This window comes from Sminthopsis crassicaudata, chromosome 2, assembly GCF_048593235.1.
Source record: "Sminthopsis crassicaudata isolate SCR6 chromosome 2, ASM4859323v1, whole genome shotgun sequence".
NCBI classification, from domain to species: Eukaryota; Metazoa; Chordata; class Mammalia; order Dasyuromorphia; family Dasyuridae; genus Sminthopsis; species Sminthopsis crassicaudata.
In genome coordinates this window covers 266841541-266985719 of record NC_133618.1, presented here as the reverse complement: position 1 = coordinate 266985719, position 144179 = coordinate 266841541, and the positions used below count along the sequence as shown (strand labels likewise).

The 144179-nt window shown below is 34.0% G+C and overlaps 1 long non-coding RNA gene across 1 annotated transcript; it reads right to left on the bottom strand.

Moving 5' to 3' along the window:
• Positions 1–73438: 73438 nt before the first annotated feature.
• LOC141553458 (uncharacterized) lies at positions 73439–116833 on the bottom strand. The gene is made up of 3 exons (XR_012485458.1): positions 116754–116833; positions 100729–100791; positions 73439–73574 (listed from the first exon to the last, which is right to left on the bottom strand). It is a non-coding gene; the product is annotated as an uncharacterized LOC141553458 (long non-coding RNA).
• Between the last annotated feature and the right edge of the window lie 27346 nt (positions 116834–144179).

Here is a 144179-nt window from a genome sequence, read left to right as displayed (position 1 = left end):
ATTGATCCCATTTTTATTCTTTATTGTACTCTAAATCGCCTTTGATTTCTCAGAACACCGGGAGGAGAAATCAGGTTTGCCGTCTTGTAAAGCACAATCCTACTAGTGCTTAAGCTTTTCCAAACCTGTCTGGACTTTCCATGGACAGAAGAAAACAAAACAAAACAAAACAAAACAAAACAGTAAGTTACACAAAGACGGATGGACTACTGTGTGTTTTGCATGTATTTCATATTATGTCAAGTCATTTAACCTTTCTGCCCCTCAGTTTCCTCATCTGTAAAGTGAAGAGGTTAGATTTTAAGGGCTCTTCCAGCTCTAAAACTATGGGCCTTTGAAATTAGTGGTTTATTTATCTAAAAATAGTTTTCTTTAAAGATTAATTCACAGATCTGATAGAAACAAAGTCCTTTTTTTTCCCCTTCAGTTTTTGCCACAAATTAGAGATAGAGAAACAAACATACAAAGAACTCCAGTGTTAACTTTTAAATCTAGCAAGTCTGGGTTTTGGAGATTTCAGTTTTTTAAAAATAGAAAAATAATGCATCTATTTCCAAGTGATTGTAGAACCATTATGCTTGACACATTTGAGGAATATAACTTTTCTAGAATGCAAACTTTATAACAAGACTTGTAGCCTTAGGAAAGTCTTTTTCCGTTAAAATTTTTTTTTAACTCTTTGAGATTTTCTTGAAAATGTGAACCTACTCCATTACTTATTAAGCTTGTTTCCCAAGTGTATTTCATAGTGCTTTTATGCAAATGAGAAAATATGTTGCAATCAACTCACAAAAGGAGGAGTAATTCAATAAATACAAAGAAGATGACTTAAGCCTCCCAAATGAAAAGAATTCAGATTCCATGCAAGAAATAGTCTCCTTTTATCTAACTCCCTCCTGTATATACTATAGCACCTCCACTGCCCTATGCAGTATTTGGTTTATGATGATAATACTACAGTCTTTAAAGGGAAAAATTCAGGAAATCAACACAATATCAAGGATCACCTAATTAAAATACATGATATCATATATAATTATTCATGATTGATTGTAACAAGTTGTTATAGAAACTTTCAGTGTCTTTTTACAGAAAAGTTTTCTATTCAAATGCTATAAAATTTTGTAACATTTTAGGCTAGATGGGGATGAGTAAGGCAATGAAATATCACTGAAAAATACATATTTAGGCAATCTCTTAAGTATGCTTTGAATAGATTGTATGAAGGCACTTAATTATTTGAATTATTTCAATACCTTTTCATGCTATATATGTTGTAAACTTCACCAGTGTAACTGTTTAGATCCTAATATTCTTAACATTAATTACAGTATTCACCTATTTACATTTTTAACAATTCCTAGGTGACCTTAAGATTTTTCTTGTAGGAACATTGTTTATGTTTTTATATCTTGATGCAGGCATTTCAGAATTCATTCAGAATATAGCTTCTGGCATATTAACCCACATTGCCAGCTCTCACTCCAGAGAGACTCCATCTGTTTGTGAAAAGACTGGAAAATGGAAATATTCTGTGATGACTTCACTAGTGCAAGCAGGATTCCTCTTAATTAAGGAGATCATGCTTAATGATCATGTAGTACCTGCATTCTGAGGAACTGGTTTCCAAAGTAGAAATTTTTTTTTCCTTTCAATATTTCATTCTAATTCCACATGAAGGAACATTAGTTATTTGGTAAGTTTTAAATGTTAAGATCTGATTTATATGGAGCCAAAAGAAATATGTCCCTTAAAACATCAGGAACAAAATATCCCAAAGACATGGTAAATATATAGTTTCTTAATTGCAGAGCCAAAATAGATTACACACAGGCTTGCAAAATCTAAGACATCTGCTTTGTTTGAGGCAAGAAAAAAGACATCTGGGGGCTTGAATCTTTCTTTGTGACTCTCTCTGGGGTAAGTGCTCTAGTAATCTTTTCTTTAACTAGGCATTTAGGCAGACCCCTGGAAGATCCTCACTTGGGCTGGACCTCTGAGGTCGATGAGGAAAGGAAAAAGTAAAATGGTATATGGCAAAGGAAAAAAAAATCACTGGATACAGGAAATCAAGGTGAAAATTCCATACTCCTGCAGAGCCCAGGGTTTGAGATAACATCTAGGGTTTTCCCATCCATCCTTCTAACAATGAAGATTTGAATTGAAATAATTAGTACAATAACGTGTTTAAAAGAGTTAAAAATGAAACAGCCATAGCTAGAAACCCTATAGCTTCTTTTCTAATCTGTAGCATTGAATTGCTTTTTTAAAATTTCCCAAATGCAAGGCTCTTTTTCCCTACCCTTGCTGATCACACTCTAGTAATCTGCAGCTTCTCTTTGATTCTAGGCTGAAGTTTTAAAAAACTGAAAACAGCTACTGGATTCTACAATTACTTTTGAAATGGACTTCTCTCCTTGTCTAGGAAGCCAGATTAAAGAAGTTGGCTTTGCTGCTGTCTGGTTATGTTCCTGGCTAACATTTTATGTGTTCAGCATTGCACAAAACAGTTTATTTGTTTCAAGTGGTCTCCTTTGGTATAGATTTGCATGCTTATCAGTTTAAATAAGAGTCCTTCTCAGGCAGTGTTAGTCACTGGTCTGACTACCTTAGATCCCAGTTGCTGTCTGTCTATCTATCTGTCATCTCTCTCTCTCTCTCTCTCTCTCTCTCTGTCTCTCTCTCTCTGTCTCTCTCTCTCTCTCTCTCTCTCTCTCTGTCTCTCTGTCTGTCTCTGTCTCTGTCTGTCTCTCTGTCTCTCTGTCTGTCTTTGTCTCTGTCTGTCTCTGCCTCTGTCTGTTTGTCTCTGTCTCTCTCTCTCTCTGTCTCTCTCTCTGTCTCTCTCTCTGTCTCTCTCTCTGTGTCTCTGTCTCTGTCTCTGTCTCTCTCTCTCTCTCTCTCTCTCTCTCTCTCTCTCTCTCTCTCTCTCTCTCTCTCTCTCTCTCTCTCTCTCTGTCTCTCTCTCTCTCTCTCTCTCTCTCTCTCTCTCCTATTTTTTAAAGAAACAAAACCAAATAGAAACTGCTTGCTAGTTAGCGAGTCTTTCCGAAACATGAATAACACTTGCCTAGGTGGTAGAGATTCAGTCTTCTACATCTGAATTTGCAGAAGGCAAGCTTAACTGTTCCCTACAAATCAGAATTTGGCAGAGAGAAAGCAGCATGTTTAGTTCCTCTTTCTGTGGTGTCTACACATTTAGGTTGGCATTCATGTGAAATACAAATGTATATAGAACTTGGGAAATGTTTTTGATGGTGGGTAAACAAGTTTATTTTTGCCAGACCTTGTTGCCTGTGATTGTGATGCCCACAACACTGGTATGTAAGGCGCTTTGGTTCTATCTCCTCTGTTGTCTTATATAACTGAACATTGTAGACTAAGAGCAATTTTCATTGACACTTTAGCAGAAGTCGGGAGAGAAAAATTAACCTAGCCACAGATTGATTTGAATTAAAGTAAAGCAGACTTATAAGAGCTAATAACTGAAGTTCTTAGACTTCAATGGCAAAAGACACACACTGTTGAATCATTTATCAATGCATATTTTTTCTTAGTATCTACTAGCCCTTTAGTAACGTTCAAATTTAGGCATGAAGGCAAGTAATGATGCACAAGAAAGACAAATAAAATCTAGGAAATCCAAAAGTATTCACTACTAATATTGATCTCTGCTTAAAAATTGAGATGAGGAAAAGCAAACCTTTTTTAAAAAATTATTTTGTTTCAGTGTTCTACATGAACATTATAAATTATATAATTATAATTTATATGGTAGAAAATACCTTTCACAAACAAAACTATTTTAAAATAGCTATTCAAAGAATAGCTCTAAAGAAAAATACTATACTTTTGACTTTTCCCACATTTTAGCTTATACCATTAGCTACTTTTTAAAAGAATGAAATAAATCAATAAGTATTTATTAAGTGGCTACTATGTTCTAGGCTCTGGGATCAGTGCCAAGGATACAAAGAAAGAATGAAACTATCTGTATTTTCAAGAAGCTTTGATCTTTTAGAATCCAATATTTCTATTCAGTTGCTGAATAGAAAGTCAGTCTTTTGGAATTAAGAAGTCTTAGGTTCAAGTTCTACACACACTACGTCTGTGGCCATGGGCAAGTCAACTTCTTAGTGCCCTCCAAATAATTCTCTGGCTTAAAGCTAAAGAAGATGTGCAATTAACACTTGGAGAGAGGAAGTTTCTTCACTGGGAGTCCTCAATGCTGACAAACTCACAAATTGGGACCATTTCCTACCCTCAACAAATAATATAATCTATACTTGTTTTTATTATTACTACTAACAACTCTACCACTACCACTTTATACTTGTATAATCCCTTTAGCCTTTGAGAGTTTTTCCACATGGGTGCTGAATTTGAATCTCACTTCTTTTTTATCTTGTATAACCCTGAACTGATCATTTAATCAAGTTCTTCATCTATAAAATGAAAGGGGTCAGACTCGTTTTTTTCCATAAGTCTTAACCTATGATCCCATCATTCCAAACTTCAATTAGGAAAAAGTGAAGTTGAAGAGGCAAGAAAACTGGGTTACTATAGACCCTGCTGCTAATTAACTCTGTGACCTTAGGCAAGACACCTGATCTCTTCATTTTAGTTTTCTCTTCTCCCTTATGGTGATGATAATGCCTGCTCTTCCTTCCAATAACTCTACAAGGAACAAATCTTATTCTGTCATTGGATAAAAGTACAAGGTAATTCTTTTCTCCCTCATATATAAACATAATATTTACTAATTTGTAGTCATTTTAAACACACACACACATATATATATATATATATATTCATATTCATATATATTCAGCAGTATAAAATCACACATATATACACACAAACTCTTTTGTTTTCTGCTTTGTCAGGAAATTAACAGCATACTAAATAAAAAGAGGTGATAACAGCGTGCAGTTGGATGAGCTGTTGGAAACAAATGCAATTGTGGCTGCTGGTTTGACAGCTAAGAGTGAAGAATCTTCTGGTGGGGGTGGTGGGGGAGAAAAAGATTTATCTATAAATTTAAAAGAATTTCTCCCAATTATATTCCTGTAAGGAATACTTTCCTAATCTTTAAGAGCGGTATCCTTTATTACTCTGCTTATTATAGCAAAATGTAAGAATGCACAAGTGGTGGGTGTTTTGTTGTGACATCTGAACTATTTGTAAATATTGTTCACAGCTTTCTTAGCATATTTTAGTGAGGCAACATTTCAGCAAAGTATAATTTATCACATATGATATAGACGGTGAGCTTCTCAACCCATTTGCCTAGTATGAACATGGAGAAAAAGGGGGGGGGGTGCCACTGGGCATGTCAGACTTTGATGTAGGATATTTCAATCTATGGGTCTGGAGGTCTGAAGGGGCTGTCCTGCAATCATAAAACCATAAGTGGCAGTCAGAAAGCTGTTTTTTTCACTGATTCCAGGACCCAAAATAATACCATTGCTTTCATGGCCATAGAGAGCTGGGTGGAGTTTTGAGCTGTGTCTAAAAGCTTGACTTTTCCTTAAATTTTATGCTTAGGCAGATTTCCTCTGATTTCAGCATTGCAGACCCAGCAATAGTATGCTTTTAATGCCATTTTCTTCTTCCAAGTCCTATATATAAAGAATATTTTTTTCTGAAAAGGCTTGACTTCACTTTATTGTTTTAAATTCTCTTAAAAGCAAGGCAGGAGACTTGGATTTTGGTGATTTTTTCTGTCTGTCTGTCTGTCTTTCTCTGTCTATCTATCAAGTGACAATAGATGTGGGTTCCATATCAGTTTTTTTAAAAGCTGTCATTTCTGGAAAGAAAAAACAAAGATTTGATCTGCTTTGAAAAGCTGTTATATTTTCAGAATACAAGTTAATATTGAATTATTTGGATGTAAAGTCTGTTTTTCAGGAAGGAAGACATAGACAGTTTGGCCCTCTCTGGCTCCTTTTGCTTGGCATGGGCTTTCTTTGAGTAGGACCTTCTGCTTTCTTTAAAGTATTTCTGTATTCAAGGAAATTGCATATAGGAACTGTATCATTGTCCAGTTCATTGTCCTAAAAAGTTACCTTTTCATTCTCCCTCATTAAAGAACAAGGCTATTCATCTATGACACTGGTGATGGTTCTTGCAAAAGAGAATAGAGTACTTATCAATACACAGTATATTCAATATACTATTCCATCTAAGATCCCACAAGCTATTTTCTCCCTCTTATCCATTTTTCTGTGGAAGGGTACCATCACTGTCAATGTCTTCTGGGAAATGCTGGGCTCCTTGGCAACTGGCATCATTTTTAGAGATGCATTACCTGTTAAAGATAACAGAAAATGGTCAACAGAGGGTTGAAGGCATTTACAAAGTAACCTGTAATACAGAACTGAGTGACTTTTCAAAGACTTCAGTACTAGGAATTTGTTCCCATTTGGTTGTGATTACCAGACTCTGACCTGCTCCTCAGAAGCATCAGTATCAATCTTTAGAGTGTACTTACCATGAAACATTCTTTGCAAAAACAAAAAAAAGGTTATATCTGTTTCAGGATGATTATTCTTTGGTATCCTGACATATAAGTCAATCAGATAGCATCTAGAAGAAATACAGGAAGACTAAGTTGCTCTTCAAATGGTATACCTCTCCAATTGCATGCAGCATCATGACAGGACTATTTGAAGAATTTGAAATTCCTGTTTGTACTAGCATTTAACCACTAAACTTTTATGATTGCCATAGCATGCTTCTTGAATGCAATTTATGAATGGTCTAAAATGCCTGTGTTCTATAATTGTTCCATTCATGTTTTGTGCCCATAAATGTACTACTGGCCAAAAAAAATGAATAGGATATGAAAAATGTTTAGCTTATGGCTTTGTGAAACTGGAAAAATGACACATACTGTTGATTTTATTTTGAATTCCTCCAAAGTCTCATAGATCTATTTGTATCAAATTTTCCATTAATGAATATCAACTGACGTGAAAAGGCTTACCTTAAAAGGGACTAGAATATCTTCAGAGATATTTGTTTTGAAAAGGCCAAATTTCATTAATAGCCAAAAACTGTAATTCCTAGGCCCATGTGACTATGCCAAAGAAATCTGTGATTTAAACTTAAAAAAACCCTCTTTTTCAGTATTTTAAAATTATATATACTATGCATGCTCCAATATTCCACTTGTAGAAGAGGATAGGCTCTTAAAGGATAGGCTATTGGATGTGTTTCATAATTTAATGTTCCCAACATACCAGTAACTCCATAGAAATAAAGACTTGAATAGTCACAAAATATGTCTATATCCATGCCTATATCATTCCTATCTTTATTCCTTTCAAATATATCTATGTTTATACCTTTACCCATACCTATCTCTCTCTGTGTGTGTGTGTGTATATACATATATATATATATATATATATATATATATATATATATATATATATATATATATATATATATATATCTGTTATTTAAATTAAATTTCAAGACACCCTATATAGCTATGCAATAAAAGCAAAAAGCAGGACTCCAGTTTCCTACAACACACATACATGTGTGTGCACACATATATACATATACACTCCCCTATCTGTTTTATGTCTTTTATTAGGTCTAGGTCTAGTTTAAGAGTGCTGAACACAGTGCCCACAGGGTAATAGTCTGTGGGTAGACTTCAATGAGTACCTGAACTTGGATGGAGAAAAATCATATCTTCCTTTTTTTTTTTTTTTTTTTTTTTTTACTAGCTTTTGGTTTCCCTTGAAATCCTATGGATATATGCTTTTAAAGATGTTATTCTGAGGAGTCTTACAAGAATAAAAAAGTAGTCTATGACACACAAAAGGCCCTATTTATTGCCTGCATTATCTGTATCTCGATCAGCTATATCTACTTCTACACTTATATCCATATATCTTTATTCTTATCTCTATCTTGATGTCTATTTCTATTTCTATATCATTATGAGCATCTGTACCTGCACTGATGTCTATCATGTATCTTGCTCTGTCTCTATTTCCATCTATTTCTATATGTATAATATAAAAATAAATGGTTCTATATTAATATCCCTAATAGTAGCAGCATGAATCTATGCCCAAATGAGCCTAGCAAAGACCTAATCAAGAATTGCTTCCAAAGGGTATCACCTTCCTTCTAAATGAAAAATGGACATTGAAAATGAATAGCAGAAGATTTCTCAGTTTTTCTGTAAAGTATAAGCAGCAAAGGTGTGTGCCTGCTGTCTTAATTTTCAGTTTAAACTTTGAGACATCCTACACGGCTGCAGTATGAAAGCAAAAAGCAGGACTACATTTTCCTATTCAATAATAAGCTATGGAAGTTGCATGGGGTCGAGTCTCTAGGAAATCCCCTCTTTCTTTGAAAAAATGTCATTGGTAAGATAGGAGATTGGCACCACAATGAGCAAAATATAGTGAGGGCTGATACGCATTGTCAGGTAGAATTTGGGTTGAGACACTGACTTTTGTCTGCATGGTGTCTCCGTTCCAAAGAAGATGGAAGATACAAAATTGCAAGTTTCCTATCTCTGGTTAATGCGGTCTATACAACTGAATAATGTATAAGGAGATGTTCCTTTGATAATGTCACAATTATTCATTGTACAGCCATAAACTCAAATATTCACATTAACAGCTAGGTATTATTTTTCTTCTCTGAAATTAAGTGAGTGGCATCAGTGGTCATAAATGAGAGCATTCATCAAAGGCGTCGGCCATGGCAGAGGATTAAGTGAATGCTGATGAAGTGTCCAGATTCCCATAACTTGGAATGGAGCTGCATTCAGCATTCCTTCATTATCCATCTGCCATATAACAAAAAGTCTCCTATATTTAATGCAGCTCTGCCCTAGGCCACGTAATAGGATTAGGAATAATTTCTACAAATTTACAAAAACAAATCACATGGGAAGGCTTAGAATTTGCTAATAATTTCTCCATAGCTGGGAGATCAAAGGGATGTAAGAGTCCCCAGTCAGGCGGTAGTTTGACCCGGGCCAGGATTTTTTAATGAAAGGGTTAATCTTCTCCGAGGTGACCATAGAGGAGCAAATAGTGTGACCAAAGGCAGATTCAGGCACCCAAAAAACAAGGAAGAAAATAGTCTGAGAGTATGACAGCAAGAAAACATTTACAGAATAACACTACATTTTCTGGTTGGAAGAAAATAACAATAATAATAATAATAAAACTTCGCAGTACCTCGTTGTAAAGAGTCAGACAAAAGAAGAGGGCTGGCTGAGAAATGAACACAGGGAAGATCAAAACCTCTTGCTGCTGCCTAGTGGAATAATAGAAATTAGGCTGCTTGCTTTTCACTTGAAGGGGTTTTCCATTGTGATCAGGTAGGGTGAACCCACTCGCATTGTATCCTTGTTTAGGTGGCTACTCCTTTTTTTTTTTTTAAAGCAAGGGGGCAACCCTTTTTCTTCTAGTATGTGCAATAGAATGTAGGCATATGGGGCATTCACCCATGATGCTTATCAAATAACCCCTTTGAAAGAAAGGTGCATCACCTCTGAGCCAGATAGATTTGAATGGTGCAAATTAAACCCTCATTCAAATTATTTATTACTTTTTTTCTTCTTAAAAAAGTAAAGGAAAAGCAGAAAGAACAAAATGTATGTTAAATTATTATTTATTTTAGGCATAAAAGCAAAGTTTTGAGTTCCAAATTCTCTCCCTTTCCTCTCCCCCACTCACTGAGAGGGCAAAGCAATATGATACACATTATACATAGGAATTCATGTAAGACATACTTCCATATTAGCCATGTCATAAACCCCCTAAAGAAAAGTCAAGAAAGTAAGAAAATTATACTTCAACTTGCATTCATAGTTCATGAGTTCTGTCTTTGGAGGTGGATGGCAATTTTCATCAGTAGGCCTTCCAAATTGTCTTGTGTCATTGTATTGATCAGAGTAACTAAGTCTTTCCCAGTCCATCATCATTACAATATTGCTGTTATTATGTACAATGATTTCTTTGTTCTATTCACTTCACTTTGCATTATTTCCATAGATGCATTTTTCAAGAATATGATGGACCACTGAATAATTGCCTGTGTTCCATTGTCTTCCTCTGAATTGTATCAACTGACTTTTCTATAATAAAATGAGACAAGTAGTTAAAATCAGTCATTTCATGTTTTTCTTCCTCCATGGGTTGATCTGCAGTACTCTCTCTATGCAACTTTTCTAAGTTACTTCTCCCATCTAACTTTCCTTTCAAATGTTGATGCTGAGCCTATCACCAGTTGGCTTAAGACATATTCTATCTAACCTGACTGTAATGTGTGTCTTTCCTTAATATAGGCTGATACTCATGGAGTTAAATTAAAGAGAGCATCTGTCTAATGGCATGGGCAGGGTAAATAATTTAATAGTCTCACAGAAAGGATGGGGCTGCAAGCCCTTGAACCTAAATGAGAGGCTCCAAGGGAGTCCTTCAGTATAGAGAGTCCTGGATTTGGAGTTAAAGAACCAGGGTTCCAATTCTGGCTCTGTTCCCTGTTCTCTTTATCACTTTAATTTTATCCCTTCTCCAGGCTTCATTTTCTTTAGCTGTAAAATGAAGAAACTGAAATTGATGATTTCTAAGGTTTCTTCAACCTCTAAATCTATGATCCTATGAAGAGGAGCCCCAGACTTGAAAGGACTTCTGGGCTTGGAGGGACCAACAAAATTAAAGCTGTTCATGGTTCCAAACCCTTCTATTGCCAGCATTTTTCCTCTGAGTTTAATGTCCATTAACGTTGGATATATGTTGCATATACACAGATATATGTGTTCCTCAGACATTAGGCCTTTAATGACAGGGATTATGTTTTTGACTTTCTTTTTATCTTTATACTCCACAAGACTTAGACATTTAATAAATGTTTATTTAATAAATGTTGATAAATAAACCTTTATTGCCTATCAATTTAGAGAAAAGTTAAAGTACTTTTCTACCTAATGTGATCGAAAAAACTTGGTTTAGAAGAGAATGGAGGGTGATGATTAACTTCCACTTTACCAAAAATAAAACATCTACATCCTTTAAAAAATGGGATGAATTGTCTTAAGAATTTTGTTATTTGTTCTTCATTCTTAAAGAGGACCATGGGTCCTGGTAAGTGAAAAAATCTTTCAACTCTACCATTTGGCCCTGTATGTCTAAAGAGAAAGGGAAATTGCTTTCTACCTACTGCTGGGGTCCTCATGGGGTCCTTGCACATGGTATAGAAACACATTTAAAAAAAAAATAAAGTTGTCAGAAAGTAGCAGGGGGAATGATAAGGGAATGCCTTTAGTGTTTTCTGGGATAAAGGCAAGGTAGATCTTGCATTTGCAATAAATAATCTTCTTAATTGTTTTCTTTGAATCTCTAGCATCTAGCTAGGTTCCTAGCATGTAATAGATACCGAGTAAATTTTGGTTGATTATTGACTGACCAAAATCTTACCTCACTCATGAAATCTTCTCTGAATATTTTAGCAGGCAGTAATTTCTTCCTTCTCTAAAAATCCTTATAGTTTTTTCTCCATACCTCTTGCCTGTCATATAGAAACATGTTTTCCCCTATCCTTTAAAAAGTCACTTGATCAATAACTGCTAGTTATCATCCTTTATTTCTCCTTCTTTTTCTGGCTAAACTTCTTGAAAATTCTTGTTTATAATTGGTGCTTTCTTGTCTCTTCCTCTAATTTTAACTTTCTATAGTCTGACTTCCAGTCTCACCATTCATTTGACATTGTTCTTCCCAAATTTATCAATGATCTCATAAATGTTAACCTAATGACCTTGACTCATTTCTTATTTTTCCTTTCTTCAGCCTTTAATCCTGTCAATCATTTTTTTTTCTCTTTGATTTTTCTCTTACTCTCTTCTCTTTACATTACTGCAATATTACTTTTTTTTTTATCTGTCTGCCCATTTAAGCATTCCTTCTTAATAGCCTTTTCTAGATCTTCAACCAGGACAAGGTAAATAGTTATGGATGTCTCCCTCTCTGCCCTGGATCTTCTTTTCTTTTCCCTTTATCCTATTTTTCTTGATGGTCTTACTAACTTCAATCAGTTCATTTTTCATCATTTATCTATATAAGTAATTCTTAGACTATTTATCCAGTCCTAAATTCTCCTTTAATATCCAGTGTTTCATTCTTACCTCTTTACTGGACATACCAAACTGGATGCCCTAGTAGACACCTTGAACTCAATATGTCCAAAACTGAACTTAGTATCTTTCCATTGAAACCCTCTTCTCTTTCTAAATTTTCTATTACTATCAAGAGCATCATCAACCTCCAGGTCACCAAGGCTCTCAACTTAGGTGTCATTTTTGATACCTCATTCTCTCACTTCTCCCTTACAAGCTGTCACCAAGTTCTATTGATTTTGTCTGCAATATCTCTCATACATTTTATTCTCTTTTCTTATACTGATATCACCTAGTGCAAACCCTTATTACCTCAAGTCTGGACTTGAACTTTTGAGCCATTTGTTGTCTAGGAATTATCCCTATTGTAGTCCATCCTTGACTTGGCTACCAAAGAGATCTTCCTAAGATTTAGGCCTTACTATTGTTCCTCTCTCCCTCTCATTCAATTAACAAATTTTAGGGACTTGCTAAAATGTCTAGGGTTAATTGAAAAAATCCCCTGACTTTGTAAGCCCTTCATAAGCTGATCTCACCTTCCTTTTTAGTGTTTTTACACTTTACTTCCTTCAATATTTATTTATTTATTTATTTATTTGCTTATTTATTTATTTATTTGTTTGTTTGTTTGTTTGTTCATTTATTTATTTATTTATTTACTCATTCATTCATTCATTCATTTATTTAGTTATTTAGTTATTTATTTGTTTATTTATTTATTTATTTATTTATTTATTTATTTATTTATTTATTTATTTATTTTTGCTGAGGCAATTGGGGTTAAGTAACTTGCCCAGGGTCACACAGCCAGGAAGTATTAAGTGTCTGAGATCATATTTGAACTCAAGTCCTTCTGACTTCAGGACTGGTGCTCTATCCACTATACCAACTAACTGCTCTTCCTTCAATATATTTTACATTTAAGTGACATTGATCTCCTTACAATTTTTTTACATGTAACATTCCATCTCCTGATTGCATTTTACTGATTGTAACTCATTCCTGGAAGTTCTCCTTCCTAATTTCTACTTCCTTCTATCCCTGCTTTCCTTTAAATCTCAGCTAAAATGCCATCTTTGGCAAGGTCTATTCTTAATGCTACTGCATTCCCCTTTAATTATCTTTAATTTATTCTGCAAATATATTGTTTATACATAGATATTTGTATACTTTTCCCTTCACTATAATGTGAGCTCTTTAAGAGAAAAGACTGCTTTTCACTTTATATCCCAAGTGTTAACACAGTACTTGGAAACAAAATAAATGCTTCATAAATATCTGCTGACTGACGAATACTACTTTATTATTTGTGTACTTGTCTTATCTCTGGTACTAAATTGTAAGTTTCTCAGGTACAGAAATCATGTATATAATTAATTTTCAAGTTACCCATAGTAACTATGGACTAGAATCCATAGCTTTCTTTAAATTTCTGTTTGTGTTATATTCTAGTGCAGTTGTATTAGGTGGTAAATGTCAGAGGGAGAGAAAGAGAAAAGAAGAGAGCCAGAGACCAGTTCTTGATTAAAACACACTTTAAGTAATTGAAAAGTGAATGAAGAGACTGCAAAGGAGAAAACTAAAGTCTAGTTAAAAAGGTAAGAAAATTAGAAGAATTTGGTATTTGGAAACTAGAGTAAGAGATTAAAACCAAAGTGTAAGGGATTGAAGAGAGTGTGAATTTAAAAAGTTGAGATACTAGAAGCAGAATACATTTTTTCCTTTTTTTTAACAACATTTTCTTCAATTCCTTATTTTTTTATTTGCTTGGTTTTTAAATAATAATTATTTCTGCCTTTTATTGCCCTCCTCAATGAATTACACCAAAACAAAAAAAAAATTATAAAACCCTCATAATGAGTATGCAGGGCCTAGCAAAAACAATTCCCCTTCCTTCCAATTGGTCATGTTAAAAATGTATGTCTCATGAGAATAAAGTTTTTCCCAAGAAATTTAGCAGTAAGAGATGAAATTTGTAGCTGGATAGAGTAGAGAAAGGTTACAGAGAATCATTTTTAGAATTTGGAAGATCTGAGAATGTTCTTATATAGAATTCTTATATAGAAAGAAAGGAAGCAAGGAAGAGGGAGAGATTCAATATGCATGAGAGAGAGGATATAGTAAAAAGAACAAAGTCCCAGAGAAAGAAGAAGAGGATGCATTCAAAGGCACAGATGTGACAACTTCAGAATGGAGAGTACCCTTTCTTCTGGGATCAGAGGGAAGAAGAGAAGAATGGTTGATAATACTTTTTTTTAATGGAAAAGGTAGGGAAAAAGAATTTCTGGGAAGATGGCCTAGTAGGTTAATACATTTTAAGTTCTCTAGATTTTTCCCCATAAACAACAAATTTGTGCCTCAGAGGAAATATAGACTGGTGAAAAATCAGGAAAACTTGAGGTAGAGCAGGGGTCCTCCAGATACAGATCAAGAAGATCAGGAGGAATGATCCCAATTGGGAGACTGACCTGTGTGAAGTGCAAACACATTTGAACTAGCTCTGTACAAATATCCAGTGGGGACCCTGGGGGCTGGGTGTCTGGAACCTCAGCAGAAATCACAGAAACTTTCACCTCCTGCATAGCTTGAGGACCTGGAGGTCTGACTCTGGAAATACTGAGGGGACCTTGGCTGATTAAGAACAGCAGACCTAGCTGTGCATGCGGGCAAGAAGGAATCAGCACACCTGTAAGTGCAGAGGCATTGGTGCAGGGATGCTGCTGGGTGTGGGGACTTGCAGGAGGAGGGAGATTTTCCTTTGATTCCAGGTCAGAAGGGAGAGCTGAAGTGAAACTAGGGGCACCATCCTCTCACTACAAGATTAGTGCTTATATTAATACTTCTCATTAAAAAAAATGAACCAGCAAAAAGGAAAGAGCCCAATCTTAGAAACTTGCTATGGGAATAGGGAAGAGCAGTGTTCATCTTCAGGGGAAGACACTGAAATAAAAAAAGCTTCTTTTACCTTAAAGGGTACATTAAATGGGTTGCTGCCCAGAGAAAATTTATAGAATTCAAAAAAGAATTTAAAAATCAAACAAAAAGAGATATTGAGGAAAATTTTTTTTTAATTCAAGAAAAACAAGATTATGAAAAAAGCTAACCAACTAGAAAAGGGGATACAGTCTCAAAGATGAAAATAACTTTTTGAAAATTAGAATTGGGCAAAGGGAACCCAGTGAAGCTAGAAATAACAAAACATATTATAATGAAAAAATATAAAACATAAGAAAAACAACAGATTTGGAGAAGTGATCAAAAAAAGAAAATATAAGAATAATTGGATTACCTGAAAGCTGTGACCCAAAAATGAACCTTGACACAATAATGCAAGAAATAATCCAAGAAAATTGTCCTGGAATGATAGAACATTAGGGGAAAGTAGAAATAGGAAAAAACCCACTATCATTACCTCAAAGAGATCCTTTGTGGAAAACACATAGGAATATTATTGCTAGATTTCAAAACCTCCAGATCAAAAGAAAATTTTGCAAGAAATAAGAAAAAAAAACCATTAAAATACTCTGGAATTACAATTAGAATTGTACAGGACTTATCAGCAGTTACAATAAAAGACCACAGGTCTTTAAACTATATATACCAGAAATCAAAAGAACTAGGCCAGCAACTAAAATATATATCTAGCAAAATTATTCATAATGGTGAATGAGAAAAAAAAAAGGACTTTCAATAAACTTACAGATTTTCATGACTTTCTATCAACCAAACCTGAACTTAATACAAAATTTAACATATAAAAACCAATATAAAAGATCAGTTTCAAGGAACTTAACATGGACAAAGTGTTTGTGTCTTTTATATAGAAATGTATGCTATAAGACTGCCATTAGAGTAAAAATAGTAATCATGTTATACAAATGAAGTGTAGAGGAAGAATAGGCACAGAATTGTTAAAAGCAGAGGAGAGGAGGGCTTGTAGTTCTGAAAACCGGGAAGGGGTTAAATATATATATATATATATATATATATATATATATATATATATATATATATATATATATGTATATATATATATATATATGTATATATATACATACATATATATACTATGAAAGGTATAGCACTCTAAAATCTATATAGAAATAAATGGGGAGGAATGAACAAAGAGGGAAGCAAAGGGTCAGGGGAAGAATACAAAGTAGGGATCCATGGGTAGGGAAATTAAGCAATACCAAGGCAAGTTAAGGAGTAGAATTAAGGCAGAGTTAGCAGGGATAAGAAAGATTGTGTGTGTGTGTGTGTGTGTGTGTGTGTGTGTGTGTGTGTGTGTGTGTGTGTGTATGTGTGTGTATTTCTATATGTATACATTAATACATCCTTGCTTAATTATAGCTTGCTTTGGTTAGGTGGAGGGAGGGATGAAAAAGGAAGAAAATAATAGAGTAAAAAGGTGTGCAGCAGAAAACAAAAGAACAACTTACAAGGAAGTAAAGCAAAGAAGGACACTCATACATATAACTTTTTATAATAGTATATATCCTTTCTTGAACTGGTAATTTATTATTATATATTTTGAATCCTCACTGATAATGTACTTTTTTGTTTTGTTTTGTATTCCTTTTCGTTGTCCTTTTTTCTTTTTTTTAAAATAATTTTTTTTAAATGGAGAAGGGGATTTAGGAGAGCTGGTTTTGTATGGTATCAATCTTTCTCAATGAAATAGGAAGCTATGTCTTCTAGATATGCGGAATAAGGCCTGTAGTTTGTGTGGAAGAATGGAAAATATTGGGGACTGTTTGGGGAATGAGATAAAGGAGGCAATAAAAATAGAGACTAGATAGAATGTTGTTTAACAGGAATGATCATATATCATAAATCTGTAAGGATTTAAATAAGTCATTTTCGTGATTTTATCTTGAAGCACAGTATTTTGGGATCAGGAGTGGAAAATTTGGATTGTGAGGTTCAGAGTTCAGGCCCACTGTTTAGTGGCAGAAAGTCTTGGGGTTAAGGGATTGTAGGATGTTGGCTAGTTAAAACATTAAAAAGAAATCAGAGTGGAGAAAATAGAATAAAAGAATAGAGACTAGGCAAAGTCAACAGCAGATTTAATATCAAGGGAATAGAAAGCAGAAGGCTATCAGTTATAATGAGAGAATAGATCTTTGAACACTGATATATCTTGGAGGTGGGGAAGTACTATGACATGGTAAACTATAAGGCAGTGGTTCTGAATTTTTTAAATATCCAAATGATAAAAGTTATGCTAATAGTGTCCATTGACTGAGAAAATATATGATGACAAAGAGCTACTATGAAATCGGTAACATTTTAAAATATGTTCAATTTTTCATCCTTTATTAATCACAACAGCATCTGCATACACTTGAAAAAAATAATCATGCATATATGTGCAGGACATTATTCATTCCATAGTAGATATATTTGCTTATTTGTCATACTAAGGAATGTTGTATATTTTGTCCAAAGATAAAATAAAAAATACCAATGCTTGACAAGAACATGAAATTACAAGTTCTTTGTAGCAACTCCATGACGGTCAAAAGATTCTTGGCTTACCATTGGAAAACCATTCATATTGGGTTGATTTTGGGTGTGGAAAGAAGTCATTGTAATTGAAAAGGTTGTTTTCTTTTTTTTTCTGCTTGTCTATATTTGTTTGTGCAGTTTTAAAAAATTATTATAGCTTTTTATTTACAGGACATTTGCATGGGTAATTTTTCAGCATGGACCCTTGCAAATCCTTCTGTTCCAACTTTTCCCCTCCTTCCCCCATTCTCTCCCCCAGATAGCAGGTAGACCAATAGATGTTAAATAAGTTAAAGTATATATTAAATACAATATATGTATAATATCCATACAGTTATTTTGCTGCACCAGAAAAATCGGACTTAGAAATAAGGTAAAATTAATTTAAAAAGGGGATCTAAAATGCAAGCGGAAGAGGTTGTTTTCAAAGGAGAAACTGTTAATATGAATGTTGAAGTCCTTGAATATGATGTATGCTTATGAAGAAAAGACTGTGATCAACATACTAAAATCACTGGAATGCTGGGTAAGCGAACAGGAGATTGTTAAATGGTTTCAACACACACAATACCCAATGTGGAGAGGTTAGTTTAAATGAATTGAATAAAATGTTGTAGTCAGTATATAAAATGTTCTCCTGGTTCTTCTCACTTCACTCTGTATCTGACTTCACAAGATAATGATTAAGCATGCTTTCTATCTCATATTAAAGATGTGATGAACGGTAGGTATTTAATGAGACACATTTTCAGATAAGATTGATATAACACATGGTTGTTTTGAGTACACTTATTTATTACAAAGGATGATGTTTTTTGTGAATGGAGTTTTGGAGATTATTGGGAATAGCTGTAATAGTAATACCAAAAAAAAAACTTCAATGAAATATTTAAAATATATAATGAATAGAAGTTCAGGGGGAGATGAGTACAGTATTGGTGCTATTAGCATAAGTTTATTGTATATTTCAAAACAAATTGTACATGCTAGATTCATATGAAATTCTCCCTTTGTCATTCTATGTGAAAATGTTGCTGATGACTATTAAATTCACAATAAAATACTTTTAAAATAAGACAAATGAATTTCATAGACTTTGGAGGATAAAAGATTCTTTTTGAAAAAAATTTAAGTAGTAGACTTGTTTATGACATTGGAGAATAAGAAATAGGTCAATGCAACCTCTTGGATATAATGAATCTGGGGGAAGGAAATGGGAAAAACACTTTCCAGGGGTGAATGTTCTGAGGAATGTAGTATGATTAATTTTTATCAACAATCATCAGACATTTATTAAGCACCTATTAGGAAAGCCAAGTTTCATCTGAAGCAAAGAAGTATAACGTATCTTTAAGGAAAATAGGAATTTGTTGAGGGAGATTACAAAGCATTCAATGTGAAGATAAGAGGAGTAAAACATTTTAGAGTGGATCCAGGCAGAAGTCAGATTGAAGTGACTATCAGTGAGAATTCAGGAGTAGAGAGACATGTAGTTTACTTATAGACTAGAGAAAGTGGATGACCAGGATTGAAGAATTATATAAGATAGGATAGTTATAGGACTATCATATCGGCAACCATGAATGTAGAGAGGCCCCTCTCCTCCATTTAAATAGAGCATGGATGTGTATTAGCGAAAATACCAGTCTTACATGTTTCTTGATGAAGGAATAAAGAAATTATGACTATGAAACTTCCAGTAAGGAGGGAAACTGAGAAGATCCCTGCACTCAAATCTGGTGCTAGCTTGGTTCTTTAGTAGTTCTCAAACAATTTCTTATGTGGTTCATCTCTACAATTAGGTACCAAGCTATTCTCACTTTTTAAGTCTAGAATGTGTTCAGCACTTAGTAGGTATTCCACAAATAGTTGTTGCTTCACTAATATGATTCAACTTTGTTTCCCCCCTTTTGGTTTATAAGCAGGGCTGGGTCTTTGTTCCAATTATTCCTTCCCAGGAAAATTTTCATTGTCATTTTTTCTTTTTAAATACTTATACATTTATTTGTATATTCAACTCTAATGAATTATCATGCCCACAAAAAGTGCAATTCCAAAAAAAAATCTCATTCGAGATATGCTAAACTAGGGGGGAAATACAAGAATTTGATCTGTTTCTTTCAAAGGCAGAGAAAACTTTTCTAGTTGTGCCTACATGATTCTTAGTAAACTAAAATGTTGATTTGTGTGCTTCTGGGTTGTAAGAATTCTTGGGGTTCTGCTAAAACATGGGTATAAAATTATGGTAAAGAGATGGAATACCACATGTGGGGATCAAAACAGAAAGTAAAAATCATTTTTCCTTTTAGATGGGAAGGGAATTCCAAACCATATCTCATAGCTACATTATATTATAGATCATATTGGGAGAAAGTTGGGGACCAATGACACCCAAATTTTGGGATACCCATAGTCCCTCTCCTCAATAGATGTATGAGCCCATGATTTGGTGATCCCATGAAAGTAATCAGAGCACTTGTGGGTGAGAAGAAAACTTAAGGCAAATTATAGGGAAAGGCAGAGGAAGGTTTTTAGAGGCTGATCTTGATATACTAGAATTTCTATCCACTTCTGCCTTAATTAGATCTTATAATTACATTAGAAGGAAAAGTTAATCAGCTTTAGGGGCAGCTAAGTGGTACAGTGGATAGAGTGCTCAGCTTAGAGTCAAGACCTGAATTCAAATCTGGCCTTAGGCATTTACTAGTTGTGTGATCCTGGACACAGGGTTTGCTTCAGTTTTTTAAACTATAAAATGAGCTGGAAAAGGAAATGACAAACTCCTCCAGTAATTTTGCCAAGAAAACCCCAAATGGGGTCAAGAAGAACTGGACATTACTAAGTAAGAACAACAACCAGCTTTACCCAACTATATTTTCTTATCCCATTATTACATGTATGAGTTTATCAACAGAATCATAAATAAAAGTGTGTGTGTGTGTGTGTGTGTGTGTGTGTGTGTGTGTATAGAGGATTGTGACAAGGGAAAAGGATATTGCCCTATATCTTGGAGAGAGAGACTCTAGGAAATAGATGTGAAAGTTACTGCTAGGGAGGCTGTTGTTGTTAAGGTTTGTGTGAGAGAGGCACCATAGTGGGGTGAGGAGAAGATTACCATCTGCTAGTTTCTTAGTTCAACAAATTATTCATGCCAATTTGTGCTAAGTTCTGTTGATTCTACCATGCTGGATTACAAGTGCTGCCAGTCCCCTAAATTTGGTGCCCTGGGACAAAACACTATTGCCCCTCCCTCCTTGTTACAACTCTGTATAGTAATAGCATAATGTGTAGTTTACTCTGTATCCAAGATACTCTATCTAGGTCTCTCTCTCATCGCTAAATGTGTGGTAGCTATTTTTTCTGGCAATAATGATGTCTGTGAGCACAGACCAAAATTATTGATCCAGTGTCAAATACAGAAAAAATGATGATAGATGCAAAAATGTATTTTGTGTGACTCATATAACATCAAGCAACTTTGATAATAACTTTGGAAGAAAACAATTATCAATCAAGGAGTTATTTTTGGTAACATTTGTTACTATGAGTTATCTGAATACTTTTAAGTGTTCCTAAATGATTATTTGTGTCTTGTGGAAGCAGCAATTTGAATTATTTTCTTAAGAACAGGGCCTGTTCAGAAACTGGAAACTGAGTGGATGCCCATCAACTGGAGAATGGCTGAATAAATTGCGGTATATGAATATTATGGAATATTATTGTTCTGCAAGAAATTACCAGCAGGATGATTTCAGAAAGGCCTGGAGAAACTTACATGAACTGATTCTAAGTGAAATGAGCAGGACCAGGAGATCATTATATACTTCAACAATAATACTATATGATGATCAATTCTGATGGACGCGGCCCTCTTCAACAATGAGATGAACCAAATAAGTTCCAATAGAGCAGTAATGAACTGAACCAGCTACACCCAGTGAAAGAACTCTGGGAGATGACTATGAACCACTACACAGAATTCCCAATCCCTATATTTTTGTCTGCCTACATTTTTGATTTCCTTCACAGGCTAATTGTGCACTATTCAAAGTCCGATTCTTTTTGTACAGCAAAATAACTGTTTGGACATGTATACATATATTGTATTTAACTTATACTTTAACATAGTTAACATGTATTGGTCAACCTGTTATCTGGGGGAAGGGGTGGGGGGAAGGAGGGGGAAAGTTGAAACAAAAGGTTTTGCAATTGTCAATGTTGGAAAATTACCTATGCATAAAATTTTTGCAAAAATTAAAAATAAATAAATAAATAAATAAAAAGAATAGGGCCTGTTTTTGCATTTGTAAAATGAGGGAATGGGCCTTGGTCTCTGAGGTCCCTTTAACTTTGACTCCTATGATAATGACCAATGTATCTGTTTGATCAAAACTATGCCAGTTTTGAAGTCAGAAGACTGAGTCCTAATGCTGACTCTAATGTTACAATGTGTTTATCACTGGACAAGTCACTGAATTTGTCCTAGAGCTTGTTTTCCTCATCTGTAAAATGAGGGAGCTGGAGTGACATTTTCTTCAAAGTCCTATATGATTCTAAGTTCATGATCTTCTAAATAATCAAGTTAATTCTATACAGCCTACATGGAGTCTAGGATAAGTGGCCACCAGCCACAGGTAAAGGATTGTTCATGGCTTATTATTTATTCCACTGTATAATGCATTGACACCACAAAAAAAACCCCAAAAAACTTGTGACATGATATTGAAGACTGATTAGGAAAGAATGGGAGTAGCTGGAAATCTTGGTTGTTTATTTCTATTATATGATAGATATGAATATGATCTTCCCAGACTCCTCCCCTTTCTATTGTCTAGACCTCATAGGTTCATAATCTAGAATTGTAAGAAGCATTAGGAATTACCTGGTCCAATAATTTCATTTTAGATATGAAGACTAAGGCTAAGAGAAATAAAATGACAGCTAAAATTCTCTTGTTCTTTCACTGAAGTTGTACTCTTTATGACCTCATTCAGGGTTTTCTTGGCAAAGATCCTGGAGTGATTTGCCATTTCTTTCTCCAGCTCATTTTCCAGAGGAGGAAACTGAGGCAAACAAGGTTAAATGACTTGCCCAGGGACCACAGTTGGCAAGTATATAAGGTCAGTTGAACCAGGTCTTCAGGATTCCTCTCTGAGTCACCTAGGTATTCTTCTAGCCTAAGGAAGTAAATAGTAAGGATTGGGAGTCCTATGATTCCATGTTCTACTGTCCTACAGACTATGCTATCAGGAAGGTTTTTATTGAAACAAAGGAGACAAGTTAGAATCAGAGAAACAGTCAGCCATGAGACTACATACAGAAGGTTGACAGTGAGAACAAATGGGGCTGAGCTGTCCTTTCCTTTCCTTGAAATGCACACTTGAGCACCTATTCAGCCAAGCTTTAGCCAGATGCTCAGCTCTGGGTACAGATGTTGACATTTGGGGTTTGCAAATCAATGAGAAACACAGGTTACCCAGTGACCATATGGGGAAGCTGCTTAAAATGGTAATGCACAACATCTTGGATTATCTACTTAGCTGGGGAAGAACAAAATGCAAGTTAAGCCATAGCATCACATTGCATTTCTCCCTGGATACAAGCAGGAACAGTACCCTGCCATCACGGACCTCAGTATTTCAAGATTTTTTGATGAATTCTATCTCCTAGAATACCTCATAGGAATGACAACACTATGTAGAATGGAACATATAGTAAACTTCACATTGGAAAATCTTAATTTAAAAAAAAAATGATCCACTAAGAAGCTAAATAAATGAACTAGAATAAAAAAAGGAGAAATTGTACTTCCAGTTCTGGGATGGCCTGGCAGGTTATCCAAGGTGTTTTATGGCTTAAGGAGACTACTGAGGAGCTTGTATTCTTACATTGTCTCTCCCAAGGATTTTCCATATTTCTCTCTATCTATTAATTCGCCATGTGTAATCCCTTAGGTTCATGAGGAATGTTTTCCATATTACAGCTGAGATGCACAGTCTTTCCAAAGCCTCCTTTATTTATAGTGAATCATTTGTTAAAACCCCTTAAAGTGAAAAGTTGCTGCTCATTGGAATCACCCCTTTCCAATCCTCAATCAAAATATTACGATATAATTGAAATTAGATTAAAAAATTAAATGACACTTTGTGAACTGTTTAAAAGGGTCAGCAATGTGTTTGAGCAGAACCAGATTAACCTTTGCTCATTTGGGAAGATGCAGATTTCAACAGGGAATCTGTGGCTAGGGTTGCACTTGCTAAAAGTTTAAAACAGTAATTTTTTCCCAAGAAAGGTCATCTTGAGCTAAAATGTCAAATAAATTATTTAGATTACTGAATTAGAAAAGTGAGGATCTGACAGGCTGAATTTTTTATGCACATTAGCCACAGTCAGGGTCTCTCTATGCTCTTTTTATTGGGTAAAGTGCACCCCTTCTTTGCTTATTAAAAATCTCTCCATTGAGTCCAATATACCCTCTTTGATAGATTGCTACTGCATTTGAGTATCTAAATACATGGGGCTGTTGAATTCTTATGAGGAAGATGCATTTTGCAGCTCTTCTACTCTGTATTCTAGAGGAAGAAGTAGCTATTCTTAAAAGCAAAGATCTATATATATATATACGTATATATATGTGTGTGTGTATAGGAATATATATATATATATATATAAAAACCTGTTTCTTTTTCCTCTCTTAATATCTCTCTGTATTTGCTTTTATTTCTTTCTCTATGTCTGTCTTTCTACCTTCAGATTCTTTTTTGTGTCTAATATTAATTTTTATAAGATTTTAATTCCAAAATTTTCTACCTCCTTTCCTTTCCTTCTCCCTCCCCAAGAGGGCAAGAATTATGATGTAGGTAATACATGTATAATCTCAACCATATTTCCACATTAGTCATTTCGTGAAACAAGAAACAGAACAAGAGGGAAAAGTCACAAAAAACAAAAAGCAAAAGAAGTGAAAATAGTATGCTTCAATCTGCATTCAGGCACCATAGTTCTTTCTCTGGATGTAGATAGTATTTTTTGTAATGAATCTTTTGGGATTGTTTTGGATTGTATTGCTGAGAAGAGCTAAGTCATTCATAGTTGATCATTCGCACTGTGTTACTGTTACTATGTAGAAAGTTCTTTGGGTTCATTTTACTTCACTCAGCATCAGTTCATGTAAGTCTTTCCAGGTTTTTCTTGAAGTCTTACCTGCTCATCATTTCTTATAGCAAAATAATATTCCATGACATTCATATACAATTTATTTAGTCATTCCCTAATTGATAGGCATTCCCTTGATTTCCAATTCTTTACCACCACAAAAAAATAATCTGTGAATATTTTTGTACATATGGGTCCTTTTACCTTTTTTTATGATTGCTGTTAGTGGCATAGCTGGATCAAAGAGTATGCATAATTTGGTTGCTCTTAGGGCATAGTTTCAAATTGTTCTCCAGATTGGTTGAATCAGGTCACAACTCCACCAACAATACATTAGTATGCCAATTTTCTCACATCTTTTCCAATAATTATAATTTTCTTTTCTGTTATATTAGCAAACTGATATGTGTGAGGTAGTACCTCAGAGTTGTTTTAATTTGCATTTTTCTAATCCACAAAGATTTAGAGTGTTTTTATATGACCATATATAGCTTTGATTTCTTCATTTACCTTAAATTATTTGTTCATATTCCCTGACCATTTATTAATTGGGGAATGACATATTCTTGTAAATTTGACTCAGTTCTCTATGTGTTTCCTTTTTACTGATATACCACTTTATTTCTTAATCAGTACCAAATAATCAGTTTTTATTATTGCTCTTTTATAATATAGTTTTAGATCTAGCATTATTTTTCTAGCTCTATAAAATAATTTTTGTTAGTTTTATTGATATGGCACTGAATAAGTAAATTAATTTAGGTAGAATCATGATTTTTATTATAGTAATTAACTCAACCTACCCTATGAATATTTGATATTTTTCCAAATATTGAAATCTGATTTGATTTGTGTAAAAAGTGTTTTATAATTGTGTTTGTATAGTTCTTAATTTGTCTTGGCAGGTAGACATCTGAATATTTTATATTGTCTACAGTTATTTAGGATTTTTCTTTCTATCTCTTCCTGCTGGGCTTTGTTGGTAATATATAGAAATGCTAATTATTTCTGTGGGTTTATTTTATATCCTGAAACTTTGCTAAACTTGTTCATTGTTTCTAGTAATTTTAATTGATTCTCTAAAATTTTCTAAATATACCATTATATCATCTGCAAAGAGTGATAGTTTTGTCTCCTCACTACCTCACTACCCAAGAGATTAAGAGGGAGGAAAAACAAACAGGTTTTTATATATATTCCTACATTTATGTATATATCTTTGCTTTTGAGAATAGCTACTTCTTCCTCTAAAATACAGAGTAGAAGAGCTGCAAAATGCATCTTGATCATAAGAATTCAACAGCCCCATGTATTTAGATACTCAAATGCATTCTTTTTCTTATTTTATTGCTAAAGCTAAAATTTCTAATACAATATTGAATAATGGTGGTGAAAATGAGCATCTTATTTCACCACAGATCTTGTTGAAAAGGCTTCTTGTTATTCCCCATTACAGACAATGCTTTCTCATCATTTTAAATAGATACCACTTATAATTTTAAGGAAAACTTCACTTATTCCTATGCTCTCTGTTTTTTTGGTTATTGTTTATTTTATTTTTATTAAAGCTTTTGCTTTTCAAAATGTGTATGGATAATTTTCAATATTCATCCTTGCAAAACCTTGTGTTCCAAATTTTTTCCCTCCCTTTTCTTCACTCCCTCCCCTAGATGGCAAGTACTCCAATATATGTTAAACATGTGCAATTCTTCTATACATATTTCCACAATTATTGTGCTGCATAAAACAAAACAGATCAAAAAAGGAAAAAATGAGAAAAACAAAAGTCAAGCAAACAACAACAAAAAGAATGAAAATATTCTATGTTGCAATACACACTCAGTTCCCACAATCCTCTCTCTAGATATAGATGATTGTCTTCTTCACAAGACCATTGGAACTGGACTGAATCCTATCATTGTTGAAAAGAGCCATATCAATCAGAATTGGTCATCATATATCTTGCTGTTGCTGTGTACAATGATATCCTGCTTCTGCTCACTTCACTTATCATCAGTTCATATAAGTCTCTCCAGACCTCTTTGAAATCATCCTGCTGATCATTTCTTATAAAACAATAATATACCATAATATTCATAGACCATAACTTATTGAGCCATTCTCCAACTGATGAGCATCCATTCAGTAGTTTCTTGTCACTACAAAAGGACTGTCACAAACATTTTTGCACATGTGGGTCCCTTTCTCTTCTCTTCGATCTCTTTAGGATACAAGTCCATTAGAAACATTGCTGGACCAAAGGATATGCCCAGTTTGATAGCCATTTGGGTATAGTTGCATACTGCTCTCCAGAATGGTTGGATCAGTTCACAACTTCACTAACAGTATATTAGTGTCCCAGTTTTCCCACATCCCCTCCAACATTCTTCATTAACTTTTCCTGTCATCATAGCCAATCTGAGAGGTATATTGTAGTACCTCAGAATTGTCTTAATTTGCATTTCTCTGATCAATTGTGATTTAGAGCATCTTTTCAGTTTCTTCATCTGAAAATTATCTCTTCATTTATCTATTGGACCATTTATCAGTTAGACCATGGCTTAAAATTTTATAAAATTGAGTCAATTCTATATATATAAATTTGAGTCAATTTAGAAATGAGACCTTTATCAGAATCCTTGAATGTAAAACTTTCCCCCCAGTTTATTGGTTCCCTTTTAATTTTCTCTGCATTGTTTTTGTTTGTACAAAACTTTTTAACCTTAATATAATCAAAATCATCCATTTTGTATTCAATAAGTACTCCAGTTCTTCTTTAGTCACAAATTCCTTCCTTCTCCATGGATCTGAAAGATAAACTATTCTTTGTCCATCTAATTTGCTTATAATATCGCTATGTCTAAATCATGAACCCATTTTGACCTTAAATTTGTATACATTGGTAGGGTGGGTCAATGACTAATTTCTGCTATACTAAATTTTTTGTTTTCATCAAATAGTAAGTTCTTATCTCAAAAAGCTGGGGTTTTTGGATTTGTCAAATACTAGATTACTATAGTCATTGACTATTTTGTCCTGTGACATAATCTATTTCACTAATCAACTACTCTATTTGTTAGCCAGTACCAAATGGTTTTGATGACTGCTGCTTTATAATATAGTTTTATGTTTGGTATAGCTAGGCCACCTTCATTTGCATTTTTCCCTTTTTCATTAATTCCCTTGAAATTCTTTGTTTTTCCAGATGAACTTTGTTATCAATTTTTTCTAGCTCTATAAAATGATTTTTTGGGTGTTTGATTGGTATGGCACTGAATAAGAAGATTAAGGTAGGTAGTATTGTCTTTTTTATTATATTATCTCTGTTTATCCATGAGCACTTGATATTTTTCCAATTAATTAGATCTGACTTTATTTGTATGGAAAATGTTTTGCCTTGGCAGGTAGACTCCCAAATATTTTTATTTACTTTTATATATAAATATTTTAATTCCCCATTATTTTATTTTATTTTTTATTAATTTTATAATTATAACATTTTTTGACAGCACATATGCATGGGTAATTTTTTTACAACATTATCTCTTCTATTCCGAATTTTCCCCTCCTTCCTTCCACCCCCTCCCCTAGATGGCAGGCATTCTCATAAATGTTAAATATGTATAGTATATCCTAGATACAATATATACAATATATGCACAGTTTGATAACTTTTGGGGCATAATTCCAGATTGGTCTCCAGAATGGTTGGATTCTTTCACTACTCCACCAACAATGCATCAGTGTCCCATTTTCCCACATCCCCTCCAACATTCATCATTATTTGTTCCTGTCATCTTAGCCAATCTGATAGGTGTGTAGTGGTATCTCAGTTGTCTTAATTTGCATTTCTATGATCAATAGTGTTTTGGAACACTCTTTCATATGAGTGGAAATAGTTTCAATTTCATCATCTGAAAATTGTTCATATCCTTTGATCATTTATCAATTGGAGAATGGCTTGATTTCTTATAAATTAGAGTTAGTTCTCTATATATTTTGGAAATGAGGCTTTTATCAGAACTTTTAACTGTAAAAATGTTTTCACAACTTTTTACTTCCCTTTTAATCTTGTTTGCATTCATTTTGTTTGTATCAAAGCTTTTTAATTTGATGTAATCAAAATTTTCTATTTTGTGGTCAATAATGATCTCTAGTTCTCCTTTGGTCACAAATTCCTTCCTCCTCCACAAATCTGAGAAGTAAACTATCCTATGTTCCTCTAATTTATTTATGATCTTGTTCTTTAAGCCTAAATCATGAATCCATTTTGATCTTATCTTGGTATGTGGTATTAAGTGTGGGTCCATGCCTAATTTCTGCCATAATAATTTCCAATTTTCCCAGCAGTTTTTGTCAAATAATGAATTCTTTTCCCAAAAGTTGGGATCTTTGGGTTTGTCAAACACTAGATTGCTATAGTTATTCACTATTTTGTCCTGTGAACCTAACCTATTCCACTGATCTACTAGTTTATTTCTTAGCCAATTTACTGCTGCTTGATTTTTTTTTCATTAATTCTCTTGAAATTCTCCACCTTTTGTTCTTCCATATGAATTTTGTTATTATGTTTTTCTAGGTCATTAAAATAGGTTCTTGGGAGTCTAATTGGTATAGCACTAAATAAATAGATCAGTTTGGGGAGTATTGTCATCTTTATTATATTTGCTCGGCCTATCCAAAAGCACTTAATATTTTTCCAATTATTTAAACCTGACTTTATTTTTGTGGCAAGTGTTTTGTAATTTTGCTCATATAATTCCTGACTTTCCTTTGGTAGATAGATTCCCAAATATTTTATACTCTTGACAGTTATTTTGAATGGAATTTCTCTTTGTACCTCTTGCTGTTGGATTTTGTTGATAATGTAAAAAAGGCTGAGGATTTATGTGGATTTATTTTGTATCCTGCAACTTTGCAAAATTTATTAATTATTTCCATTAGCTTTTTAGCAGAATCTTTGGGGTTCTATAAGTATACCATGATATTATCTGCAAAGAGTGATAGTTTGGTTTCTTTATTATCTACTCTAATTCCTTTAATCTCTTTCTTGACTTTTATTGCCAAGGCTAGTGTTTCTGGTACAATATTGAATAATAATGGTGATAGTGGGCAACCTTGTTTCACTCCTGATCTTACTGGGAAAAGTTCCAGTTTATTGCCATTACATATAATGTTTACTGACAGTTTTAAATATATGCTCCTGATTATTTTAAGGAATAGTCCATTTATTCCTATACTCTCAAGTGTTTTTAGTAAGAATGGATGTTGGATTTTATCAAATGCTTTTTCTGCATTTATTGAGATGATCATATGGTTTTTGTTAATTTGGTTATTGATATAGTTGATTATGCTAATAGTTTTCCTAATATTGGACTATCCCTGCATTCCCGGTATAAATTCCACTTGGTCATAGCATATTATCCTGGGGATGATTTTCTGTAGTCTTTTTGCTAATATTTTATTTAAGATTTTAGCATCAATATTCATTAGGGAGATTGGTCTATAATTTTCTTTCTCTGTTTTCAACCTACCTGGTTTAGGTATCAGTACCATGTCTGTGTCATAAAAGGAATTTGGTAGGACTCCTTCAATCCCTATTTTTTTCAAATAGTTTATATAGTAATGGAGTTAATTGTTCTTTAAATGTTTGGTAGAATTCACATGTAAATCCATCTGGTCCTGGGAATTTTTTCTTAGGGAGTTGGTTAATAGCTTGTTCTATTTCTTTTTCTGAAATGGGACTATTTACACTATTTACTTCTTCCTCTGTTAATCTGGGCAAGCTATATTTTTGAAGGTATTCTTCCATTTCATTTAAGTTATGAATTTATTGGCATAAAGTTGGGCAAAGTAACTCCTAATTATTGTTCTAATTTCCTCTTCATTAGTGGTGAGTTCTCCCTTTTCATTTTTAAGACTAACAATTTGATTTTCCTCTTTCCTTTTTTAAATCATATTTACTAAGGGTTTGTCTATTTTGTTGGTTTTTTCATAGAATCAACTCTTAGTTTTATTAATTAATTCAATAGTTTTTTTACTTTCATTTTTATTTATCTCTCCTTTTTATTTTTAGAATTTCAAGCTTTGTGTTTGTCTGGGGGTTTTTAATTTATTCCTTTTCTAGCATTTTTAGTTGTAAGCCCAATTCATTGACCTTCTCTTTCTCTATTTTATGCAAGTAGGCCTCTAGAGATATAAAATTTCCCCTTATTACTGCTTTGACTGTATCCCACACATTTTGCTATGACATCTCATTATTGTCATTTTTTGGGTGAAGTTATTAATTATGTCTATGATTTGCTGTTTCACCCAATCATTGTTTAGTATGAGATTATTTAGTTTCCAATTATTTTTTTGGTCTATTTTCCCCTGGCTTTTTATTAAATGTTATTTTGATTGCATTATGGTCTGAAAAGGATGCATTTACTATTTCTGCCTTACTGCATTTGATTTTGAGGTTTTTATGCCTTAGTATATGATCAATTTTTGTATAGGTTCCATGAACTGCTGAGAAGAAAGTATATTCCTTTCTGTCTCCATTTAGCTTTCGCCAAAGATCTATCATATCAAACTTTTCTAGTATTCTATTTACCTCTTTGACTTCTTTCTTATTTATTTTGTGGTTTGATTTATCGAATTCTGAGAGTGCAAGGTTGAGATCTCCCACTATTATAGTTTTGCTATTTCTTCTTGCAGCTCTCTTTTAAGAATTTAGATGCAGCACCAGTTGGTGCATATATTTAATATTGATACTGCTTCATTATCTATGCTACCCTTTAGCAAGATATAGTGTCCTTCCTTATATCTTTTAATTAGATCAATTTTTTTCTTTTGCTTGATTTGAGATAAGGATGGCTACCCCCTGCTTTTTTGGCTTCACCTGAAGCATAGTAGATTCTGCTCAAACTTTTTACTTTTTATTCTGTATGTATCACCCTGTTTCAGGTGTTTTTCCTGTAAACAACATATTGTAGGATTCTGGCTTTTAATCCAGTCTGCTAACAGCTTCCACTTTATGGGGGAGTATATCCCATTCACATTTATGGTTAAAATGACTAATTCTATATTACTTGCCATCCTGTTAACCCCTGCTTATGCTTTTCTCCTTTCCTTCCCCCTTACCCTCCTCCCCAGTATTAACCTTGTGAGCACCACTTGCTTCTCACAGCCCTCCCTTTTTAGTATCCCTCCTCCACCTTAGAGTTCCTCCCCCTATTTTACCTCTTTTCCTCACAATTTCTGTTTTCCCTTCCACTTGGCTTACTCCTTCCCTTTTCACTTTTCCCCTCCCACTTTTCAATGAAGTGAAAGGAGTTTCACCATAAATCAAATATGTCTATATTTTTCTCTTTAAGCCAATTATAATAAGAATGTGATACACACTATGTTCATCCCCCTCCATTCTTTCTCTCAGATATAATAGGTTTCTTTTGCCTCTTCTTGAGATGTAGTACCACCACTTTACCCTTTTTTATGATATAATTTCTGTTCCACCTCTAGTTTTTAGAACAAAGTATATATGTGTTCTTAACATATCTTTATGGCAGAAATATAGTTCTCAAGATTTCTTTTTATCTTTTTAGAAATCTCTTGAATTCTGTATTTGGAGATCAAACATTTTGTTTAGATCTGGTTTTTTCATCAAGAATAGATGGAATTAATTTTTTTTTTTTGTTGAATATCCATCTTCTTTCCTGGAAAAAGATGCTCATTTTTGCTGGGTAAGTTATTCTTGGCTGTATACCAAGTTCCTTAGCTTTTTGGAATATCATATGCCAGGCCCTTTGATCCTTTAATGTGGATGCTGCTAGATACTTGGTAATCCTTATTGTGGTTCCTCCATATTTGAATTGATTTTTTCTAGCAGCTTGCAATATTTTTTCCTTTGTCTGATGGTTCTTGAACTTGGCCACTATATTTCTTAGCGTTTTGATTTTAGGGTCCCTAAGAATTCTTTTTATGTTTATTTTACCCTCTGTTTCTAAAACATCTGGGCAGTTCTCTTTGATAATTTCTTGGAAAATAGAGTCCAGGTTCTTTTTTTTCATCATATTTTTCAGGGAATTCAATTATTCTCAGATTGTCTCTCCTGGATCTATTTTCCAGGTGTGTTGTCTTCCTAAGAAGGTACTTGACATTTTTTTTTCATTGTTTCATTTTTTTATTTTTTTTTGCTTGACTGTTTCTAGGTATCTCCAATTCCCAGTTATTTTAAATGGAATTTCTCTTCGTATCTCTTGCTGCTGGATTTGTTTGTAATTTATAAAAATGATGATGATTTATGTGTATTTATTTTGTATCCCACAACTTGGCTTAAGTTGTGAATTGTTTCCAGTGTTTTTTTTTTTTTTTAGTTGATTCTCTAGGATTTTCTAAGTATACCATCATATCATTTACAAAGAGTGATAATTTGATTTCTTCTTTGCCTTGTTTGCTTCCTTTAATCTCTTTTTCTTCTCTTATTGCCAAAGCTAACATTTCTAATACACTATTGAATAATAATGGTGATAGTGGGCAACCTTTTTTAAACTCTGATCTTATTGGGAATGGTTCTAGTTTATCCCATATTACATATACTTGCTGATAATTTTAAATACATGCTACTGATCATTTTAAGGAAAACTTCATTTATTCCTATACTCACTAGCGTTTTTTTTTAATAGGAATGAGTGTTGAATTTTGTCAAATGCTTTTTCTGCATCTTTTGAGACAATTATATAATTTTTGTTAGTTTGGTTATTGATATAGTCAATTATGCTAATGATTTTCCTAATATTGAACCAGCCTTACATTACTATTATAAATTCTACTTAGTCATGGTATATTATCTTGGGAATAACTTGCTGTAATCTCTTTGCTAATATTTTATTTAAGATTTTTGCACCAATATTCATTAGGAAAATTGGTTTATAATTTTCGTTCTTTGCTTTGACTGTACCTGTTTTAAGTATCAGCATATATCTTTGTCATAAAACAAATTTGGTAGGACTCCTTCTTTTTCTATTTTTCCAAATAGTTTGCATTATATTGGAATTAATTGTTCTTTAAATGTTTGGTAGAATTTACATGTAAATTCATCTGGCCCTGGAGATTTTTTTCTTTGGAAGTTGATTAATAGCTTGTTCAATTTCTTTTTCTAAAATGGGACTATTTAAGTAATGTTTTTCCTATTCTGCTAATCTAGACAATTTATATTTTTGTAAGTATTCTTTCATTTCACTTAAATTACCAGATTTATTGCTCTAATTTCCTCTTCATTGGTAGAATGTTCTCCCTTTTAATTTTTGATACTAAATTTGATTTTCTTCTTTCCTTTTTCTAATCAAATTAGCAAAGGATTATCTATTTTGTTATTTTTTTCATAAAATCAACTCTTAGTTTTGTTTATTAATTCAATAGTTTTCTTACTTTTATTTTATTAATCTCTCCTTTTATTTTCAGAATTTCAAATTTGGTATTTAATTGGAGGTTTTTAACTTATTCTTTTTCTAGCTTTTTTAATTACATGCCCAATTCATCAATCTTCTCTTTCTCTATTTTATGCAAGTAAGCATCCAGAGATATAAAACTTCCACTAAAAACTATTTAAGTTTCATCCTATAAATTTTGGGATGTTGTCTCATTATTGTCATTCTCTTGGGTTACATTATCAATTGTGTCTATGATTTGTTGCTTCATCTACTTATTCTTTAGGATTACATTATTTAGTTTCCAATTAATTTTTGGTCTATTTTCCCTTTGCCTCTTATTGCATCGTATATTTTTTCTATCATGATCTTAAAAAAAAATCCATGTACTTATTTCTGCCTATCTGCATTTGATTTGAGGTTTTTACATCCTAATAAATGGCTAATTTTTGTATTGGTTCCATGTACTGCCAAGAAAAAAAAAAGTATATTCGTTTCTGTTTACATTCAATGTCCAAAGATCTATCATACCTAACTTTTCAGAATTCTATTTACATTCTTAATTTCTTTCTTATTTATTTTGTGATTTGATTTATCTAGTTCTAGAGAAAGCAATGTTGAGATCCTCCACTCCTATAGTTTTACTGTCTAATTCTTCTTGTCTAATTATCTTCTCCTCTAGTAATTTGGATGCTATACCATTGGTGCATATATTTTCAGTAATGACATTACTTCATTATCCTTTAGTAAGATGTAGTTTCCTTCTTTATTTAATTTTAAAGATCTTTTTAATTGTTTTTAATAATAATTTTAATAATCTTTTAGTTAGATCTATTTTTGCTTCTGCTTTATCTGAGAGCAGAATTGCAACCCTTGCTTTTTTACTTCAGCTGAAGAATAATAGATTCTGCTCCAGCAATTTACCTTTATTCTTAATGTATCACTTTGCTTTAAATATATTTCTTGTGAACAATATTGCAGGTTTCTGGCTTTTAATCCAGCTGCTAACCACTTCTGTTGTATGGGAGAATTCATCCTATTCACATTCATAGTTAAAATTACTGATTTCCTGCCATCTTGTTTTCCCCAAGTTATACTTTTCTTTTTCCTTTCCCCCTTTCCCTCCTCCCTGACTACCATCTCCCTCAAACAATCCTTCCCTTTTATAGCCCTTCTCTCTTTCTTTTATCTTTCCCCTTCTACTTCTATTTTTTATATTAACTTTCTTCTTTCCTTTCCTCTTTCTCCTCCTATTCCTCTATAGGGTGAGATAAATTTCTCTATGAAGCTAAATGTGTGTGATATTCTCTCTTTGAGCCAAATTTGATGAGAGTAAGATTAACAGAATACTCTTTCCCCTCCATTATTTTCTCAATTGTAAATTTTTTTGTCTCTCCATGAGATGTAATTTTTCCATTTTTCTCTTCTTCCACTAGAATCCCCTTTCCTTCTGTAGTTTATTTTTTATGTCATCACAATAAAATCAAACTAAACCTACACTCTCTAAGTATACCCTTAACAGAGATACAGATCTCAAGATTAGACATATAATCTTCCCATATAGGGATGTAAGCTTTTTAACTTTTAAAAGAAGTTAATTTTTTTCTTTCCTTTTTATCTTTTTTATACTTCTCTTGATTTTTGTATTTGAAGATCAAATTTTCTGTTTATCTCTTTCTTTTCATCAGAAATAAATGAAATTTACCTGTTTCATTGAATGTCCATCTTTTCCCCTTAAAGAGAATGCTTAATTTTGCTGGATTTTGTTCTTGGCTGCAATCCAAGTTTCTTTGGTTTTTGAATTATCTGATTCCAGGCCTTTCAATGCTTTAAAGGGGAAGCTGCTAGGTTCTGGGTAATCCTGATTGTGGCTCCTTGATATTTGAATTGTTTCTTTATGGCTGCTTGCAATATTTTCTCCTTGATCTGATAATTCTGATACTTAGCTACAATGTTCCTTGGAGTTTTCATTTTGGGGTCTGTTTCAGGTGGTGATCAGTAAATTCTTTCAATGGTTATTTAATGATCTTTTTCTAGGACATTAGGGCAGTTTTCCTTGATTTCCAGAAAGATGATATCTAGGCTATTGTTTTTAATCATGGTTTTCAGGTAGTCCTATAAACCTTAGATTGTCTCTCCTATATCTATTTTTTGGGTCCATTGTTTTTTCCAGTGAGGTATTTTACATATTCTTCTATTTTTTTCATGTTTTTGGTTTTGTTTGACTGATTCTTGAAGTCTCATTGAGTCATTCACTTCCTTTTGTTCAATGCTAATTTAAGCTAATTGCATTTGGCCAACTGAACTTTTAAATGAGGTGTTTTGTTTATTGCATTTTTTTTTTTTTGCTATTTCACAAATTCTGTTTTTCAATGCATTGGTTTTTTTTGACAGTGTGCCTGCTGTAATGGAACTGGAGATCTCAGACCTGTCCTACTGTGCCATTGGACTGCTGAATCCACACTGTGAGGTGTTAGTTGCTGAGCTGTGCTGTGGCTAAGAGCCTACTAGTCTTATACCAATCTTGCCTTCCCTGGCCTATGCTCCCCTTTTAATCAAGTGAGGCAGATATTTCCTGAAGTTTTTCTAAGTTATCTTAGTCTGGAAAATTATTTCACTCCATCTTTTTTGTGGATTTTGTTGCTCTGGAATTCTTTTAGATGCTTAATTTAGCATTGTTTTTGAGGGAAATGGGGGTGACCTCAGGTAATTTTGTCTTCTTTCTGCTATCTTGGGTCTCCCCCATTCTGTTTTTCTCTCTTTTTCCATCCAAGTCAATCTATAGGAAGACAGAAGTACAATACATAATGCTATGAATCTGTTAAGAAGCCCCTGATTCAGATCCTATCTCTGCCATTCAATACCTGTGTGACCCTATTCAAATCAATCTCTCCTTGGTTTTTATTTTTCCTCTGTGATATGAAACATTTGTACCATATAGTGTCTGAAGTCCCTTCCACTTCTTCTCTCTATCTCTATTTTAGTTTTACTCAAATTGCCCTCACATTTTACTAAATTATAAAAGCACTCCAAGGCAATATAGAATGTTTAAATTGTCAGATTATTTTCTCTTCAGAAAGGTGGAAGGGAAGGAAGGAAAGAAGAGAAAGAGAAGAAACGAAGGAATGAAAGAAAGAAGGAATGAAGGAAGGATACTTAATTTTGAAGATGACCAGATTGTTTTTACTTCAGAATGTTGAAATGGCAGGGAAAGGAGGTAAAAGAAAGACAAGAAAAGGTGGGAAGGGAGAAAGGAATGAAGAATAAAGGATGAAGAAAAAAAAGAAGAAAGGAATGTGACCATAAAAGGGGGTACATATGAGAAGAATCTTGGAAAAGGCTTTTAGAGCTGTTCTGGGGAGAATCAGATTTCTTTATCGTTACTTAACTATATATAGAGCATTTAGCTTTTCAAACATTTCCCTTATTTCATCTTATCTAGTACTAGTATTGACTATGGAAAGAAGTAGGGCATATGCCATTCCAATTTGTTAGATGAAGAAAATGACAAAATAAAAGATCAAGTGACTTTCCTAGATGTATATATAACACTATATGTAGTTGGAGAGCTGAGTATAGATGGTGATTTGGTCCAATTCCAACACTGTTCATCTCCAACTCTCTCATCCCCAGTGTTTCTGTTGCATTTTCAGAAGTGTAATATCTTGGCCAGTACATTCATTTGAAGGATGACATGCTTCTTAAGAGTGTTTATTAGGGTAGCTATTGTTTAGATATGAATTCAATAAACCTTTGGGTCTTTAAGTTTTTTATTTTTCCCCCAAGATTTAGATTCTCCTCATGTTCATTGAATTTGTGTGAATATACACATTCTATACACTATATATTGCAACATATATAAGCACACACACATATATAATATGTATATATGTATTTGTGCATATGTATGTATATATACATATATATGTATTTGTGCATATATATGTATATATATGTATATATGCACAGAGAGAAAGAGACACAGAGACAGAGACACAGAGACAGAGAGTAAAAGAGAGACATTTATATAATTTCTCTCACCTTTCTTCTTTATTCATTTATTCATTTATTCAAAGCCCCTTTTCTCTCAAATAAATAGCAACTCGATAAATAATAAAATCAATAATAATAAAATAAATTAATAAAAAATAAAAAATAAAAATAAAATAAAATAAATAAAATAAAATAAAAAAAAAATAAAATAAAAAAAAAATAAATAAAATAAAATAAAAAAAATTATACAGTGCTTTAAAGTTTGTAAAATGCCTTCCATATATTGTTCTTACAGAACTCTGTAAAATAGATGAGATTATTGACTCCTTCTTATAGATTAAGGCATTGAGACTGCAAATCTTGATCAAGGTCACACAACTAAGTAAATGTCTGAGGATAGATTTGAGCTTTACTTAGTTGTGTGACCTTGATCTTGTGTGACTTGTGTGACTTCCTGACTCCAAATCCCACACCATTTGCTATGTCACCTTGTACTTGAAGCTTTATAATATGCTGACTTCATAGTAACCCTGTGAGGTAGGAGGAATGAAAGATTTAGAGCTAGAAGAGACCTTAGAGACCATGAAGTTCAATCCCCTTCATTTTACAAATGAGCAAGCTGAGGTCTCTAAGGGTGTTTTAATGAAGCCATCACAAGCATTTATTAAGTGTTCAGTGTATTTCAGGTACTATGTTAAGCACTGGGGATACAAAGAAAGTTAAAAAAAAAAAAAAAGTGTACCGTACCTGCACTCTCAGAATTCATATTCTAATGGGAGAGACAACATGCAAATTCTATTCATTCAAGCAACATCAGACTAAATCTGTGATGCAAGGATTATCAGTATTTATTAAGTGCCTATTGTATGCCAGGCGCTATTCTAAGTATTGAGGGCAAAGTAAAAAATCTTATGCTCAAAGAATTAGTTTTCCTCTATGGTTGGGCATATTACTTTCATACAGATAAATTTAAGTTAAACTTAAGCTTGACTAATTGTTCACATTCATGTAAACCTTCAAGAATAATTTGATAATTATAACAACCCTATGCAGTTATTACTATTATTATTCTTGTTTTAGTTAAGGAAATTGACTTGCCCAGATAAACATTTAATATGTGATTTAAACCCAGTTCTTTAAGGCAAATCTGAGAGAGATTTTGAAGGAAGAACCAGAATTCAGCAACAGATTAAGAACAGAAATACAAGAATTTTTTAAAAAGCACCACCACCACACCAACAAACCCTCCATTCAGCTCCAAGGATTTTTACCAGAGTAGCTATAAGAATTTGGTTTCATGGACTACTGAGGTCCAAGATTAATTTGCAATTAGATTTTCATTAGAAAAGCTATAGGTAATTTTTGGGAACTAGCATGGTGACTTGCTCTATTTCATTGTTGATTTTTTTTTTAGTACAGCAAGGAATGAAGAGGAATTGTAGAGTGTGAGACACTGAATCTGATATTTCTGTTACTTATAATCTATGCAATTTGGGGAAAATCACATACCTCTTAGGCCTTTTTTCTTCTATACAATGAAGAATTTAGATTAGATCATTCCTGAGAACCATTTTCTCTTTAATTCTATGATCCATTACAGATAGTAGCCATTTTTTTCTTTAGGTCCCACAGTTCATACCATATCTATTACATTAGTAAACAACTCAATACTCAGTGATTCAATTAATTTATACTTTCTTTTAAGAAGCTTCATTACAGTTTTTATGTAGCATTCATTCTACAAATTTTTATTAAACAACTACTAGATGCTGGACTCTGTGCTAGATGCTGGGAATATAAAGAAATCTGTGAAACCTGTTGCATCTTTCATGTGGACCAAAGGAAGCATCAACCATAAAAATGCTTCTGTTTCTATACTTCATCTCTATCATGCTACAGATATGTTCATTTCATTCAAAGTCACAAATTCCAATTCCTCTGCAGCTTGGTACATAATCCCTTAGATTTGCTATATTCCTCTTGCCCTCCCAATATATCACACTGTGACTTGATGAATCTTTGAATTCAGCTTGTTTCATTACTGGATTATAGACAAATAGCTCAACATTAGGCCTATGTTCAAAGTCTTCCAGGTTAGCAGGACTATACAGATTCTAGATTACATTTGGAATGACCTTCAAGAACTCAAGATCATCTTTGTGACACTATGAGATTCATTAATTCCCTTACTGTTCTAGACATATGCTCAATCTAGCCAGGCATGCTGTCTTTGACAGCTACACCCAATGATAGATTGTAGAAGGGATTGCTTTCTACAAGCTCTTGACTGGCTTAACATATTTTGTTGATATCAAACTAACTGGAAGTTTAGATGTGCTCATCTATCTAACTTCATTTCCTCAGACAATATGCTATGAATTAGTCTATTGTATTAATTTATTTGAATTTTAAAAATGATTTATTTTTATTTAGAATGTCCTTTTAGAGTGTCTAGATTCTTTATTGTTTTGTCTTCCAAATGAAATAGTGCTCAACTATTCAAATGGACTTGATTTCATTGTTGTGGGTTTTCTCTCCAGCTGTAGTTGTGGTGATTTCTTTCAGTTACTCTGCATATAACTCTCTGAAGTCATGAGCAATGTTTTCTCATCCTTTTAAATAGTATTTTGTAAATGAGTTTGTATTCATATTTCAGTTTTTCAAACTTCAAACTTAAGTTCTTTGATAGAGCTCATTATCATGGGTACTCCTTACTCTGGTGTACATTGTAAGCCCTCTAGATCTTCTCATCTTATGTGATTCCTGTGTATCTCCTTTAGTAAATGCTCCTTAGAAGATCTTACCTGTTTTTTTTTTAAACTTAACTATTTCATGAATAATATTATATAAATGCTAGCTATTATTATACCAAGTAGTATTTAGGCTATTGACTAGTTCACTTCCTTTTCTGGTTATATATATTTTAAGAATTTTGTTACCTCTAGCATGGCTTCCTTTGATATGTGCTTGGTCAAGGCCAACTGTTCAATCTGACTTCATTTTTAAACTGCTTTTTCCACTTCCTCATGTGGTATATTTGGTGCTGAGGTTTTAGCATTCAAATTATGACGGTTCATCTTGTGCAACTGAAAAAAATGCATCATTAACAAAATTGCAGATTTGTTCCATTTCACATCTCTCTATGATATCCTAAGAGTTTCATCTTCTTAGGATTGCCTGGTTTAGCTGATGTTCACGCCAAACTCTTTGAAAGCTTTCTTTTCCTCTATGTCAAGATTGTTTTTTCTTCTAGAATTCTTTGGCAGATTAGTGGATATGTCATTTTTATCAATGTGGCTATAGTTCTTATTACTGCTAATCACAATCCTTTCATGTCTTCCTATCCCATATAACTTCTTCCATGTTCTCCTATAAATTCTGGGATAGATTTCTACCTATCATGGTAAGGGCTTCCCTGTAAAACTTTTTATATAACATGGATACCACTAGAATGCATGAACTGTCCATCCTTCATAAAATTTTGCAATACTCATGAATTTTTGTATCCCTTGAATATCATGTCTCTTTGCTTGGCAAGGATATCAAGTATTTTTGGTTTACATGATTTCTTTGAACTTTCTTTTTTTTTGTTTTATATCAGATAAACTTTTCTAAGACTAAACTATTGTTAGTCTCAATATACTTATGGCCATTAACTTTTTTTCCCCTAATTTGGGAAGGTTGGGTTAGAATTTATATAATATTTATTTAGTGTTTTCTTATTTTTATCCTTCTTATTTGTCATTGATTTTTACTTTTATTTTTACCAGTTAATGATACTGCTTCAGAACAGACAGCAGATTACTAAATGACTTGTATATAGTCATTTCCCTGTTCCCTGTCTATTTTATTTGGGGTGGTGGAGGTATGGAAGATGTTGTTCAGTGCTTGTCTCTTTTTAAATAAAGTATTAATTATATCCCAAAAATATTATCAAAAACAATAAAAAAGAATTTTCTATTCAAAGACTTTTCCAAACAGTATTACATATACTTGAAAAATCTAGATGCAACTTAAATGTCCAACAATAAGGGAGTGGTACATTAACATAATGAAACGCAATAGTGCTATTAAGATCATCAGGCATAAGGAATTAAAATAATGCTGTGAAAAAATCAAAACAAGAAAAAGAATACATAGTAAATAGAACTGTATAAGGGAAAAGTAAGTGATCTAAATGAAGAAAGTTTATGCTTTCAAATCAACTCCTGTAAATGCAAATATATACTAAGTAAGTTTACTGGGATGTATTGATATTCATGTTACATTTTTAATCTAAAAATTATCTTTTAAAAATCATAAAAATATTTATAATGTACAGATATGAGCTTTCTCATTGGAGGTCTACAAGCCTTAGGCCTTTTAAATTTCTTGTTTATGAGTCATATTTTCAATGTGATTTTAATCATGTTCTCTTGTGTCCACCTTTGCAATTATGATAATTATACATTTTAAATTATTTGATATTATTATTTGATTATTGTTTGATAATACTATAATGATAGAACTCCAGTATGGGGTTATTTAGGCTGAGTAATCCTAATGCTCAAAGAACATATAAACAAAGCAGTTTGTACTTTTCTACAGTTAACAGCATAAGATGAATGAAGTTTATAGCATTTTTGATGAGATGAATTCTTGATCTAGTATAAAAGCCTTAAGTCATTCTCCTTCTGATGCCTCTCCCATGGGTTTGTGGTCCTTACTCTGACCTTCATGCCAACCTGGCATCGATAAGTGACCCTGGGAAATTTTCTATTACAACTGGGCCTAATTACAAATACCCTCTTCATGTTTTCCACTGTCTAATTTTAAGTGTATATAATCTTGCCACCTGAACTCCAAGTTTGAGCAGGTTTCTTCCCCAATACATCTTCCTTAACCTCCAGGTGTGGAGGGAGTTTCCTTCATGTAAAAACAAACCTCTTTCTGTTTTTATCATCACCATATACTATAAGTGTACATGTTTTGTTTGCCTGCTTGCCATGTCACATAACAATAAAGCTTATGATTGTTTCATTTCCCTTATTAACAATTTTCTATAAAAATCTCAAATCGTGTTATTTGCTTAAACTAAACTATGAGGCCAAATAAAGCAGTAATGAATCCAACCAAGTTTCAAATTACATACTAACTTTAGCAAATTTTTTCAGATGTTTCATTATATTTTCCTATTTAGGAAATGTTTGTTGAGGACCAGCCTTGTTAACTATGAAGATCCTAATCCTTGAAGGTTGACCATGATATATAGTGGATACTTCAGCCATCACTACTGTCAGTCATATGGAAATACAAGTGGTTGTCAATTCTCCTTTTTGATTCTAAAGTCATGGCATGGACATGGCAAAAAGAGAGAACAGAAAATAGATTCATTGTCTACAAATAGATTCATTGTCTACACATGCTAGTTTTTCATACTCATGATCACTATGGAGATAGTAGGGCACAAGGTAGGCACAAGAACCAGCCTTACAGTCATGAAGACAGTTCAAATCCTGCCTCTAATGAATACTGATTGTGTGATCTGGGCATTAATTAGCTAATCAATTACTAGGCAACTCTAAGACTGAAAGTTGCTGAGTACTTGTTCATTTGCATCAATAGAGGGAGTTTCCTACTCAAAGAAATCATAGGTCTAGTCTAAAAAATAAAAACCAAAAAAAACTGATGACATTACAGGCTCATTCATGTTTCCTCTTAAACTTTATTTGATGTTAGGACTGAAGAGTCCTCAAATATTGTTTTTACTTTATCTTGAAGTGTTCTATTATTTTAATGATTTTTAAAATTTAAGTGATAAATTTGCTTTAATAATCACCCCCTGGATTTTTCTAATTCCAATTCATTTTTAGTAAAATGAAACAATTTGAACAGATTATTGTTTTGTAGAGTAGTGAAAAATATTTCCCTCTTTATTTCCAATATTCTCCTTGGTGTCTAAAATTTCAACTAATTTTTGTTCACTTATTTTGGTTTAAGCAACAATAATAGATGATATTCACTAAAGTTTGAAAAAGCTCTTTGCATATATTATAACATTTGATTACCACAATAGACTAATAAGATAGGTGCTACAGGCATTATTGTCATCCCCATTTTAGAAATGAAAGAGACTTGCTATGGTCACAAAACTTGTAAAAATCAGAGAAATAATTCAAGCACAGGACATCCTCAAACTAAGTTGAACATTCAGTCTACTGTACCATTGACTCAACTTTTTCAGGGAGAGACTATACTGAATTTTATGTCTTTGAACTCATTCATAACTTTCCTTTAATTTGTGTTGTTTTTTGCCCTCAAGAAGATTCTGTAAGTTTCACAATTTGGTCTGGTTAATACATTCCTAATGTTTTTTAGACAAATCACTGATGATAAATTATGAAAACAAAAATTCACCTTATTAAATAGACAGAGGTTTATTTATTTTTAAAATTTATTTTTTATTATTAATTTTATAATTATAACATTTTTTGACAGTACATATGCATGGGTAATTTTTTATAACATTATCTCTTGCACTCACTTTTGTTCCGAATTCCCCTCCTTTCCTCCACCTCTTCCCCTAGATGGCAGGCATTCCCATATATGTTAAATATGTTATAGTATATCCTAGATACAATATATGTGTGCAGAACCGAATTTTTTGGTTGCACAGGAAGAATTGGATTCAGAAGGTAAAAATAACCTGGGAAGAAAAACAAAAATGCAAACAGTTTACACTCATTTCCCAGTGTTCCTTCTCTGGGTGTAGCTGATCCTAGACAGAGGTTTAATACTTTGGTTCATTAATTCTGTGAAAAAGGTCTATGCTTATTATTCTCTTACACTCTTTTATTATAGCATTTAACATGGTTATCTCTCATTTCTTTCTTGGTATTTTCTCACTTTTCATTTTCAGGTAATTGCTCTTTCTTGATTCTCCTCCTCTTATCTGACTTCTGTTGATTCCTTTTATTGGTTCACATTGTTATTCCTCTTGCCTAAGTTGATGTGCTTTCCTAGGCTCTGCCCTTGACTTAATGTTTATTTTTTCTCTGTATCCCCTAGATGATGTAACCCATTCCCTTGGTTTCAGCAATTATGTCTTCAAATGACCCTTAAATCTATATTTCTAATACCAGTCTTGACTTGTCATCTTCCTTCGGGTATCATGAATTATCTCTTTTTTGGCATCTTAAACTCAGGACATTCCAAAGGAAGCTATTAACTTCATTTCTTTTCCTCCCCTTGTCACCCCCCCCCCATTCCTCTGCTCTTGGTTTCCCTGTTTCTATTGTTGACATACTCTCCTTCACATTATCCAAAGTGCTCTGAGTCATTTTTGACTTCCTCTTTGCTATCTTGAAGATCTACTTGGGCAGAAAGTTTTATCAATTATACTTTGGCACTTTCTGTCTCTTCCCTCCTTTCCATTCATATTACTATCACTTTAGTTGAAATTCCCATTACTTCTTGCCTAAGCAATGGCATTATAATTTTGTAACTGTCCTCTCTCTATCTCTCTCTATCTCAGTCTCTTTGTCTCTCTCTCTCTCTCTCTCTTCTTCCCCCTCCTTCTCTTCTTCTCTTTCCTACCCATTCTCTCTTTCCAAATGTACTGTGTGACACTGAATAAATCAAAAACTCTGTTTGCTTTCAGTTCAACTGAAAAAATGGGGATGATGATGATAATAAGAAGAAGAATAGGAATAATAGCACTGACTTCCGATGGCTGTTGTTAGGATCAAATGAGATAACTTTTGTAAAAAGCATTTAGCACAGTGCCTGACACATAAGAGATGCTGTATGAATGTTCATGTCTTTATTTCCCTATCATGTAGGTGTACCCTGTTACTCCCTTGCTCAAAAATCTTCAGTTTTCTTATTGTTTGTGGGATAAAATATTAGCTCTTTTTCCTAGAATTTAAGATTTTTCACAATTTAATCCCAATTTACTTAAAGAGATTATTTCATTTTCCTCCCCTTCTTGTATCCTACATGCCAGTCAAAATGGATAAATAGCTGTTCCCTGATTTTGACCTACAATTTCCCACCTCTGTGTATTTATGCTGATTTTTCACCATGCTGGTAAAGTCTTCCTTCTTTAGCTCCTATTGTTGAAATCCTTTTTGTTTGTGGCCCAGTTCAGGCACCACTACCTCTGTGGAATCCAAACTAACAATTTTAGTTTCTGTGACAAATAACATTAAATGGCCTATCAACATATCAACAATGGGAGGAGGGACCTCAATATCATCCAATGAGCAGGAAATAAAGACATGAGGATGTTATTCCTATTGGGGAGACTTCAGGATACTGGGAGGTAACCAACCACTAGACACTCTATGATCTGGAAAGAGTTGGGGAGGCCTTCAGAGCAGACCATCTGGAGGCTTCCAAGTTTCAGTAAACATTTAATAAGTGTCTACTTTGTGCCAAGAATTGTGCTAAACTTGGGGATACAAAGACTAAAAAGATAGTCATTTCTCTCAAGAAGCTCAGAGTTGCTGTCCGAGGGACTTTCATTCTTGAAATAAAAGATGAAGCATGTTTAAAGGCACTCCCATTTATGAAGTGGTCTTCTGGAAATGTCTCTTAATACAGTAATAGAATGACATTCTCACATCTTATAGTTGTCTTCTCAATGGTCAAGTAAAATATGGTTGATATAATAGCCTCAAGAATTTGTATCTTGAGTATGTCAAATCATTACTCTGTCTCCTGACACACTTGTTTAACATTCCATTTTCCCTCTATTCCATGTCATTGTGAAAAATGACTAAAGAGACAAAAGATGTTTCTAAAAGGAAGCAAAGTATGAACTATTTTTGTTTTCCTGAAACTATGAAATGAATTCCCAACTAAAGTTCCATTTACTTTACTTCCTGCTATGTTAGTCTATTGGCCGTACTTCTGCTTACAGTTAATAATCCCCATCTGTAATTCTTTTAACCCCTCCCATGCCTGACTTCACAGACCTACATTTCTCATCAGGGCAAACATTGCTGTGTATCATCTCCCTATGCAGTCATCTGGATTAGTGGGGTGCAAGCTAAAAGGCCTCCCCTGACATACTCTTAGAGCATTGTCTTCAATCTTAGAGTGCAGAGATTTTCAGGGACATTACAATAGCTCCCCATCCCTTCTTGTTCAAAGGTCCTTGCTACTGCTATCCATAAACAGCTCAGATATATCAAGAAGGCAACTGACTCCTTGGGAATTTCTATCACCTGTTTATTTATTTTTCTCCCCGTCTAAGCATGGCTTTGCCTCTGAACGCCAGCTCCCTCCCACTATAGCCCTCCCCCAGATGCTTCTGGTCCATTTTCTAACTTTCATTCTTTCTGAGGCATTGGAAGTAGTTAGTCATTTGTGCCTCAGTGAGAAGAGGGATTTAGTGAATAGGAAGACCATAGACTTTTCTCTTTGGTCCTTCCTTCCTTGACAAAGTAAATCCCATAGAAAAACAGCATTAATAGAGCATGACGGTTTGAAGAATAGAGCCTTAACTGTTGACATTTCTGTTGTCAAGCTAGGTATTATGCTGTGATAAAGAAAAGACGCATTAAAAAAAAAAGGCAGTCTCCATGGCATTGGGTTTATGAGTGCAATATTATTGTCATTACCCAGGACTCCCCAATACATTTAAGGGCCTATCAATATTTCTATTAAAATTTTCATTTGCTGTCATACTTGAGTAGCTCAGTTATATCAGACCCTTTAAACTGAAATTATAGATCAATTATTTGGGGGTTTATTATTGAACTTTAAGGGTGGTTAAATTTTCTGAGTTTGGAGCAGGGGGAGGGAAACTGTAATACTTCAGAAAAAATAGCTCAGGAAACCAGAATTATATTGTATAGATTGTGGAAACTAGATGAATCATAGTGTTTTTATCCCCAATGTTTTACTAGATGTATGATATTGGATAAGTCATGTCAAATCTCTAAGACTAAGTTTCTTCATTTATAAGATAGGAATAATACTAATCATTTTGCCTATCTTGTAGGGATGTTTTGAGGAAAGAAGTGAGTAAACTCTAATGCACTGTATCAATGTGAGCTATACCATACTATGTGCACAGTGCCTGGCACACAGTGAATGCTTAATAAATGCTTGTTGGTTTGATATAATATTGTTGGCTTTATTATTATTGTTGTTTGCCACTTGATATAGTGGATACATAGAAAGCCATTTGTGGAGGTGAGGTTCAAGTTCTACCACTTGTGAGTGTCTATTAGGTGGATGATTACCTCTCAGTATCCCCAGGAACTGTCTGAGGTAATGAATTACTGAGGAAATTCTGTGCTGTATATGTGAATAAAGTTTTTTTTTTTAAACACAGGGAGTTCTTAGCTTTATTGAAATCATAGGTCAAGACTTAATTATATTCATTTTTATATTCCTTAACCATATTCCCATCCTTATCTCCCTTCCTTCACACCTATTTCTATCTATCTCCATGTCTTTCTCTCTATATTGTTATTAGCAATTACTTAGCACATAGTATGTATTTAATAAATGCTTGCTGCCTTCTTGGCTAGAATTGGTAATCAGATTTAACATATATTTCAACAAATGGATTTTTAGCCTTCAATAGAAGATCTTTCATGATAAGGAATGCATATGACAATCTCTGAGTTTCTTCATCCAATGTGTGGGGCACATAATTTTCCTTAGCTTGAATGAGAGCTATTGATTATATATATATATATATATATAAATCAAGAGGAAATACACATTATTTCTGCACAATTATGATTAATATTTTCCCAAATAACTTTAACAAGCCAACAACCTACTTCTTTATTTGAGCAGTATGCAATATGATATAGGTTGGCATCTCATGGAATATATGGAAAAGTTTTTATATATGTTAATTTTTTAGTATTATCCTAATTATACCATGCTTGATCTACCCTGTTTATGAGTGTCATTACACTTTTGAGAATTACTGATTTGCAAAGGTGAATTTACTTAACTATAGATAATTAATAACCTAACTCTTTCAAGAATTTGTAGATTCCTAGGGCTGGCTTTAAAAAAAATACTGAACACGTTAGAGCATGTTTTTGTTGTCCCTATCCCACAAATGTATATCTTCTCCCAAGTTTTTCAGTCCATATTCCTCCACTGTGGCTCTTTATCCAAGCCTATTCTACTGCACAATGCCCCATGATCCAAAACTGCCACATTGATTAAACTGTAAGTTAAACCCTAATATATGCTGCTCTCATCAAATGAATCTCTTTGAAAGGGAAAAAAATCAATAGGTTTACACTGAACAATAATGACACAAAATTACCATATAGATATATTTACTGTGAAAGTTGTATTTATATTCTTTCAATTTGAATAAAGATGTTTTATTCATTTTTATAATTGTCGTTCTCTGTCTTCATCAATTTCATTGTCATTCTCTGGCTGAAAGTAGCATTTTGACCACAGTCAGGTTTTATACAAGACAGAATTAGGAGAGAAAGTATAGCCTATATTCACACCAAGATAGTAAATTTTTCCTTCTCCATGCAGAACAAGATGGCTACCAAGAAGAAGACTCAGAATATTTCCTGAAATATATAGATTGGATGCATAAGTTGGCAATTTTAGAAGTATAGTTTATGGATTAAAAACATGATAGTAATTGGGGAAATCAGAATGAAAGTGAACTAGAAGGGGAAGTAAATAGGATCAGTTCTGACATTGTAGGAGAAGGGACAAGGAAAATCCAATCAATCACTCAGTAGGAAACAGAGCAGGGTAGATAGAAAGAGTCTGAGTAAGCTATCTATATCAATGATGACTCTAGAAGTGAGCATGAGACTGATGGCTTTATGCAATTCTACTTCACTTAAATCCTACTGAAGCACATCATTAGTTCTTTTTGAAAATGAAGGATGAACAACAACAACAACAACAGTATCCTTCTGAAGTGGAAGGACTGAACTCTTATCTCTTTGGTGGTAAACACTAAGACTTAGGAGTCGGTTGTATCTCACTTACAGGGGCATAAATAGAATGTATGGAAGACATGACCATACCTCTTTTGTTTCCCTTATGTTTATCATAATTCTTTTTTTGTATTTTTTTTTTTTTTTGCTGTCACGGTTTCAGCTAGATACTAGATACTAAACTCATCACCATTATAGTATTAATATCTTAGTCTATTCTGAGGAATATTTTATTTTTTAAAAAGGCCCCTATTTAAGTAATTGAATTTTTAATTGATAGAATTGCATATGAGATAAAGAGAAGATTTTCAGATCATGTGAGGGAGATATTGAGACAAGTGAGCCTTTTGACCTCCCTAAACCATATAACATAGCTTCCTCTGCTTATTCATGTGGCTGCTTTATATTTCTGCATCCTTTTCTCTTTTGAGTCAAAACTCAGTTACCCTCTCCTCATCTTGTCATGCTAAAAGAACAGGGATCAAACTTTGACACTGTTTTTGAAAGCTTGCCATCCCCTTCAGTAAAATATCAAAATTAATTTGCCAAACAGTTTTACCATATTGAAGCTTCTAAGTACCTTAATAAAACCCTAAAAATGTGGCCTCTTTAAGACTAATTAACCTATTTTTGTTTCTTGTTCATATCAAATAACATTAGGGAATTGAGCAAGTATTTTAAAACAGTTTTTTTAAAATTTGTTTTTAGGTTTTTCAAAGCACAAATTTCAGTGTCTAGTTGACATAGACTTCTAGTTAAAATATTATGAACTCTCAGAATCATTTTGTGTCTAGAATATTTGTGTTTTGTGATTTCAAAAGGAAGATTTTCCCTGCTGATATAAAAATTTCCAACAAAAAACTCTAGTGCCACTTGATTTTAATGTGAAAGATACTGCTAGATTGAATTTCAATACTTTTTACATAAAATGACCAACAGCCAATATAACTGCAGAAAAAGATCATTGTCCTGTGGTATTCTTAGACAATGAGTTAGCTCTTAAAGAATCAACTGAACTTTAGTTTGTAATCAACAGTAATGTCTCACAGAGATAGATTTAAATGGCTCAATTTCCTCTCATTCTTATCCTACTTATTCATTACTTTAATAAACATTATTGCTAATGATGTTAGGATGGGAATAAAAAGAAACATAAATGAATAAGAAAAGAATGATATTTTTGTTTAAAACATAATCCAGAAAGCATGTAGAAATTGTGAACATCTTGAATTTTCTCAGAAATACTATTTATACCATCTACAAATATATTTTTCAAAAACAAATTTGAATTTGTTGGAACTATTTTAGAAGCCCATACCGAAGTTAGCCTCACCTAGTTAGCACAGCATATGTTCATTGTCACAAATTTGCCTTTTTTTTTTTTTTTTTTTAAACTACTTTACTGCCCTTTGAGGGAGAACCAGACTAAGAGATTTTTTAGTTGGGGGTGTGTGTGAATGAATTCTTTTAAATTCCCATCATTTTCCTGGTTAATAGCTCCAGATCCATGAAGATTATCCTGGAATTTCACTTAACAATGCTTTAGGGTAAGAGTAGAGATAGCAATATTTGTGTTGTATATTCTTGCAGTTACATTCAAGTTGATGCCACCTTTACATAATTCTTCAGTGGAGAGAAGGGATCAATTTAATGAGTCATAGCACAATGAATTCAATTCAGTTAACATTTGTCAAGCATGAGGTACTAGTCTTAAAGATACAAAGCCAAACATGAAAGGTCCCTTACCTCAGGGAGCTTACATTCTCTGGGCGTCAAGAAGAAATTCAAAATGTACACAGAGAAGAAAATGCAAGGTAATTTAAGTAGGGAGAGAACACAAGACTTAATTAAGAAAGATTTTGTGTAGGATATTGCATAGATAAAAACTGTTGACATGAAATAAGATTAGATTAAAGTAGACTTGGAAAAAAAAAATTGTTACTCTACTTCCTCATTTATCTTATATTTTACTTGTATGCACTAATTTCATGTGCATTTATTTATATGTATATAAATATGTACATAATTTATATGTACATCTTATATATCCCTATTGAATATAAAGTCCTTAGGAACAAGGATTATTTAATTATTTTTCTTTTTATTTCTAGAACGGCACATAGTAAGTTTAACTTGGTCAACAAGCATTCATTAAATGCCAGCTGTTTATCAAAAATTATACTAAGCACTGGTGATTATGGTAAAAGACGGTGATTATGGTAAAAGACAGTGCTTATCCTCAAGAGAAATTTACAATCTAATTGGAGAGACAAAATGCAAACAATTACATACAAATGAGATCAATATGGAGAGACAAAATGCAAATAATTACATACAAATGAGATCAATAAATACTGGTTAAAAAAAAACTTGTGAATTTATTGATACAGGGAACATTTGGTGAAAATTCCCTATTCAAACAAATTGATATTCTTCAATCTAATAGTTTTAGATAGTTGCTTGGAACACTGAGAAGTTAAGTGAGGTAGAATTTGAATTCAGGTCACACTATTCCAAAACTGACTCCATGCACTCTATCAAACTGTTTCTCCATTGTTGCTTATTAAATGGCTGAGGACTTGAAACCTAAGTATGTAATATGAACATTTGAAATAATTAGATTATTGTTATTAGTAGTAATAGTAATAATTTAAACAAGGAAATCACACAATAAATATAGTACTTAAGAATAATTAGCCTGGCTGAGTTTGAGAGACTGGAATCAGGTATACCATGCCAATTAAAAGCTGGTGTGATTCAGGTATGAAACAATAAGTAAGGACATTCTTAGGAAAGGAGAAGAAGGAAGGCATGGATTAAAAATAGTTTATTTTTATTTAAAATTAAATACAAAATTTAAAAATGGAAAAAGAAAGTCAAAAGGAAAAGTGAAAAACAAAACAAAACATTATCATGTGCCCTGCTGAACATCAGGGAGGATTTAAAATATGTAACAATAAATTTACATTTCAAGAAAGCCTACATAATAATAGAAGGCTATATATTCATTCTATTCATTAAAGAAATATATTAAAAGAAAAGTCAACAGGATTTAGTGACCAACATTATAGGAAGAATGAAGATCAGGGATGACCAACAAATATTCTAAGTAATCTTTGCTTCTAGATCTTTGGCTCAGTAAAGATAATTTATGACTTACTTGGTTAATGCAAAAATCCCTTAATTATCTCTGCTATGCATTTATAGCACTAGGATGTAAGCACTTTGTCATCCATAAGGGAAAAGAAACGCAAAGGACAATAGTCAGAGAATTCTTCATTCTAGTTTGCCCGTTTCATTTTTAACTTACATATTGCTAAAGAAGAGATGGCACCATGTGACATATGTTAAATACATGCAAATGAATCTATGAATCCCCTAATTATGTCATACTTTTTTTTTGCTGAGGCAATTGGGGTTAAGTGACTTGTCCAGGATCACACAGCGAGGAAGTGTTAAGTATCTGAGGCTAGATTTGAACTCAGGTCCCCCTGACTTCAGGGCTGGTGCTCTGTCCATTGAGCCACCTGGCTGCCCCTATGTCATACATTCTTGTGTGGCCCTTGGGAAAATACTATAGAGACCATTGGAGAATTTTGTCTCCTGGGTTAGCTAAAGTTAGATTTTTCAGTCCTAATGCGCCTGTTCAGATACTAAGAAAATTCAGGATCTAAAATCATGTGAGATGAGCCCCTCTTTAAGAATGACAAAAGAAAACCATGTGGTATCTGTTCCCTTGATTTTAAAAGTCTGTTGTGATATACTCACAGTGAGGTATGCCCTCTGTATCGACTCCAGTGAAACTGGTAAAGTATCTATTCACTCGATCAATAATGTTTCCTATTGCTCCAATTCAGAGTGGAGTGATGTTAAAACAATTCACTGAATTCCAAGCTAATATTTTTCTATTTCAAAATGTGCATTTGCTCACTGAAGATGGCAGTCCTAGTAGGTTTGTTTTCCCTCTGAGCCACTGAAACATAGTTTATTTTTTCACCTTATAAAGAAAAGAACATTTTTGCCAATGTTCCAGCTATTAAATGGAGTTCACTCTAGTTCTTAAAAAAATAAAAGCTTCAATATGATGGGGAACAGATATGAATAGTTTCAGGAGTTGCTGAAAATGTTTGATTTGGTTCCTATGACAATCTCTCAGGCTTTAGAGCCTTTCATCATTGTGACTGAAGAGCCTATATGAATGTGTTGCATGGCCCCAATTCTAACTGCTAATACCAGTCATTCTTGAAGAATGTTTCCTTCCTATTGTCCCTCCTCCTTCTCCCTTCTTGGATTCAGTTTAAGGTTTTTTGTTTTGTTTTGTTTTGTTTTGTTTTTGTTGTTGTTTTTTTAAGGGGGAGCAAAATAGGACATAAGTTAGAGAGAAGGGGTAGGAAATTACTTATTCAATTAACATGTTTTCTGAGCCATAATCACACTAATATAAAGTGCTGTTTGACATTCAAAGTCTTTCATAATCTAGCCTCTGCCTAGCTTTCCAGTTTTCTTACACCTTACTCCCTGACATGTAGTCTTTGACATTAACACTAGTCTCCTGGTTAATCTACAAAAAAAAGACACTCCTCTTGGCTCTAAGGATTTTTTCTGAATCTTCTCAGTACCTTAAATGGTCTTTTTCCTTTGCCTCAACTATTAATCTCCCTGGCTTCCTTTAAGTGTCTGGATGACAAAGTTAGTCTCATGATTTTGTTCAGGTCTGCCTCTCTTAAATCCAATTCACAAACAAGTCAAGACATTGTTATGACATAGGTCCACTTTAAGAACAAAGGTTGAACAACAATAAATCTCAGCTAAAATCTTATTTTCTGTAGGAAGCCTTCCTTAACTTCTCTTAATTCTGATGTTTTCCTTTTTTAAATTATTTCCTATTTATCCTATATATTTCTTGCTTTGTATATATATATATATATATATATATATATATATATATATATATGTACATACATGTTGTCCCTCCCTCCAATTAGATTGGAAGATAGAAGGCAGGTACTACGTTTTGCCTGTTTTTGTATCTCCACTGTGCTTAGCATAGTGCCAGGTATATATATAGTAGGTATTTAATAAATGTTTATCATATCATATCATATCATACCGTATTATACTATACTTCATTGTATTGTATTGTATTATTAGCACTGCCTCTGACACCAGGTATGTGGTTTTGGGCAAATCACTTAACTATCTCTGAGCCTCAGTTTCCACATTTGTAAAATGGAGATAATGCCTGTAATACCTGTATTAGAAATGATGTAGCATACATAAAGTATTTTATATACCTCAAAATATCATGAACATATTAATTTTTATTTCCCACTCCCTATCTAGTTACATGTATTTTAGGTTTTCTCAAACTATTTTTGTTTCCTTTATTTTTTTCTATCTGGGACTCTACTATTCTATAATGTTTCAGAAAATGAAGGTCAATCAGTCTTAGGACAATATGGCTTAGAGTTAGAAGAGATGGGCTAGAGTCTCTGCCATTCATGGGACTATGGATAAATCATTTCACATGTCTGAGTTTCAGTTCCATCATTTGTAATATGGGGATAATGAAATGTGCACTACCTATTTTGTAGGATTGTTCTTAAATGGAAAGTTCTATGTAACCAAAATTTATATAATCATAAAAAGCAGTAGTCATCTTGGGGGCAGATAGTGATATTGTCTCATTAGAGAATATCAGGTGGAAGTACTCTCTATGCTCCTATTTTCTTACATTTTATTGAAATCTATACCTTATTTCTGAGGCCCTATCATCCCTCAAGATTTTTGCATTTGACTCCAGTCTTAAATCATTGTTTTTCCCCCACTAGGCATTTTCTTAGATTATCTTAATTTAGAGAATATCTGATAGAGTTTTCCCATTTTGTCGGAGGATGCCATGAGAAAGGACTTTGGGATCCTAAAATGTTGGAGGTGTAAGTTACTTTGATGAGGAGTCTGCTTTTCTATGAGTGTCTGTCCACTCTTTCTACTGACAGTTTGTTTATTTATGGGACAGTTTGGCCTACGGTCATGGGAGAAGGTTTGCTTTATAACTACTTTTCATGACTATTTGAGTAAAGGCTCTTATCTTTTATCTAATTTTGTAAACTGGTTGACTAACAAAAGTGAATACTTTGCTTGGGGTTTTGTGGTCTATAGTTTTAGGAGTGGAAAAACACAGAGTAGCTTGCCTCAAAGGCAGCTATATAGCCAGGGGGAACCAAACTGTCTTTGTATGTTAGGGAGGAAACTGGGACCCTGAGAAAGCTAGACAACTTGCCCTCAGTGTCTAGTTGACATAGACTTCTAATTAAAATATTATGAACTCTCAGAATCATTTTGTCTCTAGAATATTTGTGTTTTGTGATTTCAAAAGGAAGATTTTCCCTGCTGATATAAAAATTTCCAACAAAAAACTCTAGTGCCACTTGAATGAAGGGAATTTTGAGAAATGGGCTGTATGTTTTTGCTTCTTGTTATTTATTTTGAATTCTGTTTTAAACATAAGGCATTTGCATTCTATGATGTCATCATGCACTTTACTCTGATTTGGACAAATATATGCTCTTTGCATCTTGATCCATCCTACCTTTCCAGCCTTAATGCACATTATACTCCTCCACAAACTATAGGCTCCCACCATCTTGACCTAACCATTGCTTAAATAACACCCTCCATCTTCCATCTCTGTGCATTGTCTTTCTTTAATGCCTAAAATGTTCTCCCTCCCTACTTTCCTTCAATTCTTAGTTCAGGTACCATCTTCCACAAGAAGCCTTTTCTGATCCTCTCTAGCTGCTAGTATTCTCCATCCTGTCTCTTCATTGCCTTGGATTTTCTTTGTGGTGTTGCTCTATTATTTTAAAAAGTAATATCTGATTCTTCATCTACCTTTTTTTGGTATTTTCCTGGCAAAGATACTGAAATTTCCTATTTCCTTCTCCACTCATTTTTCCAGATAAGGAACTGAGGCAAATAGAGTTAAGTGACTTTGCTAGGGTCGCCTAACTAGTTAGTATCTGAGTCTGGATTTGAATTCATGAAGATGAGTCTCCTGATTCCAAGTCAAGAGTTTTATCCACTGTACCACCTTATATAGCTGTTGTTTGCTTTTAAGCCAAATATGGATAAATCTGTTTACCAGAAAGCTTGGGGTGTTTCTACTCAATCTCCATTCTGTGTTTTCTGCACTTCAACCATCATTCTAATTTCCTTCTTCCCTTATCCCCACTACAATCTTGGATTCCACCCAAGAGCAACTTGGCTATCATAGGCAAGTTTTTATTTTATCTTGCCATGAATCAGGTCTTCATACTGCTTCCCAGCCATCTTCACCCATCATTGCCTCGTACATCCCACCCACACCTTCAAGATGCTCTTTATATATTGTCTTTCATGATTAGAATGCAAGTTCTTTGAGATCAGGGACTGTTTTACTTATACTTATGTTTTCAACCCTTAGCACATTTAACACTGTGATAATACGTAGTAATCAATTAATAAATACTTTCTCTCTATCTCAATGGACAATTTTCCTGACTTTTAACGTAAAGTATTCAGAAATTATTTTAAAATTGCTTATTTACATGACCTGCTTGTATCTCACAGCAGACTAACTCTCCAAAACAACTAATAATAATAATTCAAAATTTTATAGCACTTCAATATTTACAAAGAGCTCTCCTTATTGCAACACAAAATGTAGGCAGTGTATTGTTATCTACATTTTGCCAATGAGAACATTGGCTAGTAAGATGTAGATCTGGATTTCAAACTAATAATATGGGATCATAGATGTAGAGATGAGAGAGTCCACAGAGATCATCTAACCCAACCTTCCAATTTTACAGATAAGGAAATTAGGACTCAGAGAGATTAGTGATTTCTCTAAAATCAAAGAAGATAGTAAATGACAAAGGGGAGATTTGAGCTCAATCCTCTGACTCTAGTAGTTCTTTTTGAATTGTACCATGTTACCTCAAAAGTAGCCAGCATTCCCACATGTTCTCTCATATAAATATTAAGTCAATTCAAATCAAAAAGCATTTATTAAGTGCCTACTGTGGGCCAGGTACTATGTGTGTTAACTAGATCTTACTCTACTGAACATCTTAACTCAGACAAGATTAGATGTATTTCTGTTACTTTGGCTATAATTCAGGCTTTCTGATTCCAAGTTCATTGATACATTGCCACACATAGAATATCACTAGACTAAAATAGCAGTCTTCTGAAAGGGAAAGAGCAAAATTTAATTGTGTTCATATATGTGTTATGTGTTGTGTGTATGTGCACATGTGTGTAGGCATGTGTGCGTTTTATTCCCAAATCATTTTTATTTTCTATCTTCTTTCTCTGAAAATGTCATTACTGAGGAGAGAATTCTGAGAAGATGGCAGAGTAGGTCAGTAAATTTCGAGCTCTCTGGATTTCCCTTACAAACAGAACAAATTTGAGCCTCGGGTGAATGCAGAGTGGAGAAAAATCAAGAAAACTTGGGCCAGAACAGGAATCCTACAGGCAATCCAAGAAGATCTAAAGAAAGATGCCAAGACTGGGATTAATTTGTGTAAACACCTTCAGGCTAGGTACACAGGAACACCTAGTGGGATTTCCTAGAGCTAGCTGGGTTTGGCTGGAGCCTCTGCAGGAACCACAGAAACTCCCACCTCTGAGAAGGTCTGAGTCCAGGAAGACTGAATGAATCTTTGCTGATCAGGATTACCAGAGTCTTGACCCTGGGTAAGAAGGAACTAGCATACCTGGTGAGGGCAAAGGCAATGGAGCAGGGATGCTCCTGTATGGGTACTTGCAGGAGGGGGAGCTCTTGGTTTGGGGTTCTAGGTCAGAGAAGAGAGCTGAAGTGAAACTCATGGTACCTTCTCTCCACCCTAAAATTAGATACTTCTCATTTTTAAAAAAAGTGAATTGGCAAAGAAGAAAGATGCTAATCATAGAAACTTACTATGGGAATAGGGAAGATTGTCTTCAAGAGAACAATGAAATAAAAAAAAAAAAAGTTTCTATCCCAAAGAGTAATGTCAAATGGCTCCCTGCCCAGTGAGAATTTATAGAAAATTTCAAAAAAGAATTTAAAAATCAAATGAGAAACATTGGAGAAAAATTAATAAGCTAACTAAATAAAAACCATCCAAGAAAAACAATTTAAGATTATAAAAAAAGTTAACTAAGTAGAAAAGGAGAAACAGAATTTTAAAGATGAAAATCACTTTTTAAAAATTAGAATTGAACAAAGGGAAACAATCAAGCCGTAAGAAGCCATGAACTAACAAAACAAAATATAAAGAACTACAACAACAACAACAACAAAAAAGAATGTGAAACATAAGAAAAACAACAGATCCTTGACACAATAATGTAAGACATAATCCAAGAAAATTGTGCTGGAGTGATAAAATATGAGAGGAAAACAGAAAAAGGGAAAAAAAATCCATGATCACTCTGAAAGAGATCTTTTGTGGAAAACATATAGGAATATTATTGCCATATTTCAAAATCCTCAAATCAAAGAGGAAATCTTAGAGGAAACAAGAAAAAAAAAAATTTTCAAAAATGCCGGAACTACAATTAGAATTGTACAGGATTTATCAATAGCCACAATAAAAGACCACAGGTCCTGGAATCACATATACTGACAATCAAAAGAACTAGCAAAAATAGCATAGCAAGCAAACTTATCCATATCATTGAATGAAAAAAAAAAAAAAAGATATGCAACAAACTTGCAAATTTTCAGGACTTTCTTGCAACCAAACCTGAACTCAATAAAAAATTTAGCATATAAGAGTCAATATCAACGATCAATTTCAATATATCATATTTTTAAGATTGACATTGACAATAAGGTAGCTCAAAAGAATGATTAAGACAGAATTGAGTATGATCTGACTGTAAAAGGAAAACTGCCTAGGAAAAGGTAAAAATAGTAATTATATTAAACAAATAACATGTAGAGGAAGAATAGACACAGAGGACTTAGAGAGTGGGAAAGAGGGCTTGAAGTTCTGAAAATACACACATTGAGAATGGGTTAAATAGACAACATTACATATATACAATGAAAGGTATAATACCTTTTAAAATCTATAAAAAATAAGAGGGGAGGGATGGTCTGAGGGAGAAACAAAGAATGGGAGAAGACAAGGAAGGGTTCCATGAGTAATAGCAAGGCAATTTAAGGGGCAAAATTAAAATAGAAGAGTTATCAGGGGTAATAAAGATAAGATATATATAAACACTTCAATAAGGATCAGGAGTAGAGTTTATTAGAAACAAAAAGTGTGGTTAGTAATCATTGATGTTTCACAGTCAAACTTAAAGATTCAATCAAGAGAGAAATCATTATATGTCAGCCATACTAACATTATTTTAGTTGAATATTTACATATGGGTAAATGTGTATGTGTATTTATAGATATGTATACATTTTTCTCTATGTATGTGTGTATAGAGATATATGTGTGTGGGTGTGTAGGTGAATGTGAAAGTATATGTATATATGCATGTAAGGGTGTGTGTATATGTGTGTGTGTATATATATATATACACACATATATATGTCAATATGTCTACATAAATATATATGTGCTTAACTATAGTATAGTCTTTAGAAGGGTAAGGGAATGAAAGGGGGGAAAAAATAAAATGTGCAGCAAAAACCAAAAAGACAGGGCAGCTAGGTGGTGCAGTGGATAAAGCACAAGCCCTGAAATCAGAAGGACCTGAGTTAAAATCTGTTCTCAGACACTTAACATTTCCTAGGTGTGACCCTGGGCAAGTCACTTAACCCCAATTGCCTCAGGAAAAAGAAAGAAAAAACAAAAAACAAAACAAAAGGACAATATACAAGGAAGCAAAGCAAAGATGGAATCTGTGAATATAATTTCTTCTACTATTACATATTTTTTCTTGTACTGGTAATCTATTGCTAAATATTTTGAATCCTCCATGATGTTCTGCTGGACATGACAATGTTCTGTTTTATTCTGGGTTTTTAAAATTTTTTTTTATTCTGTTTTTTTAAACAAATAGAATTTTTTTTTTAAAAAAAAAAGAAAAAAAAAAGAAAATATTATTTCTAAAGGCATTTCTATAGTTTCATAGTTTTTCCAGAACCCATTGTTTTTCTTCCATTCCTGTTTCATTACATAACAAGGTTCTGAATCTGAAACTATAAAATCCTGATTAATTTAAAGCTTACCGACTCTTATCTAACTTTTTCCTACCTTGTGTTAATTACTGGGAATTTAGGCTAACAAGTAAGAAAAAATTCAGAAAACTAATATCATGTAATGAGTAGATCTTTGTAACCAGGAATACCTACATGGTATCACCACCAAATAGTTATGTTTGCTGTAGGCCAATGGTTTCATCTCTGTGGTCTTTTTTTCTCATCTGTAAAGTAAGAGGGTGGTATTAGATAGCCAGCTCTGATATTCTATGATTCCAAGTGATCTTCTCTCTTTCTCCAGAGAATTTCCAATGATCTGATTAAATGGTCTTATAGTAGTTGGAGAGATGATGGAAAAAGGAAGGAAGGATAATGGAAATGGGACAAAGGAAAGACCTGTTCAGATGCCACACATGTAATTTTTACATGATGATTTCCAAATTAATATTGAAGAAGTAACACTAATAGGACAGAAAATTTCTTAAGTGTACTAAAGACTTTTATTAAATTTTAACTGAGTTAGTTTTAGCCTTCTTTTGTCTAAATACAGAAGCTTTTATCCCTCAAGTCCAGTTAATGACATGGTCCTCTTCTATAGTTTGTTTGACATATGAGTTGAATAATAGATTTGAAGTTCAACATAATTCTTTTTCTAACGCCTAATTAAAACAAATTTTTAGGCATTGCTCTGTTATTAGAAAAGAGGACACTATTAGATGTTTCAGTCATTAGTAAGATGGTTAAAAACAAATTTCAGTAGAATATTGTAATGATCAGTGAATTTAATGACAATCTTGTACTTATTAAACAACAAAGCCCATCTGAACTCTGTACCTTGGATTTCTTGTTGAAGACATATGAAATAGAGACTTCACGAAGCAATACTATGTTTTTTAAATGAGTTAATTTATTTCATTTATGCAAATTTCATGCAGCTTTGTATTTCATAAACTTAGCTCCTGATTGTCTAACCAGGAAAGATGTAAAATTGTATTTAAAAAGAAGATGACAATATAAACATGCTATAGGCTTTCTTTATAAAACCTCAGACCTTGAGCTTAGTAAAAGCAATTGCTACTTAGATTAGATTTAATTTGAACTCTGTGGGAGTCAATTCAATTTAGCAAACATTTATTAAACAACTACTCTGCAAGGCATTGAGCCAGCTGCAAGAAGGGATGCATTCCTTTTTAGTCTCTTGCTGGACCTTCATCCACTGCTTTACCCTGAGTCCCCTCCTTTAAACTATCTCTCTAAGTAATCTCAATGACTCCCATGGGTTCAGCTATCCTCTCTATGTGTAGGATTCCCACATCCTTTCATCTTGCTTTAATTTCTCTTCTGAATTCTAGTTTTGTGTCAGCACCAATCAGAACCAGCTTCTCAAATTGAATGTCTGGGAAATTTCTCAAACTCAACATGTCCAAAAACCAGGAATTATTGTAATCATTCCAAGTCCCTCCATGAAACTCAACTCTTTTAACATTTTCCTCTTAATGTCAAGTTCACAATCTTGATGTTCCCTGACTTTTCACTTTTTATCTTCCACAATATCTCTGGTATATCTCTATTTCTCTCTACTCAGTTATTACCCTTTTACAAACCCTTATATCTATCATCTTGAATACTGCAACAGATTTTGAATTAGTTTTCTTGCCTTGTCTCTCCCCATATCAGTCTATTCTCCACTCAGCTCCCAAAGTGATTTTTCTACAATGCAGATTTGACCATATCATCTCTCTCCTTAGTAAGCTCCAGTGATTTCCTATTACCTTAAAATAAATATAAATTCCTTTATCTGATACTTAAAGCCCATTATAACCTGACCCTTCCTACCTTTCCAATCTTCTTATATTTTGCTCCCCTTCACAGTTTCTATGGAGGATTCAGTTACATTACCCGACTTGCTTTTCCTCATACATGATACCTTGTATCTTAACTTCCAACATCTTTCATCCCATGTTTCCTATGTCTGGAATGATCTCTCTTCTTACCTCAACATTCTAGTTTCTGTCAAGACTAAGTTAAAATACTACTTTTTACATAAGGGTTTTCCCAGTCTCCCCTAAGGGCTAATTTCTTTCCTTTGAGATTGTCTTTCATTTAGACTGAATATGTATCTTATACATACTTAGTTACTTACATCTTATCTCTCTCATTCAATTGACATATCCTTGGAGGCAGGGGCCTTGTTTTTGCCTAGCTTTTTTATTCTCTGTTTTCAGTACAATGCCTGGCACATAGTGAATGTAAAATTTTTGCTGACTAAATAATTAGGTTTTAGTGAAGAGAATGAAAGGATTCTTGCCTTTGAGGAAGTTTTCAATCTATTGGGAAGTGAGAGTATGCTGAGAAACTAAGTAATTAAAACACAAAATAGAAATGAGTTAAAAGCTATAAAAATCCAGTTAGACAACATTGTCTCCAGGAAAAAAGTTTGACCAGACAGATGAGTCTTCATAGATTTAGCCTTCAAGATGGGGTAGGATTTTAATAGGCAGAGAGAGATACAGAGAAGGATATTCCAGTCAAAGCAAATAGAACCAGCAAAGGTCAGGAAAGCAAAGGACATATTTGACCAACAGTTCTCAGTTTCCCTGAAACATCATGTTCATATGAAGAACAGTAGTGTGAAACAATACTAGAAAGACAGGTTGGGGACTGGCTTGAATATTGGATGGAGGAGTCTGGAACTAATTCCGTGGTAAGAGGGAGTAATTGAATATTTGGAATGATTATGATGATGATGGTTATACATCATGCTTTGAGATTTACAAATTGCTTTTACATACATTATTTTATTGGACTCTTATAAGTCTTCTCAGTTTGCTAGAGATATTATTTTCATTTGATATTTGAGGAAACCAAGAGTTATAGAAGTTAAATGATTTTGCCTTTGTTTACACATTGTTAGAAGCAGGATTGGAATCTAATTCTTCCTCATTCCAAGTATTCTACTATTGAGTCATGTTATCAGAGATATAGAAATCAACATGGTAGAATGAGTTGGAAAGTAAAAAGTAGGGCAATTTAGTTAGAAGGCTGTTCTAATCAAGTCAAAAAAAGGGAAATGAGAATCTGAATTAGGATAATGTTAGAGAAAACTGAAAGAAGGAAATAAACACCAGAGATATCGGGAATCAACATTAACAGGACAGAAAATGTCTTAAGTGGATTAAAGACTTTTATTAAATTTAATCTGTGAATTGTTTAGTTTTCTCTTCTCTATTCCTATTTCCTCCGCACCTCCAATTTGATTATTCTCTTTTTGTTCTAAACCAAATTCTCTATATCTTCTGAATTATAAAATGTCTCCTATTCTTTGTTAGAATGGAGATATTTTTCATTATATAAACTGGTCAGTTTAGAAATCATACCTTATTGCCTTTTTTGTGTAGCTGAAACAGGCCAGGACCACATACTTTGAATCAACAAAGATTTCTGCTTGTGAAATGACAATTCATCACTCAGTTGACAGGGCCAACTTAATGAAAAAAAAAAAAAAAAAAACTTTAGACATGGAAATATCAGATCATAGAAGTCGGACTAGAAAGAACCTCAGAAGTTAGTCCAAACACTCTTCATCTTACAGATGAAGAAATGGAGAAATAGAGAGAGTAAGTGTCTTTCCCAATGTTACGCAGAAAACAAATACTGGAAATGGAATTTGAATTGAGGTTCTCTGTTTCCAAAAGCAGTGATCTTTCTTTTGTATCACTGGGGCCCAACTATAGATCATATCACTGCAGGCAAGAGGATACTTGGTCTTTCTGTGTCTAAATTTGGAATAGATAGCTAACATGCTAGAATCAAGGTTCAAAAGATTTTGATGAGTAAAATGTTTTGGCAAAATCTTATGAGTTGAATTTTAATAGTCCTAATTAATTGGGTAGCTAAATAGTGAAGTGGATATAGACACTTACTAACTGTATGATTCTTGGTAAATCACTTAATTTCTGATTCAGTTTCCTAATCTATAAAATGGGGATCTTGATAGCATCTACCTCCTACAGCTGTTGTATCAAATGAGACAATATTTGTAGAGTACTTAAGCACTATAGAGATGTTATCTATTATTATTATTTATTATTATCATAATTGCAGAGTATAACATTTGGGTTAAAATAAAATTCATAGTTACAAAATAGGGAGGATATAACAGCGAGCAGTTTTTTCTGAAAACATTTGAAGGGTTATAATGGTGTATAAGCTCAGAATGAGCCAACAATGTGGTATGGTGGGCAATTAAAGAAATAATTCAATCTTAGGCTATGGTAAAGAAGCCATATTGTCACAGACTGGTGATAGTTATGCTGTATTCTGCCATGATGAGAAGACATCTAGATTATTGTATAAAAGTTCAGCCACATTGTGGGAAAACAGATTATTATATAAAAGTTCAACAACATTGTGGGAAAATCTTTGATAATCTGGCAAGTATCCAAAGGATGACCAAGACTTGATTAATAGATTGATCTCAAGATGGTGCCTTGTGAAGATAGAGGGAAGGCACTAAAGATGTTCATCCTGGAGGAGAGGATGATAATGTTTTGCACAAATAACCAATAAATGTGATAGCTATTCTTAAATCATGTAAAAGAGTAGATAAGATTTGTTCTACCTAAGCTTGAAGGAAAGAACTCAGATCAGTTATTAAAAGGAGATTTAAGTCTGTTATTAGGAAAAATCTCCCTAACAATTAGAATTATCCAGAAGTGGGAAGAGTTCTTTCAGGGAACCATGAATTCTAACTCACCAGATGGTCTTCAAGTAAAAGCTTGTTAAATATTTTTAAAATAAATTATTTAAGAGAGTTTTACCTAAGTTTGAGCTGGACTTAGTAGCTCTGACCTTTTTCAAAAATGAAATTCTCTAATTTGGCTTTGATTTCTATATAAGTGGATCTTATATTAGGACTACTGAATATGCTGGCTTTTTGGTACTTAAAAGAGTCATATGCCAAAATTTGTTTAGTTGTTCCACAATTGATAGGAATCTACTTTGTTTTCAATTGTTTACTATCCAAAAAGTGTCCATATAAATATTTTGGTATATATGAGGACTTTCTTCTTATCAGTGTCTTCCTCAAAGCATAAGCCCAGTAATGGAACCTCTAGGTCAAAGAATATGGGCACTTTAATTTATATGATTTAAAAAATTTGCATAATTGTAAATTGCCTTTCAAAATGGTTGCACCAATTCACAGTGCCACCAATAATTTATTAGGGTGTCTACCATTTTTCCAAAAATGACTATTGTCATTCCCCCCATTTTTTACACTTTATAGAAAGTGAGGTGAAACTTCAAGGTTGTTTTGATTTCTGCTTTTCTTATTAAAGATTTGAGGAATACTTTCATGTGGTTGTGAATATGTTGTAATTTTTATTTTGAGAACTTTTTGTTGCTATTCTTTGACTACTTATCTATTGGGTAACTTCAATGAACTTAAAGGAATAAGTGTTGGAAGTATGACTGCAGAAATATTTATTTTCAATACTTGGGGTTACAGTCATTCTTGCATTTCTTTTCTCCTAGATGGGATACAGTGTAATGTAATAGATAAAGTGAAGGGATAGAGGGAGGAAACAAGCCATTATTAAGCATATATTAGTTACTGTACTAACTGCTTTATAAATGTTATCTCACTTGGTAAAAGAGATAACAATTGTGAGTGACTGATTGTACATAAAATCAGGTTCCTCATTGTTTTGGCCTGTGTGTTTGGGTATAACAGTAAAGGAAAGTTATGAGGATTTCAATTTCTCTGTTAGAGAATAATAGGCCTGAAATAAAGTACATTTTATTGTGTTCAGTCAACTTTCAATCAATCAATCATTCAAGAAGCACATATTAAGCATTTACTAGAGCCAGATGTCATTCTGTGTGCTAGGGGATACAAAGAAAGAGAAAAATAATTCCTGCCCTCAAAGAACTTACATTCTAATGGTTATACTACATGTATATAAATAAGTAATTACACCACATATAAGATCCTTGGGGACAAATTGAAAATATTGTTCTTCCTTAAAAATAGAACAAGGTACAATTGCAGCAACAACAGCAACAATTAATTCAAACTGCCCTCCATCTAGGCATTGTATCACACAGGAATTGCATGAAACTAAGTAAATTACCCTTGCTGCTGCTCTGCTATCACTGGATAGAAGCATCAGTGTTTACATGAACATCTGCTTATAAGTATTTATTTCACTCTTGTTATTAATTGTAATTTGGTTCTCTGTAGGGAAAATAATAATAAAAACTTAGAACAATTTTTTTTCATTGTGTTCCTTTCTTTATAAGGGTCTCCTAGTGAAGTCCAAGAAGAAATAGATGCAAGTCTTTTTGGTTCTGAGAAAGCTGACTTTGTGGAGATGGGCAATTAAGTCTCTTATTTTGGTGTGTTTTCTTGAAGAAGGGCTTTTGTTGGAGTGGCAGTCTATTCAAGAGCCTACTCTACTGATTATTTCCCATTCTTTGAGTGGCACTTCCCACCCACTAATCATTACCAAAATACACTTGGCTGCTAATTTCCTGGAAGATTCAAATGCTCCCACTTCAAGGTCATCTCAAAGGAGAGTTTAAAGAGCATTTGCTGCCTCCCTCCCCCTTCCCTTGTAAAATATGTATATTTACAAGAGCATGCATAAATGGTCACCAGGGAAGATAAGCTATCAGAGAGTAAGGAGATGTCTTTCCTTATACAGTTCACACATCACTGAAGCAGATAAAATTGGTTTTGTACCTAGCCTCCGAATGCACTGTTAAGGACTCTGTCCTGAAAATTGATCTATACCACTAAGATAAAATTCAGTGCATCTCATTTCATAAATATCTAACAATGGCTTCAACTGCTGGCACTCGTGCATGAATACCCAGGGCCTGCTGTCCTAGCAGGTAGCAAGCAGCTTGCCAGCTTGCCACACTTGTGTGCACCAGGGCTGCTGTAATTGGCTGCATCGGAACTTAATGAAAGCATTAGCTTTAGTGCTCAGAGATGTGAGCCTAAGTTTACCGTTATTAAAGTCAGTTGCTTGAGTGGCCATGGAATGTTAAACTAAATCCCTGTTTAATTTTAATAATACTAATCATAGCAGTCATAATGGATCTGGAATCTGGGAACTTGACACATTCCTACTTCTATAGGCAACTTTCTTCATTCCTGCCACTTATGGCCCTAAGTTGCCTACATGTTGATGTCAGGCTTTTTAACTCCCTAAAAGCCAATGGGATTGAAGGCTCTCTTTGCTTCATGCTGATGCTGTCTCAAAAGGAGAATAATCCACAAGACAAGGATTTGTCTTAAAGTATCACCTGGGGGCCTATGTGTGTGATATGGGCCGTGTATAAAACAGAGGCAATGCATGAAATCAAGCAAGGGCTAGGGTATTCTATAAAGGCTGACCTTAGATTGATGTTAGACAAGACTTTATTGACAAATATGAAAGAGCTGCTCTTTTCATATAGAGAAGATGTATGAAAAACAACTAAGTGATAAGGTACCATACTAAGTTGGTATTGACAGTGGTCATATCTCTTTATGTATTTGCTATATAGACTGTTTTTCAAAATGAAATATAGGAAAAGTAGAGAAGCAATATATAGAATCTGGGCCTATGAGTCAGGAGGATCTGGTTAAGGACTGGTAAATGTTTACCAACTGGTTTTCTGGCAAAAAATATTTATAAAATCCTTTCCATTCCATCTTATTTATTAACATTTTTTTCATCACTTTCTTGAAACTAGACTATCAGTCTAGAAACAGTCACTTAACCCTTCATTTGTAGCCTTTGCAAATTTCTAAGAAGTAAATCCTCACACTGAAAATTTAAAATATGCTCTTGGATCCAAATTAGACAGGTCCAATCTATACCCCCCAAATCTGGTCTCAAGTCAGGTCTCTAATATATTTTGGCTGATTGATCTGAGGAAAACCACTTAGGCTCTCAGAGCCTCCAGCACTAAGACTAGATAGAAGATGGATTGCCTATCTGCCTTGATAGAGGAATGACTGTCATTGGGAATTTTCCACATTGATGAAATTGCAAATCTGAACCAAAACAACATATATTGTTGTTCACTTAAGTGACAGAGTAGGGAGAGAGAAATTGTGTATGTATATAGGTTAAAAGAAAACCCATAGTATTTAAAGCTGAAAACCACTCTAGAGCTCATTAGTCCAAACCCTTAATTTTATTATTATTTTTTAAAAAATATATTTTTTTCACTTTGCATTTTTGTTTCCATGATGTAGTGGATAGAGAAATGGCATTGAACCTTGCATGAGTCATTTGATTTCTTAGAGTTCCAAGCCACTCTTTCAGGCTGTAAGTTAGAAAGAAGATACTGACTTCTATTGGTAGAGAGAGTTTCCTCACTAGGAAGTTCCTCTACTGAGGAAATCACGGGTGCAAGCTTCATCTTTATTCATTTGACTTTAGCATCACAGTCATTTCTTATAACCACGCATTTATGCTCACTTTAAATCTTTCTTGGTAACAAAGAAAACTCAAGCAATAACCATTTCAAAAAACATTTAATCAGAGTCCATCTGTCTGATAGTTTATATTTTACCACATATTTGTAATCCTTACCTCTTTAATGAGAGGAAGAAGGTATATTTTCTGTGCTGTGCTCCAGAACTTCATCTGAGTTTAACTGCTTTTTGGTGTTGTTATTATTTAAATTATTGTAGCCATTGTGCACAATGTTTTTTTTTAATTCTACTTTCTTCACTCAATATCATGGGATACAAGTTAACCCATGTTTCTCTAATTCCTTATGTCATTTCTTATACTGTGATCATATATTCAGTCATTCCTTAACTGATGGGTACCCATATCATTTCTACACCACAAAATGATGTGCTGCTATGAATATTTAGTTATATAGAACTTTTGTTTGTCATTACTTACTAGAAGCCTATATGTTCAATAGCAGGTTTGCTGTATCACTCATTATTAATAGTTGAGTTTTTCTTTTACCATTCCAAAACTGGTTTCCAGAATGATTGGTCCAATTCTTTGATCTGCAAATGATACACTAGTGTGCCTATTTTCCTGAAGTCATTCTAGCAAACTTCTCTGTCATTGATGGATGGAGAAACTGAGGCTGGTTGGGGTGAACTGCTTTGGTTATGGTTACCCAGGTGAAAGGTAAAAAGGTAATGAGGTAAAAAAAGAAATGAGTATAAGTCCAGGTCCTTATGGCAAATTCTATTATATCAAGTTGTCACCCCTAATGTGCTTATAAGAAATGTTATTTTCGATTTTAAGTGGGTTGTGAAATGTACAGATTGATATACAGGGTGATATGTTCCATTAAGATTATGCCATTGTTGCAGATTGGTAGTGGGAGCAGCTTGGATGTTCCAGGCAGTTCTGCTGGAGGAGGTAAAATGCTGGAGGCTGAGTCATACCAAAGAGATCTTTCCAAGGGGAAAAAGGGGGCTGAGAATAATGTTTCTGATAAGGGAGATAGAGGAAATGAGATGGAGGGTGATAGAAACAAGGAATCAGACAGAGCAGAATCAACAACAACCCAAATGGAGAGTCAGGTAATGGAAGCTATAATGGCACATAGACTGAATTTGTATGCTCAGGGTTCTGTGTCCTAAGGATTGTTGTTATGTGTAGCAAATATGACTCCATGTCCTTTCTAAACCTTTCTATCAGTCCTGGAGGTTGGACATGGGAAATCATTAGGATATATGGTATAGTTCATGTTTCTAGAATACTTGAGAATTTACAAAGTACTTTAAAATACATTAGCTATTTGATCACCATGACACTCTTGAGAATAGGTAGTTCAAGTCTGCACATTGCATCACAGATTTAAGGCTAAAAAAAAAAATTAGGGATTATAGTCCACCCCATCATTTTTTAGATGAGAAAATCTTGACCAAGAGAGATTAAGTGACTTGGCAATGGTTATACAAGTAGTAGTATTATCCACATTCTATGTTTGAGTCATCAAGAGATGAAAAGATTTTCTTACAGTCATACAGCTGGTAAGTGCAGAACTAGGACTTGGCAAAACTTTTGGAATTGTAGTGAAGGCTGTGATATGACAGAGAGAGAGCTAGTGTAGGAGCCATATTTTCTACTAATATATATGGGTTATCATATCATCATCATCATCATCATCATCATCATCAGCAGCAGCAGCAGCAGCAGCAGCAGCAGCAGCAGCATAATGATAATTAACATTTATATAGCACTTAGTGAGTGCCAGACACTGTGCTAAGTACTTTGTAATTATTTTCTTATTTGATCTCACAATAACCCCAGGAGATAGGTGCTATTATTATCTCCATTTTACAGATTAGAAAACTGAGGCAAATAGTATTTAAGTGACTTATACGAGGTCAGCATAGCTAGTAAATGTCTGAGGCTGAATCTGAACTCCAGGTCCCAGCATTCTATTCACTGAACCACCTAACTGACCCTACAGGGTTATAGACAATTCTCTAAAAATATAAATCAAAAAAAGGTACTAAACCACATTCTGCTAAGTAAACTCTAGGGAGTTTATTTGTGCAGCAATAGTCTGTATCAAAGAAATTCTAGACCAAATCCCTATCCTTTTCAAATCTAAATCTGTCAGCTAGCTGGTACACTGGATATAGTGTTGGATCTGAAGGGAGACTTTAGTTCAAATTTAGCTTCTTACTCTTCCTAACTATGTGACCCCAGAAAAATTAACTTCTCTGTGCCTCAATTTCTTTAACTGTAAAGTAGGTTAAATTTCTTTAACCTCAGAAGGTGGTTGTGATCAAATGCAAAGAGTTTTACACAGTATCTGGCATATCCTTTTTCTTTCCCTGATATACAATATACTTCCTTTCTGGTATCTTGGGTTATCTGGAGAAAATAAACTATATAAATCCACAAGAAAAAAAAAAAACATTTAAATATTAAGAAAAAACATTATAATGTAGCATGATGAGTACTGGCTAAATTGAAATTCAGTATACTACATCTAACTAGACACATAATTGTGGGTAACTATTTTAAACTCTATAGGCTTTTTATTGCTTATTTTTAAAATGAGGAAGTTAGTTGTGCTAGATTATTCCTAAGGTTCCTTCCAGCTCTAACTACTATTTTTTCCCTGATTCTTCTAACTTTATGATTTGACAAAGAAGAATTTGGCCATAATAAAAAACAATATTTTTGGAATGAAATGGAATCAGTCATTTCATAAATGATCACAGATGCCATGACAAACTTTCCCAGCTGAACACTCATTTTGCCTATGCAATTCTGGAAAGTATAATGGGAAGAACGTCAGAGAAAAGGAGGCATTAGGAAGAGGTAAAAACACTCATATAATTTTTTTGTTAAGTCCAGTGATTTTCTATTGAAAGATCAATTCATATTTTTGTTTAATCATACCTTTGAGTATACTTAACTCTTTAATGATTTTTAGACATTTTGGGGTTTTTCCTTCTCAAATTCTACATTTTGTTGGTTTACTCTGGAAGGAAAGGTATTTTAGCAGAAGATTCTTGAGCTTTAGGAATCAGTTGGCATTGATAACTGTCTTTTTTGGTCTTCTTAGCATTGTTATTTAAGTGTAGACAGGAATCAACTTGGTGGTCATAACTGGTGGCTGCCTTATTCACTTTTTCAATATGAGAGCTGCTTTCTAAAGAATGAATTAATTCCATAATTTTGACTTAAGTAAACAGCAGCCATCAGAGTTTTTTGAACTAAAAGATGCCATTTTCCTATAGCATAGGGGAGTGTCATTTCAGTCATTCCCATATATTTTATATATATACAATTACAATTTTAGGCTGGAAAATCTCAACCCTTAATGAATGCATATTTTAAAATTTCTTACCTGTTAAACAAATCTTCATCTAGAACATAAATAACAATATTCATTAGTGATCATAAAAGCATATGCAGCTGCTATATAATTGTGAACAATTTTTTTCTTTGATGCATTCCAGAAAATGGTTTTATATGTATATATATATATATATATATATATATATATAATTAAAATTTCTGTTTATTCCTAAAAGTAATTCTATTTTTGTCAAGTGCTAAAATGAGACCTTTCTGTCTTTGGCTTAAATTGATTCAAACTTCATGGCCTCCATATTTGTTTCACTTCAATCTGTTTATCTGGTGTTCTTTGTGTATCAGCATCCTGAAGCAATTTGTGACTGGGTCCTTTGCTTGCTTTCTTGAATCACCTCTGTGGTCAGAAGGAACCTAAAAGAGAAATAGACAATTGTGCTCCAGGGATAGGGAGAAAATAAAAACAACAATAAAACTTAACTATGTTATCTCATTTCGTGTTCCCCCTGAACTCTCTTTTATCTAGCCTCCACTTACTCCAACCCTAGGCCTGTGGTCTTGTTTAATATCAGCCAGTAATAAAGAGCCCTTCAGCTAAATACCACTATATTCCACTCTTAACTGCAGCTCTTGAAACAGTCATCGGGGAAAGGGGAGTCGGAACCCTTCAATGTCAAGACGTTTAGAGGCACTCTAGCATCAATCAACATGTACGTCCGCTAAGTGCCTGCTTTCATTTACATGAAATATTCATACAGCATTCCGTTTTGCTTTTCTCTCTCCTAATCATCACTTTTCGGAAGAAGCTACAATCATCTCAGTTAGGGGAGGGTGTTATGGGACGTGCTGTACCTTTCAAAGTCAGGCTTCCTGCAGATAGCTAGTTCTGTAATGAGGCAGCAGACTGTATGGACCACCAAAGGTCTTCCTCACATAAGCTAGCCTTGTTATCATGTACCATTCATCTTCAAGTATACAACTTAGTGCAAATGAAAGTAATTAATTAACCATAACAAACCTGTCAAAAAGCTATTTAGGATTTTGACAGAAAAAAAAAATAATTTAACATTTGCTTTAAGTGAAAAACAAAAATCCACTTGCTCAGAAAAATTCCAAAGCCCTTCTCTTTTTGCCAGCTCTCTTGTTACTACACCAACTTAATTACATGATAAGTAAAATTTAATTTAATTTTCAGTCCTTTTTTGACTTATATAACTATTTGACACTTGGATAGTTGGTTGTTTTTTCAGATCACTGTATACAAAAATACATATGTATAAAATATACAAACACATATTTATGTATATATGTTTATCTCTGGATAAGTAGCCTCAAAAAGTTTGGATCCTATACATTTCCCTACTTAGCTATTACGAGCGTGCTAGAGTATTTTTAAGGAAAAATATTGATTATTATGTGAATTGTATTATGTATTCAAATATAAGCAATATAGTATCCCACTTCGAGGGAAGCACAGAGGGCAGATATTTTTTTACAATCCTTAATATAAATTTTGTTCTTAGTGGATAAGGTAAGGGAAATTCTGTTATATCTGAATATTGCCAGATATTATGGCATATTATGCCATAGAAAAAAATCATATTTATCTCAAGGTAGTCTTTCTTTTTTTCTTTTTGTCTCTCTTCCTTCCTTCCTTCCTTCCTTCCTTCCTTCCTTCCTTCCTTCCTTCCTTCCTTCCTTCCTTCCTTCTTTCCTTCCTTCCTTCTTTTCTTTTTCTTTCTTTGTCTTTCCTTTTCTCTTTCTTTATCCTTCCTTCTTTTCTTCCTATCTATCTATGTCTATTAATTAATCCATTTATTTATTTATTAGAATTTTGTTTGGTCCCATTATGTAACTATTCTAGTGTTTGTCATGATTTATAATGAATTTTTGGCTTTTTTGGAGGTAATTTTTGAAAAGGTATTTTTTTTTTTTGGATGAGAAACCATCAAGGTAATCTTTAAAGCCTAAAGAAAATGAGAGGAAATAGGAAACATATTGGTTAAGAGAGCTATATTTTAACTGGCAATATTTTATATAAGAAGTCTCAGAATGAAAACACCAGAAATGCTAGTGGCCATGGAGCAGTTTATGATTCTTGTCTTCCTCTTCTCCCCAGTGTAGATCAAAATGATATGCTAGTTGACCACAGAAGAAGAGCCATGCATTATCTGTCTAATTCCTGTTTCTTGATTCAGATTTTTGCAGCATAAAAATGCCAAAATTGTAGGCAATTGAATATAAAAGGCAAAATGCTGAAAATCTAGAAAATTCCAAAATATCACTGACATCTTGGGTATATTTTTATTAAACTGATAAGTTTAAGCATATTTGTTTACTTTCAAGAGAGCCTCCTAAAATTGGAGTTGTCTTTTAGTTTCATTTCTTTTCTTTCATTTTTTTTTTCTTTTGGTTAGACTGTATTTCTCTCCAAATAACCAAAAACAACCTATGAATATATTTAGAGAAAGGTTATTGTGGGAAAAAAATTTAAATTTCAACTCTTTGTGATTCTACAGATTCAAGTATAGATAATCTAAAACGATTTGAAACAATTTGGGTCAATAATGTTCAGTTACCTTAAATAAAGAAACAATCATACTTAGACATACATAAAGAGCAATTGTATTTTTGTGGAATATGAAAGTATGGGGAAAACTTCAGCAAGATTTATGTTATTTTCCCCCCTTTTTTTCTTATGAACATTTTAGAGTCTCAGAGCCAGAATGAATATAAAAGTTTTAATTTATTTCACTTTTCACCCTAACAATATGCATTGCTTTTAAAAGACAAACAATTTAGAAAAAGTTCAGAGTTGGTTTCTAGGAGTTTCAAAGTTGCTTTGCTTTTTAAAATGCTATTTCGTGGTTATATTTCTCATGTAATGTGGAGGTGGTTCTTTACTTTTTCCTCCTTTAGCTATTTAAGTTTGTTAACTCTGGGGAGAAGTTTAATCTCTGTGTTTGTTTTAAATGTACTTTTCTAGGAACAATTGAGAAGTAATAGAAGTTAAATGTTAAAGCTGCAAATCAGGGTTGCCATAGGCTTGTCGAGTGAACACGATGGAGGATAATTTTGAAAATTTGAGCTGGAGAAGAAAGAAAAGCACCCATAAGGTTAAGGCCCAAACTATTAAACCTTCAAATACACATAATAAAGTAAGAAAAAAGAGCCTTTTGAGAATAAACAAGTTACAGAACATGTATATTAACTCACACCCCCACTCTCCCCAAGTCCACCCATGTTGAATAAATTAAAGCTATTAGAAGGGTGAAATTGCAGAGGTTGTTTTTTTTTTTCTTTTTCGTAAATCTGAGTCATAAGTGGCATAATCCATTACTTACCCCTTTGTGTGTGACTTTTAAAGGTGATTTACTTCTATTTCAGGGTCTGACATTTGCTATTGTGCCCCTATTTGAACCTTTCAAATGACTAACATTAAATCGGTCATTTTCCTCCCCTGCTCACCTCATGGTTCCCCTTCCTTTCCAAATCATGGTTTGGCTCAGGTTGCAAGCTCTGCTAAAACCTGTTAAAATTTGTAGGGCCTGACTCAGTTGCAGCCCATCATACCTGTGGGATATCTTTAATCCAGCAAGTTGTGGGAACTTATGTACATGGTTAGCTTTTGATCTCATGACAATGGTTTTGAACATAACTAGTGAGGCAGACATAAAAGAATTGATTCTCCCTTGTTCTGCTCTCCTAAAGTGCTCTCAAAGTAGTGAATACCATTAGCCTCTGAAGTTTCTGGTGGGTGTTTTCTGGGGGAGGACTAAGGGAGGGAAAGGAGAGTGTGAGATACAATTATTTCCACTGAGTTATTATATCAGACTGGATAGGCTTGGGTAACAGCAGAGGAAAACAATTAGCCTTTGTTGACACTTCAGATAAGACATTGTTCAATTGCTATTAATGATTCACCAACAAACATTTATTAAAGCCTACTAGTCTGGCATTTGGCTAGGTTCTGGGAATATAAAGAAAGACAAAAGTAATATGGTCCCTGCTCTTAAGAAGCTTAAATTCTTGAAAAGCTTAAACAGTGCAGACAACATATACTTTTGAAGATATATACAAAATCTATGGAAAATAAATACAAAAGAATTTTAACAAGGAAGGAATTGGCAGCTGGTAGGGGAGAAAATGTTGGTCCGTGATCTGAGTCCTGAAGGAAAGTAGGAATTCTTAGGAGATGGTGCTAAAGAAGGAATGTATGGTCTACTTAGATTAAAGACCATTCTTCCTTTCTGGCAACTCCCCACCCCATAGTTTCATATGCAAGTGAGAAAGCTACTTCTGTCAAAGTAGATCTTCACCAGATTAGTCTTAGAGAATTGCAGGGGGGGAAGGTGGGACTTCTACTCATGTCTTCCTAACTTTGATGTTTGCTTCTCTAGCTACCATCATACCCTTTCTAATTCATTCTTCCCTTGAAAAAACGAAATTATATTTTTGTTTTGTAAGTTGGACATCTGACTACAAGTTATGTCGGATTTTTTAAAAAGCTTCAATATCCCAGAATTTGCACATCCAATTTTGTGTTGTCCACTTTAAAGTAATCCCTTTTGGAAGCTTTGCCTTTATTCCAATAATATTTAGAACTGTGTGGAAATGTCTTTGCTGCCTATAAATGTTCTTTTAAATACCTTTAAGTGGTAAATATTTTTCCTTTGAGATCAGTCTGACACTTAGAAATAGCCCAAAGTTATTCAAATCCATATCTGATAAATAAAGTGGATATGATCAAGCTAGTTAATGAATTTTTAAAGAAATTTTTAAAAATTAAGTTCTCTTTTCAATATTTGTGATTTACATATTAGTTAGAAAATAAATACAGGCAATTTACAAAATCAGAGCCCCCAAAATGTTTTAGGTACTGGTAGCATCAGAAAGTTTATAACTTCTTAAGGAGGCTAAACTGAAGGCCAACACTCATTTAGATGTCTGAATTTTGAATTTTTATTTAAAAAGCCCAGTATCCTTATTTTTAGTCATATTTTACAGGTTTAGCTTGCACATATTTTGATCCAGGGAACCAAGCTCAGTCAACAGTTTCAAAGGGATAACACCTTTGTTAGCCATAACAGACAAATTTAAACCAGATCACATTTAACCTTCAGAACAGAAGCATAAACACAAGGAAAATTAATTAGTGTGGCATTCTGACTATTTATAGTGACCAGATTCCAAATGCTATTGCCATTATCTTTTAGGTGAGTTGTTACTATGTGATAAACATAGGTTTTCAAAGAGTAAACAATTGTTCACCTACAGTTCAGGATGCATTCTCTGACTTTCTGCCTTTCTGTCTCTGTATCTCTCTTTTTCTCTGTCTTCTCTATGTACTGTATATATATGTATATATACATGCAGACTAGGTAGTGGTAGGTTTCTACTACAAATATTACAAATATTATTTCATGATACATTTGTATGTTTAAAGGTACAGCATCAGCATCTTTAGCAGCATTTCATTTTGGGTCATGCTACTGATTTCATCAGTGTAAGGGAACTCCAAATAGGGAAACCCCCTCTGATGATGTTGAGCCAGAATGTATCTGTAACTTAGCTGACTAGGGCATTGAGTGCTTAAGTGGTTGACTCAGGATCACACAGCCAGTAAGTTCAGAGGGAAGATTTTAACCTGGGTATTTCTGACTCTGGGGCCTTCTCTCTATTAGAGTCACCACTTCTCTATTCACAGTATTTTAACTTAAAATGAAATTATCTAGTATTGTAATGAATGTTTTCTAATTTCCATATTATTTTTAAGGCATAAATAAATCATTTTGTGTCATCTTCTCCATTTAACCATCCAAAGGGAAAGAACCAGTGCTTAGCTTTAACTCTTATATTCATATTTCTGGCCTTATTTGCAAAGATCAAGCATAAATCCATCAAGCCACTTTGGAACTTTTAAACTTGCCTTTTTTTACATCTCTTGTTCTCATTATCCAGAAGTTATTCTGTCCCTTGTGTTAAATTACTTTATGCTGCAGCTTAAACGAACATGTCTTGCTTTCATCTAGCATTTCAAATAGGGCAAAGACTGCTGTACAATTTCCAAACACAACTGTGCTAACAGAGATGAATTACTAGAGTTTATATAATTTATATTAGGAATTCATAGACCTAGCAAAAGGGATTAGTACATTTTATTTCAGGGCAGGAGATGATCCTGTCATTAATGGTCGATACTTTCATCATCTTTTAAACCTGAGGAATTTCCTGGGTGACAAGACTGTAAGGACATATCAGAGATTCACAGCTGTGAGCTTTATCTGGCCATGTACTGCTTTACTCACAGTATGTGGACTACATTCCATCAAAACTGGATTAGACTGCCAATCATGCCCTCCGATGTATATTGTATTATGATTTTTTGAAAATGTCACTGAGATCAGAGTAATTTCTTGGCTAATTGCATCTTGTCTCTTCTTAATACCGTGCATTTAATGGTTTCATTACCTTACATGACAATCACAGCTCCTGGTCCAGTATTAAGGGCAGTCTCTCTCTCTCTCTCTCTCTCTCTCTCTCTCTCTCTCTCTCTCTCTCTCTCTCTCTCTCTCTCTCTCTCTCTCTCTCTCTCTCTCCACCAGTATAAAATTTAAGGCATTGCTTTAATAAGAAAGCAAAAAAAAATTAAGTCACTTTTGTGATTTGTGAAATAAGATTTGTTTGTTGGTTCCATGAGGCTCCCTGTGGTCTAAGATATACATAATAACTGAGATTGTTTTTGTAATCCCCAAAGCAGACCCTATGCCTAATACAGTATTTTCACTTTCTGTTATGGAAATAGATTAAAGAAGATATTAACCTTTAAGAAACTGTCACTTATTACTCACACTGCTTCCAGGTTCCCTGAGTCTTTCTCTAGAGTCTCAACACAAAAATATTTGGGTCTCAATATTACTAATTTATCCAGGAGAGATTCATTTTGGTGAACAGGTTTCGTTAAGCAATTCTTTGTCATCTATATGCAATTCTAGTGCTGTTGCCTGACATGAGTAAGAAGAGATAAAAATCCCTATAATAATAGATTTGTTTGATAATATATTTATTAAAGTCCTTCCTAAAGCAAATACAATGCAAAGCTATAATTATAAAACTCTTAGAAAAGAAAATACTGTTTTTTCATTTAATAATAATAATGTTAATAACAATATATTAGATGAGAAGAATGAGGTGATGATGATGATGATGCTTATTCTTGGAAAGAAAAAATGATTGATTTTCTATTAAAATTTTTAAAAAAATCTTAAAGTAACAGCAATATTGTGTAGGCTGACTGCACTATTTAGAGTTCTGTGATGATATCCTAGGTGTAATGGGGAAGCTTACCTCTCTGACAAACAAAGGTTTGAATAATAGTCTATGATGACATCCAAATCGCTCCCGATTGGTTTCTCTGAAATTATTAAATTAAAATATATATAATGGATGAATGAAAAAATTATTAAGTCCTTACTATATGCCAGGTTCTGTTAAATAGAAAGGAGGCAAAAGGAGAAAAGGCCCCACAATCCTAAAATATTTATAGCATCACCCTTTTTGTGATAGTAGAAATAAAATAAAACAAAACTGGAAATAAACGTGGGCCTCTTTGATGGGGGGGAATGATTGAATAAATTTTGGATTCCTCAGTGAAATGGAATATTTTTGCACTATTCAACATGATGACTATGAAGAATTCAAAGAAATGTGGATCGACATGAGACAGAGTACAGTGAAGAAAGTAGAATTAAAAGAGCATATTCTGAACCACAAAATACAATGAAAAGATGGCTGGCTCAGATGCAGTGATCAGTCTTGGTTCTGGGAGAACAAGTGATGAAATACATTTCTCTAAGTAAAGGGATGGGGACTCATGAAAGTGGGATGTTGTATATTGTGTCATACATAGCTCCTTTGTCAGATGGTTTTGCCCAACTGTTTTATTTTGTTTCAAGGAAGGGTTCTTAGGGGGTTATATTGGGGGGAAACCCTCAAAAGACTTCAATAAACCTCTAGAAATAAATTAAAGACAGAACCAGCTATATAGGTTTCAGTGAGAGGGGATGTTGTCAAGGGCTATTTCTGACAGCTCTCCCTTTCCAAAGTGGGAGGGAGGAGAGGAAGGGAGAAGCAATCCTTCTAGTATTCTTTGGTTTGCTTCTTTCACTGAAAATGCTAATTGTCAGCTATAGGATGGGAAGCATCGTAAGAAGATGGGCATATTCTGCTTGGCATTCTTGGTAGGGGGCTGCTGCTGAAAGATGCACTTGTGTCTAGATCTGACAGCAGCTGTGGTATCCAATTCAGATTCGAGGTGGCAGGGAGAAAGAGTGTGAATGCTAACCAACCCAAGGTGTTTGTAAATACCCTGCTTTGCTAACCATTCAGAGATGGTTTGCATAGCTTGTTGCATTTTCTTCTGTAAATGCAAGATGACAGTTTTTTAAAAGTGCAACCGGTGATGAGTTTTTCTTGTAAATGTTTTCTAAAACAGCCCACCACATTCCATTGGTATTCACATAAAACAGAGGAAGAAAGATGATTAAAAAGCAGTTTCTGACTACTTTATATTTCATGGGAGACAAATTGTGATTTCATCTCATATACATTCAGCCATTGGGTTCAAGGATCCCTTACCTCCAATTTCAGGTAAAAATTTCATTAGAAAGCTTTTTAATTCAAGCCTTTCATTCTTACCTTACCTATCTTTAAATAACTGATCTGATTGGATCACTAAAAGTTTAGTTAGGATAAAGAACCCAAATTTCAAAATGATAACAACAAAGTTCTCTACAGATAAGTCATTGTTTGTACTTTAAAATTATTTTGTATATATTTCTCTGTCTCCCAGCAGAATTTATGAAAGCCGAGCTTGTGTTATTTTATCCCTGTTACCCCACACAATACCTGGCACACAATAACTATTCTGCAATTTATGTATGGTTTTCTCTTAGGATTCAATTTCCTGACACACTGAGAGGTCCAATGACTTATCCAGAGTCACAGAGGCAATGTGTGTCCAAAGCAAAACTTTATAGAATGGGAGATGTTGCTGAAGAACTAAGATCAGTCATTGGTGGTCTGAACTGAGGAAATACAAAGGAAAATCTTTAGTTCTTATGTTTTTCTCATGTGCTCCTTTATAATGATTGAATTTGTCTTTCTCATACTACATTTTCATTTATCATTTAAAGCAGAGGTTAATAATGAGGGATCTCTGATTTAGTTTTTTTTGATAACCATATTTTAATATAATTGGTTTCCTTTGCAATTGTATATATATATATACATATAATACATATATACATGTATATGTATAAACGTGTATATATGTATATATCTATACATATATATGTTTTTAATGCTTAGGATTACTTACAATAAGGATTTGTTCAAATTTAACTTGGAGGTTCCCTTGGCCCCTACCACATGTTTAAATGTAGCCTTATTTAATTGGCTGTGGGGATGAGAATAGGTCATATTTTTAAACTGGTCCGACTGAAATGGTAGCCCTCTTTTTGGCTCACTGAATCATTCCTGTTCCTTCTAAAGGGTGAAGACCACAATTCATTCACAGTGCAGGTACCATGAGCTAAAGGGTGAAAAGGGAAAAACTTCCTTCCCCTGCTTTTCATCTCTTTAATCCAGGCTCTGAAAAATGGGCCTAGGGAGAGGGGAGATGGGAATAGTGGTGAGGAGAAGGTATTTGGAATTGATCTATTTCCCTTTCCTTAGTTTCATATGCTGACTAGTAGCTTGAGTCAGAAATAGAGTTAATTTTTCAGAATGGCCAGTTTAAGAAATGTAACCTGTTCCTACCTACCTGCAGAAATAAATCAAAGAGGGCTGTAACTATTAACATGATATGGGATTTATGGTATGGGATTTAGGCATGGCCACGCAAATCTCTATTATGCATATAAACAAAATAATTTTTATAAGGCACAGAAACGTTCTCTCACACACATTATACATACATACATATGTATATATATATAATTTATACATTAATATTTGTATAGATAGATATAAATAATTAACTATATTAGAAGGGGGAAAGATAATGGCCTAAATGAGAGGTTCTTAGTGTTTTTGTGTATCATAAAGTTCTTTGGTAGTGCAATGAAGTCTATGGACTCTTTCTCAAATAATATTTTAAAAGTCACATACACATATATGTACATATGTGTATATATTTATGTATGCATACATATAATAAGTATATATTTGCATATATAAGCAACTTGTATGTATTGTTTATATAAGCATATTTTGTGTTTATATGTATGTAATAACACACACATACAACAAAAATTATTTTGAAAAAGGATCCATAGGCTTCATTAGATTGTCAGAAGGGTTCACGACACAAAAAAGGTTAAGAACCCCTAGTTTAGGTCATTACCTTTCTCCCAGGAAATTTCTGAATTAATTAATTGCTTTTACTACAGTTGATCTTAACTCCATTGTACCCAAGGACCTGACTCCTTACCGTCGCCTTGCTACCCAAGTTTATATACCAAATACCAAGCCCTTCTCTGGCCTGTATAGTCCTTTTGAGAAGTGATAGATGGTGTGGCAAACCTCAACTGTTTTTCAAACTGTCTCCTGAATGGATAAATGTGTCAGAATTAAAAGACAGTTTATGCTTCAACACCAGTGGGGGAAAAATGAAGCAAAGGTATGGTGCCACCTGCCTCATAATGAACAAACAGACAGATCGATGTTCGTGTCCCTTAGGTAAGAAAGGAGTTTTACTCAGAATGTGGAAGGGAATAGCTTTGTAAGGCAGAATTAGGATAAGAATTGCCTTTTAATTTCCTATTACTATATCTAGTAAATAATTTCAAATGCAAAGTCATCAGAAAGAGTCCCATATGCTAGAATTATATTAGGAAGGTGAGAAGTAATATTTATTAATGATATTTCAGGTAAATAAAACTAATTTTAGGAGAGGTCTTTTAAGGTATGAATTAAAAATATGAATCTCCCAAAGATAAAAAAAAATGAACACAGTACTCGTAGTGGTAGTAGTAGTAGTAGTGGTAGTAGTGGTAGTAGAAATAGCAGTAGGTGACAGGGCAGCATGGTACAAAGAGGGATAAGGTTTAGAATTAGAAAGATCTCATTTCAAGTTCTCCTTTAGTCCCCAAGACATTTTATAGCACTATAATGCTGTTTCACAAATGACTTTGACCTGAAGCAGTAGAAGGAGTTTTTACACTTGGAGTTACATACATTAATAAAATAACAGGTCTAGTCTCTTAACACATGCACAAAAATTTTCTACAGTATTAATATAGTTGAGTGAATGGAGTGAACCAGCTTGAGAAGTATAGCAGTTCTCAAACTTTTTGGTCTCTGGACTCCTTTATACTCTTAAAATTGAAGAAGACTCTGCCCCCAAAATCTTTGTTCAAGGATTATATTGATCAATATCTGTTGTATTAGAATTTAAAACTGTTAAAATTAGAATGTATTTATTTATTAATTGATTCAAAACTGCTACTAAACATATTTTGTACTAATATGAATAACATTTTATGAAAAATAACTTATCTACAAAGATTTAGTAAGAAGTGTTTACCTATTTTTGCCAATCTCTTTGATGTTTAGCTTAATAAAAAACATCTGGCTTGTCATACCTGCTGTTGTATTTGTTCTGTTGCCATATTGTTTTGGTTGAAGAATATGGAGAAAATCTGGACTCACAAAAACATATAATTGGAAATGTTTTAATAGGCAAATAACATCATGGTATTATTATTAACAGTGTTTGACCTTTTGGTCCCCCTCCTCCAAAGGGTCTCAGAGATCCCAAAGTATCTGTGGACCACACTTTGAGAACTGCTGGGGTAGTATGGATGGAAGACCAGGATCAGAGTTGGGAATATATAGTTGAAGTCCTGCCTGTCTCCCATTGATTATGTGTCCCTAAATACCAATTAATCTTTCACATAGACTCTTTGTGCCTGATCTGTGGTTGAATGTTCCTGACTTATATTGGTGTGATTAGCTATAATCCGATATGCTGAATCTTGAATTTAACATAGGAATATCATTTTGGTCCTCTTTGAGAATGAAGACAGCCTTTCAGTTCTCCATGTTGCCATTGAGAGAGTGAGGTTACTCCTTTAAGCATTCTATTTCAAAGAAATTACAAATCTTTCTCCTCCTCTTGCCTCTCTGCTCAATCCCTCACCAAAACAACAAATAAAGAAATAGAAATAACCCTGGAAACAGCAATGGTAAGGATAGAAAAAAATGGATCAGTGATTTCATTGTTTGAAGGATATCTCAGAATAAGAAATTTCCTCCATGAATACAGTGCAAGGATTTTTCTGCAGCTATAGATTGAGAATTTTCTAAGACATTGAGGAGTTGAGTGTCATATCAAGCACTCCAGCCACAGTATGTGCCAGAGGGAACCTGGATCTTCCTTATCCTGAGTTCAGTTCTCTCTCCATTAAGCTGGGGCAGCTTTTCAGTAGCAGCAATACTTGTCCAACAAAAGTCAACAAGTCTTGGAATTTATTTGGCATTCTCTATTTTAAAATATTGTTCCATATTTCAGTTTCCTTTGGAATTTATAATGATCCTGCTAGTTAGCTAATATCAGTGACATTACTGGTAAATGTTTAACAACTGGCTATATAGAAAAAAAAAGGATGTACAACACACTTGTAAGTTTAATCTTAATTATTACCATTTTTGCTATCATTTTCTTAATTCTTTGTTGTTGTTAAGTTGTTTCCAACTCTTCATGATGCATTTGAGTTTTTCTTGACAAAGATATTAGAATGATTTGCCATTTCTTTCTTTAGCTCATTTTACAGGCAAAGAAACTGAGGCAAATAGAGTTAAGTGACTTGTCCAGAGTCACATAGCTATTAAGTGGCTGAGGCCAGATTTGAACTCAGGAAGAAGAGTTTTCCTGTGCTACCAAGTTGCATATGCATGCACATGTACAAATATGCATATGCATATGCATATTTACTGAGGCAAATAAGTCTGCTTGTGGGCCTAAGCAATATGACTATATGCAAATAATCTAACATTAAAAGTAAACACAAAACAGCATGATAATCGTGGATATATATAAGAATTGCACATGTTTAACATATATTGGATTACTTGCTGTCTAGGGAAGAGGGTGAGGGGAAGGCAAGAAGAAAAAAATTGGTATACAGGGTTTTGCAAGAGTAAATGTTGAATACTATTTTGCAAATATTTTTAAAATAAAAAGCTAATTAAAAAAGTAAACACAAACTAAAAAAATGTAAAGTAAGCAATATACTGTTGCATTTCTAGAGAATGTATCATTGAGACTTATTGACAGTACCCCAAACTAATTTAGGAAGGCTTTAGGCTAGTGGTCACTAAGTAGCAGCTGAAGAATTAGCTAATACTATTTTCTTCACAGTACATACTTCTCTCTCATGTATTTCTTTTGCTTTCATTCCCTTTTCTATTCCTCTACTATCCAGCTCTTTTTATTAACTCTTTCTTCCTTTTGTTCTCTTCCATCTATTAGGAAACTTAAGCTAACCAGTGGCTCTGTGGAAATTACTGAACTATCCCTGCAAAGGAAAAGTTGTTGGTTCCATACCTAAGGCAAGACCCTAGAAGCCTGAGAAAAATGGTGATAAGAATACTACCAGGCTAAGTTCATAACTGTCCAAGATGCAGTGGTTAAGAATGCTACCAGTAAGAGTGACTCACCCAACAAAGGTAGAAATGGTCATAACAAATGAGCAAGGTATATATCCTGAGTTAGTTCTGGATAAACAATTAACCAGTTGGACATAATGTTGCTTGTTAGTAGTAAATAATAAAATATTTGGTGGAGGAAAACTAGACATGGGAAAGATTTCAAAATTACCTTTTGACTTTAAAGGAAGTATGCTGAGCAAGAGTTCTTAAACTGCAATCTGAGGATTTGGACTTTAAAAATATTTTGATGACTATTCAATATAATTAATTTCCTTTTTAATCTGATGCATAGTATTTCATTCATTTAACAGCATTATTCTGAGTTGGGTTCCATAAGCATCATCAGATTTCCAAAGACATCTACAACAAAAAAAAGTTAAGGATGTTTGATGTAGAGGTTTTGAAATTCTGTCTTTCTTTGAGATAGCTATATTTGTTATAAGCATTTCACCCCAAATGGACTTCACCTTAGTCTGGTTAAATATAGCTCCCAAGGAAGACAGAGGTGTGTTGAAAATACTTATACACTTTATTAGGATATGATTTTGTGTTTTTGGCCTCTCTACTTGATATGTACAGATTTGGAATAGAAGGAGTTAGATTTATTATTCCTTGGAACCTGCTAAGTGATTTCTGCAGGGGAATCCCTAACATTATACGTGATTAACATACTGCAGCTTGTCTCATTATTGCCACATAGAATAAAATACTACACTAGCCATGCCATAATCAGGTGTAATTTGGGGAGAGTAAAGACTTTTAAAGAAATGTGGGTAGATGAACTTCCTTCTTCTAAAGAGAATCCACTTTTATCTTGATTAGAAAAATGGAGCTACTTCTCAATAATGAGGTGATTCAAGGCAATTCCAACAGACTTGTGATGGAAAGTGCCATCCTCATCTAGAGAGAGAATTATGGAGACTGAATGTGGATCAAAGCATAGTATTTTCATTTTTCTGTAGTTGTTTGTTTGCTTGTTTTTTTCATGTTTTTCCTTTTAACCTGATTTTTCTTGTGCAGGATGAATATGGAAATATGTTTAGAAGAATTGCACATGGTTAATCCATATTGGATTGCTTGCTGTCTTGAGAAAGGTGGAGGGGAAAGAAGGGGAGAAAAAATTGGAACACAAGGTTTTGCAAGGATGAATTTTGGAAATTATCTTTGCATGTATTTGGAAAAATAAAATACTATTAATTATAAAAAATGGAACTGTAATTGGAGCCAATTTGGATACTATATTGTAGAAAAGAGATGATGAGGAAAATGATGAAAACATTGAAAAATGTTGAGGAAAATTATCCAAATATTGAAAGCCATTTTATCCATGTGTATCTATTGAAGGAATTGGAAAAGTTTATCCTAGAGAAGATTGGGAGTAGGGTGGGGATGGTTATGACATGATAACTGTCTTCAAGTATTAGAAAGATTTTCAAATAGAGATATTAGATTTTTTTTGACTCTTCAGAAAGTAGTGCTATGACCAATGGGCAAATGTTAAGAAAAGGTAAATTATCAGGAAAACTATTAATAGAGCTAACTGAAAGTGAACTTCCTCAGGAAGTAGTAGGTCCTCAAATGAAAGTTGGATGTCTATGTATCAGGTACATTGTGGTGGGCTTTCTTTTTTAGCTATGGATTGGATTGGATGGCTGTTAAGATTCCTTCTAAGTCTGTAATTATGAAGCAGCTAGATTATGCTAGAAACCTAGAGACAAGAACACCTGAGTTCAAATGCAACTACAGATACTTACTAATTCTGTGACTCTGAATAAAACACTTAGTCTATGTATGTCTCAGTTTCCTTAGCAAAGTGCATGGCACATAATAGACACTCAATAAATGTTGATTGATTAATAATGTAGAAGTAATAATGGAATTTATCTACCTTAAAGGGTTGTTATGGGGATAAAATGAGATAATAATTATAAAACTTAATTGAAAACTTAAAGAGCTGTATAAATGCTAGCTATTATTAGTTATGTAGGCTGATCTAATCCTGAGATAAGAAGCTTGGCTATATGTCTTTATGAATTCTTTTGGTTCTGAGGAAATCAGCAATAAATAGCATCAACAAACCATTTCTCAATTTCCAAAATGTTTTTCTTACTACAGCTATGTAGTGCAAAGAGTATTAACCTCATTTTACAGATGAGGGAATTTTGACTTAGAAAGATAAGGACCATATTTTTTTGAAGGACATTGACAGTATGGATAACTGCTATCTTCCTGAAACCCCCCCATGCTTCCCAAAAGATGTTGTAAGATGGTAGGAAATTATGCCATCTGGAAATTGATTGAAACAACTAAAAATATTTAGCTTAAAGAAGACCTGAAGTACTGCCCCATGGAAGGAAACATTTTTAGTAAATACATCTAAAAGTGGGATGGAATACTTCCTGAGATATTCATTTCTTTTTTCTCATTGGAAGTCTCTGAGTAGAGGTGGGATATCCATTCCTTGGGGTCTTTGAGGAGAAGATTAAAATTCAAATACAATGTTGACTAGATATCCTCTGAGGTTCTCCTAATTCTGTGATTTTGTAATCATCCTCCTCTGCAGATGTGATCTTTTGTTCTTTCATTCAAAACTAATCAATTTTTTTTACAACAGTTCAAACTCCCCTTGTATGTAAGGTCCCTACCTCATTCTTATTTTCCAGTATGTTCCTACATACATTATTCTCTGCATGCTATACACTGCCCAAACAGGACAAATTATCATTGCCGATACCCTTTCTATGCTGTGCTGCTGCTATATCCTTGCTTTTACACTTCCCTGTACTTGGAAGACCCTTTCCTAACTTCCATTCATTACCTCTGCTGTTTGAATCTTACATATTATTTAAAGCCCTCTTATATGCTTATCAGAAATCATTTTGTATTATAATTCTTGGTATAATATTCCGTACTAGATGGTACGCTCATGAGGGTCTAGAATAATCAGTGGTCCTCAAACTTTTTAAATAGGGGACCAGTTCACTGTCCCTCAGACTGTTGGCAGGACAAACTATAGTAAAAACAAAAACTCACACTCTGTATCACCCCTCAGCCCATTTGCCATAGCCCAGGAAGGCTGCATAAACATCCTCAGCAGGCCACATGTGGCCCGCAGGAGTAATTTGAAAACCCCTGGTAGAAAATGGTCTATTTATTCCTTATATCTTTGTTTACTGTAGGTGATTCGTGCATTGTTACTGACAAACAACAATCAAAAGAAATCTGTTCATCAAAATGTTTTTTAAGAATGTCCCTTGTTTGGCCTACTGACATTTATTAATAGAAACAAATTCAAGAAAAGAGTCAAGGGATTTGAATGCATTTGTTCAGTGAAATGAATTGGACTCCAAAATACTTTGGGGAATAGAAACTTTTTTGGTCATTTCTGAAAGTAGAAATATTTAAATATTGAGTAAAATACTTAAATATATTAGCAATGGTAATATAGTTAGGCAAACATAAACAACCCAAAAACGCACTTTAAAGATATGAAATTACCAAAGAAATATGTGTGGTTTTTATTATCTGTGAAGAGGAAAAAAGACAGTGAAAAAAATCTGTAATGAATTAATGTATTTTAAACGGTAGCAAATTTCAGGAGCATTTTCATGGAAATTGTTATGTTGCTTAGAAGCATCCATTATGTTTTTTTCCTAAATAAATGAACATTACAGATTCATTTATGATGGCTATTGCACAGATGGTATTAATATCATTGCATCCTTAAGCACTTTCTATCAGAATCTTAATATTTTCCACCAGGATCAATTGTTTTAAACCTAACATATGTTTTAAAAACATATCACTTACCATGTAAATTTCTGTCATTTGTATCTTTAGTCCTTGGGAGCTTCAGTGTTTGAACACATCGTACACACGGTTGCACTGTTTGGATACCATATATAGTGTCACAGTGAGAGAAAAATCTGTCTTCTTAACAGCCTATGTGTTTATTATGTGTGTGTGTAGGGAGGTGGTAACAAGGGCAGATGGTCTCAATTTCGGTCACTTTCTTTTTTTAGGTTTTTCTCTTCAACATAAATCATTGACACTTTTTATTCAAACACCTGTAGTACTTAATTAAAGCAAACAGAAAAATGGAATGGACAATTTGCTTTAGTGAAGCAGCGTTGACTGAAGAACTCAGTCATGGAAAGATGGCTGTTCTAAGCTGGTTGAGGAACAAAAAGAAAGGTCAGAGGGATCAGTCCTCTTCAAGGGATAAATGGCATAATTTAATAGAAATTGTGATTTAATCTTGTAACTTATTTTCATCTTTTTGGAAAATCTACACAGAGTTGGAAGGATGGGTCAAGGAAAGGAAAAAGTGGCTCCTGGTCTTCATCTAAAGATAAGATATCAGTCATGTATGTGAAATAAGGCAAAATACATTTTTATATTAACCATGTTGCAAAAAAAGAATGATAACAAAAGTGAGAAAACTATACTTCCATTTATACTCAGAGATCACCAATTCTTTCACTTGAGGTAAATAGCATTTTTCATCATGAGTGAACAATTATGTAAAAGGTAGGTTGTAGAGAGATTCTTGTTTAGGTATAACTGTTGAGGTCTCTTCTAACTCTTACAATTGTGTGATTTTTAGATTTTTTTTTAAAGAAAAACTGTTATTAATGTAACCTTTTGTCTCCTTATAATCATTTATACTAAAGTGTTAAGACTAATATTTTCTTGTTACACTACTGTGTCTCCTTTCTTCCTCCCCGATCCTGGGACATTATAATTTTAACCTGGGAGTTTTGGAGACTGGAGGTATTCAAATAAAAACTGGATGACTGTCTATTTGGTATATTTTAGAGGGATTAATTTTTTTCCACAAATGATATTGAATGTGTGCCTTATGAGGTCCCTTCTGATATTTTATACTTAATTTTTGTAGCACTATAGAGTTGAAAACAATTTTACATAACTTCCTATCTTTTATCCCAAACCTTACCCACTACTCTGTCTTCCTAAGGGATATGTCACAAGGTCTAAAATTCCTTCCATTATGTATTTCTCTGTCAAGGCACTGAAATGAAAGCTCTTGTTAACATATAAATAATTGGTCTGGTATAGATAACACATCAATCATTCATACTTTATAATACCTTAGCATGGACCAGGTTAGAATAGGAAGGTGGTACAGTGGATAGAGAACTCGGCCTGGAATCAGGAAGACTCATCTTCATGAGTTCAAATCAGTTTTAAACAGTATTTCTGTGGCTCTGGGCAAGTGACTTAACTATTTGCCTCAGTTTACTCATCTGTAAAATGAGTTGGAGAAGGATATGGAAAACCCCAAATGGAGCCACAAACAGTTAGAGATGACTCAAATAACTGAACAGCAATTACAGTTGGACTAGTTTATCAATTTATCAAACTGAACAAAACTTGAAGGGGTAGAACACAGGACAGCTAAGTTTTGATCAGGACGAAAAGCTGGGAAAATGATTGAAAAAGTATCTGGACAATGAGGGCAGACCATGGAGGAATTCCCTTGACCATTAAAGGGAATAACATATGGGCAACTGCTTCTAAGAGGGAGGAAGGGAGGTACTTAAAGTGAGAAGAGACACTGAGGATAAACAAGTTGGGGTAGGGCCAATCCTAATTCTACAGAATTTTTAAGTGTAATCACAGTGATATTCTCTTGACAACATTCTATTCTATAACTTTTTCCATGGGACTTGAGAGGAAGCTCAGAGTAGTGGATAGGAGACTATGATTGGAGTAAGAGAAACCTCTTAGTCACTTATGAGCAGTGTGACTCTGAGCAAGTCATTTAACCTCTCTATGCCTCGTTTCCTTGTCTGTAAAATGAGGGACTTGAACTTGATGGCCTCTAATATTTCTTCCAGTTCTAAATATAAGTTCCCATTAACTTTCAGCTATAAGTGAGTATACTCACGTATGCATGTATATAAACATGTGTACACATATATACATATATTATATATATATGTATATATATATATATATATATATATATATATATATATATATATATACCCACAGAGACATTCTTATATACACACATATAAAAGGAAGAATGGCATAGTAGATTAGACATCTAGCCTTAGAACCAAGAAGACCCAGATTCAAGTCTTACTTACTTACTTATAACTGAAGGGCTAAATTACTGAACTCCTAAGTGCCCTAGGCATCTTTCTAAGCCTATTAAATTGCAGGGAAGGTGTCAATTTGGATTGATAGAGGGAGTTTTATTCCAGGTTAAGAGTCCCTGTTAGAAAAAGACATGTCCCACTGCCTATTGTAATAGTTCTCTACATGTATGTTTTCCCCTAATCAGATTAGAAGCTCCTATAGGGAACTAGCATCCTTGATACATTACTGTATTTCTCATAGTACTTTCCTCAGAGAAGACATTAAACAAATGTGTGATGCAAAGCTGGCGCTTTAGTGAATACATCTCCCTCCTACAGTTTAGCAATAGTCATAGTGAATGAATCCAGAATATCTGCCATTGTAGAAATAGAAAGTGAAGGCTATATATACAGTTTGGGCAGCCACATAGTGGTCTTTGGGAATAACAGGCAAGAGAGCTGAGATTGGTGGTTTGACATCAACGAAACTTAACCCTAATGACAGTAACAAGAATTTTTAAAGCAGAAGTTCCTATTGCTTGCATATCAACAATATCTGTTGCTTCTTGGAGCCATGGTTTTACTTAAAACATAGAATATTTTCCTTTTATTGATATGAATCCTATCCCCTTTGCAACATGCTGATCATTATCTAGTGGTCAGCCATTTGGTACTGAGTTAACAACTGATTCTTTGCTATTTCTTAGCATTTTTGTGGTAGAAGTCTTCCTCTACTAGCAGGAAAAATGTAGAAAGAGTTATTGAATTGGATTTTTTTTTTTTGGAAGTTTGTTAAAGGCTCCATAGTAGACTCAGAATTAAAAACCAATTCCCAATTTTTAGCCTGTAGTATGATCCAGAATTTCCCTTTGTTTGTTTGTTTATAATAATCTTAGATAATTCTCTGGTGAGATTACTAAACTGAATCAAACAATTAATCAATAATTAATCACTAAGTACCAGTCATTGTGCTAAAAGCTGGAGAAATAAAAAAGTGAAAAAGTCTTTGTCTTCAGGAAGCTTCCATTCTAATGAAAAATACTTCTTTCTCTAGGGAATAATGGAGCTAGATCTCCTGAGAGGTTATCTTGCTCATTTTACTTCATGAAGGTCCATATCTAACTTCAGCAAAAGGAAAGACTTTCGGTTCTTCTTTTAGTGATCTCTAGGGAGATTCAACAGCATCCAATGATGGTTTCGTTCCAGTGGTGTATCATCCTTTAAAGTCATTATTTAAATAATTTCCCTTTGTCCTTTCCCGGCTTGCTTTCTTTTCATTTTTATTTTTACCTGGGCATATGTCTCTAGGTGAAAATGATTAATTCTCCCCATCCTGCTCCTATTTTGCTTCTTGCCCCTGTCTATTTTCTTTTTGTCATCTGCCCTGTCGGCTATTCTCCACTTGGCTCCCCTTCATATGCATATTCCCTTTCCAGTTAGATATCTCCAGCTTCTTAAAACAAAACAAAAATAAAACAAAATATTTTTAGTATCTTTGCTTAGCACATACATTGTGAGTACTATTTCCACTTAAATCGTCTTTTATTTCCCTGGGTAAGGACCCTAAATCGCATATACTTTCTAGCCCAGAATCTGTCCACAATCTATAACGTGCTCTTTTTCTCCCCATGAACTTCGCAGTTCTGCACTGTCCTTATGAATTTACTATATGGAAAACTCTGTGTCCAGTGATGGTCTAGAATTAGTCTCACACCAATTATATTATTAGGTAAATTCTACCCATTGGATTTATATTGTCTGACAGAAACATATAGTTTAAAAAAAAGGAATTTAATCACCATACCTTTAAAGCTAATTAGAGCTCATTAAAGAGTTCATAGAGGGGTGGTATGTTTTAAAAAATCATTAATTCTCTCCCTGCAGGTATCTTGCAAAATGTAGTTTCATCGGGTATATGGCATTTACAAATTCTGATTGGCATTTCCTTCTTTGTTGAAAAGAGAGCCTGGCTCAGTTTGCAGAAAATATGACAATGGGCTGTGCAAATGTACATCTGAAATACAGCTCTGTGGGGGTTAAACATTCAAGCTTATATGAGACAGCATCAGTTTCAGGTCAAAGTGCTGTTCTTAAATGATCAGCATAGAACAGGAAAAAGGCATTGAAGTGACCTTGCTGAGGGTCTAAAACTGTGCTGAAGCCTTTTCTGCATGATTAAGTGAGCAGAATCTTAGATTAGCTAAAAGCAGTGCAGAAACATAATGAGTTCACTTATTTTGGAGCATTTAATAACAGTTATAGACAGTTATGTGATCAGGCGGAGTTATGACTTATTCATTCTTTCATTGCTATTAAAATTACTGCATTTGAGGTTTTTAAAGTCATTGAAATAAAAAAAGTCTGATTTATGTTAGGAGAATTTAGCTTGGCCTTTGGTCTCTCAGTTTTTAAATGATATAATTAGACTTTTTAAAGACCATTCTAAAAGCATTATTAGCATTTTGTATAGCTGAAAGTAAATGCATGTTTTGTGGATAGTTTAATTTTAAAAAGGAATAATAATACTTGATTCAGGCAGTGATATTCATAGATTATTAAGGAAAGATTTTTGTATGAAATTTTCAAAAGGCAATTGTATAATTTTAGTAATAGACTATATAGAATGTGTGTGGATTCTGTTGTGTATACACACCCACCCCCATACCCACCCCCACACCCCACACATTCTCACATACACCCTCATTTTGTTTCTGAATGGACTTACAAAGACAAGGAAAGAATGTCACACAGCTATCCCCTCTACCCATTTGGAAAAGAAGAGATGGGAAGAACAAGAATCAGAGGAGATGTTAACTCATGACCTTTAACATATTTCCTCTGAAATTATAGAGTCATTTATCAGCCGGGGGTAGAAAAGATGGAGGGACTTAAAAAGCTCACTTTAGTCATAGCAAAGAGATTTGCAGGTGGTTTGAATTACCCGTAAACAAAAATTATTAATGAATCATTTGGGAATATGGAAATGTCACTGATCCATCTATGTTTTCATATGATCCCACTCTTAAACTTTTCATGTGTTTTTCACTACATGCAAATTGAAATCACTCCCAAATTAAGCCTGGCTTCCACTTTCAAGAGGGTTATTGCCCAGCACATAAAAAAGCACAGAGGAAACATATCTCCCCATAAAACAGTGAAATAAAGTGCTGGTTTTAGTTGGACACTACAGTAGGATTATTCAACGAGCACATCTCTGCCCATAAAATTGAGCTGACTGCAGCCTCCTTAAATGACAGCTATTTGTGCCACGTGCGTGTGTTCAGTAAACAGTTTGCATCTCTCTTTTGGCTGCTCAAAATGCAGTGTACTCTGGGAGAGACAGGAACTTAAAAACACATTCCTAAGGAGGGAACATAAGGGACCCTTTTATATTGCCTGTGGATGCTGAGATTAGTAGAAGCAAGAGAAGTCTCAGATTCATATCTGATTGAAATATTGGGGACCTCGCAAGACATTTGCAGAAATAAATATCCACTTATTTACTTGTAAGGGGGACAATCTCCTATTTTCTTTGAATGACTTGATTTAGAGGTTTACCTTCCCCATTATTAGGAAGCACCTCAAGTTAAAAAAAAAAAAATCAAACCTTGATAAATACTGCACATCCAAGTGATGAATCCTGCTTGTTCTGGGCTATTAATTGATAGGAAAAGATGTCACTTGGTTTTCTAGGAGGGTAAGGTCAGGTTATTTGGGTGACAACTCAGAGGTCAGAGAAGGGAAGCAGCAGCTTCCAGTGAATCCCCACCACTGATGTTATTTGAGGCGGCTGATCTGAAAACATTCTCACCATTTCCTGACAGTGATGTTAACTCCAATCTGGACAGTTTCCAAAGAGGATAGGACGGTCTGTAGCTGCTTAACGCATCAATACCACCACGGGAACAAGCTGCAGTGGGGGTGGGTGGGGGAGCTCATGCAGTGCAGATTTCTGTCCACTAGAGACTGATCTCTGCCCAGTAAACATTTCATTTAAGGCTCTGCAGTTGAGACTTGAACTATGGTCTTAGAGGTGAGAGGCTAGCGTTTCATCCACTAAAGCCATTTAGCCTTTTCCTTTGAAGGAAGATTGATTTTAAAAAAGCTATTAACCTCCAGTGATTTATCTCATCAGATCATCTTCATTTTGTTCTGCTTATAATAAGACTATATTATATAGTTTTATTCTTCAGTTAATTCAGCTAAGCTCTGAAAGGGAAATACATGGAAAAACATAAAGACGGAGGAGATAATAGAAAATTATCAGCACCCACTGAAATGAAAATGTTAACAGGAAAACAAAAGGTTCTGAGCAAATGTTATTAAAGATTTCAGAAGTACAATCGGGAATGAAAAAAAAAAGTGTTTCTGTGTTAACCCGGTTTTACAGAAAAGAAAAAAAAAGTTTCAGAATGTCCTAGCGATTCTAAGGCTAGACATCATGTTAACAAGGAGACAGAATCCTAACTTCTTTAGTGAAATGACAAAAAGGAAAGAAAAAAAAAAAAAAAGAAAGAAAGAAAGAACCCTTTTCTCCTTTTCTGAAATGGTGAACAATAAAACCCAAAGAACCAGCAATAATTAATTCACAATAAGAATAAATAGAGGTGCACATGAAACAGAAATTTCTAAGGAAATTGTATAGAAACACATTCTGGCATGAGCTTGAAGTTAGACATTTTATCCATTTTCAGTGAAAAATGGGGAAAATGTGCTAAGCAAAAGCCTGTTTTGCTGCTCTGTCCCCGGTTTCCTTTCAAATGAACCAGGAGCCAGTCGCTTCCTGGCTACAGACTCATGTTTGATTTATTGTATTATATTGATTGAGTTCCGACTTTGGGGAAAAAAAGGCTTACGTTTTGTGAATAATGCTTTCCCATTAATGATTTTAATTCATCCATCCCTCTCCCCCGAACTTTATGACAGACACTAATTTACATTTCTCCCAGAATACCTGATAGCCGAAGTAGTACTGGCATTTTATTTATTTATTTATTTATTTAAGTATAGTTCTCCAGAGTGGTGAGTATGTGTACACAGACCCAAGAAAAGTTGATCTGTGTCAAGAGATTCATCCCCTCTCCTCTCCCTACTGGTATTTAAATGGAAAGTTGAAGTGAAGGCTTACAATAACATTTCGATGTTTGATTAAATGTGCAACAATAGGTTTCTGTCAGTGCCCTTTCCTTATTGAATACTAAAGCCTGGAAAGTTATTTTGTTTTAAGGACAATTCCATTGTCCGGGCTACTGTTTGGGCAGGTGTGACCAATTCAGAAGGCCAGTTCTGACAAGATGTGAAAAAGAACCCACAAATTCTCCTAGCTAAACATTTGTCCCATTTCCCTTAAGCTAGTCAATAACCAAACCAGGCAAACAAATCTGAAACCAAAGTATTTTGATCAACCATCAGTGAAAAAATTGAACATTTTATTAATATGTATTAGTTTTTATTAATAATAATTGCATTCACTGTTGTATATTAAATATAATTAAAATTTAAAAACAAATTATATATACAATAATTTTTATTAATAGAAATCTAATATTTCCTTATTATATAGTCACTGAAAGAATGGAGATGATGATAAACTAACTCTACAAAAATTTTAATAAATTTCTTTCATACATATTTAATAGTTTACAATAAATAGGATTAATAATATCTTTTATCTAATTTATTTTCAGAGTTCTTAATTCCCTTTGGCTTTTCCATCAGATACAGAGAAATTCTTCAGTTTGCTTTTCCACAGCTGGGAATGACTCTGGGATTGAGAATCATATGATGGATTTTTAGATTAATCCAGAAAACCTAGGATTCAGAGATGAAGGCTAAAAAAAAATCATAGGGAAGAATTTTGGCATAGCATCTGAAAATAGGGGTTACGATAATGCTGAGTTAAGAGAGGAGGAAGGATCCTCCTTCTGATATCATTCTTTTTGTTTCCTTACATCCCCTCATTATTTTTTTGTGGGGGGGTGAGGCAATTAGGGTTATGTGACTTGCCCAGAGTCACACAGCTGGTAACTGTTAAGTGTCTGAGATTGTATTTGAACTTAAGTCCTCTTGACTCTATCTAGGGTGGGAGCTCTATCCACTGGGCTATCTAGCTGCTTGAATGTCCATGTTCTTAATGGGGTTGGGTACTAAAAGGAATGTAACCTTCTTATTCCCTATACAAAGTTCCGTTCTATGGCTATTCTTATTTCATAGATGATAATGGAACCTGTCAATCCTTATTCTTCCTTTTCTTATTCTTCCCTTTAAGCAATAGCATGGTACGGTGGAATGAGCTCTGCAATTAAAAGTCAGAACATCTGGATTCAAATCCTGCCTCTTACTCCTATGTGATCTTGAGCAAGTCATTTAATTTCTTTCCTCAATTTTATTCAATTATAAAATTTGAAATAAAATCTAAAATCCCTTCTAGCTCTAAATCTAGACTAATTCTTTAGTCAGGGGTACTCTTTCTCTCCTTAGATTTCTGCTTTCAGAGATTCCATGGCTGTGCCACACTGTAACTGTTCCTGTCTCCAGCCCTGATCCACTTCTAATCTGTGGAATATCAATCCTTACTTCTAGTCCTAATGCTTTCACTGGGTGGCAAAAAGTAAGAAACAGAAGCTGGGGCAGAAGGACTTACCTATGTCTCAGTTTGAAAGATGCTATATGTAGAAAGTTTTATTCCTCTGGTTCTAGGTGGTGAGGTAAATAGAGCATCAAACCAGGAGTCAGGAATGCTAGGAGTTTAAATTTGATCTCAGACACTTAGTAGCTATGTGAGCTTGGACAAGTCACTTAACCCTGTTTGCCTCAGTTTCACATCTATAAAATGAACTACAGAGGATAATGGCAAAAACCATTCTAGTGTCTCTATTAAGAAGACCCTAAATAGGGTCACAAAGAGACACACATGGCTGAAATTACTAAACACCAACAAAATCTAAGCAGCACTAATTTCTTCTGTCCAAATGGGGTAGCTATTGAACAATGATTGTCCCTTTTCTTTTGTAAACCTTACTTGGGAAGAAATAGCATTTGGTAAAGCTAATGTAGGCTAGATCCCAGTTCCTGTATAATTTTTTTTTTTAAACTCAAGCATTTTGTTTCTATTCCGTACTCCTTTTTGTTAGCTATCAGAAAGTATAAGCACTTCAATCTATATAAATGTTAACTATTATTATCATTATTGAATGATTATTATTATCAGTATTTGAATGTAGGGACTGCTTCTATTCATTCTTCCTTGTCTGCTCCCCATCCCAGTACAAGCAGATAGAGGATTCTTAATAAATCTTAATAGAATTTAATTGAATTTGATTGTCTAAATGAATCATAACAAGAAGTGCTCAAAAGCTTAAAAACAGGGAAGAATATGGCAGTTGATTTTTCTTATTTAGACATTGCTGATAACATTCTTTATCTGAAAACTAATGAATTTAAATATGGATCCAATATCGAAGGCTCCCAAAGAAAATTTTCCTATATGACTTTCTATAACTAAAACTATGGGCACACGTTATTTGAAGACCAAACAATTCTCTTAGAAAAAGATGAGAAAGAACTGTCCCAGCCACAACAAGCAAATTACTTACTTAATTAAACAATTCAATATAACTTCTCTATTCCTATACAGTAAGATATTAACAGAATCAGAGAATTTTAGAACTGGAAAGTCTTAAATAATATCAAAGCCTAGCATCTGATTTTTAAAAGAATTTTTAATATGCATTTTGTTTTCATATTACCTTTATTTCTGAATATATTCTTCCTTATTCCTCTGCTCATTGAGTAATCATTTGGAATAGAGACTATATAAGAGAGACAAAAAAGCAGTTTAGTAAAACTAATCAAAACATCAGCCCTGTCATATAATACATGCAAAACCCTACAGTCTCCCTCCTCTCCAAAATCTGGAAGTAGGCCTGTTTTTTATAACTTTTCCTGGACCAATATAGGTCATTAGATACATATAATATTCTGTCCATTATGGTTTTGTTGTTATTGTTCTTTTCATTTATTATTATATATTATTATATATGTTGTTTCTCTGGTTCTTTTTATTTCATTATCAATTCACTTGTTTTTCTGTTTCTTTTAATTCTTTATATTCATTTTGGTGACACATTAATATAATTTAATATTATAAACTATGGTAACACATAGTTTCCAACCCTCTTATTTTATATATAAGGAAATGGAGACATCTAGAAGGGATAACTAACTCAAGGCCACATGTTAAAGTGGTGGCAGTCTTGAATATGAGGTTACCTTTACCCCAGAAGAGAAAATAGAACAAGTAGGGGGGGTAGTAAGCTTTAGTGGAAAGCTACCTGAATCTACCTTCAGGAGACCTGAGTTTGAATTCCAGCTTCTTTTCTTCTTTTTTTTTTTTTTAAACTTTGCTGCATGTTGTAGTGCAGAGGATGTCAAACACTGTAGACCTGAACACTCCCATAAATATATAAATATGTAGATATAAAATGTTTGTTTTATATATATATGTTTATGTGTATATATATATATATATATTTATGTATGTTTGTATGTGTATGTGGTGAGAGACAGAGAGAGAGACACACACACAGAGAATGGAGAAGGAAGAGAAGGAAAAGGAGGAGGAGGAGGAGGAGGAAGAGGAAGAGAAGGAAGAAGAGGAGGAAGAGGAAAAAAGAAGAGAGAAAGAAAGAAAAGAAAAAGAAAAAAAGAAGGAAAGAAGGAGGGAGAGAGAGAGGGAGAGAGGGAGGGAGAGGAAGAGAGAGAGAGAGAAAGACAGAAAGAGAGAGAGAGAGAGGGAGAGAGAGAAAGGATCAATATATGTTTTTCTAAGTCAATAGGTAGTCTTCAGGAATCTTTATGTATGATTTAATGCCTGTTTCTATTTGACACCACAAAGATAGTGGATAGAAGATGACTTTGGAATCAGAAGATCTGGGATCACATCCCTTGGATGTATGACCTTGGATAAGTCATAAGGCTCTCTGGGCTAATTTAGTTTCCTTATTTGTAAAATAAATGAGTTGGGTTAGATATCTTCTGTTTCTTTCCAATTATAAAATGTATTGTTCCATGACCCTAAGACACATACTCTCTCTAATTGTCACTTTGCTTGTCTGTAAAACTCAGATAGTAATCCTTCTATCTACTTCACAAGGCTACTGGAAAATTGTAAGGTTCTGGAGGACAGGGATTGTCATATATTTCTTTGTATCTCTAGTATTTAGTATGTAGCAAATGCTTAATAAATATTTGTTGATTGATTACAATTCTTAAAATGTTTTGTAAATGTAAGTTATTATGGTTAGCCAGCTCTCTCTCCTTCCTTATTATAGAGATATTTCTTGGCCATTTCTCTTTAAGACTAATAAAACATAGCAAGATAGCTAAAAAGATCAAGATACCAGATCTCAGGTTTTAGGAGTTCCCATGCAGTCAAAGAATGGAGGAGAACTGTCATCACCATCATCATCATCACCATCATCCAATCCAGCATTTATATAATGCCTTTTACATGCCAGACACTGTATTAGGTACATTTAATTCTCACACCAGCGATGGGTTGTCCTATTATTATTATTCTCATTGTACAGATGAGAAGGTAGAGACAAACAGAAGTTAATTGACTTGCCCAGTATCACACAGCTAGTAAGTGTCTGAGAGTAGATTTGAATTCAGGTCTCCCTGACACTAAATCCAGTGCTCTATCAACTAAACCATCTAGCTGACCTTAAAAGAGACTTATGATATAGAATTTATTAAACTCTAAATTTATAATCCAGTGATTCTATTTGTCTCCATTGTGCTTTGGGATATTTTAGGGCTGTTATAGAATTAGAGGATTCTGACAATTGGATCTACCAGGGAATGTTTAGAAAGGATGATGGCAAACCAAAGTCAATTGTTACATTTTCACTATGAATCTTTACATCTCAGAAAGTGGCAAATGTTACAAATCAGAGTTTGATTTGTGTTGTGTTGATTGTTTAAACATTGGAAACTGATGGAGAAAATATTAATAATGAAGATTAAAGTTAAAAAGTATTTCATTTAGACATTTTTTGTGGGAGAATCCATTTTTAAAACATCTATCGACATACTAGTATATATGTACATATGCATATGCATATATATAGATATAGATAGATGTGTGTATGTGCATACATGTATATTTATATCCATGTACACATATAATTCTGTTCCCTCATTTTTCCCAAGACAATGTTTCTGACACTTCTCTATTCTTTCAATCCCTTTAACTGATACTTTGTTTTAAAAAAAAAAATCACCTTTTCTCCCCTTCTGGACTATGATTGATCATCACCTTAACTATATCTTTTATATAAAAATGCTAGGGGTGGGGTGAAAGGATGGGACATACCATGTAATTTAACCCCAAGGGATGGCCTTGGGCTCTCGATGTCCCTGAGGATGGATCTAGCCCTGAAACTCAGAAAATATTAACCTTCCTTCTAGGTCTGCCCCTGGCTCTCTTTGTGACGTTAGGAAAATTGCTTTCATCCTATGAACTAACATCACATCATCCACTTCCTTTCCAGGGCTAGCTCAAGAATAAACTAGGTTTTCCTGGTGCTTTGAGATCTTAGCAAGTAGGAACATGTGAATGGAATATGTCACCAGGGACATTTTATTCTTCTTGTTAGCTGGGTGTTAAAAAAAAAAAAAAAAAAAAAAACAAGTGGACTTGTATGCCAGTCTTGATAGCTTGATCTGAATTAATTAGGCTGGATATAAAGATAGTAGCTAACCTGTCACTTAGAATATATTATAAGGCAAAGGTTTTGGAATATACTTGTAGAAATTTTAATCAAGCAAGATCTTAGTCCAGCAATCATTCCTGCTCTTAAATACTTTAGTGGGGCTCTCACAGGCAATTTCTTGGTGGAACATAGGTATAAGAACTGCAGCCGCTGGAGAGGTACTAACTTCATGCTTTCTTAAGAACTTCCTTATTCTCTATCTTCTGTGATAGTTCCCCAACTCAGTTTTAGGTCAGAACTGAGACTTACAAGGAGTCGAGAATGGCAGAGAATACACGATTCCTTACCCTAACTACGATCACTCTGGTATCATTTCTTTTGTTTTTGTTGTTTAGTTGTTTCATTTATATCCAACTCTCTATGGCCCCACTAGGGGTTTTTCTTGGCAAAAATAATGGCATAATGTGTCATTTCTTTCTCCAGCTTATTTTGCAGATGAAGAAACTGAGGCAAATGGGATCAAGTGAATTGCCCAGCATCACATGGCTACTAGGTATCTGAGGCCAGGTTTGAATTCAGGAAGAGGAATCTTCCTGACTCCAGGTCCTATCCACTCTATCCACTACAGCATCACCTAACTGTGTTTTGTTATTATTACATAAGTAGAATGTATGATATAAGTAGAAAGTATGACAGAAACCATCATAGCATAAAAAACAGAGCTCAATTTACAAGAGTATTTGCACGGTGAAGCCTGATAGTGGATCCCAAGCAACATGATGAAAAACTGCAATGGGTACACAATCGCATCCCTTTGAAGCCGATCACAATCCACCACTATCATCTTCCATAGGGAGACAGTGCATATGGTATAGGGAACACTCCTTCTGTTCTCGGAAGGACCTGCATTAAACCTACTTCTGGCTGTGAACTTGGGCAAAGGACTTAACCTGTCGGGACTTCATTTTATCAACTTTCAAGCGAGGAAGTGGGTCTCTGAAATCACTCCTTGGTCCTATGTTTTTCCCATTCAGTATAATGATTGTTTATATCTTTCTGCAAATTCTCTATAGAGAATTCAGACAAAATTCTGGAGATATTGCCTTGTTTTTACTAATTTCTTAAAATAACGACCCAAAGAGATTTAGAAGAAGTTACTAAAACCCATGTTGCTGAAGTGATTGTAAGCTACAAAAGAATATGGGTTTTTATAGGATACATTTCTTGAACTTGTCTCTAAAATCACTTTAATCAAAACTAGCTATTTCAAAGAGAGAGAATATCAATACGTATTCCTTAAGCCATTTCAATATAGTGGGTTTCCTTTGTTATCTTATGTATTTTAGTACAGTGCCTAGCATATAGTAGGTTCTAAATAGATGCTTATTGACAATTTTATTTTGTGCATTTTAAAACATGGTTCTGTGAAGTAGTCCATAGGCTACAACAAAACTTCCAATATGGTCCATGCCTAACTAAACCCCCAAACTAAACAACAACAAAAAAATAATCCCCTCATACCAAAACCCCCCCAAAACTTTTAAATACATTTACTGTAAATCAATGAGATACAATGCACAACCACCAATATTAAAGCAATATTATTATTTTGTAGCCCATACCTTTTGCAACTAATATAATATGTACAACATCCATCATTTTGCTTATTTCTACATAAATTCTTTAAGCATATGATTAGGGGGTTGAGTGTAGAGTGGACATTTATAAAGTATTGAGCATTATAGCTAAAGTCTAGTTAATAATGTATAAATTCTTTTGTATTGAGGGTTAAACAGAGAAAGGATCACATCTATCCAAAATAATTCTACATAGCTTAATATAGTAGATATTTTAAAAGGCACACCAGTTGCCTACAGTATGAAATCAGTAATATCATTAATCCAAGAATTTTATTTATCTCATCTTTTTAGTCCTTGCTGATCATGGTTCCTTTTCTGATATAATATTTGAAAAAAGAGAGTGCAAAAGTACTCTAATTCCAAGACAGTGAAAAAGTGGTGCAGTAGATAAAAATGGTAGCTCAGGGAGCATCAGGAAGATTTGAATACACATCTGGCCTCACATTCAGTGTGACATTAGATGAGCCATTTAACCTCTGCCCTCCTCAGTTTCCTTGGAGATAATGGCTGTACCTATCTCCCAGGGTTATTGAGAGAATCAAAAGAGATAACTTTTGCAAAACACTTAATACAGTTCCTAGCACACATCCTTAACACCTATCCTTAACAAATGGTTATTTCTAAGCTTTTTTCCCCTTCTTTATAGAGATGCTTCATTCTACATAGTTTGGAACACTGTAATAAAATACATAGAATCACAAAGGAAACCAATTATACTGAAATAAAAATATAATTGTTTTTACCAGTCAAATTCACAGACCCCTAACCTTTGTTTTAAGATCACAATTTGTATAAGTAATCATATTCATTACAGATTCTTCCTCGAAACAAAGAAAGTAACAATGATGAAGGATGATAAATGAACTAAGGGAAAAGAGGAACTCAGAAATCAAAAAGTATAATAAAATGTTTATAGAATCACGGATTTAGAGCTGAAAAGAGAGCTTAGAGAGACATTCTTCTTCCTGACATACCTTCCCTGCTCCTACCTTCTATAACAGAATACAAGTTTTTTGAGGACTGGGATTATCACACTTTTATAATTTTACCCTGAGTCCCTAGCATAGAGTTTAGTATAAAGTAGGAATTTACTAACATTGTTGAGTATGTGGGCAACTCATCCTAAGTCATATGGATGGTAAATGGAAAAGACAGCATATGATAATAATGTAGAGTAACTTAGCTGTTAACACTATTTGTGTTTTTCTAAATCATCTAAAAAGTAAGGAATATATCCAAAGTGACCATTGTCATAACATTTTTAGTGACATTTCTAACCAAGTATAACCAAGAAGGGGATGGATGGGTGTGTGTGTGTGTGTGTGTGTGTGTGTGTGTGTGTGTGTGTATGTGTGTATGTGTGTGTGTATGTGTGTGTGTGTACAAATAAATGCATGATGGTGAATGATAATGGGGTGTATGTGTACATTTTATGCATGAAGAAGGACTAGAAAGAATGTCTTTAAGTCTTTTTTGTACCCTCTTCTCTCAACTACTGAAATCAACATGACATACTTTGGAACATAGTTCTATATTTTATGACAGACTGTGGTCTGTTAGACTTTTTTTTTTTGTATAGTGGACCCCTTTGGCAGTTTGATAAGCCTTATAGACCCTTTCTCAGAGCAATGTTTTTAGATCAGCAGGATGATTTCAGAGAAGCCTGGAGAGACTTACATGAACTGATGCTAAGTGAAATGAGCAGGAGATCATTATACATGGTGACAACAAGATTTTATGATGATCAATTCTGATGGATGTGGCTCTTTTCAACAATGAGCTGTTTGAGGTCAGTTCCAGTGATCTTGTGATGAAGAGAACCTTATATATATATATATATATGTATATAGGATTACTTGCCCTCAAGGGGAAGGGATGGGTAGAAGAGGAGAAATTTGGAACACAAGGTTTTGCAAGGGTCAATATTGAAAAATTATCCATGCATATGTTTTGAAAATAAAAAACTTTATTAAAAAAAGAAAGAAAAGAACAATGTTTTTAAAATGTGTAAAATCAAATACAAAGTATTATAAAGGAAACCAATTATATTGAAATACATGAATCAAAATATTTTTTGAACACTCAAGTTTGTAGACCTCAGGTTAAGAATACTTACTTTAGAGTAAGAAAATTCTCTTATAAGAAATTATTGTTCTGGCAGAAGATATGCTTATCCTTTTAAAATCCAATGGCAAATTTTATACCAATCAAGGATAAGAAAGAATTCTTTTAAAAGTGTATAGATGTCATTACCGATGTTTTGGGATTTCACCCAAGATAAAATATGATTCCTAATTGACTCAAGTATAAGGCAGCTCTATTTTGATTACAAAAGTCTTACTATTTAAGGAAATGTACAAATGAAACATCAATCCCCACTCTTCCTCAAAAAACCAAAATAAAATAAACAAAATACTCCAAGAAAACAAAACAAAACAAAAAAGCGTTAGCAATGCCATGGGCTCTCTGAGGCAAAACAAATGCCAGTAATTAATAACTAGTGTTTAGGTATTATTTTGACAGCTAAGTGACACAGTGGATAAAACACAGGACCTGAAGTCAGGAAGATTCATCTCCCTGGGTTTAAATCTGCCTTAGACATGTGTTAGCTTGGCATTTAACAATTTGACTCAGTTTCCTCATCTGTAAAATGAGGGGGAGAAGGAAATGGAAACCTAATTCTGTATCTTTTCCAGGAAAGCTGCAAAAAGGGGCCATGAAGAATTAGGTAAGAGTGAAAACAATTCAGCAATAACAACACATCATTTCACAATTTGTAAAGTATTTTATACATGTTGTATCTGATTCCCACCTTATGGAGTAAATACTATTATTATCTCCTTATGGAGTAAATACTATTATTATCTCCATTTTATGGATATAGGAACTAAGGCTTCAGAATTTGTCTTGTCCCTGAGTCAAGATTTGAACTCATCTTCCTAACTCTAGGTCTGGTCTCTATTCACCATACCACCAGGAGGAGGGAAAATTCTTGCATTGAGATGAGAGAGAATGATTTTGCCAAGAATAAATGAGGCAGTGCTCAGGAAGGATTGAGAAGAAGCATAATCAGAAGGCAAGACAAAGATGAGATATCTGAATGATTGGGAGCTATCCCAATCCTAAATCCAAAAGTTAAGAGAATGAGACTGCTAGTCACAGCTTTTAAAAGCTAAATGGATATGCTAAAGATTAAGAAGCAAAAATATAGAGGTGTGCTGGGAGGGAACTCTGTTTCAATACAAGCGGCTCCCTGAAATCTCATTTCTTTTGACTATGGAGACAGCTCTACTCCACCCTGGCTGACACTGCTAGCTACCCAAAGAGATGGGTCTTAGTCCTCATACTCATAATGCAAACTGGCCATGCTTGAAATGAAAGATTATTGATGGAAAAGGAGAATTACTTTATGGCAGCACAAAACCCTGCACTTCCAGATGGCGCAAATAAATGAAGATCTAAGAGCCTAGCAAGTTTGACTATTTACTAGAAACAGCTTTTTAAACATTGCCTATGTAAGTTTATTTTTCACCTAGTCTTTCAACTGTTTCCTATTTAGGGCCATTGAAAGAAAAGGTATCCATGGATAATACAGTCATGATACTAAAGAAAACAAACCTTAAACTCATATTCACTGAGAATGCCTCTTCTACTGCAATCACACAGAGACCGGTTATTTGTGGCAGATGTATTTGTGCAAGGCAGATTTTTCCAGGCTTACCCAGCTCTTGGAGCAATATTATTTATTCTTACACCCACTTTTTAGTTTTATGAATATTGAGTATACAATTTTCAGAAAAGTTTCTAATCAAAATTTAAACTTTACATATTAAAAAGTCCATTTAAAGGACTTAGATTTAAAAACAATAAATTAATAGAATTTTAAAATGTGGAAATAGTACTTAGGTTTCCAGGTATATAGACTTAAATCGTGCTTTTAGAATGCTGGTCTTGGAGTGAGGCTGCTCTAAATTAAAATCCAATCTCAGACACTTAGTAGCTTTGTGATCTTGGGCAAATAAGTTAAAGTCTTCCTCTACTTCCTTTTTTGTAAAATGGGGATAATAATCGCATGTATTTTCTAGGTTTGTTGTGAGGGTGAAATGAGATAGTATTTGCAAAATACTCCTTTCTATTTAATTTGCTTACTTTGCTTTGCTCTTTTTATAGTTTCTATTTGGTCAATTGAGAAAGTCAATTTATTTCCTTTTAGAGAAAGTCTCCTTTTTAGAATATAAAATGCTTGAGAGCAGGAGCCATACCATTTTTATCTATTTATCTTACCAAATGCTTGGTATCTAAGAGGGGCTTAATAGCATTATTTGATCTTTAAGCATTCATTTAATATAATTAATTGTAATGCATTTTATTTGATTCATTTAAAAACATTATTCTAGAAAGGGGTGTGTAGGCTTCTATGGACTGCCAAAGTTGTCTATAATCCACTAAAGGTTAAGAACCTCTGATCAAAAATACTTCACTAAGGCATTGTGGTAATAAGTTAGAACATTCTAAGTCTAATTGTATTGCTATGATAACTGACCTATTTTAGAATAGTTTGAATTTCTAGAATGAAAATTTTCCTACAGTGACCCAACTACTTTTTATGATTTATTAAGGAAAAGATTCTGAAAGTGTCTAGCTCTAGAAAGGAAAGATTTGCATCACTAGGATAAAAACTTTTTTCCATTATTATTATTTTAATATTTTTATTAATTAATTAGTTTGAGACCCAGGGCAAGTGACTTAATACTGTTTCCCTCAGTTTTCTCATCTGTAAAATGGTGATAATAATAGTTTTTATTTCCTGAGGTAAAATGAAATAATAATTGTAAAGTACTTAATTCAATAGCTGATACATAATAATATCTAAACTTAGCCATCATCATCAATTTAATTAATTTTATTTGGTATTTTAGTACTTCAATAGCTCTATGATGGTTTAGTGAATCACATACTAGATTTGGAGTTGCTTGACTTCAAGCAAGGGTTCAAATCTTGGCTTTGCCACTTACTAGCCCTGTGAGCTTGGACAAATCATGTCTATCTTTAGGTCTCAGATATAGAATAAGGGACTTTGATTAAATGGCCCTTGAGTTCTCTTCCAGTTCTAAATCTGTGACTATGATAGCTTCAATATTTGAAGTTTGTACATATGGGTGGGTATTCTCTCCACCAGAGCAGATTGCTATCACTTTCAGTTCTCAGTATCATGATTAAGTATGTTGATTGTAGGACCTGGTACTAAGATTCTATGGCATTAGGTGTTATTAAAATAAAGTTTATAGCATTTTTTCTCTAAATGCTTCTCATCTAGATAATATAGAATTACCATGGCGTTGGACTTGGATTGTCTATCAGTAACAAGGACTAACAGTTTGTTCCTAAATTATAGACTCAAATATTTAAACTTTCTCAAAAAGGACTTTTCCTTTTCATTGTGGTTTTAATTCTACAGGCTTTCCCCCTACTCAAGTGTTTGTTATATCCAAGGGATTATGACTATAATGACAAAATGAAGGTAGTCTTTGCCCTCAGAAAACTTATATCTTACCAAGGAGATTTTTTTCTGTCCTGTGATTTTTTTATAGATATAGGGAATTTCTAGTGAGGAAAATTCCTTTGCCAATATAGTTGGCTGTTATCCTAATTTAGTCTTTAAAATTTTCCTGGAACACTGACAAATTACGAATTTGTCTTGGGATCTTATAATTTAGTTACAGGTATGGTCATGGTGATGGAGGAGAAAAAACAATATTTAATTTGATAAAAATGACAATTTGAGAAATAAGGAGATTCTCTTAAGAACTAAGGGGATCAAAAAATGTTTCTCAATTGATGTGGCAATTGAATTGAACCTATAAGGAAGCTAAGGATTCTAAAAGGCAGAGTTGAGGAAGGAATACATCATAGGGTGCCTCAGGGACAGCCTGTTTCAAGGCATTGATGGCAGAAGGGGGAAGGGAGGAAAGAATGAAATATGGAATTCAGGGAGCTGCAAATAGGCCAGTTAGATTGGAATGTAGAATGTGTGAAAGGGAATGATGTGAAATAAGTCTGGAAAGGTAGGCTGGAGCCAGACGTTGAAGGTTTTAAATGCCAAGCTGAAGAGTCTGCATTTTAACCTACCACAGAGATGACCTCAACCTCCTGACTTGGAAGTGATGAGATATGTCCATTTCCAAATTTGCAAGGCAATAGATCTCAGAGAAAGGATTCTAGGGATTTTGCTAGCCAGAAACCTAGAATAGGATTTTCCTGAGACCAAGAATAATTTATGGCAGGCCATTTGGGAAGAATGTATGTTTGAGTGACAGTGTACCCTGTACTGATTAAGAAGAGGCTGACCTGGTGAAATATTTAGTAACTAACATATTTTTTATAATTCCTTACAAAGAATATAATTTTAAATTTCAAAACATTTGTTTAAGATTTACAAAACACAAAGTGTTATCAAAACATAATCAAGCAATAATGACAATTCTAAATTCCTATGTGTATATTTTTTTACTAAAAGTTCCTCATATGCCAGGATCTTGAAGTTTTCCATTTAATTAGTTGTTGGCTTCTCCTGGATAATGATGATGATGATGATGATGATGATGATGATGACGACGATGATGATAGGGATGATAATTATATTTATGTATCATTAAATGCCAGGTACTATGCTAAATATTTTATTATTTCATTTGATCCTAGGAGGTAAATGCTATCATTATGACTATTTTACAGATGAGGAAACTGAGAGAAATAGAAGTTAAGTCACTTACTTGCTCTGGATTACAAAGCTAGTCAGGCCATTTGGAAAGAATATAGATTTGAGTTTGTGTACAGCAGTCAGTTTATCATTATCTTTTCTAAAATGTGATGCTCAGCATTGAACACAAAATTTCTAGATGTGGTCTCAATAGGTCAGAGTGCATAACAGAAATATTTCCTCCCTCAATGTCTTAATGAAACAGCAATGCTATCTACACATACATATACTCATATATATGAGATATGCATATGTATATGTGTGTATTATTCATATTGAATTTACATTCACTGATTATATAATTCCCTCACCTCTAATCCTTTTTTTTTTTTGAGTGGGGGTAGAATTTCATTTTATTTTTCCAGTTATATGGAAAAAATTAAACATTCTTTTTAAAAAACAGATCTTCAGATTCTCTTCCTCCCCCTCCCACTTCATTGAGAAGGCTAGCATTTTGATATAGGTTATACATATGCAGTCATGTAAGACATATTTCCATATTAGTTATATTGCAAAAAAGGAGACTAAAAAACCCTGAAGGAAAATAAAATAAAAAGTGTCTTTTGATCTGCATTCAAACACTAGTTCTTTCTCTGGAGGTGGATCACGATTCCTTTTAGATGAAATTCTATTTAACAATTTCTTGCCCTAAATTTTCCTTGTAGGAAGCAAGCATTATTTCTTCTCCTTCCTTATTTCTTCCCAGCTCCATTTTGAAATTAGTAAAAACAATTAGTAAATAATTAGAATCCTAATTAAAACAACAAGATGATTGAGTGAAGAATAGGGATGCCAGATACATGTAATAGTTGAACCACTGGTCAGAGACTGTGGACTCTTCCACTAAGAGGCTTCAGTTCTGTGCTCATGTGAACTAAGTTCATTCAGTTCTGGAAAAGTGATCCTGAAAGAAAGGAGTTGGGCACTTATTGGTTCTGGATTTTTTTTCTCTCTTCCCTGGAGCCTTTGAGAAAATTACCTAAAGCTTAAATTTGGGTCCTATCTAAGAACTCTTCAAAATGAAACCAGAAGGGCAGCTAGATGGCACAATGGATAAAGCACAGGCCCTAGAGTTTGGAGAACCTCAGTCAAATACACTCTCAGACACTTAACAATAGTTGTGTGACCTTGGCCAAATCATTTAAACCCAACTGCCTCACCAAAAAAAAAAAAAAAAAAAAAAAAAATTATAAAAAGGATTCAATGGAGAAAGCAGGTGTGATGTAACTACTATTTTTTCCACTACCATAAAAGAAAGGGTTAAAAAACATGAAAGACTCACAAATTTGCCTTGATAAAGGCTTAAAATGGAATATAGTGACCTATAACTTCAAATATATTTATGCAGGAGGTTGATACATGATACATAAAACATGAAAACATGGCACACCTATTGGAACTATTAATAAGGTGACAGATTTTTACCTCCTCTGTACTTTTTGAGGAATTCCCTCAAGCTCTATATCTTTTGGCCAGTTGGGATATAGCTTGGGGCTCTCCCTAGTAGTGGTAGTAATATTCTTGAAGAAGTGTAGGAGAATCTTTCTGTTGCTAGTCAACTTGAACTGAAATAGCTAACAAATTTCAAACCTTTAAATTCATGAAGTTGCTGCCAGTGTTAAAAAGGGACATCTTGGTATCACTACTGGTCACCTACACTTAGGGAAGAAGCACACAGCGCCGAGGTGACCAAGAACCCAAAGTCTGGGTGCAGGATCATCTAGACAGCACTTTGGTCTGTGTTATACGTGAACAACCATAGGAATTACCCAGGGATGAAGAGAGAGAAGAAATGCTCTTTCCTTACAGAAAGTCTCAAAAAATTTCAAGCCATATGTTCAGGAGACAGAAAGAAGAGAATGAGAGTATATGTGTTTTCTCTCTTTAAAGTATTCATTCAGTAATGATGACTATTATTGATCCAATGTCCAACTGTTTGACAAAGTCTATACATCCATCACAGGGATCAAAGAACTGTTAAAGCACTCCGAAGTCTTTGAGTCTTGAGCACCAGAGTATATAGAACTTATAGTGCATACTTTGATAGTATAATCTATAACCACAGTATATTGAGGGGTGGAAGTGTTCATTAATTATCAATGGGTTTTTTTATTTGGTTGTTCACAGAATGATGAGATTTTTTTGTATAATCTCTTCAACTTTTCACTGCATCAGTTTCCAAAAGCTGTTTCTGTCTGGATAACAATTAAATTCTGTGCTTTGCTATTGTATTTCCTTATGATTTTCAAATTTGTTTGGAAAATATTCCAAATTTTGTAATTAAAAAATCCATATTTCTTTTCCTTAATAAAAATCCAGATTTTATAGAAGAGCTATTTCAATGAAATTCTAACTTCTATATGGTTGATCCCTGGTTTAATACTACTGCCTGACTCTGGAGTGTTTGGACAAGTATAGTTAGCTGTAAAACTGGAAAAATATTTTGAGCTTTTGATATATATTTTACTTACTGTTCACAGAAAGTAGAGAGAACATCATCTTTTAAAGATGGACCTTGATGTCAAGATTGGCCATCTCAGAACATATGTTTACCATTACCAACGCCTACTGACCATCTCCCACAGAAGTTACTATTTATTCACCATTCCAAGTTTACTCATTTGTGGGAAGAGGGGCAGTCCATAGAAGTTCATGAAAACCTTTTTTTTTTTTTAAAGCTTTAGATCATTTAAGTTCATATCCCTTGGGTGTCATTAGAATTCCAATTTGAACTAACAGGGATTCTCAGAATTACATTCACCAAAAATGGCTCAATGCTCCCAGAAGGATTTCATATTTAGGTGTAGTACTGCCTAGAATCAGAGGAATAGAATAGATAGTCTACTGCAATCTCTCCAGAGACCCCTGATTTAATGATGGTAATTTTCAGTATACTGAAAAACAAACTGACCACACTCTGTTAAAAAAAAAACAAAACAAAACAAACAACATTACGCCACATAGAAATAGGTTGTCTTATCAGTGAAGAATTAATTAATGCAGGATAAAAAATGACATTAATGTATATCTTAAGGCTTGAAAATTATTTTACATTTGAATCTTACAACCACCTTATGAAGTAGGCATTATAGATATTATTGTCCCCATTTATAAATAAGAAAATTGGTCCTAAAAGCCTAAGTTGTTAATGGTCACAAAACTAGTAATTGGTAAAAGCAGATTTTGAACCTAGTTATCATTATTTTTACTGTTGTCTTTCCTGGTTCTTCCATATGGGTCAAAAAAGGACAAGTCTAATTTGTTCTTTATATGACAGATTCTCAAATACTTGAAGAAAGCAAGCTCTCGCACTTTATTCTACTCTCTTAGTCTTCTGATCTCCAAGTTAAAAAATTCTTCAGTCTTTTCAGTTATCCTCATATGATATGGGCTGGTTAAACTTTATCAATCCAGGTGCTCCTCTCCAGCTCTGAAATCAAACTATAAACCTTTTGGGAGTCCATGAATCCCAGATCAAGAATCCCTGCTTCATGGGTTATAAACTTCACCAGTATAAAGATAGTTTCTTCCATTGTGCTTTATTTTGCGATATATTGTGGTATAGTGGAATTGGCAAATATTTGTTGAATTGAATTAGAAATTATATATTTTTATTGTTCCTATGTATGTTAGTAACAGTGAATAGATAACTGGTTTTAAAATTCAGATATACATACACACATATACAGAGGGAGAAGGAGAAAGGGAGTGGAAGAATGGATCTATTGATATAGATATATCTGCATTTAAGTCCTACTTCTGGTATCTACTGTACTTATCTAAGTAACTTATCTAAGACTGTAAATTTAGAGGATTGATGACAATCTGCACTGATAGAGGGAGTTCTTTTTTTTTTTTTTTTTTTTTAAACCAGTCAGTCTATATCCATTAAGCATCAATTATTTGTCAAGCACAGTGTGTGTACTGAAGATACAAAAAGAATTACTTTTTGCTCTCTAGGAGCTTACAATCTTATGAGTTCTGCTCAATGATGAAGTCAGAGGTATGATTAAAAAATAGGTAACTTTCAGTCAACTACATATTCATATTCATTAAAGCACTCCATTTTGTATTTTCCTGACATATCTAAAAATGCCTATTTTCTGTGTTTTACATACACAGATACAGACATACAGAGATATACACATACACACATTTTTATGAAATTAGGAATAGCTGCGTCAGAGATGAAACCCTTTGAGAAAAATTGCGAAAGCTGATTCCTGTGACAAATCCAGACAAGAAGAGGCCAAATGTAGCTTGTCTGGTTAGGACTTTGATATTATCTCTTGAGGCGAGACAACAGAATTTCATGTAGGCCATCTTAGTTTTCAATTTTAAAAAATGCCTGGTCTCAACAAGAGTATGATAATAATCTTAGAACCTGATAAACAAATAGGATAATAAATTAGCCTTTCTAAATATCTAATTATTTATTCAGAAATAGTGACTGATTAGATCATTCTGCCTAACCATTTTATATTCTTGCAGAAGGCTAATTCATTGATCAATAAAAGCCTGCTGAGAATTTCCTGATTTGATCTGAATTCTTCCTCTTTAATTTTCTGGTGTGCATGTAGCTCCCATTTACTTACTTATTCATTTTTTAATATTTATTAGATGTGCCTATCAAGGTAGTCTCTAGGTGCACTTACCAAGTTTAATAGCAAGAGAATGATCCTACATTTTAGTTTATGGCAGCACAGACCCAGGGCCTCAAAGAAATTAATCTGTGGGTGGGCATGTGAGAATCTGAATACAAATTTAAAATGTGCCTCAAATCTCCTGTGCCAGGCTATTGTGATACCATGACTCTCACCATTATGACACGAGTAACTCATGTCAGGGAAGGTTGTCTGAGTGGTTTGTAGACTGTGGTGTGTATGTGTATGTGTGTGTGTGTGTGTGTGTGTGTGTGTGTGTGTGTATGTGTGTGTGTGTATGTATGTGTATGTATGTGTATGTGTAAGAGAGAGACCAAATACTCTGAAGTCTCTTTCCAGGACTTGCCTACAATCTAATGTAGAAGACAGGAGAGCTTACAGTGCCATAATCGGATATTTTATATTTAAAGAAATGTCTCAGGTTTCTACCTGATATCCTAAGGCTGCCTACCTGTACTTCCCCTCTCTCTATTGCTTTCTGTTGCCTTCCATCTTAGAGCTTCACTAGTCTAGCCTAACTAGTCTTTTTTTTTTTTTTTAAAGCTTTTTATTTTTCAAAGCATATGCGTGGACAATTCTTCAACATTAGCCCTTGAAAAACCCTGTTTTTTCCCCTCCTTCCCCCATGCCCTCCCCGAGCTAGCAAGTAGTTCAATTTATGTTAAGCATGATAAAAAATATATGTTAAATCCAATAGATGTATACATATTTATACAATTATCTTGCTGCACAAGAAAAAAAAAAGAGAGGCAAAACAAAATGTAAGCAAACAACAACAAAAAAATAAAGAGTGAGAATGCTTTGTGGTCCACACTCAGTTCCCACAGGCCTCTCTCTGGGTGTAGATGGCTCTCTTCATCACTGAACCATTAGAACTTGTTTGAATCATTTCATAGCTGAAAAGAGCCACGATCATCAGAATTGATCATCGTATAATCTTGTTGTTGCCATGAATGATCTCCTGGTTCTGCTCATTTCACTCAGCATCAATTCATGTAAGTCTCTCCAGGCCTCTCTAAAATCATCCTGGTGGTCATTTCTTACAGAACAATAATATTCCAGCCTAACTAGTCTAAATCCAGTTTCAATGCAGTAGTTATTTCAATGGCTGCTACAGAAAAAAAGTAGGTGAATGTCCTAACAGAAGTAATGCTTGCGGTGGGAGCAGAGAAAGGAGTCCTCCTGGTCCTAGAATGACAAGGAATTCTAGAGGTTTTGTGTTATTCATTCTGACCATTCTTTGAAATGAAAGAGCATATTATTCCCTTATATTTTAAGTTCAAAACCCAAGCCCAAATCCCTTCCTTTTTAAGGCAGCAGAGGCTGAAATAAGTATTGAAATTTATATATTACTTTGAGAGATGATCTGGAATAGTAACCAGCATCGAAATCAGAAATACTGGGGCTGAAGTCACTGCCCTTGCTAAAATATTGGCTATATGATCCCGAATAAATCATTTTTGTTTACAGAGTTTTCCAAGACTATAAGTTAAAGACAAGTTGATGATTTTAATAGAAAGTAGTTTAAGAGACCATAATGAGCTCAATGATCTTAGAAAAATGTGGGAAAAATTACACACAATAAAAGAGTGAAATGAGCAGAACCAAGAGAACAAAACGCAATGACAACTATATTGTTTTAATAATGACTTTGAACAAATAAGTAATATTTACTATTATAAATACCCAAATTAACTTTAAAGGACATATGAAGAAAGACACTCTCTGAATCCAAAGAAAGAATTAATAGAAATATCTACAGAATAATTTTACATATATAGTATTGTATTTGTGTCTAATGGTCATTATCTTTAAGGTGTTGTGAAGAGAGAAGGAAAAAAAAAAGAAATGTACATGATAACTTTATAATATATTTAAAAGCAATAGCAAATTGTACATAAGAGATTTGTACTTTCACATTCAATCAATTTTATTTTTAGAAATAATGCCATTCTATGAAAAGACTTGTTTTATTCCGTAAGTTAAAAAATAAAAAAAAAGTTTAAAAAATAGGCCACAATGGGAGTTTCTCACATCTATCGAATCATAGGCCTGTATGAAATAAATATATAGCCCTCCCCAAACTCTGCCTCATATATATAATTTCATTTTTCAAGACAGTTTTGTGAGGAAGGTAATACAATATTTTACAAATGAAAGGCATCATGACATAGTGGATAGAGAGTTGATTTTAAGACAGGATTTAAGTCCTGTCTCTCTTGAGTGCTCTCAACAACTCTTTAACATTGTCATTATTTAGTTGTTTTAAGTTATGTCTGACCTATTTGTTTTTTTTGGCAAAGAAATTGGAGTGGTTTTTTTCTTCAGATCATTTTACAGATGAGGAAACTGAGGCAAACAGGGTTAAGTGATTTGCCCAGGGTCACATAGCCAATAAGTGTCTGAGACCAGATTTGAAATCAGGTCTCTTTGACTCCAAGACCAGAACTCTTTCTACTGTGCCACATGGCTGTCCTCTCTTTAAGATAGTAAGTTGCATCTGGAAGTTCTCTCTACCTGTTAGATCTCAGATTTAGTACTTATCCCTTTCCCATTTTACATATGAGAGAAATGAAGATCAAGGAGATGCCAGTGAGTTGCCAAGCCAGTAAATGTCAGAGAAGACACTTGAAAATAGCTCTTTTTGGCTTCAAGGCTAGCTTTCCAACTACTTCACTATGCTATCTCTTAAAGTCACATTTTGTGCAAAATTTGGAGATTTGCAATGTGTTTGCCTGACAAAACAAAACAAAACAAAAACTGTGAAGTGATAGTATTATTATCTCCATTTTATTGATGAAGAAATTGAAACTGTGAAAATTCAAGTGATTTGCCTCATTAGTAGTTATTATTATCCACATTTTAAAGTAGAAGAAATTGAAGTCCAAAAATTTCACATATTTTACCTAAGGTCATATAACAAGTAAATTAGAGCCAAGATTCAAAATCAAATCCAGTGTTTTTCTTACTCTGCTGCCTTAAATAAGACTTGTAGTGAAAATAAGAAAGGTTGAGTTCCAAGCTTAGTTTGTTTGTTTTCTTGCTGTGGATATGAAAAGCAGAAGCATTATTAGCTCTACCTTGAAAGGCTATTTGTGGGTGGTTTCCTTATCTTTAAATTGGATTTATAATTATATGACATTGCTGTAATATTGTGAAGGCCGGTAAAATATTACACCAATATGACCTGCTATTTAGCTATTTTAAAATGATGATCAAGTGTAACATCTCTATGATACCCTTTCTCATTCATATAAAGGGAAATATTTTTGATTAAAGTTTTTTATTTTCAAAACATATGAATAAATAATTTTCAACATTCACCCTTGCAAAACCTTGTGTCCCAATTTTTTTCCTTCTCTTCCCTCCACCCCCTCACCTAGACCACAAGTAATCTAACATGTTAAATGTGCAGTTTTTCTATACATATTTCCACAATTATCATGCTACACAAGAAAAGTCAATCAAAAAGGAAAAAAAATCAGCAAACAATAATAAAAAGGTGAAAGTACTATATTGTAATCCACACTCAGTCCCCACAGTCCTCTCTCTAAGTGCAAATGGCTCTCTTTATCACAAGATCCTTAGAACTGGTCTGAATCACCTCATTGTTGAAGAGAGCCACGTCCATCAGAATTGATCATCATATAATCTTGCTGTTGCCATGTATAGTGATCTCCTGGTTCTACTTACTTTCCTTAGCATCACTTTATGTAAGTCTTTCTAGCCCTCTCTGAAATCATCCTGTTGATTGTTTGTCACAGAATAATAATATTTCATAATACTCATATACCATGACTTGTTGAGCCATTCTCCAGTTGATGGGCCTCCACTCAGTTTCCAATTTCTTGCTACTACAAAAACTTTTTTCCCTTTTTTATGGAGGGAAAATATTTTGATGTAAGATTTGCCATTAGATTATAAACTTCTTGACAATAAGTATTGTTTCATTGTTTGATATTTATAAACCAAAGATCTAGCCTTGTTCCTGACATATATTAAACACTTAATACATGTTTGCTGATTGATTGATCAGAATTGTTTCTTTTCCCTTTCTTTATACATAGTCTAGACCTATAATAGTCTAGATTAATAGGACTAGGAAACCTGTTGAGACATTACCAGTTGAATAGCACAAGACAAATTATTGATGACAATATTTATTCTGTTCACTACTATATTTTACTATATTTGCTTCCTTTTTTTCTCTCCTATATACTTTTTTCTTCCCAATTTGTTCTCACATTTGTACAGTGGTATGTGAATTATTTGGAATAAATAAAACTTACACTATTGCATCTTGAGCAGTAACTCTTATGCCTCTGTGCATTTCTCACCACTAGGCTGACTTGGAATAACTCACCTCAACTAGATGAGATCAGATTGACCTAGTTTCTTATCATTTACTTAGTCCTCTCAGTTGAGTGATAGATTTTGTGCCATACACACATTCTATTTCTCTTTTTTTGGTCTTGTTTTTGTTCTGTTGGTTTTGAGAAAGGATACTAATTACTTTGTTAAAATGTGTGAAAGTTGTAACTCTTAAAGAGCACACTTCAATGACCAGTAGATATATTGAGTGTGGGATGTCAAGCATTTCAATGATAATTCTACTCCACAGTGAACAGGATTAAAGTGCAAAAGAAAGTATAGTTGAAAACAAAACAACTGACAAACTATTGCTGCAAAACAGACTAATTAATCCTCAGAAAACAAGCAAAGACCTTTGGAGGGACCTGACAGCTGATGGGGATGTTATTTATTTCTCTACAATAATGATGTTTAAAGAAGACATTTTAAACTTTTTTTTTAAGCTACTGATCTTTGCTATAAATAAAATTACTTGTTATGGGCAAAGCAATATAAAGACTGAAGAATTCCAGTTTGTAATTATTTTTTTTACTAAAAAAAAAAATCTCTCAAGGACATAGCAAAATCCTTATTAGAAGCGTGGGATGGACTAAGAAGATCTGGGCATTTTCAGTAAATTATAAATCATCCATTCCCAAGTTAGGCAGAAGTATTTAAAAAAATAATAACAAAAAACATTTTTAGTGGATATTGTTTTCATTGAGGAATGATGAGCTCTGATAAATTTGTTGATATAATGGAAAGTAAGATTATTCCTAAATTATACAGATTTCTAGATGGAAATGGAATACTACAACATGACTTTGAATCATTCCCTATCACTATGAAAGATTAAAAAAAAAATTGTTCAAGAGATGGAGATAAATATGCTTCAGTGGTCATGGAAATTCACCTGATTTAAATGTCATTGAAGATATGGGCTGTTATTGAGGCTAGACTTAGAAAAGAGACCATTCATCAAAGATCAGATTGATATTTGGTGTTTATGGATATGTGAGTTCATGATGAAATACTAAAGAATTCATGTCACAATAGCAAAGATATGCATATGAAAAGTTTTTTAAAGTTGTAAATCCACTATAATTTATTGTTTTACTTTATCTCAATGAATTCTCATCTCATTTTACTTCCTCCATTATTATTTTCATTTTTTCTGGTTCTTCCTTTTTACCCACCGTAGCATATTCTTAAGTCTGCCTCAGGGCACTCTCTCCTTTATCATCAGTATACAAATTGTGAGTGCTTTAGAGGAATAACATAGTTGAGTTCTATTTTCCAAAGAACTTTGAGCTTTTAAACCACTCTCACATATCAAAAGAACACTGAGAGAGAATGTTATATAAACATAAAGCACTTTCATTAGTCTGTGTGGGGTAGTGGATAAAATCTTAGAATCAGGAAAATTTGGGTTTACCTTCTATCTGTGACAATACCAGCTGTCTGATTAAGGACAATTCCCATAATCTTTAATTAACTCAAACAATGCTCAAGGCCTATAAAGAGATGAATTGTTCTGTATCAATGGAGAGTTTTCTTAATGGAAATTCTCTATATTGATGAATCCACAGATCCAGACCCAACTTTTTTTAAAACTTGTTTTTAATATAAAGTAATATTTACATTTCACTATCCACATAAATCAGATAGCCAGTCAATAAGTAGTTATTAAGCTACTACCTACTATATGCCAGGCATTAAGTTTTGAGGAAACAAATCCAAAAAAGGAGAGTTTCTACTCTCAAGGAAATTAGAATAAAATGGGGAAAATAAAACTCAAATGGAAGATGAAGGTGGAAACCTGAGGAGAGGGAAATAGGTCTGATATAGATATCAGTTGATAAAGTCCTAAGGTAGTATAGTCAAGTAAAAAAGGGGGGAGATGCCTGAGCTGATCTCTCTCATTAATTGGGGGTTTGGAATTTATTGTCCCATTCTCCAATTGGAAAAGCAGAGTGATGAGGTGAAGTTCTAAGGTGATGAGCTTTTACAGGATCATTGGCAATAGGGATCCCAATAAGGATCATGGGGCATGGTAGAGAAATGTCAGAGTAAATAATAAAATACAAGAATGAAGGTGCAAATGAATTTAGCAGCTATTCAGGTCTATGTCAAAGTTAAGTGGAGATTTGTATTTGGAAAACACAGTAGGTAGACAGGGCACATAAGATTTAATTTATAATTAAATTAACTAATATAGGAAAGCAACAACAAGAAGATAGTAATGTTAATGGTTTTCAAATAGAAAATGTACACATTTTTAGCAAATGGATTGAATTTTTAATTGCAGCCCTTCCCCTGGCATGAGGAGAATATGAGGGCTCCTTGAGATTTATTACAGTCTGTCATGCAATTCAGCAATCATCAGAGGCATTTAAAATTTTGGCATAACAGACTGTTAGGGCCAAATTTTTAGTTCACATGGTCTCAAAAACAGGCATTTACTTGCTTTCTCTCCCAAGTTCTACCTTATCATGCTGGGATGATGTGGCAGCTTCAGTTATGAGTGGAGGAAGTTGCTTGTCCATTGCAGATTTGAAGGTGTGAATGTGGAGTTTTGCAAAAGTACTTTGAGGGATAGAGGAGACTTTCTGAGAGGTTATTCTATGTCCTCAAGATGCCTGGGCTGATTAAATGGAAAAACCTACATTTTGATACTTGTGAATCTATAGTATTGTTCAGGGGGAAACTACTCCTTCTGTAGAAAAGGAAAAATGTTGAAAGGTCTGATAAAATTGATGCACTCATCACTCATGTAGGTTCTCAGGCAATTCATGAGGCATGTTCAGAATGCAATATAACTTTCTTTGTAACTACTTTTTTTTTTTTTTTTTTCTTTTGCCAAGGGCAGCTTGCTCCATATAATAGTAGGAGGTCATATTCAGGCTGAAGGATAAAGTACTGATGTAAAAATTGAATGGGCTGACATGTTTCCATTCTGAGTTTATAGTCTGGGATAAAGGAAAGAGCAGTGATTGTGAAGTCATGGAATCTGGGTTCAAATCCTCCCTCTGATGCTTGCTACCTGTGCAAGCTTGAAAAAGTCATTTCATTTCCTTTGCCTCAGTTTCCTAAACTGTAAAATGAGGGAACTGTGATAGGCACTGTGATCTTCCTCATATCCTTTTCAACTCTACTTTTAAAAATATGATTCTTGAATGAATGAATCAAGTATTTCTTATCATGTACAAAAAGCTGCAAAAAGTATTAGAGGTACAAAATGAAAAGTCAGATAATTCCTGTTCTCAGTGGGCTCACGTTCTTATGAAGGAGATAGCACACTTAAAAAATTTCTATTCCAGGTCAGATAGAAATGACCATGGTCCTCAGGGTACAGCAGCAAAGCAGATGGCAATGCTTTTTCTTTAATCTCATTTCCATTGATAAAATCACAGTAGCATATGTTGAATCATTTGACATTGCCAAGGACTTTTTTCCTAGGTCTTCAGTGAATGTGGATGTAGTACCTGCAAGAGAAGTTGTCAAGTTACATCTCTGTAGGTTGCTGTCTGTATTGGAAGCATTGCTTTTCTGAAAGTTCTGGGATACATAGTTATCTCCATCAAGATCTGAGTGGAGATAGTAACCAAATTGTTGGTGGTGATTTGGTTTTCAGAGCATGAACTGTTCTCATCTCCCCAGAGTGCCTTGCTTTTTCCACTAACCTGGCTTCCCTGTCCTAAGAATGGCAGGTAGTTAGTTGATGGGGATGACTGGCCCTTTGCCTGAGTCCCAGATGAAAACTACAAGAGACTGGCTGTAAGCAGGACCAGTAGGCTGAGGGATGTTGCCACTTATAAGGCTCCTGTTGGTGGGTCAGAAGTTGTTGCTAGTGGTGATGAAGAAAGTGGACTGCTTCTCCATGATTTCTCCCCTCAATGATGGCTGTAGGGGCAGAGCTGGAAGCAGATCTAATGGTTTGCAGAGGTGGAGACTGGGGAAATTCTATTTCCCAGGCCCTTAGATTCAGAGCCCTCATCTCTCAACATCAGGTCTGAGAAGAGATGACCATCAAGGTGGTGATGGTCATTTAACTTGCCTGACTTTTCCTGCTTTCTGTCTCTTTGTTGTCACCTCTGAAAGCACAACTCTTTTGTGCTTTACTTTCTCCACATATAAAATGACAATACAATTGCCTGTCCCTCTTCTATCTCCTACTCTTATATTCCTCACCCCAACCCCCAATCTCCATCACTTTCTCTGTTACCACTATTTTCCTCTTTCCTAGGGAGGTGAGAATTAATTAGATCCAATCTATAAAGTATCTTGAGTTTCTCTGAGAAAGGCACTCTAAAATACAAGGTATCATTATTATCTCTGCCTCTCAGACACATTTGGCCACAGATGTCTCCATCTTCATTTTGTGGCCGTCAATTTGAGATATTTAAACTTCAGAAAACAGTTGGAGCTATCTGACGACTTCTGAAGAGTCATAGATCTGTCGAGCTTAGTGTGAGACAAAGCAGCGGGTAGTGTGGTCAGAAAACTAGATTTGAATTCCGTATTGTCCTCATTCCCTGTCCCCCTCAATCTCCCCTCACACTCCCTGCAATGCTTCCCCCCTTTCCCTAAAAATATAATTCTCATTAAAGAGAAAAAAAAGATCTTTATTAGGAAAGAAAACTTTGCAATGACAGAGAATCTTTATCACCTCATTTCCACTGCTCCCCCCTTTAAATTTAGAAATGGGTGTGAAAGGTTTGATGTAGAAAACAATATCATCTTTTCTACTGATCTGTAGCCTGGAACAGAAGCTCAAAGACACTAGTCTTTCTATTTCACACTGTGCAAGGGGAAATGGCTGGTGCTCATGTTTTATTGGAAAGACAGGAACAAAGGATCTTAAGAGGACTACAGAGGGGCCATGTGAGTCATAACAAGGCTTGTGAAATTGTTTCAACTCTTCCTCAGCCCTTAGCTGTTGTGACAAATGTGTCAAGCCTTTAGACAGGGAATAAATAGTACTGGGTCTTCATGGAGTTTGGTGAGATGTAGAACAGGATTCTGCCTCCAAGTTGGGGAACTGAAACAAGTAGAAAGGAAACTGAAAGCTTTTTAGTGAGGATGGAGGTTTTTGATATTGGGTCCTTATATATTGGGTCCTTATCCTGTATATCTGTTTCAATCCAATACTTTAAAAAAGTGTTTTTTTATTTTTATGTTCTGGCTTAGAAACAATGCTGGCCAATGCTCCAAAACTGTGAATGTTTTTGTAGAACATTGTGAAGCCCCTTTTTTATTTCTGAGCCTGAAATTTAGAAACTGGAACCTACTCTTCTTTTTTGTGCTGAAACTGCTGCCTATAATAATGAAGATATTTTTATCTGGTACTTTTATTTAGAGTACTGATGAACAAGTCAACTTGAACAACTGTGTATGTAACTTCTACACTGCTGGGATCAGACATAATTGAATGTTGTTAAGTTGTTTTTTAGTCATGTATGAGTCTCTGTGACGCCATTTGAGGTTTACTTGACAAAGATACTGGAGTGATAAACCATTTCCATCTCCGGCTCATTTTACAGATGAGTAAAGTGAGGCAAACTGAGTTGTTACCTGTCCATGATCACATAGCTAATATGTGACTGAGGCCAGATTTGAACTCAGGTTTTCCTGACTCCAGATCCATCACTCTATCCTCTGTGCTACTTATCTGATCATAATTTAACTTATAAGATTCAATATCTACCTAGTTTTACTTTGTAACATATATAACAGTACAGAGGTATATTTTACATACAGAGGTATATTTTACATACAAATATATGTAAGTAGATATAAATATATGTATATACATCTACATAGATACATAAGACATATGCATATATATGTGTGTTTTTGTGTATTTCCAACTCTAAAGTTTCTAGCTATATATAACTCAAGAATATAGTAAAGGTCCATTTCAGACCTTGACTTCTCCTCCCTGACTCATTTCTCTTCATCTTTTTAGGTCATCCAATAACAGAGGTCTAGTGTCCTTTATTTATAATTTCTGTACCTCAATTTCAGCATCTGTAAAGTGGGAAGGTTGAATTAAATGACCTTCGAGTCCATTTCTTTCCAATCTATGTCTGTGATCCCAAGCCAGAAATGTGCTAGAAAAATCAGATCTGATTTCCATGACTTCTTTTGGTTCATGTCCTTGACCAGGTAATATTAATGTGCTACTGTAGTTTCCATACTTTTGGCTCTGACCTACCAAAAATAAATAGATTATTACTGTGGAGAAGCATTGTAGTGAAGTAAATGAATATGAACTTAGAGTCAGGAAGGAAGTCCATGGTAAGTCTTTGAGAATATATAAGCATAGTCAGGAAAATCTGGGTTCAAGTCCTGACTTCAAACCATACTAGCCATGTGCCAATAAGCAATAACAATATCATGTTAAACTTGAAAGAGCTCTTGGATTTGGATTTGGGACTTGAATCAGATCTTAGGTTGACTGTCATTTAACCAAGCCACTTCAGTATTCTAAGACTCAGTTTCCTCGTGTGTAGAATGAAGAAGTTTGATTAAATGACCTCTAAAGTATTTTCCAACTCCAAGGCTATGATTGTAGAAGCCTATGAACTTCTCTGTACAGCCAGGTAATCATTTAAGATGGTAATTTATAATTGGTTTCCAGATTTGCTTCAGTAGAAGGCATTTCTATGCCAGAAGTTTTTTTTTTTATTTATGAAATCACTGGCATAGGACCCCTGTTTCCCCTGACACACATACATACACACAAAGAAAGAGACAGAGACAGAGACAGAGACACACAGACAGAGGAACAGAGAAACAGATATGGAGACAGATAGATATACAGAGACAGAGACAGAAAGAGACATACACAGAGGAAACTAATTCCGCTAGTGGCCTGTCAAAAATATCCTCAATCAGGATGTATTCTGATGGAAGTGGATATCTTCAACATAAAGAAGATCCAACTCACTTCCAGCTGATCAATGATGGACAGAAACAACTACACCCAGAGAAGGAACAATGGGAATTGAATGTAAATTGTTAGCACTACTGTCTATCTACCCAGGTTACTTATACCTTCGGAATCTAATACTTAATGTGCAACAAGAAAATGGTATTTACACACATATATTGTATCTAGGTTATATTGTAACACATGTAAAATGTATGGGATTACCTGTCATGGGGGGAGGGAGTGGAGGGAGGGAGGGGATAATTTGGAAAAATGAATAAAAAAAATATCCTCAATCAGGCAATTGATTTAAGGTAAAATATAATACAACCATTGTTGTAATTCCACTAAGTGGGGGCATATTAAGGACTTGTTTTCTTATTTGTTTAATGACATATTCTTAAAGTTTTTAGGGAGTCACTGTTATCATGGAGCTCATAGGGAATTCTAAATTTGAATACTCTAAAATTTATTGATAAGATGTTTCTGTGTGATTTTGAGCAGATCAAATCAAATATTCTCTTCTTTCATTGTTCTATTTGAAAAATAAGGGAAATCATAGAGTTCTTGATAGAAAACAGATGAAAGAAACCTCATTCATCTGTAAAATGGAGTGGTTAGACTATGATTTTTAGATAATATCTATATTGAAAAGTACAGGTTAAAAATACTAAAATTAATAACAACTAGCATTTACATAGTACTTTAAGTTTTGCAAAACACTTTACAAATATTGCCTCATTTTATATCCACAACAATTGTAGGAGATAGGTGCTATTTTTATCCTTATTTTACAGATGAGGAAACTGAGGCAGATAGAGGTTAATTGACTTGCCCAAGGTCACACAGGTAACATATGTCAGAGGGAGGATTTGAACTCAGGTTTTCTTTTCTTTTATTTATTTTATAATTATAATTTTTTTGACAGTGCATATGCATGAGTAATTTTTTTTTACATTATCCCTTGCATTCATTTTTCCAAATTTTCCCCTCCCTCCCTCTACTCCCTCCCCTAGATGACAGGCAATCCCATACATATTAAATGCGTTACAGTTTAACCTAGATACAATATATGTGTGTAAATCCAATTTTCTTGTTGCACGGTAAGAATTGGATTCCGAAGGTATAAGTAATCTAGGTAGAAAGACAGTAGTGCAAACAGTTTACATTCAATTCCCAGTATTCCTTCTCTGGATGTAGCTGTTTCTGTCCATCATTGATCAACTGGAAGTGAATTGGATCTTCTTTATGTTGAAAATATCCACTTCAATCAGAATATAACTTCATACAGTATTGTTGTTGAAGTATATAGTGATCTCCTGGTTCTGCTCATTTCACTCAGCATCAGTTGATGTAAATTTCTCCAAACCTCTCTGTATTCATCCTGCTGGTCATTTCTTACAGAGCAATAATATTCCATAACATTCATGTACCATAATTTACCCAACCATTCTCCAATTGATGGACATCCATTCATTTTCCAGTTTCTAGCCACTACAAAAAGAGCTGCCACAAACATTTTGGCACATATAGGTCCCTTTCCCATCTTTAGTATTTCTTTGGGATATAAGCCCAGTAGTAGTACTGCTGGATCAAAGGGTATGCACAGTTTGATAACTTTTTGAGCATAGTTCCATATTGCTCTCCAGAATGGCCGGATTCTTTCACAGCTCCATCAACAATGCATCAGTGTCCCAGTTTTCCCACATCCCCTCCAACATTCATCATTATTAGTTCCTGTCATCTTAGCCAATCTGACAGGTATGTAGTGGTATCTCAGAGTTGTCTTAATTTGCATTTCTCTGATCAATAGTGATTTGGAACACTTTCATATGAGTGGAAATAGTTTCAATTTCATCCTCTGAAAATTGTCTGTTCATATCCTTTGACCATTTATCAATTGGAGAATGGTTTGATTTCTTATAAATTAGAATCAGTTCTCTATATATTTTGGAAATGAGGCCTTTATCAGAACCTTTAACTGTAAAAATATTTTCCCAATTTGTTACTTCTCTTCTAATCTTGTTTGCATTAGTTTTGTTTGTACAAAAGTTTTTTAATTTGATGCAATCAAAATTTTCTATTTTGTGATCAATAATGATCTCTAGTTTCCCTTTGGTCATAAATCCTTCCTTCTCCACAGGTCTGAGAGGTAAACTATCCTCTGTTCCTCTAATCTATTTATGATGTCATTCTTTATGCCTAAATCATGGATCCATTTTGATCTTATCTTGGTATATGGTGTTAAGTGTGAGTTCATATCTAATTTCTGCCATACTAATTTCCAGTTTTCCCAACAGTTATTTTTTCAAATAATGAATTCTTATCCCAAAAGTTGGTATCTTTGGGTTTGTCAAACACTAGATTGCTATAGTTGTACCCTATTTTGTCCTGTGTACCTAATCTGTTCCACTGATCGACTAGTCTATTTCTTAGCCAATACCAAATGGTTTTGGTGACTGCTGCTTTATAATATAGCTTTAGATCAGGTACAGCTAGACCACCTTCATCTGACTTTTTTTTCATTAATTCCCTTGAAATTCTAGACCTTTTATTCTTCCATATGAATTTTGTTGTTATTTTTCTAGGTCATTAAAATAGTTTCTTGGGAGTCTGATTGGTATAGCACTAAATAAATAGATTAGTTTGGGGAGTATTGTCATCTTTATTATATTCGCTCAGCCTATCCAAGAGCACTTAATATCTTTCCAATTATTTAAATCTGACTTTATTTTTGTGGCAAGTGTTTTGTAATTTTGCTCATATAATTCCTGACTTTTCTTTGGTAGATGGAGAACTCAGGTTTTCTTAACTCTAAAGCTTATGCCCTAACCACTGTACCATCTAGCTTCCTATGAAAGGAATATAGACCAAAAAATAATGACCAGCTTTCCACATGCTCATCCAGACATAGAATCTAGGTTTAAATATTGATTCTTCCACTTAACCACCTATGTAGTTTGGAGAAGGTCACAATTTTTCAGGGCTCGAGTATCACAAGATAAAAAATTTAAAGTTAGAAGCAACCTAAGAAATTTTTGAGGCACAAACCTCTCATTTCTCCAGATGAGAAAACTGATGTCCAGAGAGGTTAAATAAAGTCACACAGACATTCAGTGGCCAAAACGAGGATTCAGGTTTAGATCCCCTGGTTCCAGCTATAAGTTTTTCCCTCAACATACTTTTTTTTGCCTCTTCAAATCTATAATGAAAGTGTTGAAATAATAATTTTGGGGGACTATTTTCATGATAAATCTGTGACTCAATCTTATAGTGTCTTGGTGAAATGGACACTCTTCTTAACTTTTTAAATGCATGATTAAACATCAAGGAAAGGCATTGGACCAAGGTCTTGTTCAGGAACCTTGGAGGTCTTTCTCTGTGGCTCTATCTTCAAAGGGTTAAATCTTAAATTAAGACATGATTTTCTTTTCTTTTCTTTTCTTTTTAATGAATCTTCATTTCTAGGTTGACAGCAATTGTGCTAAGCCACATATTCAACTGGACCTGTGTAGACTTGAATAAAAAGTTTCTTGATCCCTGGAAGGATAATCTTTCCCAAAGCAAGACATAATTTTTCATTGGAATGCTTGATGAAATTAACTTTTCATGATTATTTAGTTCTTTTTAATTGTGTCTAACTTGGCACGACTCCATTTTGGAGTTTTCTTAACAAAGATGAAGGATGTGGATTTGCCATTTCCTTTTTCAGCCCAATATACAGATGAGGAATCTGAGACAAACAAGCTTAAATGACTTGCCTGGGGATCACATAGTAAATAAACATCTGAGGCCAGATTTGAACTCAGGAAGATGAATATTCCTGACTCTAGGCATGGCATTCTATCCAATGTGTTGCCAAACTGCTCCCAATTTTCAATTACAGTTTCAACAAACTACTGTTTTAGTATCACTGCCCTTTTCAAGTGCTTTAAATACACTTCTTAATTGATCCAAGTACAACTTTGTGAGATATATGACAAAAGTGTTATTTCAATTTTACTGATAAAGAAATGAAAGCTTCTAGGAGCTAAGTGACTCATGTATGATTACACAACTAGTATACTCTAGAATCTAGACTTAAAACCAGTTCTTTTTACTCTACAAAAGGTGTCTTCCAAGCTGGCATCTGAAGAAATGATTAAAGAATTATTATCATCATCATCATCATCATCATCACCATCATCATTACAGCTAACATTTAGATAGCATTTATGTGCCATGCAATTATTGGGCAGCAAGGCGGCACAATGGTTAAAGCACCAGGCCAGGCTCCAGGAAGATAAGTTCAGATATGACTTCAGATGCTTACTAAATGTGTGACTTTGGGGAAGTCACTTAACCCTGTTTGCCCTGGTTTTCTTATATGTAAAATGAGCTAGGAAAGGAAATGGCCAATCATTCCAGTATCTTTACCAAGAAAATCTCAAATGATGTCACAAAGAGTCAGATATGACTGAAATAACTGAACAAGAACAAATATACCATGGCTTTTACTAAGTGCATTGCAATTATCATCTCATTTGATCCTCACAAGAACCTTGAGGACAAAGTGCTATTATTGTTCCTATTTTGAGGTTAAGTGACTTGTTTAAGATAACATAGCTATTAAGCGTCTGAGGCTGGATTTGAACTCAAGGCTTTCTGATTCCAGGCACCAGTGCACCTCAGAAACAGTTCAATTTAATTAAACAGACAAAAAGAAGTAGTAAGGGGAAAGGGCTCTAGATTTGCCAAGAAACTTCTTTGAATCCCAAGCCTATTACTTACTACCTGTGACCTTGCCCTTGGTGTCTTCAGGCTCACTGTATTAAGTATTAAGATTAAAAAAAAAAAAAAAAAAAAAAAAAAAAAAAAAAAAAGCTTTCACTCTCAAGGACTTTACCTTTTTTTTGGACTTATTCAGTTAATTTTATGCAGTGCTATGCTGGACATGGTAGAAGGCTGAATCACCCTTGGCAATGACTTTAGCCATGGGAGTTTAAATAGCAAGCTCACAATTGAAAATTGGCAATTCCAATGTCAACAAACACACAAGACATTAGAAATTAAAAGGCTTAAAATACTTCACAATTGGTCTGTAAAAGACTGATGCCATGGGAACAGACAAATAAACATGCTTCTTTTCCCCCTTATCTCTAGAAGAATCCTCTTATTATTATTATTATTAAAGCTTTTTAATTTACAAAACATATGCATGGGTTATTTTCCAGCATTGACCCTTGAAAAGCCTTCTGTTTCAAATTATCCCCTCCTTCCCCCAACTCCCTCCCCTAGATGGCAGGTAGTCTCTGGAAGAATTCAAAGTGGATTCATATCAAAGGTCCATCACCTGAGAAACCTAACAACTAACAACTTGGCTTCTTCATCAGGAATTGTCTCTATTTCTTGCAGCAGATCCAAATGCCTTTCAGCTCTTCTCTGCATAGTTGATAATTCAGAAGCTTTCCCCTATGCAGTAATTAAAGGTGAATTTTCCAACTCTGTTGAAAAACCTCCTCAATTTAGCTCTGACAGGTTGTATTTTATAATGAGGTGAAAGGATATCACTGCTGGAGAAAAAACACACCCATGGACTCTGCTACTCACAAAAGGCTGTCAAATAGGATATGCTTCAATGTAGTGACTCATTGTGAGAGAAATGCTCCTGTTTGGTTCTAGATTTGCCCTGGCATATTTGTATTCTCAGAACAAACAGCGGGGGGAAAAAAGACCAGGAAACTCTTAAAAACACTTAAACTTGCAATAACAGCTTAGGCTCTTTCCCCCTAAGAGATCACCACAGCAGAAATCCATATGCATAAATGGCTCTTCATTACCTCTCTGCTGCCCATTTAAGAGATGCCTAATTAAAGTCAAGCCTTCTGAATTAAAGGCAAGACAGAGGTGAAGGACAGAGTACCACAAGTTTCTTCTGCATGATTATAAGTTATGAGGGTCTTTATTGATTTCAGTCTTTTCTTAGATCCTACTAGTGGGCCATCAGCCCTCGTCATTTCCTTAGATGGTTCTCCTTTGAACATGACTGGCAAAATTAGAGCTATTATCTTTACTCCAACAACAACAAAATTAGTCTTATTTCTTGTTTAAATTTATATCTGAGTAGCTGTAGAAATAATACCATACTGATTGGCTCTTTGAGGGAAGAGAAGGAATGGTAAAGAAAAAAATAAATTTCAAGCTGAAGCTGTCTGGCCAAAGTTGGTGGTGACAAGTCCAATGGGGCAGCTTCACGTCACGAGGACTTTCAGCCATTTTGCCTTTTAGAAGTGCCTAAGTATGGATGCTGGTTCACGTCCGGTGACTTTTAAGCACAGCCAGCTGTGTGAAATCAAGAATGGGCAGAAACCTTCTTCATTGTTCTAGTAGGTGTTTCAAAAACTTCCTGAACTGGATTGTGTTGGTTTCATTTTTTTTTCTCACTCTCAGTAAGTTGTGGAATGTTAATTTTTTTTTTTTTTTAAGGAAAAAAAAAAAGAGCAGAAAAACCTTAGGGAAAGAGCCCAGCTGTAAATGATAGATAAGAAGTCAAAAAGGAAGTGTGGAACAGGAGCCCCTAGTTTTGTGCTTAGATCTGTGACACTGGGGAGTCTAAAGTGTAAACAAACCCAAAAGGGGAAATTAAATTTGTCAGTTAGACAATTTCATTTAAAAAATAGTCACTATAAAAGGAAATATTGCCGATTATATGACAATGTTTCACCTTTATTTATCCACTTGTTCATTGCCACAGAGTACATCCTAACCTTGAGAGCAAGTTTAAAAAAATTTTCAAGAGATTTGAGTCCTTGATTTTCCTATTTACTTTCAATAATAATTCAGGTTTTATGTCAAGATAATGATAAATATTGCCAAAAAAGACAAATTATTTTTGGACTTTGGTTCACATTAAAAACTGAGAGGAAATGTGTTTGTTAAATATTAACTTCAATAGCTCAAAAGCAAAAATATTGAGAACCAAAATATGTTGGACAAATAGTATTATATCTTAGTGTATCTAAGAGAGAAAATGGTCATAAACTAAGATCTTTTAAGATTTATGTCCCATTCGGGTACTGCTATTTCACTATATTTTGTTTGTTCTTTGTGCAGGTCTCTATATCATTCTCATGTTTATTATATTTTGGTGTATGTTTAATCTTTATTGCTTTATCTCTAAATTGTTATATCCATAAGATTATGGTCCACTGAGTACAGTCCATTCTAATTTATTGCAGTGCCATCTAGTGGTTGAATGATTGATTTTCTCCCTTGTTATAGCAGTAATACTGGATAAAAGAGCATGCTGGGAGTGGAAGCCATGTTGTAGTGCTCAATGGATAAATAAAATGGAATAAAGTTAAATTCCATTTATATAATGTACAATTTACATACATACACATTTTCTTTTTTAAAAATGAGGTTCTTAGAAAACAATGGTGGCCTACTACAATATGGTAACTCTAAAAATAAAAGACTTTGCTAATGGTGACTTCCACTGCATCCTATGTCCAATATGTAAATAACATTTGTGTCTCATAGATACTCAGTCATTTCTGGAAAAATAGGGGAAGAAGAAATGTATCTACAAAGCAAACATAAAGATTTTAATTCTAATAGTAGTCATGTTTTGCTTTTGATTGTTCAATCTTAGAATGGAGTTGCTTGGTTAACTATTAAATTACTTTTTCTGGGAAATCTTTAAAAAAAAGAAATGAGATTCTTATACAAAATGATATAATAATAGACCTGGCTAAGGATAGACCTTAGCCAGGATAAGAAGATGGATTAAATGGCCTTTCAACATACGTAAACCTAGAATGCTATAATTTCAAGGAATATGAGAGAGGAGACAATGAATTTTGGCATAGAGCAACTGATTATGCTTCACTGAAAACAGAAATAATGTCAAAATGGACCACACAAGTCCATTGCTTTGATAGAGAATGACTGGCAGGTTACAAGATTAGGGGATGCAAGTTCCTATTGTACTTTGCTTCTTTAGGGATTTAAAAGCTGGAAGGAGATGTAGACTTAAGAAAAATAAGACTAATGGTATAGAAAAAAAGAAAGAAAACATAACTAGAGGAACTTCTGTTGAAAAAGATATTGATAAATTCTCTCTAAGATGGATATAATCTGGAACCTGGAAAGGAATATGCAACTCAGTTATGCCTTGAAGATTTGACTTTCTTCTCTCTTTTTGTTGCCTATCCACATTGACTTCATATGTTATTCTTTTAGTCTTGCTTTCTTTACACTGCCAGGATGTATTGGTATTATTTTAAAAGCTAGCAAAATATTGAAATAAATTATAGTAGTTAAACTTTATATAAAAAAGTGAGGAAGAAATCCCTATGCTACGTTTATCATTGATCCTGCATTGATCAATATACAATTTTCATTTTTGTCTTTTTTTTTTTTTATCACAATGTGAACAGAAAGATATGATAGAACATCAGGAAGGAAAGTGGAAGAAAAGTAAATATATAAATATATAAATAGCATTCAGGACAGAAAAAGAAAAAAGGATAATGGAATTTGTTTTGGACAAAGACAACCCAGCATGTATTTGTAATCCCAGTTACTGGATTGTTTAAACTCATTCTGAACTACAATTGGCTAAAATGATTATGTATTCATGCTAATTTTATCAGCCATATGATGAGTCCCTGAAAGTGGGGAATATCAGGCAATCCCAGGAAGAATGAACTGGCACAAGTAGAAAACAGAACAGGTCAAAGCTCTTTTGCTTATCAGTAGTGGGATGGGATCTATAAGAGGTCATAGTCCAGGTTGAGCAAAATAGGAAGAAGCAGTCTCCAAAGGGAAAAAAAAAAAGACCAATATGTTATGTAGTAATTCTATTTAGTTATATGAGATATTTAAAAGACCATGTTAGTCATTTGCCCTCCATATATAAAGCAGAAAATAATATTTTGGTTTTAATTTCAATAACAAATTTTGGGTAAGCATGTTGTAATAGATTGTGAAATACAGAAAAAATGATCTTCCAGAGGATGGTGGAAATCTTCCTTCTTGGGGCCTTTCTAGTTCCAATTTATGATTATTTCTAGAGAAAGAGGATTTATATAAACTGTGAACGTCAGCCCATTTGAACTAATCTTGATTCTAAAGTTTCCTTTGTAATGAAATAGAAGATACAATAAGACTAAATAGAGGAAAGGGACATACTTTTCAAAACAAGATTATATATAATTTTTATGTATTCTAATAAACTATGTTAATATAACATACATGCATTATAATCAAGATTTAGCAGATAGTTATATATTACTTGTATAAGAATATATGTTATAGCTGTATATACAAGCATATATAGCTTAAAGCTATATATGTTATATATTCCTCAATAAGCTCAGTACTTGGGTCATAGTTTTTAATTTCTCTCCCAACTCCTTCTCTAATAGTAGGGAACTTCAATATACATATTGATTCTCCTCCAAAAGGCCTAACATTTATTTTCTTTAATCTAATCAACTCCCCATGGCCCATTCCTGAACATCACCTCAGCTATGCACAAAGATTTAGTTATATCCTTAAACTTGCCATCCTAACAAGTGTTTCGTAACCATATTCATGATCTTTGGAATTCCTTTATTTGATTCTAACATTTTATTATTACCTCATTCCCTTACTTTATAATTCCTAATCTAATTCTTTAATTTATTATCCCTGATCCCTCCACCCTTCAATTCTTTTCCAATCTACAATCCAAACATTGATTTCATTCTCCTTTCATTCTTATCTTGACAAATTGGTAAATTATTTCAATTCATCCTTCCTCTACACTCAAATCCTTTTGTCCTATCACCAATTATGTCTTACCAAACCCCAAACTTAGTTATGCCTGAATCTATAGCTCTGAGAATCAACTTTAAAAAAAAAAAAAAGTTAAACCCATGGTAGCTGATGAGATTACCAAGTAAACTAGAACAGAGGGAGAAGAGAAGACCAAGGCAGAACTTTGGGACACACTCTTGGGATACACACCTGGATGAAGAGACAAAGAAGACTGAGAAGGAGTTGTTTAGGAGGAGAATTCAAATCTTACCTTTGTCAGGAAGCCTTTCCTTTCCCTGACGCCCCCACCACTTTATTCAATGATTGTTTCCATTTGTATCCATATATTTTGTATGTACATAGTTGCATATTGTCTCCCTTATTATTATATGAATTCATTTGAGATCAGAAATCCTTTTTTTGCCTTTCTTTGTGTCTTGTAATCTTAGCACAATGTTAAGCACACATTAAGTACCTTAGAAAAACATTCATTGACTGACTGATGAGATTATCATTTGGGGAGATATATGGTGGGTCTCAGAAATGGATAGAAATGAAAGCTGCACATTTGGCTTGCTAATGATTTCTTATTTGCTACTTTTCCTCAGTACTTATTCTGAATTCTCTAACAGTCTCAATGATCTCTCTGAGAGAATATGAGTTTGTATACTTTTACTATTCTTTAACTAGTCTTTTATTTTAATTTTCAAAATGTTTTAGACACTTTTCAAAACAAAACAACCCCCCAGAAAAGTCCTCTTACCAAAACAGAAACAAAAAACAAAACAAAACAAAAAACAAACAAAAAAACAACCTAACAAATAACAATAAAAACAGCAACAACAATAAAAAACTCTTTGAAAATTCTTTATTTATCATTAAGGGAGACAAATGTATCTTTTAAAGCTGATGACATATAAAACATTAACAATTGTATTTGACTAGAATTGTTTTATTCTCTATGCTAATTTTATTTACATTGCTGCAATCATTGTGCATATTGATTTTTTTAGGAGTTTTGGTTTTGGTCTCTCATTCTGTGTCACTTCTTAAAAATCTTCCTCTGTTTCCTCTGAATTCTTCATATAGATAATTTCTTATGGTACACATCATTACATTAATATATCATAATTTGAACAACCATCCACCAATTACTTAACACTTATGTTGTTTCCAGTTTTTTGTTATCACAAATAGTGCTGTCTAGAACATTTTAAAATAATATTTTATTTTTATAAATACATGCAAAGTTAATTTTAAACATTCATCTCTGTAAAACCTTGTGTTCCAAATTTTTCTCCCTTTCTCTTCCCCTTTCCCTCTCCAACACAGCAAGCAAACCAATATGGGTTAAACATGTGTAATTCTTCTAAACATCCTTCTTTGTCATGCTGAGCAAGAAAAATCAGATCAAAAGAAAAAAAATGAGGAGAAAAAAACCAAGCAAACAAAAAGCAACAACAAAAAGTTGAAAATACTATGCTTTGATCTACATTGAGTCTCTAGTTCTCTCTCTTGATACAGATTGCATTTCTGGAACTTTTGTTGTTATTGTTGTTATTCTATTGTAGTTCTAATAGAATCTATCAAATGGTACAAAAAATTTCATTTACCAAAAAATTGAATAGTTCCAAAACAGTTGAGCAAATTTGCATTTCCTCCAATAGTTAATTACCTCTCTCTTTGCCATTGATCCTTTATTCCTCTCCCGGGCCATCTCTTCTGCACTCCTCATTTCTCCTTTTAGCTCCTTCAATTCTATAGTGTCCTCCTCTCTTGATTTCTTAGGCCCCTTAATATTTTGCTAATTGCTACTAAACCTCCATTTGAATCATTTTGACTATTTACTGCCTTCATTCCTATTAGTCCTACTGAACAAAGACAGAAAATTACACAATTGTTCTAAGTCCAATACAACTTTGTTACACACTGTCATCTAAGCCCTCATTGCTGGTAAACAATCTTACTATATTACTGATGAGGAAACCCCAAAATTCTCAAAACCTCCTTGGGCTCTGCCTCAGGGAAGGGACTCCACAAACAGTTTAATCTTTATCTAAAAACCCATTGAATTCTATTAAAATTCTAACCCTGGCTGAAACTCAAGCCCGAAGCTAACCTGAGACTTTACCCGAGTCCCTTCAGATTATAAACCCCTATTATAAAAATAGCCAAACTGGAGTCCACTCTTTGCAGAGGTCCCAAACATGGTATCCTTATGCCGGCTATGTCAAGGATTTCTGCCCATTGGAACTGTGGTTCCCATGCCCTTTATCTCTACCCTCAACTTTACTAACTAAACTTTACTTCCAAACCTCATAATAAACCTCTTTTATCAATCTAGGGTTTTGGGTCTGTAAATTCCTTTACAGAGGACTCTTGCGCTGCTACTAGACCACATTTAACTCTGTATCCTTGCGCCAAATCCAAAGGGATTGCAGGGGAGCTCTATTTGACTCCCTGTACCCTGGACCTGCCACTAGACCTCAATTAAATCTAATTTCACAATTCACTATTTCATCATTCCCCATAGTGACTCTTTCAAACAATTTTATCTTCTTTAAACCTCTAATGACTTCCCTTCCTCCCACCCTCTCAGATGAGAATATCACCTCATAAGTTGCTGAATAATTGAAGTCTTTCAATTCCAATAGACTAGGGATAGAAAATGGCATGGCATCCAGAGAGAGAAATATGGAAACTGAATATGGATCAAAGCATAGTATTTTCACCTTTTTGTTGTTGTCTGTTTATTTTTTTTTTCTTTCTCCTGTTTTTTTTTTTTTTTTTCCTTTCTGGTCTGATTTGGGTTTTTTTCCTGCAAAACATGACAAGGAAATATGTTTAAAAGAATTGCACATATTCAATCTATATCAGATTGTTTGCTTTCCTTGGAAGGGGGAGGCAAGAAAGGGAAGGAGGGGAAAAAAATCTGGAACACAGTCTCTTACAAAAATGAATGTTGAAAACTATCTTTCCATGTATTTGGAAAATAAAATACTATAGAAGTTTTATACAATTAAAAAATTGAAGGCATTTTCCATAAGTTCCCTCTTCTCTCTTGCTTATCTCATACCACTCAGTTGCCTTCTACCATTATTTCCTCCTTCAGTTCTGTCATATGTAATGACGTGGTATATTACTCTTTCCCACTGCCAACCCCTCTACCTTCTAAGGTGATCTGATTCCATTTTGCTTCCTTTGATAGAATGTCCATTCTGTCATACAACTCTATCTCTTATTTTCAGTTAGCTTGTCTGCTGGTTCATTCCTTGCTGTCTATCCCCCTAATTCTGGAAGAAAAAAAAAAACAAAAACATAAAAATCATACACAAAACCAAAGCCAAAAAACCAAACCAAATTTCACTTGATCCTCCCAACCTGATATTATCTTTATCCTTTCTGCCCTTTGTAATTACTTAAAAAGGCCATTCATAATAGTTAGCTTCACTTATTCTTCACTCATTTTCTTCTTAAACCCTTACAATCTGACTTCTGAGTCATCATTCCACCAAAAAGCTCTGAAAGTTACCAATGATCCCTTCATTGCCAAATCCAATGGACTTTTTTCAATTCTCATTTTCTTTGACTTTTCTGCAGTCTTTGAAACTGTTGATCATTTTCTCCTCCTTAATATTCCCTTCTCTCTAGGGAACTCTCCTAGTTCTCCCCCTACATAGATGACCTCTCCTTGGTCTCCTCTGCTATCTCCTCTTCCAGATGATACTCTTCAACTGTAGGTACCCCACAGCATTCTATTCTAAGCCCTCTTTTCTTCCTAGGTGATCTCATCAACTATCATTAATTTAATTACCATATGCATGATTTTGATTGTCTGATCTATCTATGTTGCCTCAACCACTTTGCTAACTTCCAGTCTTGCATATGCAACTGCTTTTCAAACTGGATGTCCAGGGGACATCTTAAACTTCACATGTCCAAAACTTTCCCCCTAAATGCTACCCTACAACTTCCCTATTGTTTTCAAAAGCGAAACTATTCTCTCAGTTCCTCAGTATCATCCTTGAGTCTTTGCTGTTTCACTCCCCATATTTAACCTGTGTTCAAGGCCCATTGATTTTACCTTTTCAACATTTCTCAAGTATAATCCCTTTTCTCCACAGGCACTGCCACTACAATTGTTGGTCCTCATCACCCATGCTTGTACTATTAAAATAGCTGCCTGGCAGATCTGCTTGCTCTATGTCTCTCTCCACTCCTTCCTTCATTCAGCTATTAAAGTGATTTTCCTAAAGGACAAGTCTAATCATCCTCCCCACCCATGTTCTTAGTCAATTATCTCTAGTGGCTCCCTATTGCCTCCCGGATAAAATACAAAATCCTCTGTCATCCAAAGCTCTTCACTACATGTGTACCTTTATATTCTTACACCTTCCTCCCCCTCCCCCCAGCACATACTGTCTTCTAGTAGCTCTAGCTCCTTTCTGTTGCTTAAACAAGACATCCCATCTCTTAGCTTTAGGTATTTTCTCTGGATGTCTCCAAAGCCTGAAATCTTCTCTACCTCATCTCTACCTACTGGCTATCTAAAATCCCATCATTTTACAGAAATACTTTTTTTTGGTCTTTCTGAGTTTTAGTGTCTTTTTTTTCTTAATTACTTCTTATTTATCCTGTGTACGGATTACTTTTATATATTTGTTTTTTCTGTTTCCTGCATTAGATTGTGTTTCATGAGGACAAGGGTTGTCTTTTGCCTCTTTTTGTATCCCTTGCACTTAGCAGTGTCTTGAGACATATTTTTGTAGTTCTGTCATGGCTGGCTCTTCAAAACCCACTTGTGATTTTCTTTTATTCACCACCTTATTTATTTTAAATAATAGCTTTTTATTTTCAAAATATAGGCAAAGATAGTTTTCAACATTTACCCTTGCAAAACCCTGGCCCCAAACTTTTCTCCCTTCCCTTTTCCCCTCACCCAGACAGCAATCAATCCAACATTTGAGGTTTTCTTGGCAAAAAATATTGGAGTGATTTGCATTCTTTCTCTAGCTCCTACATGAGAAAACTGAGCTAAATAGGGTTAAGTAACTTGCCCAGGTCACACAGCTAAGTAGTTATTTGAGGTTGGATTTGAATCCAGGACAATGAGCCTTCTTACTTTAGGCCTGGTGCACAGTAGGAACTTAACAAATATTTTTTGACTCAATATTATCTTCTCTTAATGTTTTAGCATCCCTGGTAGTTTGATGGGTTGAGAGAGATACTGAAGGGTTGCTTTAATTTACATTTCTCTGATTATTAGTGATTTTGGATATATTCTGGATTTTTTGGATGTTTAATATTTCTTATTTTGAAATCCATTCCTTCATAATCTTTAATCACTTTTCTAATGGGGAATGGTAAAATGAAGTCTTTTAAAAATAAATAGAGGAACAGATAATATATTTTTCCCCTAGAAAATACAGATATCAATTTTTCACCTGAAAGACATTTAATCATTCATTCATTCAGTCATTTACTTATTCATCCAAAAATATGCTAAGTACTCACTGTATGCAAAAACACTATGTTGGCTCATGAAAGATGCAGATTAAGGTTCTTGCCCTTAGTTGTTTATAATCTCATAGGGTAGTGGACTTTTTAAGAGAATATGACAAACTATAAGTCATTTTAAGTGTGTAAGAGGGGTATAAACAAAATGCTATATATAACCTTTTTCGAAAAGGATAATAGTAAATTTAATGCATGCTTAAAGGATTAGGTTAAATTAGAAATTAGATCTAAGAATTCTCCTTTTTACATTTAATAAGGATATACAACAATAAATTTTAATCTTATATTTAAGTCAGATCCAGAGATTCAGATCCTTTAAAACAGATTATATAACTGTTATTCCCTCCCTAGACACAATTTCCACATCATGCTGCCTCTACACTGGCCATCATTCTCATCTCTCTTCCACTCTTCCACCCCCCCCACCCCCCCCCCACCCCCCCATGAAAATGCAGACTCTGCCTATGAGACTTTAGGTTCTGATAAGTGACTTTGACTTTTATCTCGTACAGTACTAGGCCTCTATCTTATTTCCTGGGCATGACTTCCACACTGAGTTGTTATCATCTTCCAGCTATCATTCTTATCTCCTCCCTCCAATCCTAACCTTTGCATTCTGTCTATCACACCAGATTCTGATATATAAACTGGATTTTGTCCAGAATTAAGGTTTTACCATCTCCCCACTACTATTTCTAAACCATGCAGTATACATATTTCCCCACTGTCTGCTTTTGAGCTCCAAGTTTTGTATTGTCTCCCTTCATTAGGTTCTGTCTTGCCTGCTTGCATTTGTGTTACTTTAGTACAGTGCCTGTTTTGGGTCAGGACTG